The following is a 115,615-nucleotide window of genomic DNA, read 5'->3' as shown; positions in this document are numbered from 1 at the left end:
GTTTAGTCAGGGGAGTTGTGAAGCTTCACAAATCTCTCTCGAAATAAAGCCATAACATTTTGGAATTGAGGTTTTTAATCTTCAAACACTAGCTGTCGAAACGCAGCTATCTGTTGGCGGTGAGCGTGCGTAGCTATGCGGTGGCAGGGTTGACCTTTGATCCGCAAAGCTCTGCATGCATGGCAGGGCACAGGCGACCCAATAAGTATTACTGAGTTTTTCACACTTTTCTCTATCATTTTCTCCTCTTCTATCATGCTCTGAATGATCGGAATAAATAAAATAAATGGTTTACATAACCTAACCTAGCCTCCGTGACGATTTACTTTACACTTCATTACAAGGACGTATATCTCTCATACACACATGCTGTAATTAATTAGTCAACACAACTAATTATGCTAATCCGTGGAATTATCAGACGTTGGTCAACATCGGAAAGGTAGGTTTTAGTATTCCATTCCTATCTTTCGCGATGTTGATCAACCCGTAAAATCCCTGATAAGTCCACGGATTAGCATAATTAGTTGTGTTGACTAATTAATTACAGCATGTGTGTATGAGAGATATACGTCCTTGTAATGGAGTGTAAAATAAATAAAGAGTCACAGAGGCTAGGTTAGGTTATATAAACCATTTATTTTATTTATTCCGATCATTCAGAGCATGAAGAAAGAAGAGAAAATGATAGAGAAAACAGTGTGAAAAACTCAGTAATACTTATTGGGTCGCCTGTGCCCTGCATGCATGCAGAGCTTTGCGGATCAAAGGTCAACCCTGCCACCGCATATCTACGCACGCTCACCGCCAACAGAAAGCGGCGTTTCGACAGCTAGTGTTTGAAGATTAAAAACCTCAATTCCAAAATGTTATGGCTTATTTCGAGAGAGATTTGTGAAGCTTCACAACTCCCCTGACTAAACGGACTGTACGTAGTGACTGTGGGAGTACGTGTTCATACTGATATTTTCATGGCGGCCCATGATTTCGCCATGTATCACTTTGTAGTTCGACCGTGATTGAAGTCACTTCAAAATATTCCATTACATACCTAATCCGTTCATTAAACCCAGTAAACCAACTGCTGCGGTCACGGACATTATTTAAATATTAGATTTTATTGAAGAAAAAATTTGGGGGTTGTGGAAATGTTGTCATTTCGTTATTTCGCGATTTCGCAAAGCATCTATTTCGTTGTTCATCATAAGCCGAAATATAAGTATATCGATATGATAAAGTACAGCTATACAAATGATCGTGTGATTGATTTTTCTCACCCAATACATGTACCTCAGTGCCGCGCCGTATGCACCTACTGTCGTTCTATTGATCGAGCGTCCAGACCTGGGTCCAGACCACGTCGTACACCGATCTGGTTGTGTTCATGGCATGCCTGACAGCGTTTCCGCAATCCTCTCCCCGTTGTATGTTGTTATATTTTTCATGTTGAAAAGCGATGTATCTGCACGCTTTATTTATTTGAAAGCTTTGCCCACTTCAGTATCATCCACCACTGCAGAAGTTTGGCAACTGTCTTGCCCCCCAGTCTGGTCTTGCATGGCCAAGTCAACACGTCGATCGATGCGTCGTAAATGAGACCATGCCATGCCATTAATGATGGAGACTGCAGTTTTTCTTTGTTTCCGAAAAATGCATATTTGACCTGAAGGATATAGAATATCAATGAATGCTAACAGTTCTAAGTTATTTCCTTGCGGAGGGACTACGGCCCGGTTAAAAATGTGGGGTCCGCACGGTGTTGGTAGGTCGGTGTTTCCCGAGGAAACCACATCCCCACATCACATAAGTATCCGCTGGCTAGCGAAGTTGACCATCACACAGTGGCGACGTTGGTGTTTTCACGAGAAATGTAGACACAGTCTGCCTCCTCGACGTGGTGCAGTAGTCGCTTGTCACTTTTTTTTTCTGGTTCCATCTTTCGATCTGACCAAACAATATTTATTTTGCCAACATTTTTGGCTAATTTCTTCCATTTTTACTAGGCTGAATCAGTCAGCAGAGACCCAGGGCGCGGGCAGAGACCTGACCGCTTGCCCGTGGGAAGGCTAGACAGGCATGTTGACATGATGTTGCAATTTCGCAAACCGTTACCATGCACCAAATACGCATGCGTACATACTCAAATGGTAAAAATGACGTTTCAAATTCTGTGCTTTACTCTCGCAAACAGTACGTACCAAAACAGCAATTTATTCGGTAATTAAATCAATTTACTCAAATTAGAGCCATCCCCGTGTTCCTGTTAATGGTCGAATCTGCAAATGAAATTGTTATGGTTTTTTCTATAAGGTTGAATCTTCGAAATATGAAGGTCAATTCTGATCCATATTGCAACTTTAATAATCAGATAAATAGTATGCAAGTGAGCAAAATTAATCATGAAAAATGTTGAAATAGTCAAAATTCTACACTTTTCTGACTTCACCAAAGATGTCCATAGTCTATTAGTTTGTTTGAACAAGATGGTCAAGCAATTCAACTTTGTAAACTAATTAATGACCTTGCTACCATTAATTGGATTTTTTTGTAAGTTTTGTGGTATTTTCACACACATTAATTGGAAGCACAGTGGCATCATTATATTATTTGCAGTGTTTTTCATGTAACTGTGACATTTTCCTTGAAAAGTATTAGAAATTATAATAAACCTATCATGAACAAATAGCAAAAGGAAAACAGAGAAAAAATGCTAAGGTTTATGAAAATCTGTAAATGAATGTGTTTTATGGTGGCTGTCAGTCATAATGCCCTGCTGGAAGTCACTGATAAAGTATTTCAAGTAAACTTGAAGCAATATGAATTAAACTTTGAAATATCATAGCAAACTGTAAGCTGCAGTAATCTGCAGTGTACCATTATTCATAAATGGAGATACCACATTTAGTTTTTATTTCACCATTTATTCCCATTAGGGCTTGGATTGAAAACATTTTTGCAACGATCGTTACTTGTTTTAATGAAAATATGGACTGTTGTGCAAGATTCTTTTGTATTTAGCCTACTAGCATATGGCAAGTATAAGGCCCATGAAAATTGTAGCAATAGGTATGAATTTCTGCAGAAACACCACTGTGGGTGCTATTTTCATCACTCACTCAAAATTTCAATGGATTTGCCCGTACGAAAATTTAATCAATACTCAAGCTGACAATGGTCTAACAACTGTCAAGAGGATTTAGCTGCTAAATGGTACGAAACACAAACATTTAGGTCAATATTTCGGTGTTAGCCTATGGGAAATTAATTTCCAGTCTTTAGCTAAATATTAATATACAAAATTTTACTTTTTAGAGAGAAGTAAAGCGTATCTCTAAGGATGACTTGGTCAAGGACGATATTATAGTCATTTGATGAGAGGGAATAATGTTAAGTTTGATGTCAAATATAAACTTCAACCCTCAGTTTGATGGAACAACCACACTGAACTTGAACTTGAGTATAAGCTTTTGTAAATAGAATTTTCAAGAGTAAATATAATCAGCAAACGTCTTTGTTAGTCCCCACATACACCGTACGGGGGGACTTATAGGTTTGGTCATGTGCGTGCACTGTTCATCAGTCCATCTGTCTGTTCACGCAGATATCTCAGAGCTGCCTGCAGCAATTTCATTCAAACTTGGTACAAGGATTACTCCTAATGTCATACATATGCATGTCAATTTGTTTCATGATCCAATCCAATACTGCATGAAGACATTAAGCTGTATCATGTCAATTAATTGCTAATTTCCATATTTTGTGGATTTTTGTAATTTGTGTGATTTGTCTAGAAATGTTGCATCAAAGTTGATGAAACGTGGCACAGAAGTTAATCTTCTGGTTATGTAATGCTGTGCATTGGTATGTTGTAGTATCATGTCATTCAAATACCAGCTTGTTCTATTTCATGTTTTAGATATCATACTTTCTGTTAATAACATGACTCTACTTCAGAAAACAGAATAAGCAAATTAAAAAACCATTATTAATGAACTCTGATAAAGGGACAAATCTTCAAGTGTCTGAGTGATTAGTAATATTTCTTGTGAAGGTATTGCATCATGAAACGGATCTTTAAAATGCATAGTAAATATTTTTTGTTAATTTCTCATTTTATGATGAATTCATTGTCCCTCAATGACTGGTTCCTTTAATATTTTATGATTCATATGCATATCAGATTTGTCATGATTGTAATGAAATACATAATGCTGTATTTTTTAAGCTATTTTTGTCATTTTTTAAAAAAATTCTCTTTAATCTGCAATCATTTCACATTTTGGATTTTTTTGCTCTTTTGGGGTCAATATTTTCAAAAAATCTTCTCTGAATACATGTGTCCAATAGCTCAATGTGAATCAGTTTGTTCAAACAGTGAGTAATTCGCAAAGTGTTGGGCTAATTTTTCATTTTTGATTAAAACATTGCTATCTCTGTACGTCTTGCTACTTTTGAATTCAACATACAGCATCTTATAAGGATATACTCTTATTGAGTTTTGGTAAAATCAGCATAACATTTGCATATTCAAATTTTAAAGTTTATTTAGCTTTTTTTCGCTCAATACTTTTGAAAATCATTTTTCTATGAAATGTGTGTTCAATTGCTTTATTAGTTCCCTGTGATTAACTTCTTCAGTTTGCATTAAATGGCTATGAAATTGCATATGCAAAGTTTTTGGACCAATTTTTTTCAAATTTGTCAAAACAGTATCCTACCAGTAATACAGCTTTGAAATTCAATGTGGCTTTTTGGGTGCCCTTAATAAGTTTAAATAAATTAGCATAAACTTTGCATATTTAAATTTTTACAGAATTTTCCATGGTTTTTTGCTAAATTTTCTTCAAAAATGCTTTCCTGAAACTGTCTGTCCTATATCATTTAAATTTGAACATTACCTGGATGACCTTATTGTTTTTTTTCTCAAATGATGAATTTCACATTTGCAAATTTTAAGGGCTAGAGTAAGTTTTAATCAAATACACATTCAATCTGGTGAGGGTAGTTTTCTCATTTTTGTCGAACATTTTTGCCTGTGATATCATTTGTGGCTTCCTAGGGATGCCTTAATTCAATGATGTTTACATTCACACAAAGTTTGTGTATTTCATTGGAAAAAGATCAGAGATGTATTAGCCACGAGGTATGTTGTTTTACTTATTGTTTGAATAAATTTGTCTTTCAAGAAAATTGTCAATTTCACTCACTTTTTCTGTTGTAATACTGATACAAATAAAAATACCAGCATATTGTCTATCATATTACCATGCGCTGCCCGTCGCATTTTGATTGGTTGAGCTGAACCACGTGACTGACCACAAATACACAGTAATGGTTTGTTTACATGCCCGTGAATATGAATAATAAGATTAACAACTCAAAGTATCGTAACTTTACATCTCAAACGTAAATCATAATCAATCACAAAATAAAAATGGAGCACTTGTAGGTCAAGTTGGGATACTTTTTTCTGAAAACATCTCCGGATTTGCCAATTTTTTACAGTGCGCATGACAGTGCATCACGTAATAATGCTCAGTTTCTGGGGCCCAGTTGTCGTTCGCTCCTGAAATTTTCGGAAGTTTTGACCGTTTTTTGGGGTTCGCTGATAATATTATGGAAATAACAGACTCCGCTCTGACTATCAACGTTTATTTGTGGGTGCGGGCTCAAGGAAAGCCAAATTAACGGGCTCGGCAAGCCTCGCCCGTTAATTTTTGGCTTTCCTCTTGCCCTTGCCCACAAATAAACGCTAATGGTCGGCGCGTCGCCCGTTATTTCTATATTATGGATTGATGTGTATTGTCCTTAATTATGACAATATTATCTTGATGCCATATTTGAATATTTTTCCAAATTTCTCAAAACCTTCAACATGAAGAGCCTTTACACTGGAAGTATTGGTATGTACATCCGGCTAGGGTTGTCTGGAGATATACCTGTATGATACTAAAGTTCACTCACCTTGAAATATGCAAATTGGAAACTAATTACATGTTACTGCTGACTTTCTCATATTTACAGTTTTTCATATTTACAATTTCCTTTTCGTCCCAGTTTCAGGTATTTTAATGTCCCCCTGAGTCAACATAGAATTGCCTCTTTCCTAGATTTGTTGTAAGCAAAATATCATGCTACATATGCTCGCCACAACAGCATCCAATTCATCAAATTTTCTATAATGTAGTGATATAACAACAATACATGTTCCAATTCCTGCTACGTTAAGTTGCTTTTGTCTTGTATAAGAGTGGCAAAGTACATAATATTGAAATGCTTTGTGGGTAAATAGTCTTCTCATCACCCGAAGAGTTTGATCTAATAAATAATATCTAAACAATGCAAACGCGGTCTCGGCAAAAATTTGTTTATAGTTGAACTCATCTTTTTAACTTTTCAGGCATTTCTGGCACTAAATTCCTGCATAACCTAAAACTTTATTTTGGATTCTGTACATAATCTTATGTGGTGTATTGTTTTACCTGTAGAAAGCTGCCATATTGAAAATATGACCAAATACATGAGACTTTTCACTCACTTAGGTGGCAAAATTGTATTTAAAGTACTGAGGATAGGATAGTTTATTGAAAATCATCATTAGTTTATCAAATTTCTTTTATTTTCATTCATTCTATGCATCAACATTATGTGAACATTGTGTAGGTCTATTTTCAGTACTAGAAATCTGCATGAGTTGGCACATATGGTAGGGTAGATATTTGTTAACGTTTAAATATTGGAGTACTATAAAATAGACATGAAAAGTGCACCAGTAAAAAGAATGCCCATGGACAGTGGTCTGATCTTCTAAAAATGGAGAAAAAAGACTCTACTATAGCACTTTGAGGAAAAGAGTTTTAATTCTGAAAATCTTTACATGTGTGACATTGTCACCACAAAGACACTGTTGTAGCTTAGTTTACATGAATTGTATCAATGCAAATTTATTTGACACATACATCAAAACAGCCGAGCATTAAAACATATAAAAAGTTGCCATCATGCTTTTATTGTTCATAAATATTGATAGCATTTTCAAATTTTATTACAAAATCTTTATTGCTGAAATGAAATATTTACGGACTGTTGTATCTTTTCTCAAGTTCGAGATTCCTATACAAAGTGACAATATGGAATGTCAAAAAAAAATTGTGTACACAGTCAAACTGGGACATGGACATAAATAATAAATGTAGAGGGCGTTGACAATAGGTTAGAGAAACAGAGATGGGTTAAATGGGGTTGATATTATTACTCCATTCAAGATGCCCCTCCCTGGCTGGACAAGTCATAACAACATGTTACATTACCGTAATGTCATCTGAATAGGAAACCTTGATTGATTTTGACATAATTACAGCCTTTTACTATTAGACTCTTCCAAAGGTTGGTTGAATCTATACTGCGATACTGTGGGTGGGGCTAGGTGTGTGAAAGGGTAAACCTTATAGGGCTGATTTGTTTCTTTACAAAAAAGATACAGTGGCACTTTGTCAAAGTAGAACTCAGTTCATAGTTAGCCACCAAAATCTGCTTGCATTCTCAAAATGATCTGTTGTGGGATTCTAAGTACAGCGAAATAGTTCTGTGAAAAGAATAAAAGGCAGCCACTACATCAGATGGGTTATCTCAAGAACATCTGTACCCGGTGTCAATATAGTTATTAAATAAATTAGCATGTTTTAAAAACATAATTACCAGTACTAGACTTGTAATAAAAACACTCCATGAATTCTTGTATTTTTCAAAACGAAGAAAAAAATAAAAAAAAACATCCACTAAAAGCTATTTACACGATTTAAATAGATAATGGAATTTCAAATCCATCTGAAGGGAAAGTCTCTTGCTTGCTTTTCAGCATGATTGTTAAAGGCATATTGATAGTGAAAAGTACAGATCCATCTCTGTGATACTTTAATGTAGCAGAGACATCACGAAAATGATTTAAAGAATGTCTGTGACTGAGTAAAAGTTCGTGGTCATGGTGTAAGAATCAAAACAAAATGGCAGTTCTAAGTTACAAAATTGTAAATATTGCAACTTCAGTATACAAAACCTAGTTTAGCTTTACAAAGAGTCTGTTGTACACTAACTAGATATTGACTATTTTGGTTTTACGACTGGTTGAGCTTGAACTGTTCGCCTTTGTGTCTCTTTTTGGATTCCGTTTGATTGTCCCCTTTCTATTTGAGATAAGAGGTGATAAGCGATCAACAAAGCAGTGGTAGTTTCGTTCAAGCTCACGTTGGTATTCACGCTGATCTGTTCCAATGAGGCTCTTGTTCTTACGAAGTGCATCACCACACCTGCCACAAGGAAAATAAAGAAGTATCAGATTATATTCTGACTACAGGGTAAGAAATATGTTTGCAGACATATTTTATGATCCCTTCCACCATGTTTGTATACAGTGATATTGTGTCATCCACATTGCGTTTGGAGAGCGAGCTATTTGTACAGCCATCACGCATGATGATGTTTGCTCTGCATTTAACATAATTAGTAAACAGTAAAAATGTTCTGGGATGTGTATGATTTACACATAAGCCAGACAGAATCTGACTAAGATATATTACTGGCAGTACTTGAGCAGAAATTTGGAATAACAACATAAATGATGATGGTTACCATCTTTTGCTGCTTTCTCTTTCCTGTGCAAGTAATTATTGTTGATATTCACTGATTCATAAAGAACACATCAATGATGATGAGTGTATTTTTACCCTGTCCAGTGCTGTATGATGTACTTAAGTTGTCAAATTCATACTTCCTACAAACATGCTCAAAATTCTTTACAATTTTACATGTAACTGCTTGTGCCCTGAACTTTACACCTTGTACTTTGTGATGACAGTATTGATAGCAATGCTGAATACAATGCTGATGTCAGAGTTAGGGGTATGGATTCAATCAATTATAGTACTTACTTGTTGGAGAATTCCTTGAAACACAGCCTGAGTTTATTGTGGTGTCTGTCACTGGCTTTGTCTGTCTCAGAAAAGTCTGACAGAAAGACTATGGCAACTTCAAGAGGTCCCTAATTGATCAGAGACAGAGAAGTTGTTGTAAATATGAGAAATTACTTCACAATAGTGAGACTCACTGATCAAACAAAGTCTGCCCTGATACGCTTACAGTCAACATAAAAATACTATGAATTCTAAAATATTAAATGATTTCTCTAATGTTGGAATTCCCCTACAGAACCTAGTAACATGTGACAGCAGATTGTAGATCATCACAGATAGATGTGCACTTTGGAGAGAATTCCTTGCCTATGTCACTTTTGAAGAAAAGCAATAAAGTATGATAATGCGATGTAGTAGCTCTTCCAAGATACTGCAACCCAATTACATATCAATGAAATACTAAATTGTGCAACCAAAGCACAATCAGCAATAACATCAATTTCTGTTTTCTTTAGTAAAGAATTCTGCTACCTTCTTATGAAACTTCCACATGAGATGACTGACGATCACATTCAAATCACAGAAGGCTGGTGTTGGTGTATAATGTTGTTTTAGAGGAAATGCTACTCAGAAAATTCTTTGCATGGGACTGTATAATCCTATGAGACACAACACATTTAAAAGTATTGAGGTATTGGTTTTATTGATATACCTGATTCACAGTTGTTCCAATACAACCTTGTAAGACCATTTGTAGCATTTTAGGATCAGCTGGGTCTTGGTTTGTAGCATTGTCTAACTCACGGGACTTCTTCTGTATGTCCTCAATGGCAACTTCTACCGGTGTCAGTACAATCTGTACAGTAATAAAATAACACAGCATTGGAACTCTTACTATTGGTATGATTATAAGTAACAACACGAAGCATAAGGATTTTCTCTCAGTGTAAATTGTGAAGTATAAAGATATAACGTTACTTTTTATTTTTGTCAACTTGATCATATCCTAAAATATGTCTCTGAGCATGTTATCAAAGGTAATCTGCAATCAGGCCTTAAATGGCAACAACTTGACAATGAAAAAGTTTCCTTCATTTAATGGTAGCGTTGCTGTGGTACACAAAGCCTAGATATTAATGAATCCGACTACCACACACTGTGGTTTAATGTACACACAGTGTGCTTGATAGAATGTGCAGAAATTGTCTCCTGGTACAGGTGACAAATGCCAGACTGGTGTGCTGGACTAAAACACTAACTGAACAACAACAAAAAACACAGGACCACGGAAAGTTACAAGAACAGCACTAACAAACATATTTCTTCTACTGGAAACTGCATTTTTTATTTATGCTGTCTCATCAGCAAGCTGCTGGTAACAGAGTCTTGGAAAAAGACATAAGACTTGAATGAAACCATAGACTACAGAGGGAGAGTACCCCTCTACTGTCTACGATGAAACTCACCTCTTCCCTTGATATGACAGCAACCCTAGTTTTCACATATGGAAATGCATTGGCAGTGGTGAGGATTGTCTTGCGCTTGAATTGTTCCTGTAATTCACCATGGGCTCTGCCGTCTTTGGTGAAGGGTGTGGCATACATGAATCGCCCTGAGGAACAATACAGAAAATACAGAAAATATCAAAGAAACTGTGAAAACATGTAGGTTGGAAGCAGGATAATTTAAAACCAACAAATTAATCAAAGTGAGACTTGAGTGGACACCGTGGGTCATCAGTATGTATTAGGGAGATGGTGCAGTGGCAAAGAATGTGAAATTTTCAGAAGAGTTACTTTCAGAATGTGCTTAGGAATACAATTCAGAATAACATCAGACACTCACTATGTGAGATAATATTCTGTATATTCCAGAAGAGTCCTTTCAGAATGTGCTTTGGAATACAATTCAGAATAATATTCAGACACTCACTATGTGAGATAATATTCTGTATAGAAGTAACAAGTCATTGACATTGACATAGTCCCCACTTGTAATAGGAGTATTAGTCTTGATGGGGCAGGGAAATGAGGTCATTAAGAAGTATCACTGGAGTGTATATGTTCAGATCTATGGACACATAGGTTGATGTCATTGTTCCCATTTTGAAACAAGAGGCATGTCTAAGTAATGGTTCTAAATCGGGAAAAAAGATCAGACCTCTAGCTGTATTGGCCAGCCAAGAAATACATATGTGCATAATAAATGAGGTACAAGATGTGACATCTTAAGGTCTACTATCCTATCAAAATTGAAGCGTAAAGAACTTGTGGTTACTGAGTTATGCATATATATGCATATTCAAGGTCAAAGGTCATCAAGGTCACGTGACATTTTGAAAAAAAAAACCATTGTATTGCTAATTAATCCATATATGCCAAAATTCAGACCTCTAGCTCTATTGGCTTGCCCACAATTATATATGGACATAATTAACGAGGTAAAGCATGTGTTGTCATAAGGTCTCCCATCCTACTAAATATAAAGGACATAGCACTTGTGGTTACTTATTTATTGACATAATCGTGTATTTTACGTAAAAGGTTATCGAGGTCACATGACATTTTGTCAAAAAATTTCTATCCTATAGTCTGTCCCTATATACTAAAAATCATACATTTACCTCTATCGGCTTGCTCAAAATTAGATATGCACATAATTAATGAGGTACAATATGTGGCGTCATAAGGTGTCCCATCATACCACATATGAAGGGTGTAGCACTTGTGGTTCCTGAGTTATGGACAAATATGTATATTTGAGGTCAAAGGTCATTGAGGTCACGTGACATTTTTAAAAAAAAATTGTATTGCTAAGTTATCCCTACATACCAAAAATCAGACCTCTTGCTCTATTAGCTTGCTCAAAATTAGATATGTGCATAATTAATGAGGAACAATATGTGGCGTCATAAGGTGTCCCATCATACCAAATATGAAGGGTGTAGCACTTGTGGTTACTGAGTTTTGGACAAATATGTATATTTGAGGTCAAAGGTCACCGAGGTCACGTGACATTTTGTCAGAATAATTGTATTGCTAAGTTATCCCTATATACCAAAAATCAGACCTCTAGCTCTATTGGCTCGCTCAAAATTAGATATGTGCATAATTAATGAGGTACAATATGTGGCGTCATAAGGTGTCCCATCATACCAAATATGAAGGGTGTAGCACTTGTGGTTACTGAGTTTTGGACAAATATGTATATTTGAGGTCAAAGGTCACCGAGGTCACGTGACATTTTGTCAAAATAATTGTATTGCTAAGTTATCCCTATATACCAAAAATCAGACCTCTAGCTCTATTGGCTCGCTCAAAATTAGATATGTGCATAATTAATGAGGTACAATATGTGGCGTCATAAGGTGTCCCATCATACCAAATATGAAGGATGTAGCATTAGTGATTACTGAGTTATGGACAAATATGTATATTTGAGGTCAAAGGTCACCAAGGTCACATGACATTTTGTCAAAAAAATTGTATTGCTAAGTTATCCCTATATACCAAAAATCAGACCTCTAGCTCTATTGGCTTGCTCAAAATTAGATATGCACATAATTAATGAGGTACAATATGTGGCATCATAGGGTGTCCCATCATACCATATATGAAAGGTTTAGCACTTGTGGTTACCGAGTTATGGACAAATATGTATATTTGAGGTCAAAGGTCACGTGACATTTTGTCAAAGCGTCTGAGATATCTGCGTGAACGGATGGACTCACATGGATGGACTGACGGACTGACATGACCCAATCTATGAGCCCCCTGGACTTTATCTGTGGGGACTAAAAACTGTGTCACTGCATCCTTTTTGCAATATGAATACGATGAGAAACTAAATTTTTATTTTTCTTGGCCATATACATGGGAGTCTATGGACTGCCTTATACATGGGAGTCTATGGACTGCCTTATACATGGGAGTCTATGGACTTCCTTATACATGGGAGTCTATGGACTGCCTTATACATGGGAGTCTATGGACTGCCTTAAACATGGGAGTCTATGGATTGCCGTATACATGGGAGTCTATGGATTGCCTTATACATGGGAGTCTATGGACTTCCTTATACATGGGAGTCTATGGACTGCCTTATACATGGGAGTCTATGGACTGCCTTAAACATGGGAGTCTATGGATTGCCTTATACATGGGAGTCTATGGATTGCCTTATACATGGGAGTCTATGGATTGCCTTATACATGGGAGTCTATGGATTGCCTTATACATGGGAGTCTATGGACTTCCTTATACATGGGAGTCTATGGATTGCCTTATACAGGGGAGTCTATGGAGGCGAAAACTAAAAGTCCTCTAACACGGCGAAATTTGATCACATTGTGAAACAAATCAACGTGCATCTGTATGAGGTAGAGTACTATCCTTTTACCAAGTTTGAACGAAATCGCTCCAGGCGTCTCTGAGATATCTGCATGAACGAAAAAAGTCATAAAATATGCAAATGAGCAATTAATTAATAAGCCACACCCACCAAAATCTAATCAGATCTAAGTCTCATCATGATAATACCAAATACCAAATTGCTTGACATTGGACCTAAGGGTTCTTAAGTTATGAGTGGAACAAAATCTGTCTACGGACGGACGGACGGACGGACGGACGGACGGACGGACAGACGGACACACACACAGACATTGTGGCGACATAGGACACCTTTGGTGCTTCGCACCACGGTGTCCAATAAGGAAAACTGGTTTACTTAAAGATAAAACAATTGACAATATGCCAGATGAAGCACAAAACACTGAACGTCCAGATTCACACTGTTCTTGGCTCTCTCTCAATTATTGAAAGTGACAGGAAACTGAGTTCTGGAAAATTGATAATCCACCCACAACAAGTGTCTTACCTAAAGGAATACGCTCCAATGCCATTATGTAATATGGCATTGGAGCATAAAAATGACATGATGATCAGTTGTGATATCGTAAAAATGATAAGTAGTATGAAAATTAAATCTGGAAAATGATATTCTGGACCTCAAGAATTCACTGAACATTGCTGAAAGAGTCCTTGAAAGTCCTTGAAATTTAGTGACTTTGAGTGTGTGGACCCTGTATGAAGATTACTTTACCCCTGTTGTATCATGTCTCTCTGTAATGTAACAGATGATATTTAAGAGGGAACAAGTCATCGTTGATGACACAGTCCCCGCTTGCTAATGGGTACTTGATTACAGGTCCTGTGATAAATACTTTGATACAGATGGCACTCAATGGCCAAGAATGAGTTCCATTGTGATGAAAAACATAAAACCAATGTAGGCCACTATCCTAAAGGTCATTAACCCTTTGCGCTCCAGTACGGCCTGAAACGGCCCAGCCAATCACAGTCCAGAATACCCGATTAGGCCTGACCCGGCTTCGTACGCACACGGTATTGAAATCCCAATCAGGCCTGAGACGGCCTGCACGTTGCTATGTTACACACAGAGTGATTACATCGTTATTTTTGGTCGTGACAAAGTACTCATAAATCACTGACGTTCTACAACATCTTATCTCGACGTCACCAATAATTGAATACATTTCCCGCCTCCCCTCATGAATAAACGATTAGTTTCCCGCCCCTTGACAGACGACCTCCTGACCTTATCTTTGAACACAGGCGCCAGATTTACATGTGTGAATATTCATTTAAAAGTTTGTTTTGAACTGCGGATGTCGACCCCGGAAGTACGAAACGATGGGTTTGGGACATTTTCTTTGGGGATTCCGATTCCGATAGTGATTTTGAAGGCTTCACCACAGAAGAAATAACGGAACGAACAGCAACTGAGAACGGAAATTGCCCGGGAAGCCTATCAGCGTGAAAATGGAAGCGACATCGACCCAACCGAGCTTGCCGAACGCCTGTTGGAAGATCTTCACGCTGACGATATTGATGTGGCCGATCTGCAGTGGTCAGAAAATTCCGATGATGTGACTTTATTTAATTTTAACGGTGATGAGTCTGGGCCGTTCCACGATCTTGGTTGTACAGGCGATCAGCTGGATTTTTTCGGCTGTTCAGACAGATGATTTTCTGGATCACCTTGTCCGTGAGACCAACAAATACGCGCAGTTCAAGCAAGATCGCTTACAGAAAGTTGATGCCGATTGGAGTCCGGTCGACAGAAATGAAATGAAGGCGTATTTTGGTGTCATTATCTTAATGGGTATCCACTCTTTACCCGAGATACGCGACTTCTGGTCAACAGATGATCGTCTCCATGTACCAGGGGTGGCGAAAGTCATGTCGCGAAACCGGTTTATGAAGCTGAACCAGTATTTGCACGTCAATGATCCGTACGCTGAGCCTGACCGACAAGATCCCGGCAGAGATCGACTTTACAAAGTTCGCCCTATAATTGACGTAGTTCGTTCTAAATTTCCGATGAAGTTCATGCCTTTCCGGGAAATTTCAATCGATGAAGCCATGTGCAAATTTAGCGGACGGTCACCGATGATCCAGTATATGCCTGCGAAGCCCGTGAAGTGGGGATTTAAAATTTGGTCGGCTGCATGTCCACGGACTGGATATACGTTTGACATGATCCCATACGCCGGGAAAGGAGAGCAGATTCAACACGGCCTCGGCTACAGCGTCGTTGTCGATCTCACCAGCAGATATTTTGTGACAACTTTTTTAGTTCTCTGCGTCTGGCCGTTGACTTGTTGAACAGACGTACGTACGTCTGCAGCACTGTTCGCAAAAACAGTAAAGGGCTTCCTCCTGCCGTGTCAAAGTCAGCGACAAAGTTGAAACCAGGCGACTATGTTTACCGGAAGAGTGGTGAAATCATAGCGACACTCTGGCATGACAAACGCGATGTAACACTGCTGAGTACCAACTGTAATCCCGGTGGAGTTGAAATTCAGCGAAAGGGAAAGGAGATGTTTGTACCAACAGTGGTGAGAAAATATAACAGCTTCATGGGCGGCGTAGATTTGAGCGACCAGATGGCATCGTACTACCCGATCAACAACAAGTACATGAAGTTTTGGAAGTACCTGTTCTGGTTTTTCATCGATCGGATGATAATCAACGCCTTCATCCTGTACAGCATTGCCCATTCTCCAAATCCCAACCGAAGGTACAGACAGAAAGATTATCGACTCGATCTTTCAAGCCAGCTCATCGGTGGTTTCACAAGTCGTAGAAAGCGGGGTCCACAAAGCCAAGTTACGGAGCTTGAGAACAGCATCAACATCGACAACATCGCTAACCACAGCTGTGAGGTACTGTCTCCGAACGCCGAACGGAAGAAGAAATGCTGTCGTCAATGCAGTAAAACTGGCAAAAAAACACCAAAAGGCTATCAAGTTGAGGCTATCAAGGGGCTGCAAGCAGTGTAACGTCTATCTGTGTAAGAGCGAGTGTTTCTTACAGTACCACGCGTCAATTTTGCGACGTTGAGCGACTTCCGGTGTCCCGCGAAAAATGTAAACAATGTTTGCAGTGAACGCGAACGGCTTTGAAATCTAATCTCTTGTTGTGACTTTTATTCACCCTGAACAGAACAGAATATTAATGAACAGCTGATCGGACACTGGCAATTTTTAGCCAAGACTTCTTCATAAACGTTTATGAGCTTTTCATCAATTTCACTTTGACTTTGTAATTTTCATAAGTTAGTACGCGCGGAGTGAGTTACCCTCCAGCCTCAGGTAAGAATTGAGCGTGTGCTGTTTGCATTGTGAGCACTCCAACTTTGAAAATAATTTATTCCATGATAAAATTGCCATCATAATTTATTTTTTGGTCGAAAAAATTTTGTTTTGCACACTTTGAAGTTCAAACACTTCATTTTCAAACATTCGACTTAATCATTTTCTGTCACACTAATTTCATCACCCATGCAAAAAAACTCAAACTCTAGTGTTATAAAAATTTTATTCAGCAGCTTCTAGGAATTCCTATCTTGCCTGTAAAAGAAATAATTTGGTTAAACATAAAAATATGCACCGTATTCAATACTTATTTTCATGTGTGTACAGTGGCAGTGCAGTGCAAAATGCTGAAAAGTTTTGGGATTTTGGGACCCTGGTATGCAAATTTTCAGCTGGCTTTGCAACAATGTTGCAACAAGGCTGCACTGGGTCGCAAAGGGTTAAATGAGTCAACTGGGAATTAGTTGACAGGATGTTGCAAACATTTTTCATACTATCCTAACACTAATAGATTATCACCGGTACCATATTTCATAAAGTTTAATGCAGTATTTACAACACTATGAGATCAACATCTGTATCAAGTTTCATCAAATTTGACGTTGTATTTGTGGATATATCACTCTAATTAGGAAAGTTCATTACATATGCAATTACAAATTAATTAAAATGACACTGATAAATGTCTTTTTCACTGTTGAAGCAATGTGAGCTTAACATCTGTACAAAGTTTCATGAAATTTGATGCAGTATTTCTGACATATCAGCCTAATTATGAAACTTCAATAATTGACATGATACTGCTACATGACCTGAAACAAATTGACGAGCATGTATGAAATATGTCAATGTCCTTGTACTAACTTTGAATGATACTGGTGGAAATATATCTGAGTTATGGCTCAGTATGAGAAAATTGTAACAAAATCGCCGCCACGCAGCGATATTTGATCTTACCGTTTAAAAAATCAACATGTATATGTATGACAACTTTGAATAAAATCAGTTGAGACTTGCCAGAGTTATGGCTCTCGACATGAAAAAAAAACATAACAAAATTGCCACCATGTGGTCATATCGGACCTTATCGAGAAACAAATCAAAGTACATATTTATATCAAAGTACATATGTATACTATAAGTCAATGTCCTTGTACCAACTTTGAATAAATTTGCTTGATACATGTCTGAGTTATGGTTCAGGACATGAGAAATCATAAAAAAAAACGGCCACAAGGCGGCCATATTGGATCGTATCACAAAACAAATCAATGTGTATATGTATGACATAGGTCAATGTCCTTGTACCAACTTTGAATAAAATCAGTTGAGATATGCCTGAATTATGGCTCTGTACACGAAAAAATCATAACAAAATGGCTGCACAGCAGCCATATTGGATCATATCACAAAACAAATTGACATGCATATCTATGATATTGGTCAATGTCCTTGTACCAACTTTGAATAAAATCGGTTGAAACATGTCTGAGTTATGGCGCTGTACATGAAAAAATCGTAATAAAATGGCCGCCTGGAGGCCATATTGGATCGTATCACAAAACAAATCGACATGCATATATATGACATAGGTCAATGTCCTTGTACCAACTTTGAATAAAATCGGTTGAGATATGCCTGAGTTATGGCTCTGTACATGAAAAAATCAAAACAAAATGGCCGCCTGGCGGCCATATTGGATCGTATCACAAAACAAATCAATGTGCATATGTATGACATTGGTCATTGTCCTCGTACCAACTTTGAATAAAATCGGTTGAAACTTGCCTGAGTTATGGCTCTGTACATGAAAAAATCGTAATAAAATGGCCGCCTGGCGGCCATATTGGATCATATCACAAAACAAATTGACGTGCATATCTATGACATTGGTCAATGTCCTTGTACCAACTTTGAATAAAATCGGTTGAAACATGTCTGAGTTATGGCTCCGTACATGAAAAAATTGTAATAAAATGGCCGTCTGGCGGCCATATTGGATCGTATCGCAAAATAAATCGATGTGCATCTGTAGGTCATAGTGCTATGCCTTTGTGCCAAGTTTGAACAAAATTGGTTCAGCAGTATCTGAGAAACTGTTGAGGACGGACGGACGGACGGACGGACGGACACACGGACGGGACCCAATCTATAAGTCCCCGCCGGACTTTGTCCGCGGGGACTAAAAATATTTCCATAGGACATCTTGTTATATAATGCTCTGGTATGAGATAATGCACAATTGCAGAAACTATTTTACTCTGAAGTACCAGTCTGAAAACTATTCCAGGGAAGACATAATCATATCAACACTGTTTTCATAAAAGGAGATCATACTAACGCATATTATGGTTCTTTTCAAAGTAAGTCCTCCTATTCAGAGTTTCATAGAAATCAAAGTATGGCTCCACATAGGTTATCTGGATGTATGCTTTATTTGGTGCCAGCTTGTCTCTGTCAACACGGTTTGAATCCTTGATCACTTCAACAGCTCCCTGTCCAAATCTGTCACTGTAGAATGACTGTAAGATGACAAATACAGGAATGTTATGACAGAACAGTGTGAAATGTTCAGAGTGTCTTTCGTACAATTTGTGCTTAAATTTGTATTGTTAGAAAAAACTCAAACCTGAAAGTTACATAAAAGTGATGTGAAATGGAACCTTAATATTTCAAAATTATCATTTCCTCTGAGAAAAAAAAGTTGTAGTATTTTTTGCATCACTATATGATATGTTAATTCTCTGAACAAATTTCAAACTTTGTTTGAAAGCAAGTAAATTACTTTCAAAGAGCTGGGAAAGGTACTCAAAATGTGCAAATAGCCATATATAGTAATATTACATATCACAAACCATACAATAAAGCATTGTCAAACAGAGCATAAAGAATACTTCTGTGGTCAGAATTTTACATACCTCTAACCTATTGGCAATCTCTGGCAGTTTAGTTATTGAGGGTTCTTTGTACACATATTCCTGGCCATCCAAGTCACCAAACATATTACCGTAGAAACCAACTCGGAAATATGTCCCAAATAATCTCTTGTTTTCCTATGGAAAAATGGAAGGACAGAACCTGGTCAATTTGTCAATACCAATATGCAGTAATAAAACAAAGTTACAAGAAATGCATCATACAAAGTAAAATTTACCTGGTACAAGTACTTCTATTTTATCAATGGTAAACCTGCACAAACAACAGCCCTGTGTACTTGAAAGATTTTTTTAACAGAATCGTTGCAGGATTCTAATCTACTTAGTCTACAATGAACAGAGTTTCATGCACATGTATATTCACAGTCAACATGGTAAAACTCAGATTCACCACCTTTGAATATTTCACTGATTTTTTTCTTTGTGCATGTGGACTAGCCTTAACCTTTCTTCTAATCTTCTGATGTCAATGTCAATATAATTAATACAATGGATGACAAACGCATTCATGTGTATTTTAAGATAAACTATTACATTAAGACTGAGCAGCAAACTTCACTGAAGAATGAGGAGGAAGATGGTGATAAATGTTGAATAAAGAACACGAACACAGTTATCAAAACACTGTTACATTGACCATATTGCTCTATGCAAATTGAATGATGTTGAAACTGCTGTTGTCTGAACACTTTGTAGTCACTTGAAAGGTCTAGAGGCATATTCTATTCCAACTGATGATGTTGTAGTATTCCTTTTCTCACCTGTTGTACAATTTTATTGAAAGATTCTTGGAGTTTTCGATGCAGTATGGACAGCTTCTTGTACTCTCTGTTGGCTTCATGGATTGGTATCAGTATCTTGTACACTTCACTCACAGATTCATACATAGCAGCCTGCAGAAATCATTCGAACATGTGTGATTTTATCAATATCCTTGGCATTCAGTTTCATCATTAAGTTCTACATGACGAATTTCCCTCAAATTAATATCTGTATTAACCATGACGATGTGAATATGTTTTGTGCAGGACCGAAAATGGCCAATATGTCATTATCTATACACATGCATTATGACCTTTGGCCCCTTGTCTTTATCACATGAAGGACTATATTTCGCATCATTGACACTTATGAAGAGTGTTTACTTGAGTCTGCTATCAAGTTTACAGAAGGACATCTGTATTGATTCCCTACTGATATGAACATATGGTAAACTGTCTATGCCATATTTTTATTGTAATGATACAAACCAAAGTTTGAGGGCTTTGATCTCATACACATTTCAAGACTGGCTCCTACACTGGACGAAGAAACCAGACATAAAGAGACGCATCTGTGGAAACACACAGGCATACAATATATATTCACATTCGCATACACTCACAGGCACACTTTGATAAGCCTACTTACATTATTGAAAGAACTTGCAGTCATTTCCAGCAATCCAACTAACCCATTCTCTGAGAAGTATTTGCCAGTACATATGCCTTCTTCATCAGGTGATACAACATCATCCGACACTGCACTCTCTTCAATCACATTGGCTGAGATTTTCTGTATACAAATGAGGCATTATTTAAATTAATCATACATGTTGGTCAAACTATAGTTAAGCAATATCTGCGCAAAGTATGGAAGATTGCTTTTATCCAGCTAAATTTGTTTAAGTGATATGTGGCAAACTAGTTAGTTTCAACTATGCATCAAATCTTGTTTGTGTCATGCAGAAAAGTGACATATGTTGATACAATTATGATAATTCTGGACTTAACCCTTTCACCCCCAGTTCCCTGTATACAGGTCCAACTTTACCATAGAAGACAAGGGATTTGGGACAACCATGGTGGTGAAAGGGTTAAATACTACCTTGTACTGTACATGCAGTGCAAAGAAACAAAACAAGTTCGGCAAATCCTAGGTACTTTGTGAATTTAAAATTAAAGAGATACAGAGGCCATAGGCAATAATGTTACACATTTGGTTGTTAAGGTTATTGATTGTTTATTAATTCCTTAACTGTGCCAGGAAGAAGACACTGGGGGCGCTGTTCTTAAACAAACTTTTCACTTTGCACCTATGAACTCAGTTTATATGGACACAAATTTCACACACACACACACACACACACATAAAGAGCATATCATAATCTCACTGGCACAGTAAAAGGCTCCCTGAACCACCTGAGCACCAAAATATTACTGTCTGTTTGTTACCTCAAATGAGACACATCCCACTGGTAGGTAATGCTTGTCCTCTATCATATGTAAATACTCTGCTACCAATGCAGCTGAATGAACCAGACACTCAGCAGCTTCCGCATGGTTTCTGTGTTCAGAATGTTTACTAGCCATGTTCTGTAACCAGGTCAATCTCAAATCTGGTGAATTCTGGTAACTAGAATGAACATACAAGTATACACAATGTCATTTATATGTGACAAAATGAGTGATTTCTACAGCGAATGATTATATAGTGTGGTTCTTTGAGTCAAATACATTATTTCATTGGATGCTGGGAAGCTAACCCCTTGAAGAGATTATCTTCAAAGGATTTACCTAAGCTACAGTATAGATTTTGATAGGATATTATGAAGTTAACTCGATAGTGGTTACCATCAGTGATTCATTTCACTAGATATGATGTGTACACATACATTTAGTCTTACAAAACTTGCTGAGTTAATCACTCACTTCAGAGTTCTTGATTTTCGACCACTGAGCAACTTACCCCTTTGCAATTCTGTACATCAAATCTAGCAACATCTCTGGATCTTCTTGGAATTCTTTCATTTTGACAGTATCAGACAGAATCATGTGTAAATTGAACACCAAATCACGAACCTAAGATGACAGAATCCAAAACAAAATACATATGATGGCAACAGGTGAAATTTAAAGTTCAAATGGACCACAATACAGACAGAACTATTTGCAGAATCTTACATATCACTGTGTGTACTCCTGTGCAGTTGTTTATCCTAATGTATTTGTTTTTAACAGTAACACTACAACTTCATGTCTCTAGTGTCTGTTTTCAAATGAAAACAGCAGTTACTAGTTTGAGCATGACATTTTATTTCAGAGTATACCTATCATTCACGTTTGTCATTGTCCCTGGGCTTTAGATACTGGTATTCGATGTACACTTATGAAATTTCCTATATGTGGCTGTTCATGAATCTTCTTATGGTGCTTCATGCAAAGTTAAACTTGCAATCATTTTCTGACTGTGAAACATCAGTACGTACTAAGTCTTTGTTTTTGACTGGAAGTTTTGCATTCTTGCAAAACTTTGCTTGACTGCATCATAATATGTTACATAAGTTTTGCATGACACAACTATTTTTTTCCTTAGAAAGTACCATAATTGGAGGATTTACATTACTGTATTAGAGATGGGATACATAAAAAGTATTACCTGTTCTGGAAATGTTGTTCCTTGCAGTTCCACATCATTTTCTGCATAGGTTAGTATTGTTTTCAACGATCTCCTGAGGAACTGTTCATTAAAACTCTGATCTGTGCCAACCAACGATGACAGTGACATAGTCACCTGCATCTTGACTCTTGCAAAGTTCTAAAGAAGGGGAAATGATGAATTCTGATTATCATGTTTCTCACATCAATGTCTTCATATTAAATTAAAACATGGTAATCCACACACTGATTCATTGACTGAATGTACCCTGGTATAATAGTTTGTTTTGGGGTTTTTGCCCCTCTGCTACTTTCCCATCAAAGCTGATTTTTGAAAAAAATACCAAAAACAGCAACATTAAATGCTCCCCTCCCCAAAAAAGAATCAGGGGACCTTTTTGCAGAAAAGACTTCTGAAATTCTATAAGTCACTTTAGAATGTATGGAAATTTTGATTTTGAATAACCTGTGTACCAGTGCATGTTACATGCATGCCACATGAAAAAGTTTTTCAAAAGTCAAAGAACACACTCATGCACCAATGGTGCAGCATAATGGCATAGAGGGAATACTGTTTACAATTATTGGTGCACTTACGTTTCCAATTTCAAAGTTCTGTCTCATCAGTAAGTAGAGAGATGCACTTGCATGAGATCTGACCACATCGATGCATGAGCTACACTGATGTAGCAATCTCAAACACAGATCAGCACACTGCTCTGTCTCCTCTTCAAACAGCAACTCAGGAAACTGATATCAAAACAAATCAAGAATCATTCAGAAAGTGCAGATAAATGGCTGAAATAGAGTCAATGGTAAATAAACTAAATGGCCAAGTTGGTTCCTGAATCAAACAGCAATGTTCAAAGTTTGGCCGTTGTGTTGGTCACAGGATGTTGTGAAACTTAGAAATATGCAGTACACACAGATCGAAGGACAGCACTCTTTGCTATGCAGGCAGTGGAACCCAAAGCTACATGCCTTCTGTTTTACAACTGAAGAATAAACCACTTTACAGGTATAGGCAGATATGAGTATAGAATAAGCACCTGCAAGCACATTTCACTTTGAAGTGCCAATGACAAATTCTTGATGCCTCATCCTAATAAACTGTCACTGGCTTATATATTGTATCATTTGTGTTGATCCAATAATTGCTAAATAGAAGCTTTGAGTACACATTCCTACAGTAAACGCAGTTGCCTTTTTTTCCTTCACATCTGTACAAAGGTTTTTCTATATCTGTATATACTTCTAAACCACCTAAATCTATGCACAACAAGTGGCTTGCATTGTCTCTTGTCTGAGATAGTGATCTGCAGTGTGACATCGCAGTGTACCAACTTCTCACATGAGAGACCTAGGCTAGAGCCATGCTGTATGGTAGCATATCAAATCATGAATTCTTCATTCCAGGGTAATCAAATACAATGTTGCGATATCAAGCATAATAACATGTACATTGAACGATGCACTTAAGCCTGATTGGTGTCAGACTTTGTGTATGGTAACTCTGGAAACTGGATGATGATACTGATGATCTATATGTTTGATAAAGGCGTTTCAAAAGCTTTGGAAGGTTAAAGCTATATTCCAAACCAATGTACATATGAATGAAACAATTGCTAGAGTTGCTAACACTGCGGGCCAAAAGGATGCCTATTTGAGCAGTATTCCGCGAAGCATATTTCCTACCTGGAGCGCTTCAGGCGGTTGCTATTGACGACAGTGAACATTGTATCAATTTATTTTCAATAGTATATCGATCGACATCTGCTCGCGTGCCGCTTGTGTAATCAGGTCATCTCATGAATATTTCCACATTTACCCATATATATATGACGTACAAGCCATACCATAAACGTATCTGTTGGTTTCTTGTACTCAAATTAAATCGACGACACTTTTTCAGTTTTGGTAATACTTTTACGTTTCAGCATATTTTGGCGCACTTTTGCCAAGTTTGGCGCCAGTGTGAGCAGGGAACGACCTGCAAGTGAGCAAGACAACAATGTATCAATTTCGGACAAAAGGATATCGATCGATAACGTTCACTGCACGATGACAGTGGAGACGCTGTGTCGGATCGCCTCCGTTCTGTGTTATTTTTTCAATTTCCTGCAGTTTTCATCGTTCATATTCGCCCAAATTTTGTATACACTACAACAACTTGGCAGGTATTTAGTCTGTACAACTTACGAGACGCTTACTGATTAAAATGCGTCCATTTACGACCCTCCTTCTGTATATGTAAACGCTGTCAGATCGCCATTTTATTGACAGCAGGAGTAAATTTCAGTGATCGGAATAAATACAATGCAAATAAAACAAGTTTCGTAAAGAAATTCAAAAATCTAAAACCAATAGAATTTTGTTTATCAATCAGAGGGTCACAGCGCCAATTTTCACCGCCATTGTTTCAGAATTGAGGAATTTGAACCGGCGAGAAGTTTGCAATGTGTGTGTACATTAGACGCCATTGTTTTCTATGGGAACTGGAGGTTATTCGCCTTATCGTAAAATGAAAAATACATCTGAAAAAACCGTTGGTTTAACTCTTTCATTTCGCTGTCATATTTTACAACATTTGAGATCACACATCTCATGAATGGTAACTAAAACTCTATGGTTTTATTTTTTTGAGTTTCCGTCTTATTTTTATGAAATGACGAGTTAACCATCGTTTGTGCTGTTGGCTGTGTTTTCACGATTTACATGGACTATTGTCACTTAGGTATTTTAGCATTTGTCCGTGATATTCTTGCCAAAATAACATAATTGAAAGGGCAACATGTCAAGGAAATAGGGTATGCAACTTTTTCCTCAATATTTTGTTGTGCAGCGAGGAAATCCGGCGAAATTTTCAACACGACGCGGAAGGTCGATTTTACTCTCTGTACGCGTACTCAACGTATGCGTGGCGAAATATATATTGCCCAAAATAGGGCGCCTTTGGGCCGCAGTGTAATGTCTATAGTAAATACTGGACATTTACAACTTACCTTGAAGACCAATGCTCTTTCCGTGGCTAGAATGTTCTGCAGTACAACAATGCTTTGATTACAAGCAAGTTGATGTAGTAGTACACGTAAGACATTGCCGAGTAGATTTTGCTGTGTGTCATTGGATGTAATTACCTAAAACAGGCCAAAGATAAACTTTTTAGCATGTAAAAATAGTCTTGAACATGTATGTACTGGTATATTTGTCAGAATACATGCCCTTTGAAGTCAACAGACAGAAAGCAAAATTTTATTAAAACAATGCACTTCAGCCTGATTGGTGTCATACATCCATAACGATACTAAAATGCAATAGATGACTTCTGAAATGTCTGAAAACAAAAGTATTTCAGGACAATTTTGCCTCAGAGGGTGCTGTTTATTTACGATTAGTGGGGTTACAATGGCTGCAGATATAGAACATTTACGCAATGAACTCTCGTCCCATATGTTCTAAAGTCACCAGGCTCTGAGACATTGAACAAATTCAGCCTTTAAATTCAGTCTGTCATTGCTATGAAATTATAGCATCACCACTTCCAGCAGATGTGTCCTGTAGCAGACCAAGCCATTACACACAGGTTGCAGTAAAGTGTAGCCCCCACCAACAGCGCCCTCACAGGAAGAGTAACTCTGAAATGCTTTTGTTTTAAGAAATTTCAGAAATCATCTATTGTTGCTGTGAGTTCTCTACTAAATAAACCCCTACTGTTTCATAACTGGTGGTCCTTTACATACAATTTGGCACTTCTACATGGCTGTTAGTTGTGGGTACCAGTACAATGTCTGCTATGCAGTGCTTTCAATGCTGGTGTTGACACTGACAACCATGGCAAATTGATACTACAACTGACCACACATCATTTCCTCTTGTAAATGACTAGGACTGTACAATTACATACACATATTTTATGAAACGGTACTCTGATTTCAACATTCAAGGCCATGGGACATCAATGGAAGACAACACATTATGGATAAATACTGCAATATTCATCATTACATGCTAAGGAGTATCAATGGCAAATCACCTAATTTTAAAGCCCCATGTAGCTTTCTCTTTAGCATTTTACTTGCTGAAAAATATCACTCAATCTTTAGAGAGATGCATTGGATTCTAATTTTTAAGCCATATTGTCTTTGAAAATGTCTCTATTTCAATATTTGATGATGGATTTGGTAAATTAAATAAAGGCAAATATGCATATATTTGCAGATTCCATATTTGATATCAAACTAGAAAATTATTTGGTTGTTGAAATTTAAGTTGTGCATTCATCACCAATCTTCACAAAACATTCTGAGCTCAAACTTTGGTAAGCATTGTTACATAAGTTGCATTTGATTCAAAACCATCCTACCAAGGAAATGCAAAAAGATACACAGCTAATGGGGCTAAGGGTTATTAATACCCACCTGAACAATTAACTCCAGGATATCAAGGACAATCATATTAACTTCTGTACCAAGGTTACTTTCCAGCAATGCATCAGCTTCTAAATCACGTGGTCTGAAAAAATTGATTAATGTAAGAACAAATTTAAACTTACCATATAATCAACCAATTAATCAAAAGTATGCTTTAGTCATTCATCTACGAATTTGAATTTTATGAAGTGTTTTTGAAACAGTTCAAAAGTTGTATCATAACGTCACTGATAACTACACTGATGACTTTATATTTTTACTTACTGCTCCAAAGGATCATTTTGTTTCCAGGTCTGCGTCTGGTCTTTCCTCCATCTTAACTTCTCTGCCTGGCCAATGGCTGATAAATTTGGCCTGTCTGTGAAGATAACAACAAACCTCATTAGGATCAAACAACATTTCTGTATGTACACTTGTAGATGTCTATAAATACGAATGAAAGTCAAATTCAGTAATAAATTATCACAACTACCAAAACCATAAATCTGTTCTGGGATAATGTGGACTCATGATCTCTCAAAATGGGCATTGTGCCTTCATGACAAATATCTCTCAACAATCATGATGTAGTTCATTACAACCCCACTTTACACATTAATTCAACTTACCAGACCACTGTTTACTTCTTCTCTGCATCAAATCCATTCTAGCGCCAGATGTACCCAAGATGGCTTCTTCAAGTTTGGCTTTGACATCAACTGACTTCTTGAATGACATTCTGGCCTGGGATGTCAAATTTTTCTTACCCTGTAAATATTATCCAATACGGTTACAGTCATCATTCATAGGTGGGTCAAAGTCAACCATCAAAATTTTGCCTAATCCATCAAAATATTAAAACCTGGCCTATGACACCTCTCTAATGTGGACAATTCTCTATGTAGTTCTCATTTTTCAAGCTATATGATACAATGGTATTCACTTGTTTATCATGGACTCCCACATAATCAGAACTCTAGCTGTGTCCAAATGTCTTCATCAAGACTCATTTCAATTGACGTGCTTCACCTAACCTTACAAGTATTGAAACGTTGACATTTGATCGTTACTTGAAATCCACATTGTCTCCTGCTTGGACAGCCTTCATATGCTATGACTGTATTACACTCATGCTTCTTTACCTCGCATCATGACTTCAAAGCCTGGTAGTTTTACACCTTACAATACAGAAACTGTCTTTCATAGCTTGTACTGTAAAGTTCCACAGCTCAAATGGTCACTACTTCTATGCACTGTGTTTATGCTTTGAATCAGTAACCACTTACCTTGTACTCAAAGACAGATACACAGAAATACAACACATCTAGCAACTGTTGCATTCTGGTTGGAGTAAAGTCGTTCCACCATTGATGAAGTATTTTCTCATCTACATTCTTCACAACCCATAGAAAACACATTAACAAGTTTCTTGTTGACAGCTGGTTCAGCGGTGTTGCAGTATAGCCTGGTCTCTGTGATAGGTGAAAAAAGAATCACAAGGAAGTGATGAAGATGAGTCTTTCACAACACTGTGAAGATGGTAAGTCTCTTTGACAGTCAAAAGTGTATGGCAGCGTTAGATTTCCAACAAGCACACTGACCTCTGTCCCTGGCATTACAAAAGTTTGGTAGAACTCTAGTGATTACTGGGTGAGGTTAAAACTTTTCAGGGAAACTGGGAAAAGACAGTAGAAGAACAATGAGATTGTGTGAAGCCGTTCTTCAAGTTCAATTATGTATCCTTTTTCAGTACTTTTAATTTCTGTGCATTGATAGTCACCTTCAGACAATGATTACCAGAAGGACAATTGGATGTATTATTCTCAATGTGCGCTAAAAAGTAGTACAAGGTTTGAAGACGAAAGTGCTTTCATGTTCTTTTAAACAATGATTATTGTGATTATCAATCCACCACACCAATAGTTCCATGAAAAGCTGTATCACAAACCTGCAATGTTGTTGTGTCTGAGGCAATCGATGCTGGCCTTGTATAGATACTAGTTCCAGCTATTGCCATGGCAACAACCTGATTAATAGGCATATCATTGTCCATCTCAATGATTGTTGGAGGTCTCTTGCTTGGTTCCAGGTTCCCATCATGCAACTGGGGCAAGACATCCATGACTATGCCGATGAGTGGTAGGTACAGAGAAGCCACTCTTGCTCTGCACTCAGGACTTGCATACCGGGCATCTGTGTCATGGCAGGCCAGTAGATTGGATATCGTATCCACTGCTTGCCGGTGTAGTGAAGGATTGCTGAAAGATGCAAATGGAAAAAGATGCATTGTAATGACAAAATCAATAAAAAGAATGATTTGTGGACTCTGTCGTGTATTTTGTGACTATTATCAAATGATTTACCATATTAATCTGTTTAAATTTTACACAATTGCACACCTCTCTGCTGAGTATGTTCTTTTTTTTGGAAAGACTGGACCGTCAAAACTTTGGGCACATTTTGTGATCGTTTTTAAATTTACACACTCATAAGACACTTTGCGACAATTTTCTTGATGTTTACACAGTAAATTTGATGTATCGCAAAACGTTGAGATTTTTGTTGCTGTCAAATAATAAGCTCAGATTGTTTTACCTGGTTACATGTACATACATGTTAATATTCAAGGCCTTGGGGTTCAACAAAGTGGTAAATTTCACCGCATTTATACAGCTATTTAGAAAATCATGCGAGTAAGTAATGATGCTTGGCAAAAGAAAAGTGGGGGTATTTAAATACAATTCACCTGACAAACCTTGCAAAAAATTATACATAACTTTTGTCAATGGAACTTAGAAGGAAGAAACTGCCATACACAAAATAAAACTGGCATTAAACAGGAACTTACTGCTGCACTTGTAATACATAGGCAAGATCTGAGAGCAACAGTCCAGTGAGGAAATGTTGCTGTCTGAATTCAACAGACAACTCTGCCATGCTAGATCTCTGCTCTGTCAGGGTGTTTGACGACAGATAGGAACTCTGTGATGTTGAACTGGATATCGATGGACATGGGGAAGATGCCGGGGACACCAGTGGATATGGCAGTGGAAGATTCAATGTTACATAGTGTTCATGACTGCTGATGATACGAAGGAATTCTTGTTTCAGCATTGCCAGGCTTGTAGGGTCTGGTAATTGTGCTATGCGATGTGATACCTGTGCATAAAGAGTTAATGAAACACAATATCATGACAAGATTTCCATTTGTCTGGGGTTATCAATTTCCAACACAACTTTGATACTTAACTACACACCAAAATAAGATACATCTCTCGTTGAGTAATCATTTTAATCCTTGTACATTCTTGGGAAAAAGATCATTACATTGGTGATTGGAAAATCTGAACGTGACATAAACTGTAAGCTTACATGGGTGGGTTTGTTGAAATTCAACTGACCATTTGCAATTACATTGACTTTTGAACTGCCATTAAGATCTAAGAAGTAACTTCAAATATTGATTATGAATAACCCTGCCAAAGCAGGCACAATGTGCTACATATGTGTATAGCATAAGCTAACACACAAGCGTTATATGGACTGAAATGCACCTAAATTGAATGGTTCATTGCTACTTTGTGTTTCCACTGTTTCAAAGTTGTTATCTCTGTAGTTTGAGCGTCCGACAAGCAAAAAGCAGATTAACAATTGAGCAAGTGCTGTTGAATGGAAATGCAGATTCAAGGACCAAGCAAGAAACATACAGAAACAGTCACAAGTGTGCTACATTATGACAGCAGAAGCAAAGTAGATGACAAAATGTAAAAAGCATATTATAGAGAGAGCACACACACCACATTTTTCAAAAGGGTGCATCTAACCATACAATTTCAAGAATTTTATGCCACTCTTTGAATAATTTCCAAGTATTTCATCATTTCATGCATTCTAACTCTAGATTTTTCCTGTTATCTGAAGGCCCTGTGTTTTGGAATTAAGCTTTTACTATGCTATTTGAGGGACACAGCTTGCTTGAGTTCTCGGGAAATCAGAATGTCACATTGGCATCATTGACATACCATTACTATTTATAATTACGTATTTTATAATGCTAACTATCATATTTTTACATTTTTTGCCATAGCTATGTAAGTCACACTGACATATGTGATGTTGTCAAGAGTACACACATACCTGTTTGCAGTATATCTGAACAGCTTCAAAAACAAAACTGACATCCATTAGAGAAAATAAATCAGCCAAGAAAAATGCCAGGCTGGAATTCACACATTGACTGAATCTGAAATCCTGAAAACAAAAAACCATAAAGATAGCATGATTTGATGATGAGTAGAAAAACAAAACATTATTGGAAATCTACTGATTGTATTTTTGTGAAACTTCATGCTGAATTTTCATTCATTATTGTTAAAGGATAGATTCCAGAGAAGAACACAAGCCTTACTCCCCTTGTTGAATACAAATTACTTAACATTCTCCACAGACTGCCACATGACTATTCCCCTTTCAATATTACAACTACATACTACATTACAAACTGTTTTATTTGGAAACCACAAGATGTTTCTTACACAACTAGTTGGCTCACTGGCATGTTGAAAACTGTATATTAAAATTATGAAACATGGTACATTATAATTCCCCTACCTCTTTGCAAAACTTTCCACAAAAATGTACCTACATATAACAGTTCAGAAATATTTCTTACCTTATTATATCTTGAAATGATGTCAGTTGTCACGGAATGGACAATGGTATGAATGTCATCTAAGAAGCGAGACGGAAATCTTTCTCTTCGATGTAGTAAGAAACGACCACTCTCAGCAACATACTGTGCCATACTCTTGATCTGAAAGCAAAATAGGAGTCAACATCTAAAAATGTCTAAAGCAAATAGTGAAAAGTGGGAAATCAAAGGATTATCTGAGTTCGGTACAATTCTTTTTGCCAATTTTCAAGTTCTATACAGAAGTGTTAAAACGTTTTGTGGCATGATTCATCAACACTGAACATCTTGATTTCTATGAGAAAAGTTTTTCTCTTTTGCAATTCAGATTTCTGTGGAGAGAAATTAGGTGCACAGCTTTTAGAAGTACATATTATGAATAGGGTTTGTGACATGCAGTGAACAACATCTGGAAATGTTAATCTTCCCATACATGGAAACCTTACAAAACTACTGAAAAGAAAACTTTAAAAGTTTTTACTACTGTATCTCAAAAGCTTTAAGTTGCTGTCTGTAACATACATACCATGGTTTATCTTATGCTGTACCTCAACAACATTACATACAAAAAGAAAATGTTATACTGCATTGACTTATCAGTTACCAATACTGTGATTACAAATACATGAACTTGACTTCAACTTACCATGATTTCATATATGAACCAGGAATGTGCCAGGGCTGTTTCCTTGACTGAGCCACTGCATACAACCATTTGTAATGCCAATTCCTCATGCACTAACTGAAACACAAACACATAGATTAATGCGTGTAAAAAGTTTACACAGTATAAAGGAAACATGCGTTTGGAAATACAGAGAGCTGATTTCACCCATACCATAGTGATGTAATGTTGAAATTTGTATGTACAGTGAGAAAATTATGAAGTACTTGCAGTTATTCATATGCAAAGAATATTTAAATGCTACTGAAATATACCCTTGGCAAATAAATGGATGATTATCCAGGTCATCAAACTACTTTTCATCATTTAAATTTCACTAGTAATCTGATATCATGTAAGAGGGAGTCAATCTGGTATGTCAGACTTGGTAATTTCAGTAGTAGCAGTACTTTGTCAATGGATAAGAAGTTTGTGTTAGTTTACTAACAAGATGGCTTCCTCTACACACTGTACCGTATGATTGGCTGTTAGTTGTACACCCCTGTTTTCTGCATATCAAATTAGTACAAATGATGAATTGACAATATTAGACCTGACATTATTTTTGTCGTACACTTGATTTCTTTTCAAAGCCTGCAAACCTTGTTTATCAGCAGGTAAACGCAAAAAGTAATGTTTACAATACAAGGTGTATGGCAGATATCACCACTGTGCTTACTGGCAAGAAGAAGAGTTGCCTTACTGTATGCCTATCAAGTAGTCTGTAAGAGTGCTATTTCAAGGAAAACTAGCAACTACTGGTGCTTTCACACTCAAAGATAATCTACCTGCACAGCAGAAGAGCTCTGTGTAATACAAAGGACAGGAGAGGGGTACACTGTAAAACTGACCTTTTTGCTGGGCATTCTACCACCGAGTCCATGGACTGGTACATTACCCATGCCCGTTTCTGCATACGATGTCCTGTTTGCCACTCTCATCATAGATGCCCTTTCTGCCGTGCATCGTCCCATGGTTGCCGAGGAGTAGAAATCGCTGTCTTGAGACGTTGGGGTCACTGCCAAATCAGGGTTACTACTACTCAGTGAACGGTTGGACTGATTCAGATTTAATGTGGTTGGTCTTGTCAAGTTTCCGTACTGATCTGATCGCATGGGTGACGTTGCTATGAATGACATGAAATGACGTAACCATGAGAAGTGAAATGATATAGTCTGATGTTAACCCTTTTACCACCAAGTTTTGGTAAATGCTATTTGTAACTATAAATGAGGCTTAAGTTAATCAGAGAGAGAGTATCAGAAGATACAAGAAATATTTCTATACAATGAATAGCACTGATTCCTTCTATAATTTATGAAAGTGCAGTACGCAGTATCTTTTATTTTATGTGAAAAGTTGAAATATGGAGTTCCAATGTCATTTTGTATTTATTTTTGCTTATAAAATGGAATGAATGGGAAATATGCAGAGCTTGGCTGGATTTCAGTAAGGAGTGTCCAGTCACCAAAAGTAATTTTGTGTGTCATCTGAAGTTGTCAGGTGAAATAATGGAGATAAATGCAAGGATGCTCTCACAAGGAGCAGTGGGTACTGAGAGTGTTTTCATGAATTATGTAGTTTATTCAGCAACTATTAACTAATCTACATTAATCACATTGAGTGGGGAATGTTTGTAACATACATATACGCATGCCACTACACAAGGGAAGGGACATCAGAATCTTATAATTTTTAGATGACAGATCTAAATCTGTCAAGTACAGGGTTCCACTACACAGAATAAACTGTCCCTTCTCTCAATCAGAGATCGTGTAACTCCTTATTTTTGCTTCCTGGACTGTTTTATGGGAGAGACCCTTACAATTATCACACGGTAAATTCCCATTTTTCATGTGAATAAGAAGGTAGGGATTTTCAATCTTTAATACATTCCTTAGCCAGGGACTCCCCTGTACAAAATACTGGCACAATCCGTATAAATGTACTGAAATGACACTAGTCTATATCTTCTGTCCAAATATAATTGCCAGTATTGATAGCAAAATAACAGTTCCAATCTTTTGTAAAACTGACTGTGTACCTAAACATGTAATCTTCATTATGATCATACTGTTACATACCTGGACTGAATGAAGACTTGGAATCCTTTGGTGGAGTGAAGGCATACTGGATATAGCTAGCAAGTAGATCATTCCTACCATGGCTGTCCAGGTTACCACCCAATACATCATGTATCCTTGCTACTAAGTTGGCCAAAGACTCAAATGTACACTGTCCCATGTTGGCTGAAAAAGATAGTAAAAGATGTCAGCATGTACATATATATTCATACTAATCACATCCTTTAACCATATTTTGGAATATTTTCCCTCGCCGTGCTACACCCTTGGGTATTCACTGATTTTGTAGATGGACAACCAACTCACTGATTAGGAAATTCTACAAAGGCACCCAATAACTTGTGTAGAATACAATTTTTTCTGATAATAATATTTCCTGTGTTTGACCATACTCAAAATGGACTATAAGGAAAACATACAGTTACACATTTGTCAGTGTAATGAACAGACCTATCAAACATATGAAAAACTTTGACAACATGACCATGCTATGATGAAAATTTAAACAAGCATGTTATTTTTCTTCATACAACCCTGGATATTACTCTGTGTATCCTCTGTTGTCATCCTTATCAAGTATGCTTTGAGTAAAATATGTGTTCTCTAAAGCCAAATCTTGAACTCCTACATGTCACACATAAAGACATCCGCACAAACACACAAATACTAGACCAGACCAATGACATCAACATGGGAAGTAAAGAAAAGCCTGATATATCATTATTGATACATACCAACTTGCCCAGCAATTATTGGTGGCTTGACAAGCATCAGAATCAGCTTATTGAGTATGATATGAAGAAATCTTATCAAGGGTTCAAATGACGCCTTATTCAAATTAGCAACACTCTTCTTGAGTTCTGCTTCCATATTGCCTTCACCGATTGTCCGTGGTATGCGACCATTTTCCACAGCATGGCAAAGTCCAAGGAATTTATCCAAACATTCATCCTGCAAAGAGAAGTTGTGCATCTCACTATCAGGTTTGTCAAAAGAAAGCTGTACTTGAGAATATTTATTACTAAATAGATAATAACAAATTAGGATTTTACAAATCATTCCTTCCCCTTTCGATAAAAATGTTTGTTGATCATCTTTTTCACAAATGGGTAGTAGTTCATAAATAGCTGGAAGAACTATTTTCTACTTTCTCACAGACAAGCCAAGGAATTACAGCTTCAAGAGTATCTATGCTAGCTGCTTTACAAGAAGTTGACAAACGTGATTATAAGTGGGATTTGCTTACCTGAGTGTGTATACTTGATACAGTGGTCACACTCACACTGAACAGTCCCTTGTGTCCGTCCACCCATTTCATGCCAGGTAGCTGCACCTAAAATACAATATACCAGTACCTACATCAGTGGACTTTGGTTCATGCCAAACTCTGACGATGGATCGCATAGGATGTTGTAATGTTAACGTCTTGTGTTGAACGAGATAACTTATGGAAAGCACTGTTTGCTCCTGAGATTTGAACTAGGAAATGTCACTTGAGTAGACTCAGTAAATCAATAGAAAATCCAACAAAATTAACCAACTCACTTTGGTCTACACATACACCCAATCTTTTGTTGTCGTCCCTGTCAACCATCACAGGGCAAAAGAACTTGGGCGAAAAGTGTACTGCTGAGCTAAATATTCACACAGTAGAATATAACATAACAAAAACCCTTTGCAGCAAGAGTATAGATTTTATGTGTAGCTGATCTTTCCAACATACAGTAAATTCTGTTGTGTTTCCAAGAAGTGGTATTTGATTTATGAATATGATCTGACATCACCAAAACAATTTTCCTCATACTTTAAGGATTCAATTTATTTTTCTGTCACTGTTATTGACACAGAATTTATTGGAATGGACTCTACAGGACAAATTGTGTGCAATAGCATATAAAGCACATATCTTTATAAGGGAAGACACTACCGGTAATTCACTGAGCTGTAATGTGAGCTGAAAGACCTGTATTTTGTCTTGTGAAGACTGAGAGAAAAACAGAGAAAGTAAAGAGAAAGACAGACAGAAAGACAGACAGACAGACAGACAGACAGAAAGAAAGAAAGAAAGAAAGACATCTGTGTGGTTTGTAACCAGAATATCGTGGCTTACCTCTGGTGACAACATGAAGTAGTTGCTTGGTGGTTTGTCCATGGAAACTGGCAAACAGAATTCACCAGTCCGTAGTCTATCATCATGTAATGCTGGAATCCACTGTAATGAGAACATTGGAATATTTCAGAAACGTTCGTAATAGACCTAAAGCAATACCAGAGATTAATCATATAAATGAGCATAGATCAAAACAGGAATAGTTGTCTTTAAGGATGATAAATACCAAATCGTTCATTTTTCTGTCAAATTTTCAAAATTCTCTGAGAATACGCCTTGAAGTAAGACCCAGAATTGAGATGTGTCGCCAGTTCAAGATAAGGAATGGTTTCCGTGTAATTCACGATTTTTAAAAATCAAAACAAATGCACGTGGCTATCCCGGTTAAATCGGGGAGCTTTTGTAAACATTGTGGACACATTTGCATTGCTATTTCCATAATCCATCTTGAGTGACACAACGTTGCGTTGCACTAGCTAATTTACATAATGACGTGCTGTGACTTCTCCAAACACCAGGATTACTTCCGTCTGTAAACAATAAACCGTAATTAAATGTTTGTCGAAGCCTAGTCCAATAAACAAGTATTCGTACAGTTCCAGACATAGTCTACACCAGAGAGCAAGTCATTTTTCTTAGTGTGGTCAAGACATCGTGTCAACGACGATTTCTCAGCAGTGCGACGTTTATCACTCTTTGCTTAGGGTTGGTCGGAGCCTGCACACGCCGCTTTACGGTGGTTGACGTTGACGTCTTTTTCGCAATGTCAGATAAACAATTACACATTGTTCATTCTAGGATTTAAAAACAACGAGCCACTGTTGGCCCCTACTCCTGTCCCAAGGGGGCCATTTTAGAAAATCGGGGGCCATCATCATCACACATGTAAAAACCTTGAATTTTCTGCAGAAAATACAATAGTCTATCAAGTCAAGAAAAGGAGAATACTGGGAGATCGGGCCCCCGTAACCAAGCTACTGCAAAGTTGTCCCTTGTACGTACGCAACAGGCCCAATAATGGCAACAGCAAACCGTTTGGTTCGATTCGATTGTTTACGTAACTTATGTGATGAATTATTGATATGTCGGACTTGAACAACTGTACAAATTGCTAAGGACTGTGATTTTGACTGTGGAAACGATCATGATCAAAGCTTAGCGCACCGGTAGGATTTCTCCGAGAGTGGCCCTCGATTTGCACGCATCGACAATTAGGCTACTCATACACTGATATAGCACGAGACTGTAACCCGTACGACCTAAATAAAGTGATCGATACATCATGGAGGTAGCATGATTTAAGGGACTGCCCGATCATCCTGGGTTCATCAACTATACCGGCGTTAAAAATCCGAGTGTCGACTAGCTTTCCACCTTTACGCAGCGGCCAATGCCGTTGTTTTATATTCATCGGCCATGCCACATGCGTACGGCTCCAAAACACCGTTGCCCCTACATCAGTCCTTTCTACCCAGCTTCCTATGTACCACCATATATGCTGTAGTGGGTATTTAATTGCAAAGGTTGATAGGTAACTGAATCGTTTTACATGTCACACTATGACTGAGGTAATGACCTTCGGGGAGCTACGCGAATGTATGAACTACGTGAACTCTGCGTGATCGACCCATTCATATAAATGTTGCGCCCTTAGTGGCGCGTCAAACCACAGTCGTTTGGAGAGCTATTCAGCGCTGGGACTATTCGCCCCATAGACGAGTGTACTGGCTTCTGTACACTCGTCTATGGGGCGAATAGTCCCAGCGCTGAATAGCTCTCCAAACGACTGTGGTCAAACGTAGAAATGAGGGCCGTTCGAGATTTTATTGCGCAATGGCGCGTCCTAGAATTAACTTTGCAATTAGTGCGATAGTACGCTATCAAGTCTACGGTTCTGCAATGTCTATATAGCGTGTGAGGGGAGTGTGATCTGGGGAACGCAAACAAGCTTATCTACATATGAATTTAGGACACGCCCGCTATCAGTAATGACTGCTGACGTCATTGTTTTTCCCACTGAAGCCATTCGCTGTGGCGATGTGTCGACACGTAAGGCTCCAAAAATTGGTAGTTTTCCGCGATTTATTTTATTTTCCTGGGACTTTTTCTCTGAACAACTGTCATTCCCGGCCGACATCATCACTGGTAACCAAGTATGCCCGTGTTGAGGCTCGTGCACGTTCTAATTATCAAATGCCGTAGCGTAGAAGTATCAAAACATGTTTTTAGCGTTTTTCTCGAATTCAATGTGTTAATGAAGTACCCTTCTTTGGCACCTCGTCAATTCGCGCTCACAACACTAGCTGCTTGAAATTCACACCGTCCATTGAAAACATAATGAACTCAAAATCTGTGTCTGGGATTTCCTTTATATGCCTTTGTTATTTTTTAATGCGCTCTTAAAGGTGTTGGACGAAGGTGCTTTTCAAGGAATTTTAATTATCACGCCATATAATTTGAATGGAGCCTCCGAGAAAAAATCGCAGACACGGTTTTGAAGGATATTGTCAAGGCTTGTCAATGAAGAAATTCCAACCGGAAATCTTGCAGCGTGTTTGCATAAGGCCGGGAAAACCGGTTTTTGGAAGGTTCAGCAAAACGCTTGTCACGTGACTCTTATGCAAATAATGACCGTGATACTGTGCTTGGTCGGAGAGCTCTATATCAGGGCTTTCAAAATGTATACTTTATTGGGGTTTGGGACTTCTTCAATTCAAAAAAAATCGGAAAGTGTCTAAAAGGTATTTATCATCCTTAAACTAAGGATAACATTGTCAGTAATGTGAAATAAAGTATGGGGCCACTTCTGTGGCCACATCAATCGTACATTATCTCATTAATGGCCCAACTGTATTAAGCTATATTGACTCTGATATATTGACTCTGATTATCACAGAATATTACTTGTTGTAAACCTGGGGAAAACCCACATTCACCTGGTATATTACATTGATATGTCAAGCGATAGATTGATGGAGTGTTGGAAGAGTTGACAACACTGTTGTATTGATAAATATCCCCAGCAGTTTTATTAGCTTACCTTTAAACCAATAGGAATTTTATATTCTTACCGTGTACCCAATAGGTGTTTCTACTGGTGAATTATCTGGTTTCCGCTGGCAACTGATGTGGTAGAATGTGAACAATATGTGATGTTGGTCAGTCAAACTGGCCGGCAACCTGATCTTAACTTCTTCATAGAAATCTGGACACTTGTTGTGGTAAGTGACAGCTGAGTATGCTTCGGAGGTGAATGGTGCACAGTTTGATTTCCCAAAAATTACCTGAAATATGTAAGATAAATCCATCAAACACTTAGACATTTTAATCATTTGATGTTCATCATTTACATATACTATGCACATCATTCCATGACTTCATTTTCTGTCTCTAATGCAGAATACGCCTCAGTGAACACTCTTTCAGGCAGTCAACTTTTCGCAATATTTTTCTGGTCTACTATTTGAGGGGACTCTTTTTGAACCATATGGAGTAAACGAAGTTTCCACTATCTTGTTCTTTGTGAAAATAAAAAAGTTCATTTTCCCCATAGACTTAACACTAGGATAGCAGCCATTTTGAATTTTAAGAATTGGTAAATTTTAGGTAATGATTCTCTTGCACCAAAATTTGAAGCGTCATGCCTGATTTTGATTCTGGGTTTTGAAAGAGAATGTTTAAAACTTCCTGGAGAGTGAGTAAAAGTTTCAGTCTTTCAGTTTTGAGGCATCTAATATCTAAACATGCAAATTAACAGTCAATTTACGATAGTCATTGACGAAAAAATCAGATGACTTGTAATCCCCCATGGAATCAGAGGGCTTCTTGTTATACAAGTAATCTACTTGCTGCTCATGATTGCTGCAGGCCCTTTCCCATTTACCATCTACGACATTGATTCTTGCAAATCACAAATCCTTAGTACCAATTCCATGTCTTTATCCAATCCCCTAATCTTGGCACACATAGTAGATTCTGTTGGGAATTGATTCAGGGTGTACAAAATATACTCACTGGCAAGGCGTTTTTGGGATCATCTCCTGACATAAACTGGACTTTAACTGCTATATTCCTTGCTGAACCAGTGCGATTGGAGAAATTCAATGATTGTGGGTACACATAAAGAACATTCCTGTAAAATCAACAATGATATGATATCAATATATGATGGTTTAAGCATCATTGAACGGGTACAACTACACAAGCTTTCATGGCTTCATAAGAAAGGCTTGTGTTTTGACTTTCTGTTAGCTACCCGTACCTGATGCACATGCTTATTGTAATTAACTTTCTTGTAAAATTGGTCTTCTGTTTCATTGGAGGAGACAAACCCAGGAAAAATTAATTAATATTGCTAGTCTTACAGAGGCCAAATTGGCTTTTTGGTGTTCTTTCACTTCTCATATGAAATCAATGCATCCCCAATTCAAAATATACTGATCTTCTACATTGAGGCAGAGATTATCTTGTCTTTACCTGTAGACTGTACTTGGGACGAATACTTCTTTTGATGGTATTTCTTGAACCTCCCGTGTTGGTCTACCTCTCAAGTCTGGGTATGGATCTACTTGTTGGAGTTCAGGGGTCAAACAATATGCCAGATTCTCTGGCATTGGTGATATGTCTAACTTCAAGATACCTGTGGTCGGAGAAAAGTTGTTGACGAAAGATCAACATCCAGTTGCTAGCAATGCAAGTTAGCTTCAATGTCATAAAGTGAAGGATGGAAAAAGTTCATGCACCTTTCAGCCTTGCTGATGAAATTTCAACGTTTCTGCAGCAAATTGTCTAAAGCAAATACAATGTATACCATATCATAATGCAACGAAACATGAAAAAGCAAAAAAGTCGACAGTACATCAAAACAATGATAGGCATGAGACAACATTTCAATTATGTACACAATAATGCATATTGTTTGCAATATAAATATGTACACAATAATATCAGGTTAACACATTTTGTTTACAACAATCTTTTAACAAACATACCTGGGATACATTTCAGCCTCTTCAAAATTGATGTGGGTCTCTTTAGATCAGCAAGGAATTTATACAGGTCTTCATCTGTCAGCTTGTCACTTTCCTGCAATACAGAGAAAATTTCAGTATCAAGAAACGCTTTTCAGGATATTCAAAAATGTGAAATTCTCTGAGTTTGCTTTTGAACTCTGTACAACTTGTGTAACCATGGAAATATGCGCATCTAGAGTCACATTTTGAGGATAAACAGCGGATAAGTATCTTGTGCTAAATCAAGGATGAAAATGTGATGCAGTTTACTTTTCGGATGTTACATGTACATTTACCTGTTTGAAAAAACTTGACACTGTCAGAGTGACTGGTCTGAATGATGCAAGATTTGACATGTCTTCCTCTCTCAATTTCCTCTCTGATCCATTTCTTTTTAATGATCCTGTTCCATCAATCCTTCTTGGAAGTGATCCGGTATCTCCGGGCTTCGACCTACGCAGACTGCCAGTGCCACTCTCATAGCTACTGGCACTACTAGCTCGGCGATCTAGAAAAGACAGTAAAATGGTTACTGTGTATTCACTTACTGACGGCCGACTTATCACTGATGAAAAGTCTGTACTAGCAAAGACTACACACTGACGGCAATCATTTATAACTGATGCTAGAGTCTACTATTAGACAAAATGTTTGCTGACTTTTCAAATTAAGGAAAAAGTCAATAAATGAATAATAAACAAACAAATAAGTAAACAAATGATAGTAATTGTGTGTCAACACTTTTGATTGACTTCAATACTAGCTGATGGTAAGATTGTACTTGTAGGTTGATAGCTGGCTACTGATCCATCTGTACATAGAAGACTGCTTGATATCTCTTAAAGTTGAACACACACTGCTGTCACCCTTCAACACTCATCTTATATGATTGAATCAAAACATACAGTCTTTAATTTTGAAATCTTTTTGTAGTATATAGTGTAGTATATTAATAAGCATTTTCTCATAAAGGCATTGTTCAAAGTCAGGTGAATTCAAGTTGTCATTAAATGACCTTTTAGTTGTCTAAAGAAGTCAAGAAACAAAGGTATTTTGTAGTTTTTTTTTTGTTGTGTTTTGAATTTCTGACAAAGGCCAATAGCATCAAGTTTACCCTGAGGGAATGGGGCATCAACATCACAATTTGGTTCAAAAGAATAGTTTTTTAATGAAACATGCAAGGAGTCCTGTGAAATAAATGTAAAGAATATATTTTGATTGATCAAGGTAGTAAACGATGTTTAGATTTAACAAACATCTGTTACAAACATTTATTGAGGACTATGTAAAATCTCCTTTTATCGATTCAGATCACCGTGGTCATAACAATTACAAGTGAGCAATATACTACCTTCTTTGAGAGAGTCTTTATCAGAGAATGATGGATCTCTGTCAAGGCTTCCAGCACCATTAACTATATTCATCAGATGAATAGCTGTCCATGCAAATGGCATTCGGTATTTGCCAAGCTTTTCACAGTAATACTTTGCATTGATTTTCACTTTCTCATGTTGCTGCAAAGAATTGCAAATGAGAAAAATATCTTAAATTTTCAAAAAGGTAACCATAACGAATGATCAACTGCAATGAACATTCGCCTTTCAATGGTAAAGCTACATTTTAAAATGGAAATAGTGTACACAGTCTGTCTTGAAAATACCCTGAAATATGATATGACATAATAGTTGAGTGTGGTTGTCATCTTGTCAATAAATGAATAAACAACAAGAATATAATATGGTAGAAATAACTTTAGCAGCTTAACTAATTACAATCTACCAATCAGATTTAAGTGTCTGAACTGCTGCACATTGGCCCTACATGTATTGAGATTAGCTTATCTAAAATGGCCCCTTGGTGGGAGAAGAGTTGTTGCACATCCTTCCAAAGAGAAACTTGTTTATCAGCATACATACATCTGTCATTAAAAGGGGCTAAGAAAAATGTCAAAGATATGTTTGATGAAAATGTATTTCATGTAAGAAGACCGAAATGACCTAGTTAAAATTGAATACTGAATGCAAGAGTAAGGTGCAGCGAAAGGTATGCCCAACATGTGTGCCATACTCATTCAAGTCACAATCAGAGTACAGGAGATGTATCAAAGCTCATTGAAGGGTACATCTGGCATGGCCTTGCTACTGAGCTGTGTGCATGCTGGTTTCAGCAATGATGTTGCTGTCATCATGCGTTCATGTCCAGGGGGCCACACTTTGTAGACACAGTTAACTCACATTTAACATTCCTCCCTGAGTTAAATATGATAGAAAACAAAAATATAGAGATCTTACCTTGGAACTGTCAAATTCTTTCATGTAGGGCTCGGCACACTCACTGATGTCCCCTTGCTGTAATACCTTCTCGAGCTTGACAACCAGGAAGACATCACTTGATGGGTAAGTCAGTGAGAAGATACAGGACCGACTTACAGTCAAAATGTCAGGGTATGTCACATGCGGCTTTAACATTGCACGTAAGGAGTCAGAATTCAAATCAAAGTAGAAGTTTTCTGATATCTAAAATAGAAGAGAATGTACAGCACATTTATTGACGATAATTATTTATATAATTAGGTTATTCATCAACACAATGAAAGGCAAGAACATGCATTATCATGCATTGTATTCACATTCGTACTTTGGTTGCAGAAATAACATCATATTTATAATGTTAACAGGGATCACACTATACTACATTACAATTCAACATTATCCTAGAGTGTTGTTTCAATATTTTTATCATGGAAATCCCCCTCAGACAAACAGAAAGGGACCAAGAGAACTGGACTACTCTTTCACAAGTGGACTCCAGTTTTACACTTATTTCAGAACATAAACCACTATTCCACACATGTGGGTGGACTCCTGTCTCAGGCATGTTTCAGCTTCATGGTGCTCACAACTATGAATGATTCATGGTGGCAATTCATGGTGGCAATTCCAACAACTACACATACCCTTTTCCTTTCCCTTGCATCATACAAAGCCATGACAGCAAATATGGGTTCTATGTCAATTTCAAACCTGAAAAGACAAAAATAAAGAATGATTGTGATAAGCATAGGAAAGCAAAGGATATTGCTTTGTACTGTATTACAAACAATTTTTAAAATAATAACACTGTCCTTCATACTCACACTTCATGAAGTACACTTTGCAGGAAAATTTTACATGTTACATTACAATTTCTGCTTACAAGTACACTTCTGTGTAATTGAAGTACATGCTTAATGTAACATGACTTCAACTTACTTCACATTCAAGCATTTGACCAACAAACGGTGACCAAAATGTTGTTTAGGAAATGACTTACTTCAAATTCAGGCATTTGACCAACAAACGGTGACCAAAGTGTTCTTTAGGAATCTCTGCTGATGCTCTTCTTTCAATGCCTTCCTCCTGTTTGAGGGAATGAATATTTTTTGGATTGTATAATTCTGAGTAATTTTCATAATACACACAAGAGCTTTTTATTTGTTGGTCAATAACAAAATAACAGGACATTACAGGATAAGTGTAAAAAATTTATGATTTTACTCACTTTACTTAGAATCACTGACTGGCAGTATTGTGCTTTAACATAGGAGGTTTATATTCTGAATAGTAATCTCTGATTGGCTGATAAGATTCAATAGAGATCTCTGATTGGCTGACATAATTGTTTTATTATGGGTACATTATCAACATTATAATGATGCATCTTCTTTGACAAGACACTACAAAAATAAACCATGGTTTATGAAGGGTGTTTGTTCCTACAGCTTTTTGGTTTGTGTGTCATACAACTGATGACTATGTTAACCACGAGCAATTTTACACATGGAAGGATGGATAGTTAGCATGGTGATTGAAGTGCAAAGCTCAACAAGGACATAATTTTGTGTGTACTGCCATCACATAGTTTCTGTTGTGTCTGTCGCTCACAGAACAGGGCAGCCACAGGTGTGTATGTCATTCTATTCCAGCCCCTTACCAAACTCTGATACTGAAAGTGCTTTATGTCAAATTTATATACACTACTATGCAAGGTGAATAAAAGCAGAATGCCTGTACAACATAATCTTGACACGTACACAGTGTACATATGGAGGAGTTTAAGATTTATACATTTATAATATTTCTAATGTTTTAGAAGATAACCAAGCTGCAATACCTCCTCACTCAGTTGATAGATTGCAAAGAGATTATCCTGGCGGTGTATTTTCCTCATCTCGTCATTTTGTCTGTCTTGTTCTTCTGCAGGAGTGTGTTCTAGGAGGTGGGGCAAAAGCTGATCAGCTTCGGAATTCTTCAAGTCGTAAATGCTGGATGCCCAACTACCACGGGGAGTGTTATCCATGTGTATGGAACGCCGCTTTGTCTCCTCTTGGTCCTGTATGAGTAAAATTTACAGGTTAAACACAATGACAGCTTCAACAGAGTACTACTGTGCGCCTTTGAATAAAGATAGGCTTTCTGATCTGGTTGTATAGTATCAACTTAAAGAAATTTTGATGCTTCAGCCTACTACTTTTAAATATAAAATGACAATATTTTATACTAAAAAGAACTTTTTGCTCATTACTTTCAAGTCAAATTATTCAATAGTGTACATATATGATTTGAGAATATTCACCGGCAATAATCAGTCATCTGTATTGGGTTTTCATACTGTAACTTAACTCATTGATACAATTTTTAAAAAGAATACTATTACACTATGCTTAAAGTATTTCATGCAATATAACAAACCGCTTCTTTTAATCTAACAAGTGTTTTTTTTAGATGTAAACTTCATCAAATATATCTCAAAATGTACAACAGTAGTACCGGTATATATTGTTTCACATGACTGACATCTTTATTTGCAACAGTTGGACCTATACAAAAATAGGATTCAAGGGCAAGGATAAATTAGTTACCTGTTGCTGTTCAACATTCATGAGTTCATCAATCTCATAGATTTGTTTTGGTAATGACTTCAGTGTGAGCTCTCTTTCCCTTTCCTTGTCTGTTCCATGTACAGTGACAAATTGTTGATAAAATCGCCTGTAGATGTACCAATCTGATGTGTATGCTTGAAGGCAGTCGTGAACACGAGAATCCAATTGCCTGCAATGAAGATGATAATAATTGATAGAGTCAGGTTGATAAACTTAGAAGAAAAGGCAAACAAAAAGTGCACAGGATTGCAAGAATTGCTCTCAAAATATGACATCAATTCCTTTTCTAAAAGGGCAGTACATGTAAGTTCAATAAGAGGCAGGGCTCGAAATTAGCGGTAGTTTCGTGTCCACAGACTACCAACTTTTCCCTGGGGCTACCAAAACCCATGAAATGGTAGCCCACATGGACTACCAAAGCCTGGGACATGAAATTACTTGGTGGGTGACATGATGTTGATCGCCATGAAATGACCGACGCTCATACAGTGAACCCAGCTGGACACAGAAAGGACAGACTATGACTTTGTTATGCAGATGAAAAGGAGGCGGTGCAGCCAAATTTGTTGCAACAAACTTTCAATAAAATATTATCTGAACTGATGTACTTGGATGACAGGCTTGGGAAATGATGGCCTATGAAAATTCATTTTTATAGTTATTTAATCACAATGTATCAATCACAATTAAACACAAAATTATTCAGACTGCAAAGAAAAAGCTGTTGGGCCATCCACAAGTTACGCTTTCCGAAGTGCACGAGATCATCCCATGATAGTGTACTACGGTGGAGAAATATAGCCAAAATTGACACAAAAGTATTAGGAACATGACTGTACTAAGTTGCCATCCTGAAATTCATAGCCAATCTATTTAAGCCATGTTATTATTACACGTGCTGAGTGAAAAGTCGTTGTCATGGCGAACATCAAAATTTGCATATAAGCTCTGTGTATGTGTGAATAGGTCATCAAACTCTGATGCGTGACCGTTCTCCTAAGGCTGTGATCTGCGGGTATTGATGTCAAATGACGAGAAAATTCTCTTCCTGGATAGCATCATGAAATATCAATCTTTCATTGTCTAGATATAAATAAAAATACCCTTTACATAAAAATTCTTTATTCATGCATGGGCTACCAGACCTCGTCACTGGGCTACCAACTTTAGAAAATGGTAGCCCAGTGACGAGGTCTGGTAGCCCATGCATGAATAAAGAATTTTTTGTAAAACTTGAGAAATGGTAGCCCAATGGGACTACCGGGGAAAAAAGTTAATTTTGAGCCCTGAGAGGCATCATTCTAGAAGAAAGTGACTCATGCCTTTCTGCTTTGGTACTTTGGAAAAATTGGATGAATCATTAGTGGAAAAAAGTTTAACATGAAAAGTAAAATTTTGAATACACTGACTTTTTGTAGCTAAGAAAACAAAATGCTGTATAACCAAAGTGGTGGTATGTTACAATTAATGAAAATTGTATATTTAAAAATATTGATATGGGGAAAGAGTAATATGTTTTTGTCTCTATGACAATGAGAGACACATTACTGAATTCTGAATGGATATACCAGTACTTCATGAAAGGGTAGACATAGCGTTACGTTACACATGTACATATGAGAATACAACTCACTGGTCATCAGGTCTAACAGGTTTCATTGTGCGGAACTGCCGTTGTAAAGTTCCAACTTCAATGTCATCAAGAGGAAAGTTTGATAAGTCTTGAAGGGGATCTGCTGCCAGCTGATCACTGTGTTGTCGGAGGAATTCTTCAAAGTCTGGAGGTTCAACCACCTCCCATATTGGTACCTGGGTTATCAAAAACAAAATTGGAATCTATGAAATACTGTATAAAATCAGCATGAGATTTTGGTGAGTTCTCTGTCTTGGAAAGAAAATCGAATGCTTGGAATGAGAAGCTTTAGGAAAATAAGAAGCTATGTGTAAATAATTCCATAATACTTCATTTCGCGTAACATTGCAGTCATGCTGCTATAACAGGAACAGTTTGAAGTAGGCCATCCAAAGCTTGTTTGATAAAGAGCACGATAAAGACTGGTGAATATTCTATGTTTATAGTGAGTTGTCATTTCATTTGCATACTTAAGGTGATGTTGCATATATCATAGCGTATTTTAATCAAAATGACTTTTTTGTGAGGATTCACATAATTTTCATTATTTTGTTAACCAAAGTAAATATTGGCTTGGTTCACCTTTTAACATGACAAGCAGTGGTAAGTTTGGAGAGAAAGAGTATAAATGTATGCAAATCACACAAATTTCCTGATTATTGCTACCATACTAAACTTAATATTCTCTACTTTTTGAAAAGATATACCAGTAGTATGAAGGGGTTTTTCATATCAGTTTTGATGAGAAATATTGCCTTCAAACGTGTGTTGGTTAAAGGCAGGGGGAGCCTATAAATACCCCCTATCTCCCTGGGCATTCATAATCCAACATGAGTGGCACACGGTAACAGCGTCAACGAATGCTCCCGAAAATCTGGAGCTTTCAAGAACCATGGTGTAAATTAAAGCACTGTTCCAACATATTACGTTTTGTGAATACTTGTGGCATCACCTTGTTGGCTAAATTCTCTCATTTTTTCCATTTTAAGTTGATTTTTTATGCCAAAACTGCTTCGATCCTGTGTTCGAAGCGTCCAAGGAACAATAGATGAAAGCATTCAAACAGCTGTCAATCACGAGGGGACGCGCAAAGGTGCAAAACGATCAAATATTTGTTGTGTACATCGGATCGATTACGATGTCAACAATGAATAAACGATTCTTACAACCGAGCGAAATACTTGACCAACGGTTACTGAACACGAGTCTCAGATGAGTTCAGACACAAACGGACTATTTCATGGTTTCAAGCAGATTGCCTCTCCCTGTTTGTTTGTTGATCTGTGTACCTGTAGGCCTATGAATGGGTGATGTGTATATTGACCTGCAGTACGATATTTTACGATAGATCTCTTTTGGAAATATGTTGTGGCTTAGCCCTGCGTACGATGCCGTGGTGTCCCGGCGTTATACGGCCTCCCACCACAGCTCTGTTGATTGCCATGAATAAAACCGGCAACATGCGGATCCAATTTGGACGGAGCACGAAAAATACTAACTGTTTTCGGCCGAAATCAACTCGATTCCGATCTATGAAGCCTACCCAAATCACTCAACCGCTCACAGACTGCGAAAAAATGCTCTCGTGACGTCCAAAACCGTTGTTTGCTGGCGATGCACGGTCAATGGCCCATGCAGTGGACGGCCATTGGATACGTTCACGCCACGATTATACAGGTACCCATGAGCTGCATTATTTCCTGTCGGGTCGGGGCGATGAAACTAAATCGCGATTAATCTCTGTCAGATTTGACCAAAAATAGACACTTGAAATAGATTATAGCACCAAATGTTGACCGTTCAGACTGAAACATGATGAAAGGTCTGAAGATCGCCGTGATGTCGTTCTTCTCTATACGTTTTTCTGGGCTTGTTTTTTACTATCTGACGGTTTTTTTGAAATCTTAATCAACTTTTCTTTCCCAACCAGGGCACAACATTACCTTTTCTACTTTCATAGTAACTTAGGATTCATTTAATTTGCAGATTTATAGACTCTTATGTTCTCCCTTGATTGTCTGTAACTGATTTTGCTATCCCGATATCGACATTGAGTTCGCACTCAGGTGTCTCGAAACTTACGTCATTCACTGACATAGTTTTCGGACAAACTGAAAAAATTCGACAACTACTAACGAATAGTCGGCAAAATTTACAGAGACTAGCAATAATAATTATGGTCATTTCACCTTCTTTAGCTAAGCGGACTGGCTTGGCGGAAGCAGTAAATAACGATCTGAGTTCCCATTTTTACCTACGGCGTGTGAGTGTAGTATTCGAACGAGTAAGATCAAAATCTTACGCTGTTCCGAGTGGCCTGGAGACTTTTTATAATATACAATAAATTGACCTTATCAAAAGTACTCTGTTTTACATTGCTTGGATATTGATATGTTTTCTATACTTTGTGACTTTTGATTTAAAGTCTTTTGATTCTCCATTGGCGGCAGCACACGTACGGTTACAACCGTCATGTGATGACCGGAGTGTGATTGTAAAGTTGTCAGGAAGTTGTTCAGAAGACAAGTCATCGTTGATGACACAGTCCCCACTTGTTAATGGGTACTTTGATTACATGTCCTCAGAGAGGATAGAGTCCTCTTCATTAATTAGGTCTGTGATAAAATACTTTGATACAGATGGCACTCAATGGCCAAGAATGAGTTCCATGGTGATGAAAACATAAAACCGAAGTAGGCCACCATCCTAAAGTTCATAAAATGAGTCTACTAGGAATGAATCAACAGGATGTTGCAAAAGATTTTTGCATACAATCCTAACACTTAACAGATTATCACTTGTACCGTATTTCATAAAGTTTGATGCAGTATTTACAACACTATGAGATCAACATCTGTATCAAGTTTCATCACATTTGACGTTGTATTAATTTGTGGCTATATCACCCTAATTAGGAAAGTTCATTACCTATGCAATTACAAATTAATTAAAATGACACTGATAAATGTCTTTTTCAATGTTAAAGCAATGTGAGCTTAACATCTGTACAAAGTTTTATGAATTTGATGCAGTATTTCTTGACATATCAGCCTATTTACGAAACTTCAATAATTGACATGTTACTGCTACATGACGTGAAACAAATTGAGGAGCATATGTATGAAATAGGTCAATGTCCTTGTACCAACTTTGAATGATACTGGTTGCAATATGTCTGAGTTATGGCTCTGTACATAAGAAAATTGTAACAAATTCACCGCCATGCAGCGATATTTGATCTTACTGTTTAAAAAATCAACAAGTATATGTACGACATAAGTCAATGTACATGTACCAACTTTGAATAAGATCAGTTGAGACTTGCCAGAGTTATGGCTCTCAACATGAAACAACCATAACGAAATTGCTGCCATGCAGCCATATTGGATCATATCATGAAACAAATTGACGTACATATGTATGACATAAGTCAATGTCCTTGTACCAACTTTGAATAAAATCGGTTGAGATATGCCTGACTTATGGCTCTGTACATGAAAAAATCGTTACAAAATGGCCGCCTGGCGGCCATATTGGATCGTATCACAAAACAAATTGACATGCATATCTATGACATTGGTCAATGTCCCTGTACCAACTTTGAATAAAATCAGTTGAAACATGTCTGAGTTATGGCTCTGTACATGAAAAAATCGCTAGAAAATGGCCGCCTGGCGGCCATATTGGATCGTATCACAAAACAAATTGACATGCATATCTATGACATTGATCAATGTCCTTGTACTAACTTTGAATATAATCGGTTGAAACGTGTCTGAGTTATGGCTCTGTACATGAAAAAATCGTTACAAAATGGCCGCCTGGCGGCCATATTGGATCGTATCACAAAACAAATTGACGTGCATATCTATGACATTGGTCAATGTCCTTGTACCAACTTTGAATAAAATCGGTTGAAACATGTCTGAGTTATGGCTCTGTACATGAAAAAATCGTTAGAAAATGGCCGCCTGGCGGCCATATTGGATCTTTTCACAAAAGAAATTGACATGCATATCCATGACATTGGTCAATGTCCTTGTACCAACTTTGAATAAAATCGGTTGAAACGTGTCTGAGTTATGGCTCTGTACATGAAAAAAATCGTAATAAAATGGCTGCCTGGCGGCCATATTGGATCGTATCACAAAACAAATTGACGTGCATCTGTATGACATATGAAGTAATTCTTGTACCAAGTTTGAATGAAATCGCTCCTTGCATCTCTGAGATATCTGCGTGAACGGACGGACGCACGCACACACGGACGCACGGACGCACACACGCACGGACATGACCAAACCTATAAGTCCCCCCGGACGGTGTCCGTGGGGACTAAAAAAGCATTTTGTATTTAGAGGCTGCAGTTCGGGATTTTTCAAGATGAACAGCAACACATTATACATTTCCTACATCTTTGAAACGGGGATTACGGTAATCTTTCATGTGATGAAATTTTTTTGAACGGCTTTGCCATGTGTTCCCACGATGAGTGTGAACTGATTCTTTGTTCGTAAAAATCGTCAGAAATGGTCCAGTGGCCGCGATAAAATAGATACAGATGTAAAACCATTGCGAGGAAGATAGTAAGAAATTCACATTGCAATATTTGCTGTCGTATTTCTCAGCAGGAATAATCCATTTTTATACGTTGCAAGATCAGCAAGCAGGTGTTCGGCGGTCAATTGCTTCTATCATAATGATCTTGATCGCAGCGATTTGGCGAGAAGACAGCGGGTACTTATAATCTCGCAATATTATTGATATCATGTCTTGTGTTGAAAATTTTCTATCGGAGGCAGCTCAAATCAACAGCCGTAGTATATCGGGAATAGTGTTCTCACTGGACACCGAACTACCTGCTATCAACAGTACGTTATGTACCATCGGCGGTAACACATTGGTCATAATCTTGTCTAATTCTGCCCCGCCTTTTGTACTGTCCAGAAATTTCAAAGCTAGAATTTTTTTACCCTGACATATAATACAGCGACCTTGCACACTAATGATCATTCCACTGTTTCTGTTGGGATTTGTTGGTTTTTTAATTTGTTCCGTGGCCCCGGTAAAATTTTTTCAATACGATACACAGTTTGAATTTTTTTCAAGGTAAATTTAGTATATTCCCAGTTTGTAGGGTAAAGTCGGTTTGGGGTCGTTTAGTCCAGAAACCTGCAGAGTTCTGTATGATCACCGTTCGGCATTTGGGTGAATTTTTTTTGGTCAAAGTAATTCAGTAACAATATACGCCAGATTCTTTGTGTTGTTTTTGTCACCGTCATACGCGTATACATACGGACGGTTTTTGATTTAAAACGGTAAAAATATCCAGTGCTCGTAAATGCCTGCAAAGTTATTCAGTGACTGTTTACGCAGCAGTCGTAAATACGACTAGGATTTACCATCACGTAACAACTGTAAACACCGCATTAATAGTCCATACGAAAATTTTGTGCTGAATCGAGGGAGATAACAATTGCGGTAGGAAAGGTCAGTCCACCAGCCGTCAAAGATGTTGATTGGAAAAATCTGCACAGTGCACCAACTACATGAGTGGCTGTTATAGTTGTACACGTAGTTCCATGGGCTTTCCACTGTCCCTTCAGTCCCTTGTTACGAGCTATGTTCAAAGTGCGTCAAGCTACAAATATTTTCATGTATGGAGTTACAGACATCGGTGAAGTACCGGTACATTGATTTTGTTCAAAACCACTGCCTGTTTGCCCCTCGTTGTTTTTTTGTGTCCCTAACGTCGACTGGCTGTATGTGCGTACAAACATAGCGGTCGGAATTAAGATTTCCTGGATAAATAGATACACTCATAGTTTATTCCGCCTCTGACGCAAAGATACATACTGTTTTACATGTACCACTCCTAGGCCCTGGGATCGATTGCCATACCTTTAAGTGCAACGCTGCCGTAAGAAAGATGGATACATCTACTTGGGAAACAGAGAGCATTTGAAGACTGGTTTCATACCCTGGGTAAAAGTTCACACTGCACCTGAATGTTTGCTATTCTTAGCTCAAGCTAGTTACCGGATAATGGACTGGTACAGTGATCATATACGGGCATTAATGGGAGTAAATACAAACATGGAAAAGACTACACCGAAAGTGGAGTAAATCAGTTTGAGGGATTGTGACATCTTACATGTAAACTTAACATTTTCGCACATGTATCATGACAAGTGTTAAACTCTCACAAAGTATGACTTTGTTCATTAAAAAGGAGTCTCTCCACCAACAGACTGTGATTAGAAGTTGAAATTTTTCAAGTTCAGAGTTCCTTTTACCTGAGTTGTGGCTACCACATTACTGGCACTGAGAGCTGTACCACTGACACTACGTGGAATCTCTTTTGGAGTGACTGTGTATTGGGAGGCAACTTGACGTCGGACCTCTGCAGCTTGCTGTGCCCTGTAAGAGACCAGAAATATTGGTAGACATACATACATGTACATGTTTATCAGTTCATGGCAACACTGTCTCCCGACATGTTCATAGGGTTAGTAGAAGCTACAAAATTGCCTTGTGTGACATCAGTTTCTCAAAATGTGTTCACTTTCAAGACTTTGGTCATGAGAAAAGACAGACTATTAAATTTCCCTTAGCATTGGTGGGTTTATTGTCAGCTTTACTGGTTTACCGACAGTTTGGGAGATGTTTTGAATGAAATCCTTTGTGATGAAGTAACTCAAGACGAAGAGGTTTTGGTACAAGGTGTTTTGATGTGAATTAGTATAAGATGTGGTAGTGTGGTTTCGATTTGGTTTTGGTGCGAAGTGTCTGGAAATCGATGATTTTAGGACATCCATGGATTAGCTGCAAAATTGTAGCGCTACGGTGAGGCGGTCGGTGATTTTTGGTTTTTGCGACTTCGCTCACCAGTAGCGCTACAAGGCCGATGGCCCTGGGGAGTATCATATACGCGCACCCCACTCGACCAGGCGTGTTGATGTGGAATGCAACATATTTACTGCATTTGGTCGTACCGATTTATCACTACTGAAGACTAAACAGTATACTGCACTAACTTTGTCATTTATGGGGTTTGAACTTTGTTCAAACACGACGATCGCGTTCCGAAACATTTTTGGGAGCCGTCATTACCAACTTCCCGTAATGGCGGCTCCCACAGACACCGACGCCCCACGCCCCACGTCGTGTTTGAACAAATTCAAAACCCCATAAACGACAAAGTTAGTGCAGTATACTGTTTAGTCTTCAGTAGTGATAAATCGGTACGACCAAATGCAGTAAATATATTGCATTCCAACTCAACACGCCTGGTCGAGCGGGGTGCGCTTATATGATACTCCCCAGGGCCATCGGCCTTGTAGCGCTGCTGGTGAGCGAAGTCGCAAAAAACAAAAATCACCGACCGCCTCACCGTAGCGCTACAATTTTGCAGCTAATCCATGGATAAACTGGGGGTTTTCTAGACAGAGTGGCCTTGGTACAAACTACAAAGTGATTGCTGTGATGGAAGAAAGGCAGTCAAACAACTACTGGTTTCTCTATCTATGGCAGTTAAACTCACTCAATTACAGATAGATTATGGGATAGTAATTTTCATTGTCCTTGTATGCTTTGTTGGTTGATTGGAGATTTTGTCTCGATTTATAAACATTGTTGTTGACAATGACAATTGGCATGTATTTATATTCTCAGCAGAACATCCAACCGGTGCATCCAACCAAGTCTGCATCGGTAAAAAAGTGGTTTCGTGTCGTCCTGCGTGTATATGCGTTACATTACTGGCAAAGTAAAGGATGGCTGTTTGTACTGCACGTCTATCGAGGGTGTTTGGCGTACTTGGTCCGCGGCTCTAAACTACGAACGAACATTCATCCTCCGGACGTTGTTTCTCACGACGATGATTTGCTACACTTCCGGTTACAAAACTTAAAAATGTAAGGTGAATATCACATTGATTAAACTAAGACGATAGTCAAATGGTTTCATAAGTACAATAGGAATTACTCTCGATTCCTTTGGTAAATTTTTGACGGTTTTGACAGTGATTTTGACAGTACTTTACCTGTTTATTTTGTGAGCGAAGGCCCTCTGGCCCGGACTGGCAGCCATGTTTGATGTGATGTGACGTCATGAGGTTACAGGGTCATCCTGACTGAACACACGGTACACGAGATGGATTACTATAAATTTCAACGTATTCAAATTTTACAATAAATTAGAACCTTAAGTATTTAATGCCATTGGATTTAAATAAATTAATATTTATTTTTTAAAAACGGGAAAAAATTAAAATCTCGGGCTTTGCTAAGATGCGAATTTGGCGTTCTCGAATGTCTAACGTGTTATTATAACCACTTTCAGATTAAATACTGCAACCGATGCAATGGCGGGTCTTGGCTTGCAGGTGATCGACGAACGATGAAGAGAGGTTCAGGTAATTTTACAGATTTTATATAGTTCCGTCTTTTACAATGTGCGGAAAGCAAGTATGCTAGTCAGTAACACTAGGGAAACACTCTAACGCGATATTCATTGAAATGATTTTAATAGCACAGGGTCGACGGAGTAAGATGCACTGTGCCTTTCATTTACATATATAAATAACATGGAAGTTGTAGAGATAACGTGCTGATATCGAAACTGGGTACGCGTCATAAAAGCGGTCTCTGGGTAGGCGGGCACCACGATACCAATTTAATATCGAGCGCATGTGGAGTTTGACAAATCGTTACGGTTCTACTGAGCATTTGCCATAGACAAGTCACATTTCATTACCGTGGGAATACTGGTGAATATTACTGTAGCGAAAAATTCAAGCATTGGTTCCAAGAAATATGCAGAGTCAGAGAGTGCCCTACCCCGCGGCCGGCCGACAAGCAGCATAGGTCACGCATTGACAGTGTCAGGGCGGCATTCACGGCGTATAATAACAGCTGTACTGCCCCATGATTGGAATGTCATTTTGCAAACAATTCTAAGAAACATGTCCGGGGTTTTTGTTGCCCAGCCGATCTTCACTGAAAAGGCCTCTTGTTACTCTACCAAACCCGAGGTCGACCCTATGATCCAGGGATTCCACAACATGTGCTATTTGTCTTGGCAGTCACCGAGACTGAAGCGCAAAGAATCGAGCTTACAGCAGTAGTATTGCTGGTCACAATCCATCAACATGCAGCATTGTTAACCCCACCGCAGAGTTTATTTGGGCTTTGGAAACCAGTCTTCTGAAATCGCCAAATCCCCCCCCCCCCCCCGCAAGAAAATCCACCCCCCAAAGAAGCAAATCCCGCATCAGTCCTCTGCACAGAACTACCATGATACCTTGCTGCAGAGTGGGTTGGACGGCACAACCCACATGATACCCAGGCAAAACCTCAAGCTACAGCACTGCAGCTACCATAATACCATAAAACAAGCTGGGACACTAAATGAGATAATTGCCCAACCCCCATGAGCTCAGCTTCATAGCAGATTCCACCACTCAATTACATTGACTACCCCACTACCATTGTCCTTCAGCCAAGTGTTGGCAAATATCTACTCAAAGTAAAAGCATAACAAGGCTTAAGATGAAAAATTGGACTGCTTTCAGTTTCTTCATAGGTCATTGGCAGGGTGAGTCAGGGAATTTGGAGAACTGAGGCATTGTTTCGCTATGTAGTGTTCACTGGAAGTCAGTTAGTCCGTTATTGAACTTACATGGCCAAGAAGGGATGTGCTTCTTGAAATTTTGGCCATTTGTCTTCATAGGTGTATTTAGCAAAATCTGTGCCACCAAAATGGCCAAAACACAGCTTAAAATTACTCACAATATCATATTGTTGAAATTAATCAATTTTGTGTTTGGGGTTCCTTCCCTTCATGCCCCTACCGGTAAATGCTAAACAGGAAGAGGAAGTGTTTTGTAGCCAGCAGAGATCACTTGTGGTAATAGCCTCAAACTGGAACGTTGACGGAAAAAAAATGGAAAAAGGGAAAACAAATTGCATCATTTTTGCTCATGATAAGGCCTAGAACAAATGATTAGATTTTATATACATAAACATACAGATGTTCATGAAATCTTCATGTATGATACTATACTTTGGAACTAATAATTAAACATTTTAATGGAATAGTACCACTTCAGCTTCCTCTTATCCTGTATGTGAATCATCAAATCAAATCAGCACATCATAGATGTACTCAACGTAGAAACACTTGTTAATACCAGGGCTTTTAGTCAATGCTCCAAAGTTCAAATCACTGAGTGGAACAGGGTCACATACCAGGTCTATATATGCAAGTGGAGTAGTTCAGGGGTCGTAGATAGTCAAAACATGTGGATGACAAACAAAACTCAATTATGTTTAACTGGGGAGGGTGGTAGCCTCTATTTTAATAATCATGTTCAAAGTTGCCCTTATTGTAAGCAAAAGTGATGCCACTAAACCATGTATCTGCATCATACTCAACCCCTGTCTAGATTTTGTCTTGAAATATCTGTAATAAACTGTTTCCTGCCAGGCATGTCACTTCCCCATCTGATGGTGACATGAATTATACATGTATGATAAAGGTTGAACAACTAATTTTGGCAATTTATCTTGATTTTTGGAAGTTGAAATAATAATTTTGGTGTTTTTCACACTGCCACCCTTTCAGGGGACAGGGTTATAGGTCAAACGCAAAATCTTTTGTCTTTCATGTTGTTGTTATCCACGGCCCCTTAAATTATAAAAGGCATGAGCTGATATGAATGGTCATAAGTGTGGTGGTATTGTTGCCTTGGTGAAGACCAATGTTCATTCATGAAATCACTGAGACCATTAAGATTCGTAGTATTGTCTTCTTTGCTCCAAATACATGTGTTATTAATAGTTTCAATCATTAAACATGAACATTATATTCTTTTTAATGAGATTCTTTAGTTTTTCAGTTCTCAAAGCACGAAGTTCATTTACTCTGTTCTTCTCAGACTCGGGTTCTATCCTTGTTGGGCCAAGTTTGTGATAACCAAAAGAGCATTTCATATCCCATGTTACAAGATTGATGATTTTATTGTCCAAAAAGTATAAATACACATTTCCATTGACTTACCGTGCCAGGCATGCAGAAATAAGGTGATTTTTTTCTGATTTGACCAGATAATGATATAGCGTTTGTCACAGCAGAGAGACTAAGATAAAGTGATTATAGAGTTACCGTACTTTATGGAGACTTTGAATGACTTTACCTGAATGGGGTGGATGATATTGTAATTTTGAACGTGTTTCTTTTTTACGAATTTTCAGATTTGACAATTCAGTGTTTTTGTTAATCAGTCAGTAAATTTTACCAGGGTCTGCTGTCATCTTTATACCAGGGTTCTGTTCTGTACATTATTTATGAACAACGGAAATGGTATGGCCTGTACCATTTACCTATTTACCCAAACCATACCGGTTGTAAAAACACTGTAGTATTAACCTATTCCTGCTTACTCTACCAAAAACATTGTTTTTCCAGACTTTGTCACTTTCCTGTACTTGAGGGTTAGAGTGCCAAGAATCTCAAAAATAAATCAATTTATTTTTGTGATAATCTGCCTGACTTGAGTGACTTCATTACTGTTTTCTTGTTATTTGTTCACAGAAATCAGACCATAGCAAAGCAGTTCAGACTCTGCATCAATCAAAAGAATCCTAGCCAATCAGAAGTGAAAGAACTGACCCATAATTCATATTATCTCCACAAGTGGATACCTTTTGGACAAACCTGTGAAACCTGTGATGGTTCTGGAGAAGAGACTGCAGATTTTTAGATATCAACATCACCAATTGGTCGAATTCAGAATGTGAGAGGTGTGATCAGCTCAGATTGTAATGAACATTCCACTCATATTGAATACAGGTATCAAGTCATTTGGGATAACCGGCTGATTCTACATACGGTTTAAATTTTACCATTTCCATGGAAGACACAGACTCCGCAATTAAGGGAGAGGGGCAGGAAGGTGCATGTACCGTGCAACCAATACCAGTGTTGGTTACAGGTAGAGAGTGGAATACAACCAAGTCATGGAAGAGTCCAACTCCAAGACCAAGAAACAATGAAAGACTTGTACTGGCAGCAGGTGATGACCCCTGTGACCAAGATCTTTATTACAGTTCAACAGATGCATGGGACCAGCAGCAGCCATTGTCATCACCTGCAATGGATGATGGACTCAACCAACCTGGGAGACAATATTCCACTGCTTTTCAGCCTGGTGTGAGGCAGAGACATGCTTCAGACGTTACAGATGGCACTTTTCAAAGTCATTCGGTGCCATCGACCATCAGTCCAAGGAGGTATTCCCTGCCACATACAGTGAGTCAGAGCCAAACATCCGTTGTCAAATCTAGTCAGCAGATGGATCACTCTACTCTAGATATGCATTATTCATCAACCCAAGACATTGAACTTGAGTTTCCAAGAGAATGTTCCCCTACTTATCAGTCAGGCATGCGGCAGAGACACTCTTCAGGCAGTACAGATAGCAATCTGTCAAGCCATACTCTGCCGTCGACAATTAATTCAAAGAGGTATTCATCGCCACATAAGACAACACCAAACCAAACAACCTGTGTTAAATCTAACCAGCTTTCAGATCACTCCCGTCCAGAGGTTCATCACACATCGACATCAGAATTTGACACGGAATTGCAAAGAGACTCTGAGAGCCACTCAGCCAGAGATGTAACGGGTGAAGCTCAACACAAGTTGTCGCCTACCAAGCCTAAACCTGTCCACCTAAAGAAAAGACAGAAAGACTACAAAAGGCAACCCAGCTATAGTGAAGTCCTTGAACTTGCTGCCCAGAACACTCAGCAAAAGGATGAGAAGTGCGCAAGTCATATGAGTGCTGGACAAAGCGAACACACAACGAGAAAGAGCAGGTTGCCGTCGGAGAACACGGTTCAAGTGAGAGACAATTCTAGCGTGAAGCATTCTGGAGAATCGTCCGGTAAGATGAGCCCCTTACCCTTTGTTGTATTGAACAAAGTGCCTAATAAATCACCAGTCAAACTCACAGCTGAGTGGCTTAAAACATTTGAAAGAAAGACACAAGATCTAAGAGATGCATCAAAGAGAAAAGAGAAATTGGGAGATACAAATTTAAAGAGAAAACTAAGTTATGTGAAAGGTAAGGTGTTTCAGCCTTGTTACATCACAAGCATCACTGGTTCCTTCACCTACCATTTTGATTACAATCTCTCCCATTTTATAGTTTTCATTTGCTCTTTTGTTTCCTTTGTTCAGTTTGTGTTGCATGATTATTAACATCACACTAACAGCATTTTGCTCGCCATCATTGGACTTGTATCAGGCACAAATTTACTGCATCCATGGCTTTTACATCATTGCACTGCTCTGCTGGTACACTTTACCTGTAAAACCCTTTTTTAGAAGTCCACATATGAATTGTGTGCTGTGACTTATAGGTTATTGCTATGTTGCTGAGTAAGAGAGATAACTCTCAGTATCAAGTGCAAAAGTTTATTTCTTTAATTAAATATTATTTATGTTTACACCATTTTATACAAAATTTATTTTCAGATTATGAAGATTCCAACTTTTGCTTCAAAAATGGTCCACCATTAATAACCTTGTTAAACTAATTTGTCACTCAGTGTATTCTTAAGTGATACCATTCTTCTAACGTTTTTTCCAAAAACCCATTATTTACACATCATTATTTTGCTATGAAAATCTAACTCAAAATAGCAATAATAATAACAACAACAAAAGCAGTAATGACAACAACAGTGTCAGTATTCTTTATATAATATTACGATCACAAATGTAAAAAATATGGAAGAATTGATGAAGCTATATTTGTAGAAAATTTAAATCTAATACTAGAGGGTGAGTAACTTTGGTAAAACTGCTGGTGAAGTACCAAATGTTTTGAGATAAATCTGAATATTGAAAAAACAAAAATGAATTACCTCATCAGGTTATTCTGGTGAATGGATGAAGTATAACAGTAACATTATAATGTAAAAGCAATAACTACTCTTGGTTCTTATGAAATTGATCATCAACAGAGCTATTACCTGTACATCTTGATAATCAGGCAAAATTGAGAATGTCTGTGTGGTTGTACTGTTAGGGTCATATTTAAAAGTCCCGCAGTCGGTGTCCAACTTGGCATCAAATGCAGGTTTTGGATTTGTGAGACCTTAGCAATGGTTATTTGAAAGCAACAAAGAGTTAATGCCACAAAGTTATGCTCGTGGTGAAATAATGCATTTGAACTTGAGTCAATTCAATCATTGTTAGATTTGTTTTATTAGTGTGTAGGATTACGGAGATACTTTGTGATCTGAACATCTTATTTCATGACAGGCAACGGAAGTAAACAGGAAAACATAAAAACTCCATTTGAATCAGTGTATCACACACGCAAAATTGTCCACCACATAAGTTGCATGTTCCTCTTTCCTAATTTCACAGACAAGACAGTCAGTGGTCATCATTCAGCATCGGCGAAACGACAAAAGGGATCTATCAACTTGAAGATTCCGACATCGAGGAAACAGGAATTCAAAGCAAAGTTAGCGCAGTCGCCTCTGGGCAAACAAAAATTGCAAAAGTCGAAACCTGGTGACGATTATCACGGTAAACAAAAGCCCCAGCAGAGCCAGCTTCAACAAGATCAGAAAGTCGTTGTGGAGAAGGTGAGAAGTTTGAACTTGCAGATATCAGACAAGGCAAAGAGGAGGCTTCAACAGAGCGTTCTCTCATCACCTTTCAATGACAAACTGATGAACCGAAGACTGTCATTCAGTCAGGAATCAGAAAGAGAAGAGTGCACCGACAATGGAAAACAAGCCAGTGATGTGCAGCAAGCAAGGGTAACAGAGGCGGAAAACTGTGACAGGACAAAACAGTATGGGGTTATTAGTCTCTTCCAAGAACTAACGTCAGCCAACGGAGCTGAAAACTCTGTGAAGTCCGGAGAAAAGTCTGGTACCTGTGATAATGAACACAAGGTGGAAAACATGAAAAAGAAGCCCAGTATCACGGCTTCAATGTTAAATCTTTCCAAGCTGAAAGGTATCCTTGTGCCAAAGAAGTCCAGTGAAGGAGCGATTGAGGGTTTCAGGGAACTAACAGATTCTACAAATAAATCTGCGGTTACTGATGAGTCTGCTCAGGATTGCGCAGAAAAGACTGACATTGAGGCTGTGGGAGTTGAAAGAGGAGGAATGGGTGAGGAGGGTGCTGATGTGGGTGAGTGCATTGCCGAGGAGGTTTCTGTCGCTGAGGGAGATGTTGAGAGGGATGTTGACATGCTTGAGGGGAATGTAGATGTGCTTGATGAGGGAGTGGATAGACATGAGGGAAATGTGGACACTCCAGATGATGTTGACATGCAGGAGAGTGAAAATCATGAACAGACAAATCACACACCAGATGACAATGAACTTAACGAAGCTCCAGCCGGGATACCTCAGATAGACAGTGACGATGATGATAATGAAAATGAAGCTCGTGATAGAATGAGGGGAATCAATGATGGGTATGTGTGTAATGAACAAAATGAAAAGAAACAAACAGAGAGTTGTGATGATATTACAATGGATCCAGTTGAAGGGACATCGCGCCAAGACTCTATTGAGGATGTATCCAGTGTTAAGAAACTTAAAGAAGATATTGGTACAACAGGAGAGAAGACTACAAATGCAGCGAATTATGAAAGTAAGTAGTGAAAGACAGTTAATAGTGGATGTGAGTGTTATAGAACAGAAATTATATTTAATGGAGAGAGAGAGAGAGAGAGCGAGAGAGAGAGAGATAAGTATGTACATTTACTGGTACATACTGGTACATAGGTATTGTACATATGCACATACATTTCACACAAAAATTACTTCAAGGGTGAAGTGAGAGTGATCAAAACACGAATTTCACGTATCACAGCGATTGTCAAATGCTTGCTTCAACTTTTCTTGGTTGATAGGTTCAAAGTTCAAAGGACAATACATATTTTCATAATGTCATATGTGAAAGTACAGTCTGACTTTAGATAGGGAACAGATAATGAAATTGAGATGTACATGATAAAATCTTGGAGTTTTGTTAGAAACACTAACTGATATTAATGATTGGAGATCTTAAACTTGAAAGTCTTGTCATTTGTGGATTGTAGACTTCCTTTGTAGGGTTATAAAATCCATTATGAAATATTGGAATAACTGTTCTCACAATTAAATAGTAGAAGGTGATTATAGCAGATAGGTAAAAACAGAATTGATGAAGTCAGTATTTTTCAACTGAGGCTTTTCATTTCCAAAAATGTCCAGTGAACTGTTATCTCTGTTCATTTGTATGACAACATGAAAATTTTATTTGACCAAATAAATTTTCTTTTGACTGAATTGTTTGCAAGGTTTCATGAAATGTGGCAAGACAAATTTTCTCACAATTCCTGGAGGAAAATTCCAGAGTCTTTCATTGTACCGGCACACACAGTATGCATCGTATCTCGAGGCAAAACTTAGGCTCAATGCTTGAAAGGTTGCTAATGTTGGCAGGCTTCCAAATGCATACAATTGCCTGTGAAAATTTGTAGTGTTAACGTAGTTTGTGTTGTTCACGTACTTTAACATTTTCCACACCATTTAGTTTCAGTTTTCAGTTTATTTCGCTAGAAATATAAACTTACATTCACTAAAAAAAATACACGGAAAAATGAAGATAGAGAAATCGGTACAATTGCTAAATTTATGTTCTATAATTTAGCAGGCATTTCTAGCTTGGACCACAACATAGTTCTTCTGAACTAATCAGGTTGTGGCCCCTAATATTTATACTGTATAGATTATAAGGTGTACACACTCTATTTTGAAGAATTAAGTCAAGCATGAGTTTAAAAAACTTACAGACATTTTCAGATAGTACAGACATCTATTCAAATTTTGATGAAATTACAAAAGTGAAGCTTTTTGTTCAATACATTATTTTGAGTTGGCAGGCATCAAATTCTGTATTTTGCAGAAATGGAGGTATACCCCATGCTCAAACCAGTACTGTATTATAAATTCTTTTTAAATTTTCACGTTTCCTTCTTCAGTGAAGTCTTTCACAAAAATGCTGTCCTACAGGCAGAACCAGTAACTGCATATCTGTACACCATGGATTACCTTATATCATATCTGCTCACTAAAAAATTCTCAAATGTGTGTCTCCACTGATATCCCAATTCCTGTCAGCACCTTTGAAAAGCTGAATTTACCAGTAACACATTACTATAAAGGGACAAACATACCATAACTTTTGACAATATTCACATTATTTTTTCACTTTAGAAAACAAGAAGTTTCTTCTTCTGGTGCCCAGAACATTGAATACAAAGGGTTGCATTCCAAAACAGGGCACTTAGTACACTATGTTTCTGTTGACAAATTCTTGTCAGGACTCACATGTTCAATGTTAGCACATTTGACATTACAGGCATACAGACTGTGCTGGCCAGTTTAAAGCAAGGTATTTCCTCATTGTTTGGACTAGAACAAGACAGTTTCTTTCACAAAGACAACAAAAAATGGATAGTTCATCAAAAGTTCAAGCTAATTGATGTCATAAATCTATGACTGTATTATATCCTGTGATGACAAATTTCTTGCTATCTTATCAATTTTATTCTCAGCAAACATTGAAATAAATTCGATGCTAAGGTACATGAATACATTAACTCCTTACTTGAATATTGGTTGCAGACTGTTTTCAAATGTATTGAAAGTGTTTCAAATATTGCCTGCCAGTGGCTGATAAAGAATGGTGCCGGTATAGCAAACACAACATCAGTAAACCTTTGTGAATGCTATACCATACATGCTCTCTTTTCAGCAGTGCTTTTGATTTACCGAAACTATTGAAATAGTACGGGTCAATTGTCATGATAATACACAACTTAAACTACGGCACTTTCCTTACTGTGCCTGTATTCACGATAATATTTTGGTCGTAAATCTGCAACCAACATGCAGTTCTTGAAACAACTTCGGTATGTTTAGATACAGAGTCACTATAACCAAGCTTTTTGATAAGATAAGGTTTTGATGTGTCAAATTTACTCTGTGATGCCTCATGGTTGTTATAACAAGCTATTACAACTTTACTACTGTTCTAAATTCCTGTATACCTACATGCATACAATTGGCTTACATATATATCAAACAAACAGATGACTCAACCAGCCCTTCTCGTAAGCTTATATGATTTCAGATTAGTGATTGCAGCAAATGTCGTGTCAGCATTAAGAGGTTGACTGCTGGGAATGAAAAACTAAAGTGTAGCAAAACTACAATAATTGTGCGGCACATCATTTCTCACTTTCATCCAGGGACTTAGGGAGTAAAGTTAGCTTATTTTACACCTTGGTAACATTTTTGGTATCATCTTATATTCACAAATTTATACATCATCAAGAAAGCCAGTATATTAATATAAATTTTTAACTCCACGGCACCAGTAATATTTTTTGCTTAGCATACGCAAATATACTGCGTTTCTTTATTAATGTCTATTTGTTACTAATAATTAAAGAACATGATTTGCCGCTGAGAAGTTCATCAGATGTCGTATGTGTAATGCAGGTACTGTGCCTGTTGATGGCTATTTACTAAAAATTTACTTTGAGTACCTGAATTTAATAGTTTAATCATATTTTTGGTTCTACACACAAAATATGTGTTTGGTCAAGTTAGTCAACTTGGAGTACCGTAGTATTGTTCATGTGAGCTTTAATAAACAGAGTGGTCAATTGTCACTAAAGACTACACAGTCAAAGTCATGGCCATACCGGTATGAGCCTAATCTCAGTAACACGGAATGCTCAAAATGTAACCTAATTTGCACACAAATATTTTGTTTTTTGCAAATTAATAAGATAGCAATGACGTCAGCCCAATTTGCCTCTCATTTATTCTGAGCCATGCCACAAACTTCTCATCTGTGAAAACCTTGAGATTGGCGATGTCTACTGAACATCTGGAGTTCTTTCTGAACTTTAATGTCATCTTTGTCTAGGTGACACAGTGTCAACAATTTGATACTATGTGTCAAGTGGAGAAGACACTACAGGATAACATTGGTATTGAAGACGCTGTTTTGATAAACCACCTTGCAACAAATTTCGAATATTCAAAGAAAAGCTCTGCCAATTTTCAATAGCATTTTTGTCATGGAAAGAGCATTTTATTGAAATCATTTAAATATTTTACAGGGTTTCTTTAGGCAGAGTGTTCCAGTGACTTGCAGAGTAGCACTGAGTACTCATTGTAATGCGGGGAAGAGGTTGAAACAAGTTGCTTTGTTTACTCTGACCAGGAATATGCCTCCTTTATTAATATGATTCCTCATATCATCATGGGCCTGCGTTCTGACACCATGAGCTTGTATTGTTATAGTTCAAAACCTACAAAAAAATTAAGCCTTTTTTACTGAGTTTAATTTTGCCGTCTGTTTTCTGACCATGACATTGAAGCAGCTTTGAACTTTATGTTTAAATTTAAACATCCATATGCATATACATATACATAGACGGGCTCTGAATGGGTGAGTTTTCCAAATCAAAAGGAACTTATGGGAGATAGTTTGGAATGCAAGTTCATCAAAATTTTTTGTATGCTGTACTATGCCTAACACTGCATTGTAGCGGTGTTGAACTTTGACCCCTTGAGAGAAGGAGAATGAAAGTACCATCAAATTGGTTATAAGGCTCATAATGGCTGCATAGTCTCACTCATTTCAGTGTTTTTGCTAAGGTTCTGGAACATTGGTAAATGATTTTGGAACCCTGGTAACATTTCTGCTATCCCTAAATCTGATTGCATTGATATACCAAGGGGAACCTCAGTAAAATGACTGGGGAACCCTGGTAAATGTTACCCGGGTACCGGCCTGAACAAAAACACTGCATTTGATGTTTCAGCCATTGTTAATGAACCAGTCTCTTCTGTGTGCAGAATCTCTGCCATACTACTGCAGGTACAGTAGGTACTACCAGTGCAGATCATAAAATTGTACCATGTTTACCAGATCAATTTCACTTTACAAGGGAAAGCATTGCTGATGCTACATTACAACTGCACATAATTGACCACTGTTAATTTTCGCAGAGTACAGACTTCTGTGGTATTGCCTGCTTTCATGATGATTTTATACACCTGTAAAATTTGTGAAATTTCCATGGTATTTGATTAAAATTTAATCTACAAAATGGTGACAAAGCACAGTGTTTGTTGATAATGTTGGTATCAAAGAATGCTGTACAGCCTTACAGAAGGCTTAATCACACAGTTTTCCATTGAAACCATTTACAAACAGAGCCAATATAACTACAGAAATACTAACATCCATATTTGCCTTGAAACATCCGATATTGATGAATATAGCTTAGTCGGAAAATATTTATGATCACAAACAGAATAAATGAATGCTGAAAAAATATCCTGGTGAACCAGATGGTACCGTAATAAGTATGGCCAGGTACTCTGTATAAAATAAAAGACAAAAAAATGAGGCCCTGGAACAAGGTTAGGCAATAGTTGTATGCATTCAGTGCATTGTCAGCAGATTTAACAGCTTGTAGGTTAACAGATCAAGGGACTGGAGATACATGCACTGCTTCTGGCTTCTCTGAAGAATTGCAGTGTAATACCTTTCTCATGTGACTGAGGTAACTATTTATTTACAGAGTGCAGAGCTGTGTTTAGTTGTCTCTTCATGGATTCATTGAGCAGAAACTATATTTATGGAATCTGTTGTTAATTTTAATGTGGTATTGATGTAGTAGTTAACAGATAGCTACCTGATGAAGATTCTGTAAGTCCTGTTGAATTTTGTGTGACTGTTAGGTGGTTTTTACCGGCAGTAAGATGAAATTGCATCATACGGTTCTTGTGTACCTGGATTTGAACATGTTAGGGTAGAGAGCATTCCGTTTGTCGTTCCAAAAAACAAGTATTTCTGGATGAGAGCACTAATGCAAATGAAAATACAGAGATGTGAAATGCAAAATTTTGTGACATAATTGCTGCTGGTACAGCCTGTTATTTTCTGTTTAATATTAAGCATGACATGATTTTGTGGACACCATCAGATCATCTGATAGTGTTCTATATTTGGTATCAAATACTTTTCTAGATTTACAATTGTGCAAAACCCAACATCTTGAAATTTTTAATCAGTAGAATGTATCAGACAAGTAATCTATTGCTGTCTCTGGAAATCTGTAGGGACACCATTAATGCTGTTGCCGTAATATTTGAAGGCTGAAATTTTCAAAATATATTACAGTGGCTGTTATCACCAATCTCCTTGACAATGGAGCTGTTTGCTATACTTAGATGCAACGTTTTTTATTACATCATTGAAATTTGTCATACGTTTATCAGTGTATGTTGTTTTCTGCCATTGTGGATTGTCACTCGACATTTTTCAATCAATACATAATCATGATTGTGCTTGTAGGATTTTATGCAAGGAGGAACTAAATCATCAATAAGTGTGTGTGTACTTTGTACTTTTACATTTCTATTTTCTATGACATATTAAAATTCAAAAGGACAGAGAAGATGAATTTTAATCGTCCAGACTTGAAACTTTATGGTTTACAAAACCTGGCACATCGAGGCAAGACATTTCTGACGAAACCGTTTTAGAGTCTAAAATCATCAGGGATAAATTATCAAGGTTGAAAATAACAAGTTTATAACTAATCGTCTTTAATAGCTGGTACATATTGTTGATAAATTTGGAATGTTATCTTTGTACATATTTTTTTATTGCTAATGTGTATTATATAGATTGTAATTATATTTAATGAAAAGTGGGATTTCCACTTCAGTTTATCATTACGCTAATGGAAGGATAAGTCACACAGCTTGTTATAGTGAAAACTTATGAGTAATAATAGAAATTTCATATTTATAATTCATAAGGAGTACAATTTAATATGAAAAAGTTAATTTTTTATTTGAATGAGATAAAAGTCATGAAAACCATTGCAAGGCAAGGGTATATTGGTAAGTCCCCATGCAATAACTTTATCCCAGCTGTGCAAAAAACCAGGCTCTTTCCATAAAGAGACCCTTTTGCTAGCATTAAAGCTCTTCACAGCGCTTACTTCATAACTATCATGACCCCCTAGGCTGGCTATCAGTACTCCCTAGCTTAACAGTCAGTAATGCATATCCTGAATGCTCCACAGTGTATGTGGTCTTTCTCACTAGTCATTATGAGAAGACACTTTCAGAATCTAGATTTTGTGCGTATGGTTTCACTAAGGGATACTGTCAAGGCCCTTGGATTAGCAACACTCACTTGAAAGTTCTTATGATGGTAATTTTCATGGCTTGTTCACCCTGATTCCTAGTAAACAGGTCCACCATCACTATTGATTACAACAGTTTTAGTCAAATCATGGTTTTTAGCTCCGCTGTCAGCGACGCGGAGCTTATCAAATAGGTTGATTTTCCGTCGTCGTCCGTCGTCGTCCGTCAACAATTGCCTTCTCCTCTGAAACCGCAAGTCCAATTGCTTTGAAATTTTATATGCAGCTCACTTGGGATGACCTCACTTAAGTTTGTTCAAATCATGGTGAAATTTGCATATTTGTATTTTGGGGGCATTTTTTGGTGTTTTTGGTAAAAATATCTTCTTCTCTGAAACCGCTTGTCCGATTGCTTTGAAATTTGATATGCAGTTTACTTAGGGTGACTTCAGTCAGATTTGTTCAAATCGTGGTGAAATTTGCATATTTGTATTTTTAAGGCAATTTTTGTCATTTTTGGTAAAAAAATCTTTAAAAATCTTCTCCTTCAAACTACCAGTCAGATAGCTTTGATATGTGGTACATATGTCCCTAGGGATGATCTATTTCAGATTTCTTCAAATTGTGCAGAAATATGCAAATTTGCATTTTTAAGGCAATTTTTGCCATTTTGGTCAAAAAATGTATTTCTCTAAAGATAGTTTTGAAATTTGGTATACAGGTTTCTATAGATGAACTAAGTAATATATATTGAATTTCTGATGAAATCTGTAGTTTTGTATTTTTGGGGCAATTTTTGCCATTTTTGGTCAAAAAATGTGTATTTCCAAAAGTACTCATCTGATAGCTTTGAAATTGGTATACAGGTTCCTACAGATGAACTAAATGATATTTATTGAAATTATGATGAAATCTGCAATTTTGTAATTTTGGGGCAATTTTTGCCATTTTTGGTCAAAAAATGTGTTTTTCAAAAAGTACTGGTCTGATAGCTTTGAAATTTGGTATACAGGTTTCTACAGATGAGCTAAGTAATATTTATTGAATTTCTGATGAAATCTGTAATTTTGTATTTTTGGGGCAATTTTTGCCATTTTTGGTCAAAAAATGTGTATTTCTAAAAGTACTCATCTGATAGCTTTGAAATTTGGTATAAAGGTTTCTATAGATGAACTAAATAATATTTATTGAAATTATGATGAAATCTGCAAATTTTGGTTTTCCGGGCAATTGTTGCCATTTTTGGTCAGAAAATTTTATTCTCCAAAAAACTACTACTCAGATAGCTTTGGTTGACATGTTCTCAGGGATGATCTGATGTGATATATTCAAAGTATGATGAAATCTCAATTGTGTATTTTTGCAGCTATTTTAGCCACTTTTTTTCTGGCCACTGCATTGAGCTATCAAAGATTTCCACCTTCTTCATCAACATGTGTCAAAAATAGTTATTCTCTACATAAACACAGCGGAGCTATATCGGCCGCTAGGTCGCTTGTTTAAGGTTTTGTAAGGCTTGAAACTTTTTGTAGACAATTTAAAATTCATTTGCTGTTCACAGATTTTTCAACTTCTGCCAGCCAGCTAGAGAAAATAACACATACATAGACACATGACCATTTGTATGCCACAAGTCTTTCTGCCACTGCTTTATTGATATCTGGTCTGGAAGCATATTGTTCAATGTATACTCCTGTGTGTGGTTTTACAGTATAGCAATTGGTTAAGGTCGATCGTGCCTCGGGCACAGATATTCAGACTCTCACGCTTGTTAAATTCTTTTCTGATCTAACACTTGTGGGGGTTCATTTTAAAGGTTTCAGTGAAAGAAACCTTTCACCGTCTTAGTTTTTCGAAAAATTGAAAATTTTATTTTTCTCCACAGAGTTAACACAGCAATGGCAGCCATTTTGAATTTCAAATATCATGATTAATTTGTTCTTAGTAGTGCCGAAATTTGCACGGTAAACCCTAATTTTTATTTTTGATTTGGTAAAAGAATAGTGAACTATTCCTTGACAAAAGTTTGAGCAAAATTTTCAGTCTTTCACTTACCAGGTGCATACCACCTTAAATGGTGTAAAATGTAGCATATGGCAAAGGAATGGTATTTCATGGCTGCTGTTTCCAGTGGCACAATAATAATAACAGAACACCGATAGTATATAGTGTTATGGCCTTTGCATCGTTTGTGTCAAATGAATGTTGCTATATTTGTAGACTGTTGTGACATACAATCAATGTGGAATTGTCAAACAAATGTAACTTTTGTTTTCCTGATTTCACCCAAAAACCTACAAGCCTGCCTAGTGCAAACTCAGAATTTTACTTTGTTTTTGTATTCTTATATAAAAAAAATTAGGTGTGTGTTAGCATTTAGTTAGTCCTTGATACTGGCAAAAAGGTGACATGGCAATTTGATTTGAATTAATTTAGTTTGAACATTTGATGTATGATTAGTGCCACAAGAGTTATTATTTTCACTGACTGCATAATACCTCCACTTTCTATTGTGGCGTTTCTAGAGATTTGAAAAATTTGCAGCTTCATACAAAAAAAGTGTGAAGTTCGGTGACATGATAACACAAACCATTAATGTTGTGGTGTTAGCAGTCCGTTTAGATATTCTGTGTTGAGGATTTTGTTAAACATGTGTGCAAAGAAACGAAACCCAGATATGACATGCAGGTCTTGAAATGATGCTAGTGATGATCAGAAACAGATCTATGTATTTTACCATAACATCTATTCCTTATTGATATTTTTTCTTTCATTGATAATAGGTACCATAGATGCTGCTGATCAGTTTGGGGGATTACATATAGGAGATGAAGATTGGAATATGAGTTTGACGTTGTCATCTGATGATAGTGATGATGATATTTCTCTTCCAACACCGAGGGCACTGCAGGACGACTTCACAACTGTCAGGTAATAATGTCTATTTTTGACATGTTCTCTGTTGTTGAACAGCTTCTTGGTTGTTGATAGAATAATTGTGATCATTCTGTTTCTTGATAACGCGCAGACCGCAAATTTACGTCTATGCTAAACACCACTGATTTGTATATAGTATGTGCTTTGAAAGTGAAAGACTCAAATGTTTGCTCAAACTTTCTTCAAGGAAACTTTTTCAGGCATTCTCTTTCAAAATCCAAATGAAAATCAGTACCATTGTGCAAAAGTTTGGTACTACAGAAACAATATTCCTAACAATTACAGATATATGAAATTAAAATTGGCCGCTATCTTTATGTTAACTCCATGGGATAAAATTTAAAATGGGGATCTAGAGATAGGTTCAGATATAGAGAAAGGCTTGCTGTTTCACCAGACTGGTGTGTTTCTGATCACTTATGGTACTTGTCTGGAGACGTGGCAAGTTGAATATGGACATGTTATAATAAAAACCATCTGCATTTCAGTGGATTCTGCATTGAATTAATATAGAAATAACGGACGACGCGCTGACCATTAACGTTTATTTGTGGGCAAGGGCGAGAGGAAAGCCAAAAATTAACGGGCGAGGCTTGCCGAGCCCGTTAATTTGGCTTTCCTCGAGCCCGCGCCCACAAATAAACGTTAATGGTCAGAGCGGAGTCTGTTGTTTCCATTATATTATCAGCGAACCCAAGTAAACCGTCAAAATTTCCGAAAATTTCAGGAGCGAACGACAACTGGGCCCCAGAACTGAGCAATACACGACGCACTATCATGCACGCTGTAAAAAATTGGCAAATCCGGAGATGTTTTCAGGAAAAAGTATCTCAACTTGACCTACAAGTGCTCCATTTAATTTTGTGATTGATTATGGTTTACGTTTGAAGTGTAAAGTTACGATACTTTGAGTTGTTAATCTTATTATTCATATGCATATTCAGGGGCATGTAAACAAACCATTACTGTGTATTTGTGGTCAGTCACGTGGTTCAGCTCGACCAATCAAAATGTGACTGGGCAGGGCATGGTAATATAATGCTGTGTGGTTTATGTCCTGAATAAGGTCATAGGGTAAGACTTGATACAGGTTTAGATTTCATCAGCATTTTGCTCAAGCTGTTTGAGCTAGTGAATGTTATGGCCAAGACCCACAATTGCAGTAATTTACTTGACCTAAGGCTTTTTACAGAGAGACTAATGTTCTCCCAAGCAATTTTACATGCGGACAAAGTTGCTCAATTTTGCTCAACGTTGTTGCTATATCAAGAGTAAAGGGAATACGTGATACTGTGTAAAGTCAATCAGTGTACAAAATGATGATGATACACAACTGCAGAAGTCTCAAGAAATACATAACTGCAAAAGTATGAATCAAAAACTACCCCTTTGCTGAGTGCAGAGAGATAATTTGTTTGTAACTTGTAGACAATATGAACTTCTCAAATTCTGTGATTTACTCTGTTCCTGATATTGTTGTTTTTTTAGGTTTGATATTTCAGTTTATGTGTGTCAGCTGTTTGTTTAGGTCAAAAGTTGTCATGATGATTGTTTCTGTTGACCTCTGAGGTGACCTTGATGGGAGGATGTGCCGAGTTTTCTTCTCTGTAATTTTCTGAGGTTTCCAGGAAATTTGACCAGGCCTAGATATCAGTAGTTGATGAAAATGCTTGTGAAGTACAGGAGCAAAGCGTTGTTGATTCTATTTTTAAAGTCAGATAGTCCTGGAAAACTACTTGAAACAGATACACAAAGTAAAGGAAGTTTGAGCGACTGTGAAGTTTGAGTGACTCTGTGAATAGGAAATCTCTTATCTAGACAACTGTCCATCAAGCTGAAATTTGCAGACTTTTGTAGCTTTGGTTTCAAGTTGAGTATGGATGGCATTTTTCAATCGTCTGTTCAGGGCAACTTTCCAATTAGGACTTTTGCTATTCCCAAGGATGTCCTTAACACAGTCAGGTTTAACCATACATGTACCAGACTGAGTATATGCATATCTTTCCTTGATTTCAGGTCAATAAGTCCGTCACAAATTCCCAAAGACGAAATACTGTCAGATGACGAGGTAAGTTACTATGCAAACTAGGAATATTGAGACATAGTTTTACCTGTATCTGATATAATGTGATATGTTTTATGTATTTGGGTATTGCAGAGTTGTCTCTAATTGGTCAGTTTCTTTGTGAAAAGATTATGCAAACAGGTGTGCTCCAGGTGCACAAAGGATGAAGCCTGTAAGATAAACCTTCTGAGGTTCTGAAAATGGTTGGAACATCTGGATGTTACAAGCCTGTAGCAGTACACTTTAATCTTACAATTTTTAATGAAAATAGAATGTACCTCCAGAGCAAGTTTTTGAATTCTCTCAGTGTACCATTATTTTGTGTGCTAAAGAGTCTTTGGATTTACTGTGAAGTATGCAGAGAAAATTACTCTTTAATCACCTAGCTTTTGCAAAAGTCAAAAATCGTGTTTTTCCTGTAGAGTTTTGACAGAGAATTGATGCCAGCTTGAAATTTGAAATGTCAGTGAATGTGCTTACTTGATCTTAAACTACTAGTCATTGCCTCAAGTATTTATTTGGGATTGTGTATGAGAATACCCAAACATATAGCGTTAAATTGTACGATATTTTACATTCAACCGTTCTCTCTGTATAGTTTGTGGTTGTGCAGAATGAACAATTTCTGTGTTTTGCTGTCTGTTTTTCCTCTGTTGTACATCAGTAATTGTCATTTCAGCTGTTCGTTGAATAATGCATTTAAACACATTTATGTGGCAGGTATACAATAATAAACATTCATGTTTATATTATAATGTTGTGTCTAACACTTTCAATGCAATGCTGGTGTCAGATTATTTCAAATATTGTTGAAGTGTGTATTTCTGAAAGACTGAAGTATTCATTACATCCACAGACTGGTTCTCAGTCACCACAAGGTCTGCCTTATGTCTTGAAGAGTAAAAAGGTCAAGAAATTTAAGCATTCTTTGGACAGCATCTTAGCAGAAAAGCAGATCAGGGTGAGTAGAAGTTTTACCAAATACTAGTAATCTGTGACAATTGAACCCAATGCAAATCAGGATGAGTAGGACTTATACTAAATACAAGTAATCTGTGACACTTGAACCCAATGCAATTCAGGATGAGTGGGACTTATACCAAATACAAGTAATCTGTGACACTTGAACCCAATGCAAATCAGGATAAGTATGACTTACACCAAACACAAATAATCTGTGACACTCAAACCTAACACATCTTTTAAATCCCAGAGACCAATACTAATTCACTGGTATGCTGTATGAAATTCCATGTCCATTGTTCAGTTGTACACCAATGATGTACAGCTTGTAGATTATTATCCCGGATTATGATACATCTTCCAAGCCCTTTTGAATGCCCGTTCCATGCCTTCTTTACATCAGGCCATACACAATGCTAAATGTCCTCAGGCATATGTTGTCATGTTTTCAAAATCATCTCTCAGTACAGATAGTAACTGTAATAACAAACAATCAAAACTGTTTGTGCTACTTTCTTGCGTACCATTGTGCATTTTCACCAGAGCAGCTCATTTCAAGATACTGACAGACAGAAATTACAACAACATAGAGAATTTTTCCATGTGTTCATGATTTGAGACAAACTGTTGGGATGTTTATACAGTGTTGTGACTAACAAAATCATGTTTCCTGCTGCCCTGTTGGTCATGTGACAACCTTGAGTTTTTGAAAATAAGAGGAAGCACACCATTAATAACATCCTTTTACACTGAGAACATACTGTATTCTGTCTCTCTGGTGACATTTCTGAAAAATTCAAGCTCTTGATTTGATTACCCAATGAATATTCACTGGACTACATGTCTCCTTTACTTGGCCAGTGTGTGGCCTGTGAATACCTGCATTTGGACTCATACCTTGAGAAACCATTCTAAGGTCTCCCCAGAATAATTTGATCAGAGCAAGTTCAAATAAGAAAAAAAGTGAATGTTGATTGAGAGTTTGACTTTACTGTCTGCTATACAATCACTTGACCTGACCATGAAAGGAATGGTCTATGGTGATTGTTCAACAGTAAAAGCACATTGTTTTTGTCATTTTGGTGTAATTGAGAAATCTGTTAGGTGCGTCATAATCAGAATAAAAGTTTTAGAATGGTAGACAAAACACACTTTGGGCCCCCACCTACAGACAGAAAGATAAAGAAAACAGTGTCACGATTTCCTATCTGTGACAGAAAATCAATTCTATTGAGGTAATAGCCTCTCTAAAATCTGTGAAGGCATCAGTGTAAAGTTGGCTGTTTGCTTTTATTAGGTATTTAACCAAAAACTGCCAAAACACAGCAACTTTGTCACCTTACTTAACTTGAATCTAGCTGTGCCCTGTTCATGTATTTACCCTATGTATGTGTACATGTACACACATACATTTACAACTACATGAAGTGTGTGACAGTGTATGTGGTTATACGAGTATGCAAATTTTTGTTACCTTCTCGATACTTGTTGCAATTTTCGGTAAATGAAGAATCGTTTGGACCAGCCAGGACTGTGACCTATCCCACCTTCCCCTTCTTTACATGTCTATTTATTTTGTTGTGTGTAGCCATAAATGTTCAGTGTCTATATGTATGATATATTCACTGAACAGGCTATGTCAAGTTAAATGTCTAGTTCCTATCAAACTTTTTACTGTTTTATCGAATTTTAAAGTTATGTGTCAAAGACCGATATAATACATAATAATACCAATTATAAGGATTGATTTTGTTTTCCTACTGGTAGGCAGTGTAGTCTAGGTATGAGACTGGCATTTGTAGATATGCACAAGCAGTTTTTGCCAGTGGGTAGGAAAAAGGGACCACGGTACATTATTTTGTTGAATGAAATTAAAGGCAAGGACTTTTTATATATCATGGGTCTGTCACTTTTTCTTCAGGCCAAAAATGCCGCTGAAATAGCTGAAATGCAAGCATCTGTGAAACAGAGTATAAATCAGGGAGGATTTGCCAAGTTGGTAGACAGTAGTGATGATGATTCACAGGTTGAAAAGAAGGACAATGATGGTGAACTGTTACCAGAACACAAAAAACAACTTGAAAAGGTTAGTTCTCTTTCTCTTTGACGTATCTCTCAAAGTATATCTATGTAAACTCACTCTCTACTCAACTCAGTAGCATGTACGGTAAGTTAGGGGGTCATGATTACAAGGCACAGATGTTCCACCTTATTACTGATTATTTTCATCTCCATGACAACATGTACTTGACATATGTAATATGACTGCCCCTCAGTAAGAACAAGAAGATCATGTTAGAGTTGTTCAGTTCAGTGTGTCTTACAATACCTACATATTGTCTTCCACATTATCAGAATAAGATACTAACTCATTTCATGATAAAAAACTGATACAAGCAAAATAATTTTTTCATTGTTTTATGAAAGCTTAAGTTCACTGGGTAAAATAATTGTAATTAAGTTATTGATTGGACATCTTTTCTTAGCCCTGAAATCATTAAGTTATTCGCAATCCTATTGATTTTAATGTAAAAGTTAGGCCTATGTAGAGGGAAATGGGGGAAGATATAGAAATTTTGTTATTGAAAATGAGAACAGTTTAGCGTCCCCAGGCTGTCTTGGCATAATTACATTTTTCAGAAGCAGTATCTGTAAAGTAAATTCCTAACATAACTTACAGGAGAAGCTTGACAAGGAAGATTTTGTCTGTTATGTCCTCTTTTGGTCAGGAAAAGTTACTGCAGCAAGGGGAAATTGTACAGCTTCTCTGAAACAGAGCAGAAAATCTCCTTGGGAGTTGTATTTTACAGGCTTCGTAAAGGCACTGAAACCATTTTCAAATTTAAGTTAGAATTGTTCCTGCAAACTCACCAGTAGTATGGCTATGCAACTACAGCTGGCTATGAGAGGTCAATAGGATGTAGCATACCCATGCTAAAATTGTTTTAACCAATCACACGGCCATAATGCCTAACTTTAAACTAGAAAGTGTTTTCCTTGAGATTTAAATGACGGTATATTTATGAAGCTCTTTAAGTGTGACTGTGACAGGCTTTACCCTCCTTTTTTGAGAAATCTGGATAATTGGTTGGTGAAAATGACTTTTCCTAACCAACCAAAGCTATGGAGACCAATGTGCAATGCCAAATTTTTCCCTTTAAGTGACTACATCAAGTTGTTAAGGTTTCAACATCAGAAAAGTGAATCACTTTCTCAAGTATAATTTTTACTGAAAGAAAAGTACATTACAGTAAATGTCTTGCATACGCAGCAAGCTTAAGTTAATTACACGCTCCAGTGGTTCAATAACAGTTTATGAACTTTTTAAAATTGTCTGTGTTCAGGCACAAGATAAGGATTTTAACACTGTTGTAGATGTTATGGTGCTTGAGAATGTATCTAACTTGAAACTCTTCCCTTATTTTTGCTGCACAGTTTTCCTTGCCGAAGGATCCTATATCAGATATTCATCCCGGAGAGAATGTGTTCAATCTAGATCAACTGGGCAAGGTAATTCATCAACAGTATGTTGCTATCCCAGGGATTGTAAGATTAGCTTGCTTGATAGGATGGTTCTCGGTGTTACTATGCTCAGAAAAGCATGCTCATTGCCAATAATCTATAACCTTTGCTCTTTCAACAGCATAATATTATTTTCTGCATCCTTAGACCTATTTTATTTCTTTATAAGTGAACATCTGTGTGTTTTCTTATCTAGACACAATTCAACAAAAATTTCATAATCATTCCAGCACTTGTGTATGCAGATATAGTAGATGAGTACTTAAATTTTGTTTCTTCAATTCAGGATGGTATAATTCTCATCTTGCCAACAGTGTTAATTTACTTATTAAACCTACATGATTGCTTTACCTTTGATATTTTCATCAGCCACACCTGGATCAGTTTTCTTCCAATATGAATATATCGGTTTGTGTAGTCACCCATTTAATAAAGTATGGTTGTTAGAGAACTACTGTTTGTATTCAAAGCCTTCATGAATGCCATACATAGACTGAATTCATGTAACTCTGGACTTTTGTATTCTACAGTTGTTCAGCTTTCCAAATAATCTCTCACTGGCTAACTGTGGATTTACTCCAAGCCACTCTGCATTAGATCAGCTTCTGAACACATCAAGTCCCGGTAAGTGGAGAGGCTTCTCATACATAAGCTATCTCCTGGTATCTTTTGAGACCTCTGAATAGAATGAGTATATAATGCATGTAGAGAATATCTGTCCCCTGTGAATGATTTCACGACTGTTGCCAAGACTTCTTTCAACAAATCTTCTGGTAAGCCACCGTAGAGATGTCTTTTAGATAAATCATTGCTTGGTAAGTATTGAGAGTTCCTAACACAACTGGCCTTTCAAGTATCGAGTCTGTCTTCATATTCACCAAGTCATCATATTCACTGCCATTGTAGACGCTGCAATATCAGACCATTGCAACTACAAAAATCGCTGATGACAGCATTGTGATATTGGTCATATCGCGGGTGTTGACATAAATGTCTTCTTTCTTTTTCTCATTTTGACAGATGACCTGCTGGAGATAGTGCTAGGTGGTACATTAGTCGATATGTACACGTGCAAGCCGTGTCCAAATGCTTTATTACTGTGGCTTTTCAACCTCAGTAAGTTCCTTTATTTCATCAGCCCTACTGAGCATGTCACTGGTATTTCATTTGTGTACCAGTTTGTGTTATGATATGATCCAATATGGCTGACTATTGTTTGTTCCCTAATATCCTGAATCTTTTACCCTCTGAGTTACTGTTTCAACATTGAGTGGTACACCCTAATGCCGGGACGAATGTATTGATAATGCTAGCCTATGCAAATTAAGCATATTTAAATTGAACTTAACAAATTCAAAATTAATGTAAATTTTGTGTATCTATGATTGTAGCTTTGTATTTAACGAAAAACTCCAGTAGGACGATGGTTATGCTGATGTTCAGGAGGACTATCTCCAATCCCCTGCATTGGGCATGCCCATTCTTTTACACAAACAATAGAGCTTTGATTAAAATTGCTATGTTGTTTCATCAGCACAGCTTGATTTTGACCACAGTTTTAATCATACAAAAGGTCACAGTAAGCCACACTTTGACAGCATGCAAATAATATGTTTATGCAGAATGCACTCAATTTCAACTTTTCTTCAAATTTGCTCTAAATCTGATGACCTTATTTATATAATATAATGTAACGATGATCTTTAGCAAAGTGTATTCCATACTTGGGCTAAATAGTGCTGACTAGGGTTGCAGATTTGTCTGATGACTTTTGTTAAAAAAAAAGCAATTTACCGTGTCTTCAATGGAATTATCACGGCTGTGTTTCCGAAAAGAGTGTACCCATAGTGATTTTTAGGATATAGATCAGTGCGTGATGACAAACAACGTGCCCCCTTAGATTTGACATATATGAATGTGTGTAAATTTGTGTGACAAATGTTCAATTTCAGTGTCAATCCATCCATCCGGAGATGTCTCAGATAGACTTCATCAAAACATTTGGTCACTGTTGAATTCATTGGCAGATCAGGTCCATGGAGATCAACTCTGGGTCCCACAACTCAAAGATGTTGTGAGGGTTTTCAGTAATTACGGTAAGTTTACTTAGCAACTCTCACAAAGTTGCCAACACAGATTTTACAATTGATACCCATTTAACAAAGCGAAGGAGGGATCATTGCATTGCAAGTGCTTCTACCCCTATGTCAATCTACTTGCAGCAGTGGATTATTTCAATAGTGTCTTTCCAAATCTAATTGCAATATATTTCTACAGCTCGGCACAACAAGCACATTGTATATTTCATTACTTGAAGGAATCATGACAGCAACTGAGTGGTGGTCTTGTTAATAGATCGTAACATCTTACAACTTAAAAGCAAAACCAGTTGCACATTTTAGGATGAGATTCCTTACAAATGGTGAATCTGTAGCTTTTTGAACAATCTACATTTTTAACGATCATTTTCACGACATTTTGGTGTTTTTCTTGATTTACAGGGGCAAATGTGCAATCCCTTTTTCCAGATGAAGTTCAGAAATGGGTAGAACTTGCTGATGATGATCTCAGGTAACAATCTATAGCTTTTCATGCATGTTGAAAATGAGCTTACTGATTTGGCTGTATATTAAAATAAGGTGCCTTTTCAGGTGTCGATTGCATGAAATAAAACATAGTCTGATGCAAAGATTTTATCAGAATGTCACAGACTAAAATCTGTCATGATTTGTAAAAAGATGTTAATATGGTCGCCAGTGTGCATGTTGGCTTTCACTTCCCTTCCTATTATGTCATTGTTATGTTTACACTTAAATTTTTGTCATTGTTGTGTTTACATTTGAATTTTAATGTATGTAAATACATTATTGTATAATTAATGTGTATTATGAGAGAAAGAAAAAGAGAGAGAGGGAGAGTGAAATACAGAAAGAGAGAAAGAGAGAGAGAGGTAAATTAATATATATCGATGGATTTCTCAATATTTTTGCTAGATTTCATGATGACAAGGAGAATCATCTCAAGGAAGCAAGTGACAACTCTGACGATACGTCACTACACACATCAGCCATGAATGGATTCCCTACAAGGAACTGTGTGAATTGCATCAAAATGCTAACTCATGCCATTGCAACCAAAAGTTTGAAGAAAAAGTGAGTAGTTGGTTGTTTCAGAATATTTTCAGTTTTTTGTGAGTGATCAAACATGTTAATTAATTGCTTCACCACCCTAATGATAGATCGTTAGGGTGACCTGGGAACTATAAATTTGGAATACAGTAATCTTGTTAAAACTCAAAAAAACCCATAAACAACGCAATTTTTTAATCTGCAATTCTACTATTTTTACTGAAAAGATGTATTCAGATTATTCACATCATTATCATTTGCAATACCAGAACTCATCCTGAAGTTGAGAGAGTTCTTTTGAATGAAATGTTTTAATGGCATTGCTGAACATGTGACTCCTTGCTAATCTCATGCTGTTTTAGTTTGGTTACCGTAAGCATATAGATACACTCTTCTCATTCAGTTTCTTGGTTTAAAGATAGAAATTAATGTTCTCATACTCAAATACTGGATTAGATTCAGATTATATGATAACATAAAGTTTTTAAGGTAGTGTGCACCTCGAAAGTGAAAAACTTAACTTTTGCTCAAACTTTCCTCAAGATATCTTTCAATTATTCTCAATCAAAACAAAAATCGGAGTTCACCTTGCAAATTGTGGTACTGGAGAAAAAAATTATTGAATATTTACCGATATTTGAAATTCAAAATGACTGCCATCCCTTTGTTAACTCTATGGAGAAAAATTAAATTTTAGATTTTCGAAAAACAAAGATGGTGAAATTTTTTTCTTACACCAAGAGCTTTAAAATGAGCTGCCACAAGTGGTAGATCAGAAAAAAATTGTAAAAGTTTAAGAGTCTGAATATTTTGCCCAGAGGTGCATTCTACAATAATATCATTTTAGCAATGTACCTTTTTGAGAATACTTTCAAGCTATACAGCACCCTTGATATTAGCAAGATCAGGACTCCGTGACTTGAAATTTTTGAACCTCTTTTATTTTCAATTTTTCTTGACAGAGTTAACAGTTATACAGATCAAGAACTTGTGGCAATGGTGTGTCTGGCTTGTAAAGTGGCTCTTGAAACAGACATTAGATTGTGAGTATCAGCAATTCCTGTCTAAGTATAGAAGAGCTAAGTTCATGAAATCTCCCTTACACACAAAATTGCAAGAGGAATATTCCTGATTGGCTTTAACTCTTTCCCTGCCAGACAGTATCACTTCCCCATCAGCCAACTCGGTGAAAAGCGGCATTGAGCCAAAACCATACCTATTTCCACCCATTTGGCTTGGTCTCTTCCAACAGCTTTAGTCCATAAAGTCATGTTTAGAGTATCTGAGGTTCAGGGGCCTTCACATGTGCAATTTTTGTTAAAATGCACCAAATGGGACATTGTGCTTCACTAGTTTTATCGAACTTGACCTGACGGTGAAATATGAACTTGACAGCGAAAGGGTTAATAGAAAGCATATTTTAAACAAATTTTAAATTCAGTTAAAAAAAAGAAGACTTACAAAGTGTAAATAAGAAAGATGTACATGAAGCATAGGTGTACCAAATCAAGAAATACATCCTATCAAGTACTTGATGTCAATATTAGTGTAGTTTGATCAGATATTGGGAGTTGACTGTAGATACTTCTTTGATTATCAACTTGATTTATTTTGTTATATTTACATGTCTTCAGTTTGGCCGTACAAGTGGATTTTCAGATGTGTATTGCAGTGTTATTAGAGTGTATCAAAGAAGAGAACTGGTCTCAGATGGTAGGAATTTAGTGATGTGTCTGACTTAATCTTTTTTTAACCCATGTGTGTGTTTCGAAAATTTCCACTAGAGTGATTGTAATCAAGAAGACAGATGGACAAATACATGTAGGTTGAGGTTACAGTGAAAATAACACTCACTATTCAAATCAACAGAACCAAATTAAATACCAAATACCAGATACCAAATCAAAATAATGAATGTTATCAAATGAAAATCACCCAGTGTTTGAAAATTTTTGTCTCATTTTTGTACTCACAAGGAATCAATTGTAATATTGTTGCACCTTTCAGGTACAGGAAATCTGTCACAACTTACCATATGTCTCTGACAGCAGTGTGGCTAATCACCACCACAACAAAGTGTATATAGTGCAGCTGATGCCCACTAATACTGCAAGGGGCAGATTCCTTAAAAGACGACTCAGGTATGACACTTTGTGCCCTTAGAAATCATTTGGTGAAGACATGTACTAATAAAACAATAGCACTTAAAAAGACTAGAGTGTTGATAACGAAGAAGTACCGGTAACAAAAACAATGTTATCAGAAGCAGTATGATAGAAATATTCTGAGTAATAACAGTGTAGAAATGTGACAATTACAGTGTGTATGTTTATAATGCTGATGTACATACGGCACAGTGGTGGAAATAGCGATGTGATAACATATAGTACATTGATAAAGCTAAAAATGTAGCAGTCTGATAGCTATATTACAGAGTAATGTCAACTTACGTCATGATCCTATTTGACTGAGTGAAAGCAATGAAAGAGAGTGATCCACAGAGAATCCATATAATATATTTTTTTGCATATTCACTTACTTACAGTTACACCATACTTCATAGTTTGTTACCAAGTAACAACAACGTGAAGACTCAACCTGTTGACTGCTTGAAATTCAAGGTAACGTTATCTGCACAGTTCAATCATTCTGTATTATGTGTGATGTTTTATCAGTTGCACAATGATATCAGAAGCATAGCCCAGCATTAAATCAGCAATTTATCATATCTTTTTGGAAAAAGCTAATAAAGAGATAAAACTCAATCATGTTCCATTTAGTAACACTCAGCTCCAACCCTGTGATCAAAGAGACGCTTTTAGAAGTGATGTGTCCATTATCCCATTAGTACACAGAATGTAACAAAATTTGTGTCATCTGTAGAGAAACAAACCTTTGGTATTGAAATACTGATTTAATTCGTTTTAGGCCATGTATTTCCTGTATATAAATCTATAGATATTCATGCTAATATTCTGTGGTACTATTTTATCGGTGCAGGTCAGTGATCTACATTCCATTCTTCATCTGTGTAAACCATCCAGTGAGACAGACTACTATCATTTGAACAGCCTCATCATGTTGATAGATATGAGTGTTGGAAATGAACCGTTAAAAGCCGGTGAAAGGGTAAGGCAGACCAATTTTACTGTAATACTGTGTCCAGGCCCTAAACTAGTGTCAACAAGATTAAGACATTTCATCAGCTGATACAATATATTTATAACAATGACATGTGATGGCTTTTAGTATTATTGTGCACGCAATTTCCAGGTCCACATGTCAAGTTTTATGAAATTGTATAGATTTTCCCCATTCATTAATTTTTATATTCCAAAATCATGTCTCTCTTTTTACTTTCAAGAGCTTGAAGAGACAAAGCTAACACTTCAATGATGCCTGTCTTAAATTTGAAGAAGCAGTTCCCAAATTGTCACTTTCAAAGTTGCTATCCATTTACACTTTGAACCTTGACCCCTGTTACCTTTGATGTCACAGCAATTTACATCTCTGAGCTGGGTGCAATAGGGAGAGTTTCAATTCCTGTCATTGAGCCCTTTCACATTTGTTTTGTCTTATTTACATAAACATCTCAAGATAAACCAGCAGCTTTCATTTTCAGTTGCAAATAGAGAGTTTTTGTATCAGATAAACCTGATTGAAAGACTCCCCGCTGAAACATTTCTGCAAACTCTAAAATTGTTGAGTGTAAATTTATCATGATATCACAAGCAGTGACCCTTGACCCTGTATCTGTTTTTGGAATGTGCAGGAAGGTTTGGATAAACTGGAACAAAAGCTGCGGTCCATTTCAGGAGACATCAAAGAATCAGTAAAGTGCCTACACAGAAGTAAAGTCAAAGATTTGCTGGTTAGGACAGCAAGCAAGTTTACATTTATGGCTCAAGGAATGACTCAGGTGAGGTGATCAGAAATACATCATTTTATCAGCTGTGATGCTGCAAAAGAAAGAACCAACTTTCCTATGCTACATAAGCGTTTGGCATAGAATTTACCTCAAGTTCCAAAGAGCCGTAGTTCAAGTTCAAGAATCCAAATACTATGACTAGTCATAAATGAAGGGAAACCTACTCAAAGCAAGGCCTGTTTAAAACTTAGATGCCCTTTTGTACATCAAGCAGTTCGTGCCCCCATCAGTACAACCAATGTTGTTGACACTTCTATAAAGTGCTGATGTGTGCTTTAAGTGTTCAGTCCTTTAAATGTTCAGTCCAGACTGGCACTTCCTGTAATATAGACACACAAATTGATGTACCATCAGAAATTTACAGGAAGTATGTATCTTTCCTTTTCATAAGCTACAAAGCAATGCAAGATTTCTAAATAAATTTGTTCAGGATATCGTTTGCTTTTTTTCACCGCAATTTTTCATATGTAAGACAAAAACTTTGTCGCAACCTAGACAGCTTCTTGTTATTCCAGAAATTTGAATAATTTTGTTCACACACATTGATACAATGATCGGCATTCTGATTGTATTACTTTAATTTTGAGAGTAGTCAAAACATTGCTGGAGACCCAGTGATAGAGAGCTGTAGGTAGAGATTTATACTATGAATTGACAGATGCCACAAGCTCCTAGGAAATCCTTGAAAGTTCTTGAATTTTTAAGACTTCTGGCAAGTTGTTGAAAAGCCCTTGAAAATGAAATTGAGTCCTGGAAAGGCCTTGGAAATCTATAAGCCACCCAAGATTTTTGAAAATCATGAAATCATTAATGACATTGTAAAAATAATATTTAAAGTTGTAAATAAAAATGACACATCATAAAAAGGATATCTTGAAAACGGTATTTTGGACCTCAAAAAGTCTTTGAAAATTGGTGAAAAAGTCCTAAATTGAATGTATGGACCCTGAATTTGATAACAATATACTAGATCATTTATATCACAAATTACTGGAACTACATCTTGATAATGATGTTGAACCTCATGGATGTAGATTCTAAATAAGCCAGTGCACACATTTCATTTGATTTTTGCATTTCCTATTGCAGACCTCACTCTACTCATTTTACAAGAGTGAGAAAAGCATAGACCTGACAGAAGATTTACCCAGCAGCAGTGACGTCAGCAAAGTGCCATGCATAGAGAAAGTCAATACCAAAGCCGACAAGTCAAGGAGTATTGTTGGCAGCGGTAGCCAATCAAAGAACTCAATGTGTACGGATGGCGGGAACCAACCCAGCATATCAGTGTGTGATGATAAGCAGGCTAAAGCCCCAGAAGCTGAATGAGGATAGGGTTAATACCAGGCTGAAGCCCAAGAACTTGAATAATGATAAGATTAACAAATTCCAAATGACATTGAACCTCAAAGAACAATGCACATGACACTTCTGTAAAGCCAATTCTCACTTCATCAGTTCTTTTTGCATCATATCAATTTTCTAAAAGAAGCTCAAAAGTAAAAGGTATTTTGATAACATTTTATTCCTGGAACTAAATCATCGTTTTGGTACTTCGATTTGAAATATGTTTGAGTGTTTGCTATATTTTATCTTAGTACTAGATGGAATACTGCTTTTCACCTTTCCTTGAAAAAACAAGTAACGGTAAAAATATTATCAGGGTTTCATTGGCAGGCCTAGTGTAATTTTCCCAAGCTGATGTGGAACTTATGTTGCATAGAAATTGGAAGTTGCTTATGTTTCCTTGTGTATTATATACTGGGCGTGTAAACCTTTCTACCTGGAGACGGATTCAACGTGATAAAACAGTCGTCCAACTTTTCCAAACTCAATTGTTGTACGACATGCAAGGTACACACAAACATTGGTACCATATCCTAATGCAAGGTTTAGCCATTTAAAATGTCTGTCCAAAGAGGTCCAACTATACCAGAGACAACAGTGGGATCGGGTCAAACTACGGAGGTGAGAGGGTAAACTTCACCGTCAATGAGATGCTCTGTCAACATATCAATCACCTCAAAACTCAAGTGTTTGTTGTACCAAAGTGAACTTTTCTGTAAGGGATTTGAACCCATCTGATTCAAATTCACCACTGTCAACACAGAGTGCAACTTTCACAATAGAGAGGAAAGAGACTTTATTTTACATATTAAAAGGGACACAGCAAAAAAAAGTTTGTAATATTTTCCATATTTTTGTCCTAGAAAAAACAGGAAAACTCTGATCTTCTGTTGTAATTATGGTGCAGGAGAAAGTATTAGCCATGCAAATACAGAGTGTTGTGTACATTATGCAAATTAAGTCTTGTTGGGACTGGAATTGAGCTGTCAACATTGACTGCAGACATCGCACATATACAGGCCATGGTGACATGTGGAATGCAAGGGATTTTTGCTTGATTGTGGGTAATGGAACAAGAAACAGTATTTTATTAACAGGACAAAATAATGGAAAATATTTCCGATGTTATTGCTAATGGAGCTTTGACAAGCAGAGTATAGTGATTTTAAAAGTAAAGATTTTATTTTCAGAGCGTATTTTTAGAGGACACATCACTCTGGTCAATTCGTAAAACCCTCAGGAGTTTACTGAGAACTATTCATGTCATGTTTTCAAGAAAAAGTATCATGTGTATGGTCAATGATATTTTAACCATACCGGTACATCTGCCATTCTGTTCCCGGCCACATTATAGCAAAAAGAATACATCATTTTTGCCGAATATCTGTATTGCGGATGAAACTTCTCCCATCCATATTTTCTCAGTTTCTGTTTTCTTTGTTGTAAGTTTGCGTTATTGGTATCCCTGTACCAAATGTAACAAAAAGTCTAAAGCCTTTGTGTGTGAATTGTATGTGTAGATGAGTGGGTGGGTGTGTGTGTTTGTGTTGGTGGTGGATGTACGTGTGTGTCACCATGTTGTGGCAGTAGCACATATCCACTATCAATGCTTTGAGAGTTCAGTTTTTTTGTTAGCATTCAAACTGTTTATATATGTATAAATGTTGATTTCTGTAGACTTCAAAAGCTGTTATACCAAAGAATCTACGGTAAAAAAATAAAATGTTTTTTTCTCATCCTAGGTCTCAGAGAAAATGATGCAGCAGTGAGTTTTTATGGTTATTTTTGTTTTTTCTTTTTTTTACTTCACAAAGCCAACAACTGACATGAAACAATAACATGTAGGGATAATACTGACACACCAAAAGATTAAGATGATAGCTTGTCTATTCAGAAATGTACATAGAATAGTCACATTCCCGTAAAATACTGTACATGTCACATATTCTGCACATTGTTATTTTTGTGGGGTTTTTTCAAGCATTAAAATGTTAAGTAAAAGGCTGACATGACTAGCTCGACCTGTTCAAGGATGGAAAACAACATTAAAGGTATACTGTCACCTGTTCCAATTTTGCCACAGTTACCATGGAAAGAGAAATCTAACCAATCACAGATTTTAAGCGGATGGCCTCACATGGGCATTTTGAATGCCAAGGAATGCCCCTTTGACCATATATGGGCATATTTAGATTACAGGTGACTGTATACCTTTATCTGTTCAAGGATGAGAAACAACATTTTTTCCTTTTTTGACCGAAGTTGTAATTTTCCTGTAGCGAAGTACTTTGACGTCACAGTACTACTGAAATTTCAAGAATACGGACAAACTCTTGCATTTCGATTTGACAAGTCAAAAATCATGTTGATCAGTATGACTGAAGTAGCAATTATAATCATTTACTGTAGTTTGATGGAAAGGTATTTGTCATACGGTGCTTGAGTTGCAAAGATGAAATTGTTTTGTTAAATGTGTTTACAACTTTACATGTGTTTACAACTTTTACCTCCTGCTGTTCTTGCTTGTAGTTAAAGCCTCAGTTATTTTTACTTTTGACACTACAGTACTGTTGACCAACTTGTGCTGGGCACCCTATCACATATATGTTGAAACGGCAATTATTTGAATTGTCAAGCAGTGCATGTATGGATGGGGTGCACTTTTCAAAATCTGCAAGTGAATTCAAGTCCAGATGCTGTACAGAGTATACCAAGAAGCTGGAATTGATGGATTGGACAAAAAATATTGAAAAATTGTGAAAATTATGTTGCTGGGACTTTTAATACTCGGTCAAGATTCAGTTGTTTAGTTGCCTATTGAAATCATATTGTTCTTTGTTCATGAATTAAAAAGTGTTTCCAAATGGACAAATTATTATAGTTGTCATATTTTAGCCTCTTTCATGTATAGGAGAGAGAGAGAGAGAGAGAGAGAGAGAGAGAGAGAGAGAGAGAGAGAGAAGAGAGGGGAGAGAGAGAGAGAGAGAGAGAGAGAGAGAGAGAGAGAGCGCACGCGCGCGCGCGAGAGAGAGAGCTCGCTCTTAGAAAACAGCTTATGTATAGGTATTCTCTGAGATCATGGTCTCCTCAATTAGAAATCTGTGCTAAGGTCTTAGGGTGCCTTTAATGGTGAATAACTATAAACATACCCTCTAGGATAATGTTGAATGGTCATGCAGCCAAGCATATGGGCCTAGCATTCTTCACCCTTGTCTCTACGTGAATGATAAAAAAATTTTGAAATATCAAATGAAACAAAGGGTACTGAAATTCTTTAAAAAATCCAATTTCACTTGTTCAAAGCAGCATCTTGATAAACTGAAATCTTTACAAGGCCAAAGTCTGATACAGTTGTATAAATTTTGTATAATATTATTCTTCGTTTTTGCATCATGGTATAATTGTTGAAGAAGCTAGTTCACTGTGTCAATACAGATATGACCGAAAGAAAATTCAAAGTAAAATTGTGTGCATGGCATTGTTGTCCAACTTTTTATTTAGAAGCCAAGCTAATCATCCATGAAAGGAATGAATTACTGCACGATTATGAAAAACTACTTTATGTAATTTCAACACATTTCAAAAGTTAATTGTGAAGACCTGAGAGCATTTATCAACAGACAACAATTGGCAGTTGGATTTACTTATCTGTACATATGCTACTTTTGAACAAATTGCCTGCATGTGCAAATGTTTGAAAATTGTTAAACTGCTGTCTATCATTAAATTTACTGAAAACCTGAAACAGTATATTTTACTACATGCCTCTTTCAATTTAGTGCTCAGGTCACAAATTGTACTAGAAACTGCTCAAATAGATACCAGCAAGTACAATTGTAGATGTACTTTTGTTTGTCAGGGAGACCCGAGTGCAACAGGTGGTATACCAAACAGAGATGTTGGAAGTAAAATAATAAATTTTACTAAGTGCACAAATTATAAGTGTCACATACATTTCAGTTGGCCATATGTTGACTTTTTCAATTGGTTTTGTTGAGGGAAATTGAATTATGGCACACTTCACCAAACTGAATTACAAATTGTAAATCTTGTGTATCTTTAGCAGTTTCATCCATACCTGCATCATCAAATTCTTGCCTTCTATATTATAGTTCATGAGCCGCTTGCCACTCCCTGCCAAATTCTTTCATCTGCATAATTCTTCCTCTACAGTGGAAAGAACCAGCAAAATTATGAATGAGAAACTGTGTGAAAAATTGATGCGAGATTTGTACCATTTTTGACCACCTTCACTGAACCCCTTTCAGTTCGTCACTTGTCTTTTTAATGCTGTCCTGTCAACTTGGTGCACCAAGAAAGGAAATGATTGTAAAATGATCCCTTTGTTCAATATTGATATTAATTGTTTTTAATAGCTATCAATACATTTGTTGAAAGATTATTTATCCAACTAATCCAAAAATCAACTGCCACAATTGTGGCATGAATAATATTTTAAACTTGTATTCTTTTTGTTAATAAATGTATTTCGTACAGTCCTTTCTTCCAATATCATTGCTGAGTCCCAAACGATGCAGAAGTAATTGGGGTCAGAATTCTGACATACGTTTTTATTTAACATTCCTGGATTAAATTCGACAAACTTGTTATGTACTTTGCAGACTGATGCGAAGACAGACAAAAATTGAATTATGGCACACTTTACCAAACTAAATTACAAATTGTAATTTGGATATCAATTGTTGCAAAAATTGTTGCAAAAAACGTACTTTGCGATTTTTGCACTGCAGAATTTTTTCCCATTTTCGACCATTCCTAAAAAATCTCACCGAAGAGCGAACAAAAACATCGCATCTGGTTTCAGTTTTCCTACAGGACTAACTGCGCATGCGCAAAACATGCCCCAATTCTCCTACTTCCGGTTCATTCCATTCCGTTTGTCATTGGTCAACCGTGCACCGGCTACCTTGTAGCGAGGACGCTGACAACAGACGTAGACCGCCCAAGGAAATATATTGTGAGTCATGTTTCAGAGAGATAAGTCTGTGCAGCTTAAAGGCAGCGCGTCGTGCCTGTACAACAACCTTAGCGTGCTGTCCATGCCGGACAAAAATCTAACCAGTTACGCTGTGGTGCACAAAACTGTCGTGAACATTGCAAACTGCAGCGGAGATGCAACGAACATACAGCATAGGCAAGTCAGCTGCAAAGAGATGGGGGCTCCAACGGGAAATTCTATGATATTGCAGGTGAGTATTGACGAAAATAATGAGCACTATCGATTAAAATTCGATAATCAAACAAGGCTTTTGTCATGTTAACCCGATTTTCATGGAAAGAACAACACGCAAGCGGCGAATCTTCGAAAGAACCCTGGCAATAAGATACTGTCACTGTCAGGCCCACACATGATTTGCGGGGCAGGAAATGGTTGCCATTAGCAACGCAATTGATGTCATCGTCGGTCATTCCACCGATCAGTTTATCCCATTAGGTCATGCCAGATTTGATTCGAGAGTGTGTATTATATCTATAGCATAGGTTGGCAAAATTTGTGGGCAATTCACACATGTAATCACGATTATTACTTTTAGTCACATGATGATACATCAGCAAATCACGACTCCATATCCAACGTTATGGTAATCACCATTTCATATAATACAACACGTTTCTAAAATTGGTGATATTCTTTTTAATATGTATTTGATGTGACTGTTGAGAAAATCATCACCGTGATTTTCGCTAATGAAAATACAAAATAATTTACTCCGACTGATCTCATGTTATTTGTTTGATACACAGTACAGAAACTCACTCAGTTAAGTCATTTTTCAGAAAAATGCAATGACCAATTTTAATAGCTCCATCCCATCATATCAGCTTTTTTTTTGTAAAAGAATGTGATGCAGTCTCTGTTAATGTAATGATCCCCAGCAGCAGATGCCAATTTGACTGAAAGAGAAAGTAATGTGGAATGTAATAAAAATCATAAGCTACTGACTAAATTATTGTTCAATCGTTAATCTCCCTTCTACCATTGTCACTTGCATACATTAGGTTTAAGTTATAATTTAGTAATCTTTCTTTGCGCAAGCTTATTAGAATTTAGTCTATTACTTTGACACTTATTGTTTTTTTTAATTGACAGCAAGATATTTTGTCTTCCTTTTTAGCATTACAGTATGAAAATATAAAGAAGCTCCATCACAATCAACCTTCTAATTTTTATAACAGGATATTATAGATCACTTAGGATGTGTGTTAGTCATTTGTTTAGGAATACTGTGGCAAGGATATGGCAGAACAAAGAGGGGAATGGATGGGTAAAAGAAATGGTGCACAGGTCGTGAATGATGTGTATGATGACCTGAAATAAATTGGTTTTTGTTGCCTTAGGACATCCATCCACATTCTATCTCTTCTTTCTTTCCTTTTTCACAGGCCAAATTTTGTGAATTTCCTTCAAGAAGCATGTTAGTGATTTTATCACAGAGGGGTATACAGGTAAGTTTCAGCGGTAAACAATTGTGATGTTGTGCAATTGTGACATGTCAGTGTTGTAACTGTGCAAAATTTGATGATTAAATCCTAGTGATTTTTTGTCAGAATAAACCTGTCATTTTAAATTTTGCTGTTGTCTCATACTCTACTTTATGGATTTCATGGGTTTATATCACTGTGTGAACTGTTATAGCGTGATTTCCTAATTAAAGGGACAAAGTCGGCCATTTCTCATGAATTTAGTTTGATACAAGATACTTACTTATATTGTTTGACATATTGAAAGATACTGAATGAATGGATGACTATGCACATTGAGACCCCGGTTTTAGACACGATATATGAAACCAACACGTAAATGAATTAATGGTCATGGATGGTTTCATTTAATTTGTCTAAAATCGGGGTCGAATATATGCATAGACACCCATTCATTCAGTATCTTTCAACATGTTAACCAATGTAAGTAGTATCTTGCATCAAACAAAATTGGTGCTTGCTTGCTGTGAACATCGAGCTTTTCCAGCATTGAGGAATTAAAACAGCTAATCAGATCAAAGTGGAGTAGCCAGGCTGTGACAGTTGTTCTTACCAAGCTTTAAAAAAAAAACAGTAACCTTTTCCACAATTTTATACAATTTTCCAATGGCAATATATTCAAATGTTATTCAAATGTATGTCGACTGTGATGTTGATGAAATTGCTTCTTCACACATCTTTATCTCATTGCCATTGTGTATCAGTACCTGACAAAAATATTTCAAATTATGTTTACACCGAGCTCACAACTACAGAACATCTGAGGCTTAAAAGGCAATCTTCATGTTAATTTTGTATGAACAAGTGGTTTACATCAATCTTTTTCTCGATACAAGTTAATTTATACAATATGTACCAGTGATTTTCAGTTTAATAGTGTTTATACGTAGATAATGAATAATATTTTTTATGCAGGCCAGTTTCAAACGACACAAGAATTTACTTGTAGATTGCGAAGCTGTCAGATTGTTTAAACAGTCAGTCATGATAAGAGTCCAATATTTTGACATTTGTGTAACAGTATATTGTAGAGCCATGGTAATCCATGCATTTATTCCTAGTCATTTTTTCATATAAGACTTTATAATCGAAAGATAACAAGACAGGTTTTAGCAAACTTTGCACAAAGAAATACAAACTAGGGTAACTTTCCCTTCAAATGTTTGTAAATTAGGGTTTTTTGTATCAAACATAAATAATTAAGGCTGAACAACTTGAAAAGATGAACATTATGATAAAAAGTGGTTTGTATATAATTTATATGCAAATTGTTTAAGTCCAAAAAGAAACTTGTCAGACAGTTTTCAAGACAATCTGACTGACATAACTTTATGTGAGAAATAAGGATTATTACATTTTACTTATCATTTGCAGATATTTGAGGCTGATGGTTCAATAATGTTATTTTGGCATTCATTTGGGAGTTCTGACAGTGGGCAAGGTAGGAAAACGGTCATTTCTTTATACTTGTTTGTGCCAGATGACATGCATCTTTAAGGGGGCTTGAATTGCCGTTCAATTGTAAATAAAAGCACTCAACAGTAAATGGTGCATGAAAGAAGCAATGACATGGTAGAGTTTTACTCAGTCACACCAAATTTGTTTATTTCCCAACAATTATGCCACATTTTTGATAGCATTCTATTAATCTTGCAGTCTGAACATGGTGTAAATCTTGTCTTTCTTTAATGCATGGTAACATACCAATTGAACTTGGATTTTATTTTCTAAGTGTGGAAATGGAAATTCAAATAATGTTGACACATGGTATGTCCTTATGGTGAATACTTATTCCACATCAGCTTTTTGTACTAGCCATTTCTTGCATGTAGTTAGAATTATATTCAATGAGATATCCCAAACAAATCCCTCAGTTACTCTGTAAATTACTAAAATAAACTGATTGTTTTCTTAAATATACTTTACCACAAATGAATGTAAGTTGTTGAGAGTTTCTTGTGTATAACATTGTTATATCTTTCTTTGCAGCCAGTGAGATCTTTGCGAGAGGTGTGACAGGTGTTGGTGACAGCCATATCGTAGTAGGTGAGAAACTATTGTGCTATCACATTAAGTAAAATTAAGCAACCTACACAAATGCATTAATGCTGCCTAGTAGATGACACAGGCACAATGACATTTTCTGTGGGCAGAATCAATTAGCAATTTTAGTTTGTTCTTGAAACTGAACTATATGTGATAAAGCTGTAGAACTGTATTGATATATAAAGCAATATCTACATGTATTTAGTAATTATTGTTGTGTCATGTACCTGGCAAGTGGACAGTTTACAAGACAAGTATGATAATTAATGTCAGTTCCTTCTGATTTGTATTGTAGTCCTCTACAGTCTTGTTTGCTGGCCATTGGCTAAACTTTTTATAGGTCAAGTGAAATCTAATGTAAAATTCAGTGATCTCCAAATCATAATTTCTTCCAAAATTCCAAGGCTTGGTGTAGGCTGATAGTTTGACTCTACAATTCTTACAAAATTGTGACTGTCTGTTGAAATGGATTTATCAGTGAATAGGTCAATGAAGTGAGAGCAGCAATCTGTGTACTTTGCAAAAGTTAAAATTTCATATCTCGAGGAATATCAAATATTTACCAATTATGTGTGCCGTACATTAAAGTTTGTTATTTGTGTCTTTTATTGAAAAAAGTAGTGTTTAGTTTTAATGTTCTCTGTATCTGGATGACTATTTAATGTTTTGTTTTGAATGAAGGTTCCGCAAAGGGTACATTACTGGTGTTCAACGTCCCTGCAAAAGGACCAAATATAACATTGTCAGAAACTCTTACCGGTCATTCCTATGCGGTCAGCGACATCCAGAATACTGGAAATGAGATGGCTAGTGCTGATGACAACGGTAACATCATAGTGTGGAAAGCAGGAACACCATTCAGTAGATTAGCAAAGATTAATGGCTCTGGGTAAGATGCTATCTACTTAGGAGATTTTCATTTCATGGTCAATTTTATTTAATTTGCACTTTTGGTAATTTGAGCTATGCTCAGTATTACCTGTTGTGACATCCTGTAAAGAGTCCTCCTTAACGGTGACAACAGTCCGAATGTATGAGAACAGATACGTTCACAGTTCAGCTGTGCCATTCACATCACTCAGACGTTTACTGAATGAATGAGCTGTGGATAACCAAGATAGGTGCATGAGAAATGGGACTACTTTGTTAAGAGGAAGGATTTTAAGTTCTCTATCAATTATCATTTAGGGGAGGGGTTTAAGATCAAAAGGCAATGAGGTAATTGCCAGGCAAATTTTTTTTTATTTATCCAGAGTCCCCGACTTACATGTTTCAGTTTTGCTTCATATTTCACAGTCATGTAAGCTTTGATCTGTAAAAAAGACTCTTTATAAATTAGTGCTGGCCAACACTCCTTTTTAACCATACATGTAGCTACTGTATGTTAATGTGTAATTGTAAATTTCATGTCTCAGTTTGGATTAGAAAACATGATTTTATTAGGGCCATCATGACTTTCAAGTTTGAAGAATTATTTTAACCATGATTCATACAGTTCATTATCAGTCAGGTAGCTCACTGACAACCACAAAGCTGTATTTTAAAGGATAATATATTGTGGAGTTTGCCATAAATTAAATGTTTGATTTTGCTTTCAAAAGTATGCCAGTGTTTTTGCTAAGGTTCTGGAACACTGGTAAATGATTTTGAAACCCCGGAACATTTCTACTGTCCCCTGATCTGATTGCATTGATATACCAAGGGGAACCCCAGTAAAATGACTGGGGAACCCTGGTAACATTTCTGCTATCCCTAAATCTGATTGCATTGATATACCAAGGGGAACCCCAGTAAAATGACTGGGGAACCCTGGTAACATTTCTGCTATCTCTAAATCTGATTGCATTGATATACCAAGGGGAACCCCAGTAAAATGACTGGGGAACCTCGGTAACATTTACCAGGTCCCAGCCTTACATGTAACAAAAACACTGATGCCATTCAATGTTCATCTTCTTTCTACCAGGCTCCATAGACAAACCATAGAAATAAATACCACTTGTGAGAAAGAGGATTATCATTGCTTACCTTGCCTGCCATGTCCTCAAGTTCAAAGAACAGTATCAAAATACATGAATAAAGTAAATACATCAGTTGATATCATTGACCCAAAACAGTGACAATATAGTAAGCTTATGTACCATTCTTTGTCAATAACATGAAAATTGTCATCACTGTTGCTGATGAAATGGGGTGTTTTCATACGATGTTGATTCTGTTACATTTTAAAGTTCAATTTGGTTCAATCAGGTGATGATTTGCCACATCACATCTCTATTTGTGACATATGTGCACTTTCTTTCTTCATTTTAGTTGTACCTGTTCAGCTGTGTGTTTATTCAGTGGTTTTGTGGCTGGAGCGTACGGCTCTGGTCACATTCGTATCTTTGATGCCAACACTGGTAGTTTACATGTAGAAATCTGTGCTCATGCCAAATGGATCAATTCAATGGATGTAGCTCCATCAGTGGGATTGGTGAGTTTCCCTTAGTTCTGCTGTCAAACATATACCAGTATCCATCATCTGTCAACTACGACTTCCAATAAAAGACTGTCACCAGCTTGAGCTCCCACTTCTCCCATTGGATTATGCAAGTGGATTTGCCACAAAGTATATTAATTAAGCCAGGGTAAAATTGTTCTGGATGGTGGAGTTTGGGTATCTTTCAGAGAGTGGGTCGCAAATTATTATCATCATTGTTGAATTATCTCTGATGACAGCACGAGGAACCCAAGATATTCATATTGCATCACAGTTTTGCGATAGATTCTATTAATCACATCGTAACAAATCAAATATGTATCCTAAACAGCAGTGCAACATTTCTTCATGCATTCATAGATCATGTTTCTGTTGATCTTTCAAGCTATCCTGGTAGCCAGTATATCATGCAATTGTCCAGACAATTCTGAAGTGTATTTCTTCTTATATTTCAGTTAGTGACAGCCAGTGAAGATTCCTTTGTCAGAGTCTGGGAAGTTTCTAAAGGAAATGAATCTTATCCAGAGGTGTGTCTTTCTCAAACTTTACGATATAGTTTTCTCACCTTCCAATTTTACATAAGATCACTTTTCTCCCTCATTTTAATAATTTTCTATACAGGCTTTATTTTGGTGTAACTTGTAAAATTAATTCAAGTTCGTGGGTTGGTCATCTTTGAGCACTTTGTCAAAAATATTAATACTCTGTATGAAAGGATAAGGACACCCAATATTGTCAAACTCCACACATACAATGCATAAAAATATCATCAAAGAAATTTGTCACTAGCCGCAGGACAAAGTAAAAATGACTACACTTTGCATTTTAATATTGTGTAAAATTTCCAGAGGATAAAATGAAGACTTTAACTCATCCAAACAACACTGCGTCTCCAATGTAATGGTTATTTGAATCAGATGAATAATTAATTTCAATATTTTTTTTCGCTAGGTTGACCTGAAATTCTCCGAGTGTGTGACAGATGTGCAATTGTGCGGAGCAAAGTTTACCAGCAGGAATGGCCGAGCCTTTGGCGTTACCGGCTATGATCACAATGAAGTGGTTTGCTTCTCACAAAAAGCATAAAATAAATAGCCCAAGCTTTTCAAACAAGATATAGATAGTATCATTGTATAAACTAAGTTATGTCAGTGAGGTTGTTTTGTGACTTTGACAAGAATACACTCCAAAAAATGCACATTTAGTGTTGCCAATTTCACATAGACGGGATGACTTATTAGAACTCAGCATCAAAATTAAATTGTAGTAAACTATAGTTCCTGCTTCTGCCTTTTACAACTCAGAAGTGAAGACTTGATTTGACCAGGGTGTTGTATTTTATAGTACTTCATACCTTGAAGGAGAATTTCAGTTTGTCACTTTTTTTTACATGTCATCGGCAAATGTTACCAAAACAAATGTCAGCTAAGTATACTGTGTGCACTCTGCACTTGTCATACATGTTACTGAAGAACTACTTCCTAGTCGTATCACTATATACCGGTACTACATTGGCAAGGGATCTTCTTAGCAAGTTTTGTAAGTTACCAGTGGTCAGCATTGTGTGGAAGTTCTTGAATTTTCATGTTTGCTATTTTGTAGATATCCTAGCTTTTGAGAGTGAGAACACAGCCAGACATGCAATATCATCTTCATTATGCTACAGGACTATATCTCACAAGAAACTAGTGTGTTGACTACATTTTAATGAGCATGAGCCAAGATAATCTTGGTCAATTTCTCATAGTTTAATCACTTGATGAACACATGGTCAACTTTTGTATGTGTACCACATTGTCTCATGCCGTCCAACATGATTGTAAAAAGATGAGTTTAGATTAGGTATAACTTGTATCAAAATGTACTGTTACTTAGATTTTTTTAGAGTGACATGGGATGTCTGATGTGTACTCCAGTCTTATTTATTACTGCAACAGAAAAATATGTGTTGAAATAGAGCACCCAACTTTGCTATGTTCCAAGAACAAATGGTGATTCACTTTAATCGTAAGCATCCTTGTTTGTGTAAGCACCCCTACTCTAGGGTTTTCCCTGTTGTATGTAACAGAGGAATTTTTTTGAAATTTTAATGATGTGATATTGACATTTCAAACAGTCAGTGTGATGATTAATACAACCTTTGCCGCATTTTTCATCTGTGAGATGCAGTTCAATGTCTGTTAAGTCTCCTATCGAAACCTCCATCTTAACGTAAACAAACTTTCATCAAGGTCATTCTCCCTTACAAAAATATCACTACCATGATGTGAAACCTTCACAATAATATTTGTTATATTTGGAATAGTCGCTGTCAAATTTACTATAAAAAAACTCATTCTCAAGACCCTGATGAAGAAGTGCTGTGTCTCAGTTTATAGGATTATCATGTCACACTGTTCATTAATCTGGATCTCCACTCTCCATAAGTGTGTATGTGGCAGCCCCTGCTGGAACACACAGACATTGGGTATTTGGGGTGTGTTTGGAGCCTTTGAAGATAATGTACCTGTGCATTCTGATGTGAAAGGAAATGTTTAAAGTGATGAGATGGTTATGATGAAAGATGAAATGACATCAAAATCCATCAAATTGATGGTTATTATCAAACTGAAATAGAAAATGATCACAGCATGTCCAGTGATTATGCAAAGTGACTCTAAACCATATTGATGACATTGATGTCTTTGGTTATATCAATTTTGAAAATCGTCTGTGAAGGCCTTTATGACACATGTTCATTAATAGATTGATGTTTAACACATGGTGATTTTGTGCTCGATTCACACAGATTTCTTTGAATTGAAATAGTCATGTGATCAGTTCACTTGTGTCTTGTAGCTTTTTGCTTGTGCAGACATCAGGATCTGCAATCTGTATATGGGCAAATACTGTAAATTCCTGTAAAGAAGCCATGAATTGATTTTCAAGATGTTGCAGTATGCATCCCTCACATTATGTAAAAGAATATGGTATGGGAAACCAAACTTTACACAAAAGTTGGAGTTGGAATGCAACCGGAATGGGAGATCTGTTTTCAAAGTTCCTCTATCTTTGCAAATTTTCCAATACCCATTATGTGGCAAAAGTGGTATGCCAGCCATGTCTACTGACAGAACATCAGTAACACTAGCGTTACTTTTTTGTGTGCCTCCGAGTGAAATGCAATGATAGCTTGTTGTAAATGGTCAAATTGCTTTGATTGTACCAAAATGCCTTAGGTTTTTGAATGCTAGTTCATTTCCTGTCACCAAATTTCAAACACCATATCAATGTCTCCATCCATTTGAATGTCTATATCTCCTTCTAAAATTCCAGACTCACTCATATGACCAAGCCATTGTATGTGGTCTATTTCTTTCACATGATAGTTTGTTAAAACACAGGGAATCCCTTTTATTTGCAGGCAGATAAATGATGCCATGGGTATTTAGGTATCTTTATGCCAATTTTGTGCAGGAAAGATTTATGTATATTTTTGAAGCTTCTACTTGATCATGTGGATCTCAGTTTTATCAGATTTTAAATTGGTGCGTTTCCCTTGAAAATTTCATTTTATGGCAAAATGATGGACATGAAACCACATCCATAAATGATACTAAATTTCCATGGATTCTATACTATAATTTCAAATCAAAGTCTGCATGTGTTTCTACCATTTTGGTAAACTCTCAACGCATTTCTTTTCTTTTAAATTTCAAGGATGGTGAAAACAATTCTTGTGACTGGCTTTGTTTGTACAAATACATCATGGAAGTGAAAAATTTTAAATTGCCAAAGGTAATAGAGTTCCCAACTTTGTGAATACCCAACGGTTTTACCCTGCTGTACAGTCGCGTTTAAATTTGATGCTGCATGTTTTACATATCTGTAAACATACATTCATCAAAGAAGCAAGTTTTAAAACAACTTCCAAAACCAGAAGAGGTATGATGACAAAATATTTGATGAATTCCTGTAACTGTAAAAGAAATATCTTACCCGGTATATCTAGATCTCCCTTGCAAATTTACTTAGCTGGTGGCAAGTCTCTTTTAGTCATCTGTTTATCTTGTTACACACATTTTCAGAGCATTTTACCCTTTGCACACATTAGATTGTGCAATATTTTTTTAATTGCTATTTCAGCACACTGTGTAAGGGAAAACAAAGTAATAAAGCAATCAAATCTTACCTCCCAATGTACGAGGCTGTTTTAACAAATATTCCCTGCATCTTTCATTTTCTGTCATTATTAAAATGCTGACGAGAGAGTCGTTATCATGATGACTATTTGCAAGTTTTTCTTTTAACTGTGTTAACGACTCATGTACTTAGATGCACTGACTTCATCCAGCAGTTTTGTGGTGCAATGGATCTAGTGTTACAATTGATGTATGTTATGAAATAAAATTTGCTTTGTCTGTACTGTTGTCATTCACTGTGAGTGTATTCTGCATGCAATGACACCACTGACATTCATTGTTACCATAGTTTGGCAATCTTCATGTGCAGTGGGATACAACTTTGAAAACTATTATTTCTATTAAATACAAAACTACAGACAATTATTATAAAGGATGAGCATACTTCCTTTGGGACTACGTAAGAAATTTATGCAAAAGGCTTCAAATAGCATGTATTTTACAGAACCATTCAGGAATTTTTAAGTCGATGTTTGCATGTACGGTACTGCGGTAGGGCAATGATTCTGGACATGGATAAACAAGAGCAGCTTCTCAATGTATCACATAAGGAAATAGACTGATTTTGGATAAACAAGTTTTTGGTGTCAACTTGTAAGACAATTTAAAAGAAATTGATTAATCCAAATCCGGTAAATGGCTCCTGTTGCGAGAGTTATATTTCTCTAATAAGTAGCTCCAGAGACACACAAAATTGTAAAAGTACAACCGTGCAGCTATATTGGATTAGTAGTATACCTATGGTGTTCACCATATTTGAAAGATATAGATATGGAGACGCAGGAGCAACGACTCCAAAGTCACTAACATTGAACCCTGTGAAAGGTGTTGCCACCTATGTCTGCAGGGATTAACAACATTTTTTTTCAATACTGTTGTTAGGTTTTAATCAAAACTATAAATCTTTGCTGGCACGCAATATAAAATGGACATTACAGCATCGCAATATTAAATGGAGATCAAATGATGTCTGAAGAAAACATGCAAGTTGTAGACACTCATATTAAGAAATTAATTTTTTATTTACAAGGTGTTACATTACAATATTCGTCAGGCCAAGGATGAAATATACAGACAATCACCTGGAAATTTTGAACATTCTATGGCCTAGACAAAAGATAATACAGTCAGAAAACAGCAGCATATGGAATGAGGGAATTAAAAACAACGTTAAGTAGCAATGGTGTGTATTTGTGCTGGCACACAGTCATTTTAGACGTGGCATTTCATCATGTTTCCTATTTTAGAATGCAGTTGTATTGTCTTTCAGCATACAGAAATAGTAATTGATAAAAGGACCCTGCTGAGAAATATCAGTCACATATTATCCCATATCTACACTTAAATTGTAACAGCGGCTTTACCAAACTGTAAACCTTGGGTTACAACACATTGTGGTTATACATGGTACCAACTCGTTACGTCAAGAATCAATATGATTTGCATTTATGGTTGATTTCAAAAAGCTATTTCATTTCTTCTTGACATAAACCTGCCCCAAAACGGCAACTTTCTCCTTTGAACTGATATACATATATAGAGAGAGTACTCAATGAAGTCTAACAAATTATATCACGTCTTATTCAAGCAGTAATACAGTCAATGAATGTGATACAATAGGATAAAGTAACTTTTGTACGATACATTGCAATGTTGACAGGTATAATCTACCAGCACCAACTCATCATGTCCCTGTATGTGAACTTGGCTGTTGCAACAACAGGGTACACTGTGAAAAGATGACAGGACACAGTGAATGAGCTATGGCTGCCCGAACAATGACTTCAGACAGTGTCAGCTATTTTTAATATTTTTATGCAGTCAATCTTCATAATCTCTACATGGCATGAAGAATCACAAACTTTTACAGACATAATTGTCATCAAACAGGTGTCTTTGAAAATTATGTTTGCTATCATGAGTCAGCACTTCATTTACAAGGAACTTAAAATTTGGCAGAAAAAAAAACAATGCATGTGATTTTCTCAGTAATTAGATGCTACAATTCAATAACTAGTGTACCAACTAGAATTCATCCATGTTTGGATTACACAGACTGCTAGGAGAGTGAAAAGGTTCACCTTTCCTGTAGTTACTTCTTGTTCCTTTGTGTAAAATGAGGCCACAGTCCAGGACTGTGAATGAGGCCAACAGATGCTATCTGCAGAGAAGTCACAGAGTTGCTTGACCTTGACGTTACACTTTCTTCTCTTGGAAACGTGTTGGATAAGAAACACTGAATCAATTCACTGTCTGACATGTTGCGGCAATATTCAGCAGCAAGGAAAGTTATGGTTGATTGGTATACTGTAATTATTAACAGCTACTTAAGGAGTCTTGAACTAAGGCTATTGCATAGCTGATCGGCTATGTGAAAGTGATTTTAAAAGTGAACGATGCTCAGACAACCACCACACTACGAACCTCCAAGATGCTGTACATTACCAGTGACATTTTAAGTCAGTGACCCTCATGTCAGTGATACTAACTCAAGGCTATTCTAACAATCACGTGGGAAAAGGTGAAATGTCAAATTGGAAAAAATTCATCCTGTAGAAGTACACAAGACTCTTGATTGCAATATCATGCAGTTTACACAAAATTTGGAAGTTTTTGGACGGATGGCAGCCCTCGAAAACACTTCATAAGTATGATCTAGCTTGGGTTACATTCCACGTCTCCGTCTTTAGATGCTTTCAATTTCTTCAACTCTTCAATCAGCGTTTTTTCCATGTCCAGTATTTCTTGTGGCTTTTTATACTGTACATAGCAGGAATGAAAGTTTAAAAGTAAATGAAAATATCAAGAAGCATGTTGAAATCACAATGATAATTCTTACAATTTCGCTACGTGACTAGGTGCCGTATGTTGTGAGTTCAAATCTGATCAACAATTTACTGGATTTTCTACAATATAAATCCAAAGAAAGCAAAACCATAGAGCAACATTGACAACAGACCTAAAAAAGGTGTTTCATATTTCAAATTGAGAAAGAAAGGCAAGAACAGAAGCTGATAGACTTTGTGGCAGATTGTTCTGTAGGATTGAGATGACAACGCCAAAAGCATGATCTGAGTAGGGGTGGGGTTGTCCTGAGACCATTGCAAATACAGTCTGGTGGTTCTACTTCCATTCTTGATTGTACAGTACATAAATGGCCTACCAGGTTACATGTTGACCTGCATGGCAAATTTAGTAGTCTGTGGATCATCAAGATTTTTACAGAAGTAAATGGATTAGCTCTGTTATCACACCTGTAGTTTAGAAAACCTTATAATGATCATTCTCAATACAATGAATTATGGTCCTCTGAATGAATGGTTGATATCAGGCAGTACCCTTTATAGCTGTGGGTCCATAGCTGTGGTGTTTTCAGACAGGATTCCTGCCTTTTACAGGCTGGTTTTGACTTTTACGATTTTAACCCCACCACCACAGCTAGCGTCCAAATCCGCCGCAAGCACCCTTTTCACAAGCCAAAAGTACCCTTTGCGCAAGTTTGTTCGACAATATTTTGTAAAATTTTCCATCCAAATTATCAATTGCCAACACTCATCGACAGCTTGGTTATTAGGGACTTATCACAACCAGAAATCCCCTCAAAATTCACTGAAATATCACCTTTTTTCTAGCTTTACCCAACATGACTAGTAGTCTACCCAGAGACTGCCATTTGGCTAGCTGGTCGAGGCTCACTGCAGCATGTCACTACAGTGACGTAGGCGGTGACCTCTCAACTTATAAACACAAACTGAGTAATTCATCGCCTGATATTGATGACCATCGTTCATCTTATGGACATTGCCAGTCTCACATAACTGAAATCAAACCTTTACTTGGGAAAAAATTCAGTCCTAGGATCTGTGATTGTTCATGGGGCGCAGATGCTGCCCATAATCTCTCATTTTGTGATTTCTTACACTGGTGCAATGTTATGGAACAATTTACTGCTTGCTGTTAAGATGAGCACATCAAGATATTACTTTCTAAAATCGTTAAGACAGACTACAAAATTGTGTACAAGTTAGTACTATAACTGTCACTAAATGCTATAAGTTTAATACAACATCTAAGCATTGAAGAGATGGGACAAGGTTGACAAGCTTTTAGCAATTTTTCTAGCTCTAAAATCATCACTGTCTGTACTATTTTGGCTTGTGAAATTGACATTGTAAACTTAAAATGGAATCTGTAGCCATTGTGAAATCTACAGTGATACTTACATTTATGATAAGTGTGTTATTTGCATGTGCTATACTTAATGCACTTGATTCCAAGGGTAAGTTTACCCTGTCTATATCAGGAATGGAAATTTTCTTGAAGTACCTGCAAAATTACAGAAAAATGCATTACAGCTGATGGAACATGAAAAGCTGGTGTTAACAAACATTTAAATAGAAAAACACAACAAAAAATATCCTGCAGGATTTGCATTACTCTTTCTTTTCAAAACTTTATATTGTACTGTCACATACCACTGGCTTCTCTGCAGCAACAGCAGGAGGCATTACTGTTGAGCAAAAAAAATATGCTCTGGCTCTTGATATTGTACCAATGCATGTTCTATGTCTTGGTGCTTTGTACTCATCTTTATATTGCATGCATTCCAGAACAGTCCTTTAGCATTGAAATTATGACTCATCCTGCCTTTGCACAATGAAGATGGGTTTTTAAATAAACACTATGCAGTTCAAATAGTAATCTTTTCTCCCCTCCCATTTATTGATCCAAAGCATTTTGACACATCTGAAGAATGCTAATTGATCCTGAGCTATCTGAATAATAACAGGGTTATATAAATGTATTTTTACAACAATGCTTCAGACCAAACTGTGGTATGTTATTCTTAGATAAAATGGCTCTGGTAAAATATTGGCTTTTTTCTACTTCTTCTGTATTTTCAAAGAACAACAGACATTGAAATGTAAAACCTGGTGCTTGGGGGAATGAAAGTACTTCACACTTTTCTGTGTCATTTCAAGTAGTATCCCTAGTAACTGCACATGAAACATTTTATTCAGATAAATAAATCAAAATGAAGATCTCCGGAGTCAATGATTAAAGATAAGTAAAAGTGGCCTTGAGGATGTGATATCTACACACCCATAGAACAGTTGAACAAGAATGGAACTGAAGCCATGCTTTTGAAAATGCCAGATTTTTTGTGGGTAGTAGTTAAAGCCCCAATAGCTGCAAATTTTATGCATTATTTTCATGATTTTATTTTCAAACCAAAGTTGGTTCTTGTAAATGTGCTTACTGAACGACATGTATAGAAGTATCACTGCTCGCTGATTGGACCATGCCTATATGTTTTAAGAGGCTTAATAATAAACAGGTGCTGCACTTATAAAATGGCGCTCCCATGAAAAAGTACGAAAACAGTATTTCCTGCACATACACATCATGATCCTACCAGGAACAAGCATGATACCACTGACTTGAATGCATAACTCATGATGGCCAACATTTTGTTATCATTTCATGCACTACATAGATGAATCATGTAAACATAGCTGCAACATTTAAATTTTGCGATGTAAACTATGATAAACATGTTTTAACTTTCATCAATCGCACAGTAAACGTGGATATAGTGTTTACATCAGTCGTATGGGTCCCATATGACCTTTGAGCGCAGTTCTGACGACTGTATCCCTTTAAAGATAATTTAATATCAAAGATATGTCACTCACTTTTTATTTTTTGTCCTTACAACAATTACCTTATTTTCTCTATCAACAGTAACATCGTATGTATCAATTGGATAGGGTAGGTTACGTATTCTCCACTGGAATGCTAGCTTTGTGTCCTTCCTGGATAACATAGGCTGTGAACAGATATACACAGACAATGTTAGTGTCACTAAAATTATTGTATCTATTGTATCTGCAGATGAAACAGTTAGTTCTCAAACTAATCTCATTCAAAAACAATGTGATTTTAATACTCACTGAGAATATGCTATCAACTTGCCAATTTTCAAGGAAACTATTGATGGAAAAATTTCATCAGAGTGGCATCTCCTTTATATACGGTATTAATATATAGCTATGCTGTAACTTGATCAAAATGGTATGATCTATAAAAGGAAGCAGCCACACAACTTCACAAGATAGTTGCTGGGGTAGGCATCAGTCTATTAATTACCGGTAAATTTACATTATAGAAAGGCCAATGCTCAGTCATATTCAAGCAGACTCAATCCAGAGACTGCCTATATGAAATTATGCCTAATGGAATGTAATGGCAACAAAATATCAAGGATATCTGAAAATGATTCAAATGTATATGTTTACATGTACGGTATGTTTTGATTGTCATTAACCATGGGTTTCATATGGTTATTAAAGCCTGACAAGACAATGTACCGTACGTAAAGTGTACACACATCTTATCCATCAACTCTTGGTTGTTGGGTTGACTGCTGAGAATGTTTACATTCATTCATGGACTTCAAAACATATTTGTGCCGAATACATGTATCCCAGTATACCAGGAAGATGATAGTAATAGCCTGCCAAAAGGAAGACATTTTGAAAACTTCATGAGAGAAAGGAAAGTGAATTCTATAACACCACGTACATGGAAGATACAGGTTACGAAGAATATAACAGGTAACATATACGGTAAAGGTATAAATTAGCATAAGCTCACTTCTTACATTGCTGGAACTTTCCCGAAGAGAGACGGTTTCAAGGCTTACTTGACTCAACGGCTCACCAATTTCAAATTCCCACTTTCCTTCTCCTCCTAAAACACTTTTCTTTTTCCATTTCCTGACTAGGAAGATAATAATACCACCATGATTATTGCAAATATACCAATAAATTGGGTTAGAAGTTAATGACAACGTTATCATGCTGATACAGACAATAAATGAAAATAACATTTGTGACTCAATAGAATTGCAAATTATCAATAATCATATTCATGGCATCTGTACGTTGTACTGTCATTGATGATGGTTGTTTGTGTTTATCATGAATTTTACAGTCAAGTTGACAGCAATCATTGATTTAATCCATTACTTATCAGGTAACCAACCTTAACAATTTAGGGATCTATAAAACAACCAGACTATTCTGTACATTATGATACTGTCTGAACAATTTTGGACAAATTTGTGTCACATGTACATAGTGTGCCTATAGTACGTGTACTTGACAGATACACGAAAAGATACGCATATGGTGCACAAGCAAGACAGAACATCTGTATAGTTTCTGAAGGAGTATAATCCTGCATAAAATAAACATGGCATTTGATGACCAAAACTTGTTTCTAGTATACAGAATAAGCCTATCTGGTTTAACTGGACAAACCAGCATGATTTGTTCATTAATGTTGATGCAAAATTGTCGAAACATCTAAATTTGCAAATAAACACATAGTGTTTTCATAGTCCATAGAAGCGAGACTACCGTATCTATGGTTTTTTCCCATTATCTCGCCTCACCATTAGTTACAATAAGTGTGAAACCAAAATCTCTAGTTAAACACATGCAAATCTTATCTACCAAAACAAACAACAAGCAACATGCAAATCTATTTATTGGTGAGAAATTGTATTGAACATGCATGCTTTCTTTCGAACAGAAAGCAACATACTTTCACAGGGATAATCTACCTTGTGGGTCTGGGGTCAGAGAAACTTCATGAGTTCAGAAATTTGAAATAAAGTAAATAACCAGTTTTGATTGATAATACAAGAATCATGAATTCATGAAAACACAAACCTAGCAAATCATTTGTCTTGAGCTCATATTCTTCTGTCATCTCACGTCCATCTTTAAACAGATAGTGAACTTTCTTCCTACCTGGAAAGAAACATTTTATCAGGAATAGTTTTCACAGGTTGCAATCAAAATTTAGGAATTAAGCTACACAACAATACTTTTTCTATTTCCATATTACCATTACCAACATTTTCAGAGCATTTTATTTGTGCATGTTAATGTGATTTTGTCATTCGAAATCCACATAAAAATTAATACTGAACCTTTTCAAAATATCTGTAGTTCTACAACCTGTGCTCTCATCAGCAAATACCAGTTGTAAGGTATCTTCATTGTGTGTTTTGAATATTTGTTTCAGAATCTTTAGTTTAATGAAAACCTGTCACTAAAAGTACTGGCTGTAATGGCTATATTGTTGCTGAAAAGTTCTATGCCTGAGAATGATGAGCAGTCATTGTCAGATGTGGCCAAGCTGGCCTGCATACAGAGTATCTAGTGCAATTTGCATTCCAAGGACATTAAGACTGCCATCTACATGGGCATGAAACATGCACATAATGCAATTTATGCAAACTATAAAATTATCTAAAAGAAATGACTAAAGCATTATTCTCATATTAAAAACAACGAAATCATTGCTTTGAAAATTTCATTTTAAGGTCACTTTCATAATCTATTCAAGTCCATAAAACGTGGAGGTACCACATGATCTTTTTACCTCCATGGTTGAAGTAAGTGAAAACGAATATCGATTAGAAGAGTTAAGAAGATGGGTATAAGTGGATGTGAAGGTGTGATAGTTGTCAAAAAGTATATATATTGAGGTAGAAGTCGTTTTTACCACTATGATATGAACAGCCTATGTATATTATTACCATCATCATGGCAAGAAACCATTTGGCGCACTCACTTGGGTCAAATCAGTGGTCCATGCTTTGACCAGCTGGGTGAAAGGTAACGTCATCACAAAAAAGGAGGAAAGTTGGAGAACAGTGTGGCAACTCTACACTACGGTACTTATACAACCAATGAACACTGAATATAGAGCAGGTGAGAAAGAAGGTGGAACGCACCTCGGGAACAGACATTCGGACTCACAAACTTTTACAATTCTCTTCTGATATACCACATGTGGGGGTTCATTTTAAAGCTCTTGGTGAAAGAAAAATTTTCACCGGCTTAGTTTTTCGAAATTCGAAAATTTTTATTTTTCTCCATAGAGTTAACACAGGGATGGCGGCCATTTTGAATTTCTCATATCGGTAAATCTTGGGTAATTTGTTTCTCTAGTACCAAAATTTGCACGGTGACCCCTATTTTTATTCTTGATTTTGAAAGAGAATGATTGAAAGATTCCTTGAGGAAAGTTTGAGCAAAAGTTTAAGTCTTTCACTTTCGAGGTGCATACTACCTTAAGGTAGCTGCAGTGTGTAGCTCGAGGTTTTGTTAGGGTATTTGGGTCCACAGGCGTACGGAATGTTTCCTAGATCGTCGTCGGATGGGAATTGACTGACACTGTACTGTGAGGCCAAAGGCCGAACCTCGGTACTGTATTCTTATACAGTACGAGGTTCGGCCTTCGGCCTCACAGTACAGTGGTGGAGGCCGTATCACGCCGGCGTGTGGTGGAGGCCGTATCACGCCGGGAACACACAGACCTGTACGCAGGGCTAGCAAATAACGTGCCCGTGCACGTTTTCACTGGCATCTGTACTGCGTGGCCAATAATAATATTGGCTGTCCATAGCTGAGCAGCATGCATCTTGCTATCCCCTGTTAGTCGTAAAGGCACTTAACAATCGTATGGACTGTTAGGGGCAAACGAGAGCATGCATTGCATGAGGTTCAACCACACTCGGTCGCCACCGATGCGACCGCACTCAGTCGCCACCGATGCGACCGAGTGTGGTAGCAGGCTGACTTCTTGAATCAGGTCTCAGTTGTCAAGTCTGAATGACAATTTACACCCAAGCATATATCAAGCCTTCAAGGCACGTAAAATTTATGGTCTCTATACGATGAGACTGAATATGAAGCTTTGCAAAAATACTTGTTTTAACAACGTCATAAGCGCATGCTAGTAAGTTAATAAATCACGATAATCTCACCGTCTTGCACAAGAGCCGTTTTTCTTGCTGATCGTAACGCGTCTTGCCAAGAGGACATCGCCATTTTTCGGAAAAATGTCAACATTGATTGAGGGCGCTGTTCATTGATTTTCAGATTCGTGTAATAAGATTCGTGTTCGGATTCCAGTGTCTGAGAGCGGCTGAGTGGTAATGCACAAGGGGTGAACCATTTGATATACTGGGAAGTGGTCCCGAAGATTTATGAAAAAAATTCCAGTATATATGAATACATAATAAATTTAGCCACAAAAAGCTTAACAAAAAACGATGACAAGTTGATGCAAGGGAAAAATACATTTGTAAATATGACAATGTGCTCATATGTGCTGATGTGTTCATATAGATGCTCTATAAATAATTCAATAATTACCATTATTATTATTATTATTATTATTATTATTATTATTATTATTGAAGTTTGCCCCTATATTTGAGATTCTATAATGGAAATTGTGTTATATCAAAAAAGTTGTTCCACCTGTTTTCATATTTGTTTGCCTTTGTGTTTTGTATTTATCGACTTTTGATGTTAATCATATCTTCATGAAAGTACTGAACATTTCATTGTTGCAGTGTCAATGTAAAGTGTATTAATCAGTGTTAAATACTAAATAGTGAGTACCAAATTGACTCAGGTGATTTTCATGATCATGTTCCTGTAAAATCACCTAGGAGATGTATTGGCTGCTAAGTTTGCTGCTTGTTAAAATGCTTATTCTAATCCCTTAGATAAAGTAAATTTTCTCTTCACACTGCAGGTTGTCAAAATACTTATTTAGTTTGGCGTCTGGGCCTTGATTTGGGAGGGGGCCTGTAACTAGGTCGACATTTTCTTTCCTATGTCTTGTAATTACATGGGATTTTCTTCACTTTTGACAACAGCATTGTAGAGTTTTCACTGTTAAGTTTTCATAGGTGGGATGGAGCTAAATTGTTATACAAATTTAATATCCATTTTTTCTGCATTGAAGTCTTCGACAATTAGTTCCACCAATCCGGTGTGCACTTGCCTTTTGTTCCTCCCAATCAACTCCAAGGTCCAAGAGGCTGAGACTGGCCAGGCCTGGAATAATTTACCTTGAATGGATTTGATTATCAGACCAGTTTTGATGTCGTATTTACAATTAAATTTTGGTACAGTATGACTTAGGTCAACAACAATTTTATCGATTCAAGTTTATTTCAATACATTTGGCCAATGGTCAAATGTACAGAACATTAGCATTACCACTTGATTGATTAGTAAGTTTGCTCTCTATGAAAGCTAACAGAGAAGATGTTCAGAGATAAAGATATTTTTCGCTGAAATGATATATTATGTCAATGAAATTTACACAGGCAAATTTGGAAAAGGAAAAATGTTTACAAGCTGGTATGTAGGAATATTGGCTCAAAAATTTCAATATGAAAATTTCACCGTTATTTTGTGAGAAACACATGTTATCAAATTAGGCACTGTGAATGACAATTTAAAGCTATCAACTGGTTTCAGTAAAAAACAGAGAAATTGTCAAAAATTACATCTCCAAATATCATAATCATTTGCATATGCAAATTTTCAGGCATTATTCTTATATATGATTAAAATATTTTATTTTCAGAAGTATTTGTTACAAGCTTTCAAACTTAACTTGTGGTGAATTGATTGTGAAATTTGTATATCATATTTCGAAGAGCTATTATATCCGTACTCAGTAATAACTATTTTTTTCTTTGCAAATTTAAGTTCTTGTCATACAGCTTTGCAATTTTGTATTGTATGCTTGTAGAGATGACTCACTTTAATTTAATGTCATGATTATTATGCAAATTTTATTGTCATTCTATAAAACATGAAATAAGTTATCCATGGGAACCAACATCAGAGATTTGAAAGCTGTGTGATAAGTGTGGTAGACTGAGAGACTTG

General features: G+C 36.8%; 4 protein-coding genes across 7 annotated transcripts; 2 read left to right on the top strand and 2 right to left on the bottom strand.

Moving 5' to 3' along the window:
• Positions 1-6,833: 6,833 nt before the first annotated feature.
• LOC139120495 (dedicator of cytokinesis protein 7-like) lies at positions 6,834-56,628 on the bottom strand. 2 transcript variants are annotated; one of them, XM_070684954.1, is made up of 41 exons: positions 56,510-56,628; positions 54,762-54,885; positions 48,466-48,641; positions 46,812-47,001; positions 46,064-46,282; positions 45,224-45,309; positions 44,868-44,934; positions 44,203-44,427; positions 43,263-43,425; positions 42,208-42,419; positions 41,891-41,984; positions 41,376-41,538; positions 40,914-41,031; positions 39,971-40,183; positions 36,900-37,001; positions 36,036-36,122; positions 35,524-35,740; positions 34,790-34,954; positions 33,557-33,831; positions 32,688-32,783; positions 32,024-32,164; positions 31,489-31,602; positions 30,200-30,510; positions 29,300-29,609; positions 28,638-28,823; positions 27,981-28,119; positions 27,637-27,730; positions 27,361-27,454; positions 25,945-26,079; positions 23,540-23,692; positions 22,944-23,102; positions 22,254-22,366; positions 21,740-21,920; positions 20,937-21,080; positions 20,288-20,419; positions 19,509-19,643; positions 18,932-19,112; positions 10,376-10,521; positions 9,622-9,765; positions 8,928-9,037; positions 6,834-8,306 (listed from the first exon to the last, which is right to left on the bottom strand). In XM_070684954.1, exons 1-41 carry the CDS (start codon positions 56,554-56,556, stop codon positions 8,093-8,095), a joined length of 6,375 nt encoding a protein of 2,124 aa, XP_070541055.1. In that variant the 5' UTR covers positions 56,557-56,628; the 3' UTR covers positions 6,834-8,092. The 2 variants fall into 2 exon arrangements, with proteins under 2 accessions (XP_070541055.1, XP_070541056.1); XM_070684955.1 differs by having other exon boundaries at positions 33,557-33,723.
• Positions 56,629-56,806: 178 nt separating this feature from the next.
• On the top strand, positions 56,807-91,500 carry LOC139120497 (uncharacterized). Of its 2 annotated transcripts, none has more exons than XM_070684958.1 (20): positions 56,807-56,881; positions 60,061-61,414; positions 62,908-64,155; positions 73,519-73,666; positions 75,689-75,740; positions 76,594-76,698; positions 78,622-78,786; positions 80,136-80,210; positions 80,753-80,846; positions 81,243-81,338; positions 82,175-82,318; positions 82,724-82,793; positions 83,216-83,374; positions 84,313-84,393; positions 84,985-85,063; positions 85,358-85,491; positions 85,896-85,971; positions 86,351-86,479; positions 87,123-87,269; positions 88,368-91,500. In XM_070684958.1, exons 2-20 carry the CDS (start codon positions 60,379-60,381, stop codon positions 88,605-88,607), a joined length of 4,278 nt encoding a protein of 1,425 aa, XP_070541059.1. In that variant the 5' UTR covers positions 56,807-56,881; positions 60,061-60,378; the 3' UTR covers positions 88,608-91,500. The 2 variants fall into 2 exon arrangements, with proteins under 2 accessions (XP_070541059.1, XP_070541058.1); XM_070684957.1 differs by having other exon boundaries at positions 60,061-61,594.
• A 2,000-nt stretch (positions 91,501-93,500) lies between these two features.
• Positions 93,501-101,805, top strand: LOC139120494 (WD repeat-containing protein 54-like). The gene is made up of 8 exons (XM_070684953.1): positions 93,501-93,835; positions 95,031-95,093; positions 96,504-96,570; positions 97,119-97,175; positions 97,857-98,064; positions 99,489-99,651; positions 100,113-100,184; positions 100,609-101,805. The coding sequence occupies exons 1-8, from the start codon at positions 93,611-93,613 to the stop codon at positions 100,741-100,743; spliced, it is 990 nt and encodes a 329-aa protein (XP_070541054.1). The 5' UTR covers positions 93,501-93,610; the 3' UTR covers positions 100,744-101,805.
• A 3,036-nt stretch (positions 101,806-104,841) lies between these two features.
• LOC139120493 (protein DPCD-like) lies at positions 104,842-113,775 on the bottom strand. Of its 2 annotated transcripts, none has more exons than XR_011549109.1 (6): positions 113,686-113,775; positions 111,578-111,658; positions 110,503-110,621; positions 109,535-109,668; positions 107,675-108,164; positions 104,842-107,185 (listed from the first exon to the last, which is right to left on the bottom strand). XR_011549109.1 is itself a non-coding variant. In XM_070684952.1 (6 exons), exons 1-6 carry the CDS (start codon positions 113,747-113,749, stop codon positions 106,494-106,496), a joined length of 606 nt encoding a protein of 201 aa, XP_070541053.1. In that variant the 5' UTR covers positions 113,750-113,769; the 3' UTR covers positions 104,842-106,493. The 2 variants fall into 2 exon arrangements, 1 of the variants encoding a protein (XP_070541053.1); XM_070684952.1 differs by having other exon boundaries at positions 104,842-106,598; positions 108,062-108,164; positions 113,686-113,769.
• Between the last annotated feature and the right edge of the window lie 1,840 nt (positions 113,776-115,615).

The sequence above is a fragment of the Ptychodera flava genome, chromosome 20, assembly GCF_041260155.1.
Source record: "Ptychodera flava strain L36383 chromosome 20, AS_Pfla_20210202, whole genome shotgun sequence".
Taxonomy (NCBI): Eukaryota; Metazoa; Hemichordata; class Enteropneusta; family Ptychoderidae; genus Ptychodera; species Ptychodera flava.
Note: the sequence above shows the minus strand (reverse complement) of the source record. Positions and strands in the feature narration are given on the sequence as shown.

Bases quoted from the DNA above. Each gene is read 5' to 3' on its own strand.
- LOC139120495 (XM_070684954.1), bottom strand. From the start codon at position 56,556: ATGGCTGCCAGTCCGGGCCAGAGGGCCTTCGCTCACAAAATAAACAG. The intron at 40,184-40,913 runs GTGAGTATATTT...TACATATTTCAG, and splicing joins ATCCCAAAAACGCCTTGCCA to GTAATTTTTGGGAAATCAAA. The intron at 26,080-27,360 runs GTGGGTATTAAT...GGCCTGTTTTAG, and splicing joins TCCTGGAGTTAATTGTTCAG to GTAATTACATCCAATGACAC.
- LOC139120497 (XM_070684957.1), top strand. From the start codon at position 60,379: ATGGAAGACACAGACTCCGCAATTAAGGGAGAGGGGCAGGAAGGTGCA. The intron at 78,787-80,135 runs GTTAGTTCTCTT...TTTGCTGCACAG, and splicing joins ACAAAAAACAACTTGAAAAG to TTTTCCTTGCCGAAGGATCC. The intron at 81,339-82,174 runs GTAAGTTCCTTT...GTTCAATTTCAG, and splicing joins ACTGTGGCTTTTCAACCTCA to TGTCAATCCATCCATCCGGA.
- LOC139120494 (XM_070684953.1), top strand. From the start codon at position 93,611: ATGTTTCAGAGAGATAAGTCTGTGCAGCTTAAAGGCAGCGCGTCGTGC. The intron at 95,094-96,503 runs GTAAGTTTCAGC...TATCATTTGCAG, and splicing joins TATCACAGAGGGGTATACAG to ATATTTGAGGCTGATGGTTC. The intron at 96,571-97,118 runs GTAGGAAAACGG...CTTTCTTTGCAG, and splicing joins GAGTTCTGACAGTGGGCAAG to CCAGTGAGATCTTTGCGAGA.
- LOC139120493 (XM_070684952.1), bottom strand. From the start codon at position 113,749: ATGGCGATGTCCTCTTGGCAAGACGCGTTACGATCAGCAAGAAAAACG. The intron at 108,165-109,534 runs GTGAGTGACATA...GTAATTTTGCAG, and splicing joins GTAAGGACAAAAAATAAAAA to GTACTTCAAGAAAATTTCCA. The intron at 106,599-108,061 runs GTAAGTATCACT...TGCTATGTACAG, and splicing joins ATAACACACTTATCATAAAT to TATAAAAAGCCACAAGAAAT.